General features: G+C 44.1%; 2 protein-coding genes across 4 annotated transcripts; one reads left to right on the top strand and one right to left on the bottom strand.

Moving 5' to 3' along the window:
* Nucleotides 1-23198: 23198 nt before the first annotated feature.
* LOC136373289 (four and a half LIM domains protein 1-like) lies at nt 23199-68892 on the top strand. Of its 3 annotated transcripts, none has more exons than XM_066338192.1 (6): nt 23199-23299; nt 62834-63015; nt 64021-64195; nt 64691-64860; nt 65424-65610; nt 67912-68892. In XM_066338192.1, exons 2-6 carry the CDS (start codon nt 62860-62862, stop codon nt 68067-68069), a joined length of 846 nt encoding a protein of 281 aa, XP_066194289.1. In that variant the 5' UTR covers nt 23199-23299; nt 62834-62859; the 3' UTR covers nt 68070-68892. The 3 variants fall into 3 exon arrangements, with proteins under 3 accessions (XP_066194289.1, XP_066194288.1, XP_066194287.1); XM_066338191.1 differs by lacking the exon at nt 23199-23299 and adding an exon at nt 55935-56057 and having other exon boundaries at nt 67915-68892; XM_066338190.1 differs by lacking the exon at nt 23199-23299 and adding an exon at nt 55935-56057.
* A 754-nt stretch (nt 68893-69646) lies between these two features.
* LOC136373451 (ensconsin-like) lies at nt 69647-136574 on the bottom strand. Its single transcript, XM_066338344.1, has 19 exons — nt 136571-136574; nt 135776-136159; nt 103262-103357; nt 102394-102474; nt 100267-100430; nt 96622-96736; nt 95670-95702; nt 91103-91204; nt 87638-87763; nt 85621-85742; nt 85095-85225; nt 84226-84467; nt 78062-78197; nt 76768-76948; nt 75539-75643; nt 75254-75307; nt 74376-74469; nt 73772-73970; nt 69647-72669 (listed from the first exon to the last, which is right to left on the bottom strand). The coding sequence occupies exons 1-19, from the start codon at nt 136572-136574 to the stop codon at nt 72360-72362; spliced, it is 2679 nt and encodes an 892-aa protein (XP_066194441.1). The 3' UTR covers nt 69647-72359.
* Nucleotides 136575-144179: the final 7605 nt, after the last annotated feature.

Below are 144179 nucleotides of genomic sequence, written 5' to 3'. Positions count from 1 at the left end.
CACACTCTGTCACCACAGATAAAAAACATCCCTTTGGGTAGCACTTTGGGGTGGAGAGTGGACATAGAAAGCATGTGACTGGTATAGTTGCACCAATCATGGTTATTGTAAGCTTTATTAATTGGTGATATGTCTCTTCTGTAAGTGTTTTTTGCCTGGTCAATTCCTGGCCAGTGTTGATTTTTGTGTCTGAAATAGAATGTGATACAATATGTTGCCTTAGAGGACCTCAGCAGGTTTAATTCTTGGGGTTCATCTTTGGCATCTGGCAGAATTTTGGTCCACTCATCCCAAGTATCTACTGGGTTGGGTCTCTTACCTGTGGTGCGGAGGATTTCTGAGTTAGTGATGGGCCAATCATCTGCTACAAAGGGAATTCCTACCAGACATGTGGAAAGTGGGTTATCTACGCTTCCCATAGACAGGCACAGATTGTCTTGTTGGAGTGTTTTTGCTAGGGTTACCCAAACGTTGTGGCTAGGCTGTGGGACGACCCAGCTGCAGGCATGAGGCAAGGTGGAGAGCATCCAGGCAACGATGAGGACAGCATCAGCGCAAATAGATTTCATCTTTGAAACAGGGATGGGGCTTCTGAGAGGGAATATAAGCAAGAGCGATTAGCTTTGTGGTGAGAGGGGGAGGTTTGTGGGTTTTTTTCGTTGTGTTTTTTTTGTTTGTTTGTTTGTTTTTGCTGGGTGGGGCATAGAAACCTTTTAGCATGGGGAACAAGCTTGTTAGAACACCCCCTCCTGAGAGAGATATATATCCTGTCCTTAAAAATACCCTTCTTGAAAATCTATCTAAGAAAAAACTTCCAAGAAAAAACCTCAAACATTTCACTACTTGGCTAAAACAAAACTTTCCTGATATAACGATTGATTCTCTATCCTCTAACTTCTTCTGGGATGAAGTCGGGAAAAAACTTTACAACACGCAAGCTGCGGGGGGCTTCTCTGTTGCATTCTTTTATCCTGTCTTTCACGCCATTGCAAAAACTGTAGAAAAACAAAAAACCCGCGCCGCCGAAATCCCCTTCCCCCCCCCCCCCCCCCCCCCGCCCCCAGTTCTGGCCAAACTGGAAAAACCTGTTTTCCCTGCTCCCCGGTGCTGCCGCACTATCCACACCACCCCCCTGCCTATTCGCATGCTAATGACCCGGCGATTAACGCTCCTGAGGAGTCCGCGGCTCGTCCCCCCCGCCTCGGCAGCACAGCCGATGGATGCGCTCCGCCCCGCCCCTGCGCCTGAGCCCTCGCACTGCCCACCGGCAGTCCTGAACCCCCACCCCTGACACCGCGTGTATCCCGCCCCCCGCCGCCCACACCTCCTGCGCGGCAGAGCAGCCGCAGCTGCGTGTGCATGCTCCCTCCGCGGTCCTGTGCTGTGCCCCCCCACTCCCTTGCATGTGTATGATTTCCAAACCACACTGATAGGAAGAATTGTAGCAGAAGCACAGAGATATCTGTTTTTTGGCAGCCTGGCTGCTCCCACTGAGGATAACAGCCCATGGTATGTGGCTGACAGGTATCGATGCTCTCCTTTGCACCAATTTGGAAAGCAGTGTGTTATGTATTTAAACTCCATGGAAAAGGCTTTGCATCACTGATGTTTTAACCACACTGTTCCAAACCTTCCATAACTCCTCCCTTACTTACTCCCAGAGAGGAATGACTGAAGTGTTTCAGCTTTTCCATTACTTTGCCTGCCTGGAGACTCTGCTGATGGCTGTGAGGTAATTAGGTGGTGTCAGGTGAGTTCCAGCTGCCTGCAGGGCTGAGGCTCCATCTGGCCACCAGTTATCCCCCAGGGCAGCAGAATGGTGGGATGGTTGAAGGTCGGGAGACTGATGTATCTCTTTCCCTATTTCTTTTCTTCTTTTTCCTCTCTCTCAGATCTCTTGAAATTACTCACTGAGGGGCAAGGTGTGCAGCTGGGGCTGAAAACAGACTTTGGAAAAGTCAGAGGACAGACTGAGGAGGGAGCCATCACTGGGGCCTCAAGGGATCAGCATGATAGTTCTCCTTTCAGCTGGGAGGCCTGTATGAGCCACGGATGCTTTATATTCCAGTGGAAAAGGAACCTATCCAAAACACAGCACGAATGACTTCTACACAGTCAGCGATATAGATGTCACAGAAGCATACAGCCTGTGTGGCTGCCTCTACTGACAAGGCTTCCTGCTCTCAGAGTCTGGTGAAAGCAGGTGGCTGTGCGGTGAAAGGAGGATGGAGCCTGTCAGTTAGGGAATTAACAGGGCAGTGACCCTGAAGAGTCAGTGTGGATAGGGAGTCAAGAAGGTTTGTGATGGTACCTTAAGCCCAAAATAGCTGCATCCCTAAGACTGCAACTTGGAAGGGGAAAAGAGCCCTTCCCAGTTGTTTTGCACAAAGGGGTGAGAGGGGATAATGACTGGTAATTACTTTAATGAGGGGGTGTGGTAATGCAATCCCTACACCTCTAGCAGGTGCTTTCAAATAGGGAAAGAGTTTCACTTTATCTTTTGACATGTTAAGAAGTTTGCTGGAAAGTTCTGCGGATTTCTCTTTGTAATTGGCTTGGAGCCAGCCCAGAAGTGTAGACTGGACCCTGGAAATGTTACTCAAAGACTCTTGGTACGCTCATTGGGCCTAGGGCCAAAAGCCCACCTAAGCTATTATGTGCAAAAGAACTCCATGCTTTTTGCTTTTCGAGGTGCTGTAGCAAGCAAGGAGTTTGTCTCTGTGCTGTGCTCAGCTTTGTTGTTTTGCATTTTGTATTATTTTCCATCTTTATTAAAACCCTTTTTGATTTTTCAAGGCACTCACGATCAGCCTCTCGCTTATTATTATAGCCACGTTTCTGCCAGAGGCTGGACTCTCAGAGTGTGGGTGAAATCCATAAGGGGGATTGGAGCTGTGGTAGCTGAGGGAAGGGTTGAGTGGTTCACTTGGAGAGGAGGGTTCTGGAAGGTTTCTATGTGGAGATTATCTCTGCTGATTTGAAGAGCTCCTGTGGCTCTGTGTGGCCATGGTGTCCCACATAAGGCAGGTGAGTGGAGCAGCTCTATCTCACACAGGTTGACTGTCACCACTGTCAGCCCTGACTCAGGGACACCATGGATAGGACATGTCACACCCAGCCCCAGCTTGAAATGAATGAAATGTAAGAAATTCCCATTTTTGACACAGTCTGTCATCTGTTAAGAAAGTTATGCTGTTTGTACCAAAATTTGTACCCTCAAAACCTTATTCCAAGTTGTATACCCCCTCTAAAACCCCGGCTTCCCTTCCCCTTCCGTCGGGCTAGACTGTCACCATTCCCCGCCGGCTCCTCGAACTGCCAGCCCCGCCTAATAGGAAAATCCAAGGACTTCCATGGTGCAGCGCTCCAAACCGAAGTGCAGTTGCCGGCAAGCGGACCCAAAAGCTGCGACCCAGCACAAAATCCAGATAAAAGGGAAACACTACAACACCGAGAAGACCCTCAGCTACCTAGAGACCGAATTCTGCTTCTGCCGCCTCACCATAACCACAAAGAGACTGGGAAGAAGTGACGCCCCTAGACCACCCGAGCCCAGTTGAGTTCCTGGGGATTCCCGCGAGGCAAGAACTCCCGACTCTGCTGCGGCGAGAGCAGCAGATTCGCCTGACACCTGATCCTCAGCAGCAGCCGGAACGAGAACGGCGACAGGAGCGAGAACAACGACAGGAGTGGCGACGGCGCAGGCGACCCCTCGAGTTCCCTCTTGAAAGAGCTGACTAATAAAGGCCTTTCAAAGGAGCAGGTCTCCTGACCCATTTATAACAATTTGGGGGCTCGCTGGGATCTAAGCCACGCCCAGAAGAGAACCAGGATGGGAAGGCGCAGCCCGACCTCAAACCTCCTGGACAGCTGGACATCCCGGACCAAAGGATGACGCTCGCCAGCCTCGTGGGACGCCACTGAGGAGCATCGGTAAGAACAACCGGTGGCGGGAGTGGAGACAAGGGAGTGTGGAGTGAATGAGAGGGGGGCTGGCAGCTCGGACCCCCCAAGCGAGTTTAGACTGCTGAGTACCGCGTTTCCGCACCCCCGCGAAGGGGCCGGCTGGGAAAAGCAGGAAGCGAGTGTATTGGGAGTGACTGAGGGGTCTCCAGGGGCATAGGGCCCCCTCCGGACGTGCGGAGGAGAGAGTGAGTGGCACATCAAAGAAGTGTGTGGCAGAAAAGGCTTGGGACAATTTCAAGCGTGCGAAAGGGCTCGAGCAGTGTGAGGCACGCACCACACTGGCTGAGGTTATAGCCCGGGGTGTCACAGGAGACTAGCGCTGGCTGGGGTAGCGGCTGGAAACCTAAGGGCGGGTTGCCCAGACTACTTTCAAGGCTTGTGAGTTGGCACAGGCTGGGGTAATTACCGGGGTGTGGGGAGAGAAAGAGAGCACTGGCTGAGACTACGGCCCAGAACGTCTGAGTACCGGCTGGGGTAGCAAGGATAGGCTGCTTTCGGGGTGCTTTGGAGACTGGCTGGGGTAGCTGTCGGGGTGCTGGGATAAAAGAGTCTGCATTGGTCGGGGGTACCCAGGGAAGAAGTATGCTGTCCGGGTGCAGAGGAGTAAGAGTTAGGGGAGTCCCAGAGTGCAAGGGACTTTTAGGTAGGGTGAGTGAGTACATCGCACGCTGTATGTCCAAATCCTGGAAGTAGGTGGTGGCTGGAACCCTGGGCCCTGGTTGACCAGCCACTTACGGGGATTTGCCTGACGTACAGGAGAGAAAAGGAGTGCTGGCTAAGGGGTAGTGGCTGAGGCCCTAAGGGCGGGTCACCAGGCTACCTGTGGGGCATTCCGAGCACTGGCAGGGGTAGTGCCCAAACCCTGAGAGAGGGTCCCTGGGGCTACTTACGAGTGTTCAAAGAGGAAGTGAGAGTTAAAATTTGGGTTGCCCCCCTTTAAACTTGTGTGTGTGTAGGGGCACCTTAAAGAAGTTTAGTTAAAACAAGGTCAGATAATTTTGCTTTGTGTTGCCCTGAAGTAAAGTTTCTGTCAGGGTAAGAGCAGCATAGTTTTTATTTGAGACCCAGTGAAAATGGGGGCGTACATAAGTAGAGTGGAGCTGGTTGAGGAGAAAAGAGAGAAAAAGATAAGAAATATTCCACCAGACAGTCCACTAGGACAAATGTTAGAACTATGGGAGGTTCATGAGGCCACTAAAAGCTTAGACAGAATCAAGATGATCCATTATTGCATAGAGGCTTGGCCTAACCTAAATTTACCTGCAAAATGGCCATGGTGTGGAACTAGAAACCCCTGGATGTGTTCACAATTAACTCAATACTTGAAATCTCGAGGAGATTCAAGTATTGAACAGATACTCTATGCTATCTGTTGGCAAAAACAAGTAGTCAAAAATAAAACAACAAAAATATGTAAGTTACAGCAAGGGAAACAAAGGAATGAAAAGCAGAAGAACCAAAAAGAAGCTAGCCATAATTGGGACCCCTTAGAACATTTGCCTCCTACAGTTTATCCCGAAGTAATCCTCCAACCTCACCTGAAAATCATACCTTCCCAAACTGTAATCCCTGTTCCTTCCCCAGCTTGCCCCCCTCCAATTTATAACCCCTCTTACCCTCTGCCATTCCCTAACACTGGTCTAACCTCCTCTCCTTCACCATCCACAATCCCTGCACCCCCTCACAGCTGGGAGCTAGGTCTGGCACCTAACAATGCATCCTGTCAGGCAATAAAAAACCCAGAAAGTTACCCTTACAGTAACACCTGGTCAAAAACCAAACTCTTTCCCCTAAGGGAGGTCCCGATGGGTGGGGCAGTTGGAGGAATAGGATTTGTCAATACACCTTTAACAGCGTCAGAAGTCAGAAGTTTTAAGAAAGAGCTGGGGAATCTAGTTGAAAACCCAGTGAGAATTGCCAACCAGATTGACCAGTTTTTGGGCCCAAATATTTATACATGGGGAGAACTAAACTCCATCTTAAATATACTATTCAATCCAGACGAGGTTCGGCTGGTTAGGGCAGCAGGAATGCACATCTGGGAAAGAGAAAACCGAATGGGTCCCCCCGGTGACCAGAAGTTGCCAATAGCTGACCCAGGGTGGGACCCAAACAGAGGAGAAGGGAGGAGAAATATGGAAGATTATAGAAACCTAATGATAAGAGGTATTAAAGAATCAATTCCCCGGAGTAGCAACACCAAATTAGCTTTTGACAGGACCCAAGAGAAAGATGAAACCCCAGCAGCCTGGCTGAGCAGGCTCAGACGGAATTTCCAGCAATATTCTAATTTGGATCCAGATAGCCCAGAGGGACAGATATTATTAAAATTACAGTTTGTCACAAAATCCTGGCCAGATATCAGGAGAAAACTTGAAAAGATGGAAGACTGGCAAGACCGAGAAATAAATGAATTATTAAGGGAAGCCCTAAGAGTATACCTTAGGAGAGAAGAAGAAAGAACAAAGGCAAAAACCAGGATTATGGTAGCCGTGGCCAGGGAAAGTGTAAAGGATCTCAGAAAGGATACTAAGAGTAAAAGAAACACAAAATCTTTACCAGGAAAGGTAAGAGGAAGGAACCCACCACCTTGGGGTACTCTTCAGAGACCAGGAGAGACCCGAGCCTGTTATTATTGTGGAGGAATAGGACACTTTAAGAAACATTGCAAAAAAATGTCATTTGATGAGACTGTCATGAGGGAGCAGGAGGCATTAGAAAAATTATTGAGGGAGGAGGTCAAGGAGGATTGGGGGTGTCATGGGCTCTATGCGTTAGGGGACCCCATGAAACATCAAGAAGGGCCCATAGTAAATTTTGAAGTAGGTCCCCAACATGAAGAGTTTGAGTTTTTAGTGGATACTGGTGCAGATAAATCATGTATTAACCGACTTCCAGTTGGAATTGCGATTAGAAGAAAGACTTGTGAAGTCCTAGGATCAGAAGGGGAGCCTTTCAGGGCTTCAGTTATGGAAAATGTAGAAATTAAAGAAAATTCCAAAAGATGTGTCACTAATTCAATATATCTACCCAAAGTAGACAGTAACCTGCTGGGAAGGGACCTGCAAGTTCAGTTGGGAGTAAGGATTCTTCCTAGAGAAGGAAGAATGGTGGTACAAATGATGAGGCTGACTGTTGGAGACTTGGGGGAAGTCAGGCCAGAGGTCTGGGCTGAGGAGGGAAAATATGGATATTTAGATATCCCACCTATAGAAATAAAAATGCAAGAAAAGACACCTCCTATAAGGGGCAGGCAATATCCTATTTCTCTAGAAGGGAAAAAAGGACTAACCCCAATTATAACCCATCTGCTCACAGAAGGAATATTAGAACCTTGTATGTCACCCCACAACACTCCTATTCTGGCTGTAAAAAAGGCAGAAAATAAGTTTAGAGTAGTGCAAGACCTAAGAGAAGTGAACAAAAAGACAATTACCAGGCACCCGGTGGTACAAAACCCCTACCCGCTCCTGAGCAAGATTCCTGGAGAGCAGTCCTGGTTTACTGTAGTAGATCTAAGGGATGCTTTTTGGGCCTGTCCTTTGGCAGAGGGGGGCCGAGATTGGTTTGCTTTCGAGTGGGAGTGCCCTGAAAGTAAGAGAGGGCAGCAACTGAGATGGACTCCTCTTCCTTGGGGGTTCACTGAAAGCCCAAACCTCTTCGGGCAAGCCCTAGAAGAGTTACTGAGACAGTTTATCCCTAAAAACGGTGTGCAAATCCTGCAGTATGTAGATGACCTCCTAATGTCGGGGAAAGAGCGGGATGAAGTGAAGGGAACCAGTATTAATCTCCTGAATTTTCTAGGGGAAAAAGGCCTCAAAGTGTCAAAGAACAGACTGCAGTTTGTAGAATCGTGGGTCACCTGCTTCGGACACCTCATTGGGGAAGGGTGTAAGAAATAAGCCCTGGGAGAATCTCGGGTATGCTCTCAGTCCCAGCTCCAACCACAAAGAAAGATATAAGAAAATTATTAAGACTATTTGGCTATTGCAAGCTGTGGATAAAAAAATATTCCCAAAGTGTTAAATTTCTATATGAGAAATTAGTCCAACCTGAACCTGTGAAATGGACAGATAGAGATGAAGAACAGTTGAAAGACCTAAAGACAAAATTGTCTTCAGCCCCTGTCCTGAGTCTCCCAGACCTTAAGAAAAAGTTTAACCTATTCATTAACTCCGAAGGGGGAATAGCTTATGGAGTATTAACCCAAGAATGGGGAGGACACAAAAAAGCCTGTCGCATATCTTTTCAAACTTCTGGATCCAGTTGCAAGAGGGTGGCCGGCTTGCCTCCAGGCTGTAGCAGCCACAGCTGTTCTTGTGGAGGAAGCACAAAAGCTGACACTGCAAAGAAAAATCATTGCACACACACCCCATGATCTCAGGACAGTGTTGATCCAAAGGGCTCAACAATGGCTGACTGACTCTAGAATTTTAAAATATGAAGTGATTTTAACCGGCACCAGTGATTTAGAGCTAACTACATCAAAAAGTCTAAATCCTGCCCAGTCCCTCTCAGGGGAACCCACACCAAACTTAGAGCACAATTGCATAGAAATCATAGATTTACAAACAAAAGCAAGAGAGGATCTTGAAGATATACCTCTACCATATGGGAGGGTGCTATTTATTGATAGATCATCTAGGCTGACTGAAGGAAAAAGGATATCAGGCTATGCAATAGTCGAAGGTAAAAAAAGAGACAATTTAAAAGTTACAGAAAAAGAAAAACTACCCCCAAACTGGTCTGCCCAGTGTTGTGAAGTCTATGCCCTCAAAAGGGGATTAGATTTATTAGAACAAGACCGAGGTGCAATCTACACAAACTCGAGATATGTATTTAAAATAGTACACACATTTGGAAAGATCTGGGAAGAAAGAAGCTACCTAAATTCAAAAGGGAAAGATCTGATACATAAAGAATTAATTAAATTAGTATTAGAATCTCTTATGAAGCCCCAAGAAATAGCAATTGTACATGTCAAGGGATATGAAAAAGGAGACACATTTGAAGGAAGGGGCAACCAAGTAGCTGATCAAGCAGCCAAACTAGCAGCCCAAAAGCTGGGAGAACCAATAAAAATTCTTACCTTGAATGATATACCAGCTGACAAAATTAGTAAACCAATGTATGATAAAAATGAATTACAAGAAATAAAGAAGTTAGGTTTACACCAAAGGAAGCAAGGGGAATGGCTGACCCCAGATGGAAAGAAATTCCTAAATAAGGCAATAGCTCGAAAAATGCTGGCAGAAATACACAACTTAACTCACTGGGGCACCCAAGAGTTGTGTGATCATTTCCTGAGAGAACACCTATGTGTTGGAATCTATAACCTGACTAGAGCAGTTACTGAAGGATGCCTAATTTGTCAAAAAGTAAATCAAAAAATAATGAGAAAGCCCACACCAGGGGGAAGACAAATAGCATTAAGACCCTTTCAAAATATACAGACTTCACAGAAATACCTCCAGTACAAGGACATAAGCATCTTTTGGTTATAGTTGATCACTTAACGCATTGGGTGGAAGCCTTCCCTACAAAAAGGGAAACAGCACAAGTGGTAATAAAGATACTACTAGAACACATCATCCCCCGGTATAGACTGGTAAATAACATCGTTTCAGACAGAGGCCCCCACTTTGTAGCACAAGTCCTGCATGATGTTGTTAAAACCTTAGGAATGAAATGCCAGTTACATACACCCTGGCATCCTTAAAGCTCAAGAAGAATTGAGAGAATGAATAAAACCTTCAAAAATGTATTAACTAAATTAATAACAAAAACTGGAATGAATTTGCTAAAATGTCTGCCCCTAGCACTCTTGAAAATCTGAGTTCGACCAAGGTCAGACATAGGGGCTTCACCATACACAACTATCCCGAGTAAAAAGACCATTGCCACTTCCCAGTGACTCTGCTACCCCAGCAAAGACTCCCTCGAAATGGACCACCATTAGAGACCCAGACACACTTAAAATAACCTTCAAGAGACAACCAAAGCCCAATTAGAAACAAACAAACAAACAAAAAAAACCAAAACCTGTTGTTCAAAATCTTTCCAAGTTGTTATCAAAAGCTGTCATTTAAAAATGTTCTCTGTAAGTTGTTCTAAGTTATCATGAAGTGTTAAGCTGTTTTAAAAAGTTGTGATAATATCATTACAGATCTCTCATAGGGCACACCACAGAAGGGCTAATCAAAAACTGAGAAAGAAGTGGGAATACACTGAAAGGAACTCCATAAGGCCAGCTAAATACCTTCCCCAACCCAAGAGGCAAGACCAGGTGAGATCGAGACAATGGTTCATACTGGACTCTTGGGAGGACTAATCATAGTCCTATTAATAAACATACACACACCATCCCATCTATAACGGGGAGAACCTGCAGTCCCTTATAAGAGTTCACACTCATGTGAATCCCACATGTTTTGATATAAAGCAGTATTAGATTGCATGGAATGCTGCAACATTTAAGCAGCGCCTAACTGGAAAGTGCCCTATAAGAGAATAGTTTTGCTTTAATTAGAACCTCAAACTGAAGAACTAAATAAAAGATATTCCCATGAATCAAAACCTGCCAATTGATGCGGGCAAAGGCCCGATCAAAGAAATAGAGGGGGGACTGAAATGAATGAAATGTAAGAAATTCCCATTTTTGACACAGTCTGTCATCTGTTAAGAAAGTTATGCTGTTTGTACTAAAATTTGTACCCTCAAAACCTTATTCCAAGTTGTATACCCCCTCTAAAACCCCGGGTTCCCTTCCCCTTCCGTCGGGCTAGGCTGTCCCCATTCCCCGCCGGCTCCTCGAACTGCCGGCCCCGCCTAATAGGAAAATCCAAGGACTTCCATGGTGCAGCGCTCCAAACCGAAGTGCAGTTGCCGGCAAGCAGACCCAAAAGCCGCGACCCAGCACAAAATCCAGATAAAAGGGAAACACTACAACACCGAGAAGACCCTCAGCTACCTAGAGACCGAATTCTGCTTCTGCCGCCTCGCCATAACCACAAAGAGACTGGGAAGAAGTGACGCCCCTAGACCACCCGAGCCCAGTTGAGTTCCTGGGGATTCCCGCGAGGCAAGAACTCCCGACTCTGCAGCGAGAGCAGCAGATTTGTCTGACACCTGATCCTCACTGGCGGCCGGAACGGGAACGGCGACAGGAGTGAGAACAATGACAGGAGTGGCGACGGCGCAGGCGACCCCTCGAGTTCCCCCTTGAAAGAGCTGACTAATAAAGGCTTTTCAAAGGAGCAGGTCTCCTGGCCCATTTATAACACAGCTTGGCATGTGGGAAGCAGGACAGCCAAACTCACCCATGGGGCACATGAAAGGCATTCTGCATGGATTCACCCCAAGATGCACTGGCTTCCTTCCACTGCCAAAACCAGGCCCCACAGTGTGGAAGGGTTTCCCCCTCTGTGGCTGCAGAGGGATTTAATGGAACCAGCACAGAGACCCAAAGGATGAATCAAAACACATATTTTTCTCCACTGGTGCAGATGATCCCTGCTCTGGTGTGAGCCCTTGGCTCTGGGGGTGTCCTGTCTTTGGGGTTTCTTGGAGAGCACTTGGCTGTAGAGCAGCCTCTCCACATCCTCTGCAAACTCTATCATCTCCAAATAAAGTTTCCTAGCAGATAGATTTGAATGAGTAATTCAACCAACTCAGTTTTAAATGCTTCTGCTTATAGTTCATTTTGTTTGGATAGCTAGTCAAGTATGTATTGGATCATTAGAGTCCTTCTTTTTTAGATTTATTTACAGTGTTTGCCAAAAATCAGTTTGCAGGGTAATTGATTGTCTTCTTTAGTAAGCACTGGTGGTAGCAGGGGATTGACTCAGAGTTGACTCAGTCCTTTGCAATGAGTTATGTCATTCTTGCACTTTATTCTTGTTTAATCCGATGCTTTGACAGAGATTTTTATAGTGCTCTACTGTGTCTAATGTGGCAGTGCCCCAGTGCCTGTTCCATGACTCTGGTTGTGTGCTGTCCTTGCCCTCTAAATCATCCAGTGCTCTTTTCCAAACAGAATAAAGCTGCTGCTGTGATAAGTGCAAGCTTTGGAGTGCCCAAATTCTTCTCTATCAGGTACACTGGTCATTATAAGGTCTGATCCTGCACACACACACTTTCTGGCAGGAGTAGCCATGTTGAAGATGGGGTAAAGTACTTTCTCTGTGCCATGTGCCTTTGCAGACTGTTCTGCTTTTTTTTTCTAGATGTGGCATTGTGCACATGGGACTGGGTAGTGAATCCAACAGGGATCTAAAGGATGCAGCAATTGCAGGATGAGGCCTTGAGCTGCAATCCAATGAGAGCAATGAACTACTCAAATAACAGCCTGCTCTGCTGTAACCAGTGAGAGCCACATTAAATAGATGAATTTGTTATTTAGCTGCTACTCTATTAAGCTGACAGACATACTGCCTAGGAGTTGCTTTTGATGGTAGCTGGTGTTTAGGATTTGGCTATGAAATCACCTGTTTGTGTTGTATGTGGAAGGCATCTAATACTTTAAATAAGAGGCAGAGGATCCTGATAGCAGCCTCATGACATTCCCTGTAGATATGGGATGCTTGGTATGCTGTGGGTGGGCTGCAGGTGCCTGTTGTCAGGCACTTATCAGAGCACTTGTGCACAGGATGCATCATCCAGTTGGGACCTTCCAAAATGCAACTGCAGAGGTGCAGGATTAGTCCCCAAATACTCCTGTGGGGGCAGGGGCAATGGCTGATTTGTGGTGAAGGGACTCCATTGGTACAGACACCCCTGGAGCAAAGCCCTTCTCACTCCTCTCTCCTATTTCTGTTTATGGCCAGAGGCAGGAGAACTCCTTTTGAAAGAAGAAACCTATAGCAAGGGTCCCTAACTATTAGGAGGTTGGACAGGACAGGACAAATGACATGTCTTAACCGATCCAGTCACCATGTCGAATTCTTGTTTATTATCTTCCAGCAGCAAATTATATAGGTTCACCACATAGTTTACAGTTACAGGCTATACAAAGAATGCAAACAAACCTTATTTATCTAAGTCTTAAGGTGGCTAAAGTGTCAGAACTACAATTCTACATTTAGAAATCCATTACTTCCCAGAACACCTTAATATAAACTGTAAATTTTCTACTGCGCCACAACTGTGAATTTCTAACTGTGTCATTGCAGCCTGCAGGCCCCATGGGCCTCAGAGGCCCACAAGCTCTGCAGGCCAAAGAGCCCAGTCTGGAATTGCTCACCCTCAATCAAACCAAATATAAATCATGTCTTCACTCTCTAAGAAATCCCAACAGAAACCCCACAGGAGCTGCCTTCATCCCTGGTGTTGTTTTACAATTGTGCAACACCTAGCTTACCTTTGTATCCTGTCACTCTACAACTCTGGTTTCTCCTGGAGCTCTTGGCTTGATTTATCTAACTGGGAATGTTCTGTCTGAATGTCCCATCCTTGACAGGTCTGGTCTCTGCAATTTCTCATGAATCCTGGAGCTCTGCAGCTGCAAACATGTAACAAACATCACACCTTAGGGGCAGAGGGATTCTGCTAATGTTCTTGTAGTTGATGGTTGGTTACAGCCATTAGAGAAAAGATCTTGCTAATGGTAAGTTTTATGCTTGCTGGGAGAGCTGTTGGAAAAATGAGCTGGAAATGGGTACTTGGATTCCACTGAAAATCAAGTGTAAACTTCAGTCCATAGTCATAAATTATGTTGGCATTTCACATCTGTGTTTTATGCATGCCTGAAGTTGTTCTTGGCAAGTGGTGGCGTCTGAGCCTTGAACCTCAGGGCAGCCCAGTGTCCCTGCTAGGGATGTTGTTAATATGGATGATGCAGTGTTGGAGGAATCTGTGGGACTTACCTGTTGAATGAACAGAGACACAGAAAAATATGAATGTTTTTATAGAGTGTATTTGCTCTTACACAATGTTTTTGTTTCACTAACAAAGAGAAATTCCTTGGCCCAAGTATAATGGAATGCTTTCCAGGGATACTGGTGCTTTGTCCAGCACACCTACCAGCCTCTCCTGCTATTAGTCAGGAGCTCTGTGATGGCTCTCCAAGGCACCACAAAAGCCTATTTGTAGAGCAAGAGTCCCAACACAAGCACTTCTTGTTGAAAAACAAACTTAGTTACTTGCTGGGCCATATGTCCAATAGCAGAAGAATGGAAGAAAGTGGGATAAACTCAGAAGAATATGAAAAGCAAGAGGGATGGAGAAAGGGAGAAAAGGAAACAAATGTGAATGTTGTGAGATTTTTCTGGTGTGGTGCAGCACAGGCAGGCAGATTTATTTACAATAGGAATTAATTGCTACCTGACAGTACTTTTTTCATGTCTTCTTTGAAGAAAATGCTCTTATTTTGGCATATTTTTTTCTATGCTCTCTTCAGCTGGGTCCCCTCCCTCCCTGCAGACGTCTCGCTTGAAGTACATCCCTGCTGTTCGTTTTGTGTCCTGCAAACTCTGTCCATAAACTTGAAGGTGATGTATAACTGAGCTTCCAGGAAAGGCTTTAGCATTGAGAGAGGGTTGTTTGGACAGGACAGGAACCTGGCAAGGCATTCTGCAAAGATTTTGTGCCTCATTTTCCTTGTCTGGGAGTGCAGCTACTGACACTTTTTGGGGCAGCGAGGCTGTTCCCAGCCTGCTGTGTCCCATGGTTCCCATGACAGCGCTGTGCTGTTGTGGGGAGGCTCAGAACAGCTCTGCTGGCAAAGTGCCTTCGCTGGTTGGGGTTTTCCCCCCATGGATGGTGCAGTGACCCTGGGAGGAGCTCCCCACTTCCACCAGCTGCTCCCCTGGCAGGATTGGTGCTCTGGGCTGGACTAAATTTTTTTTTTTTTTTTTTTCCATGCACCTCCCTGCTATAAGTGTGGAAGCTGTTAAAAACGGGCCAGGAGACCTGCTCCTTTGAAAAGCCTTTATTAGTCAGCTCTTTAAAGGGGGAACTCGAGGGGTCGCCTGCGCCGTCGCTGCTCCTGTCGCCGCCCTCGCTCCTGTCGCCGCTGAGGATCAGGTGTCAGGCGAATCTGCTGCTCTCCCCGCAGCAGAGTCGGGGGTTCCGGTCTCGCGGGAATTCCCGGCAACCCAACTGGGCTCGTGTGGTCTAGGGGCGTCACTTCTTCCCAGTCTCTTTGTGGTCGTGGCGAGGCGGCAGAAGCAGAATTCAGTCTTTAGGTAGCTGAGGGTCTTCTCGGTGTTGTAGTGCCTCCCTTTTTACCTGGATTTGGTGCTGGGTCGCGGCTTTTGGGTCCGTTTGCCGGCAACTGTACTTCGGTTTTGGAGCGGTGCACCATGGAAGTCCTTGGATTTTCCTATTAGGCGGGGCCGGCAGTTCGAGGAGCCGGCAGGGAACGGCGACAGCCTAGCCCGACGGAAGGGGAAGGGAACCCGGGGTTTTAGAGGGGGTATACAACTTGGAATAAGATGTTTGAAGGTACAAACTTTGGTACAAACAGCTTAACAGACCGGTTTACAACTGGCATAATATTTGAAACAGTACAACTTTTTAACAAATGACAGACTGTGTAAGAAAATGGGAATCTCTTACATTTTATTCATATCAGTCCCCCCTCTATTTCTTTGATCGGGCCTTTGCCCGCATCAATTGGCAGTTCTTGATTCATGGGAGTATATCTTTTTTAATTTCTGGTATTGGTTATATATTCTTTTGGCTTTATTCAGTTCTTCAGTTTGGGGTTCTAGTTTTATTTCAGTAGGTTTGGGGCTTGCTTGAATGGTTGCAGTTCGAATTAAACAGGGGAATATGCAGGGAAGGAGTAGAAAGCTGGCAAGGATGCTTATTACAATAAATAAGTCAATAGGTAAGTTTTTATTAAGGGGTTCATCAATTTCATTCAGTGGCTTTTCTTTTATTAAATTTGCAACTCCCTTTGGATTGTCTAATTTTTTTTTATTTTTTATTTTTTTTTTTTTTTTTTTGGTAAAACAATTCTCTTATAGGGCACTCTCTCGTTAGGTGCTGCATAAACGTTGCAGCAATTTTTGCCATCCAATATTGTTTTTTTTATTTTTTACTTGGGTTATATTAAAACACGTGGGACTCACATGAGTGTGAACTCTTATAAGGGACTGCAGATTCTCTTCATCATAGATGAGATGGTAGCCCCTAGAGCATGTTCCTTTGGCATGTTTGCTTATTAATGGGACTATAATTAGTCCTCCCAAGAGTCCAGTATGAACCATTATCTCGATCTCACCTGGTCTTGCCTCTTGGGTTAGGGAAGTGGGATAGTCATTCTTAGAGCATGCTCCTTCGGTGGGTTTGCTCATCAATAGGACTATAATTAGTCCTCCCAAGAGTCCAGTATGAACCATTATCTCGATCTCACCTGGTCTTGCCTCTTGGGTTGGGAAGTTATTTAGCTGGCCTTATGGAGTTTCTTTCAGTGTGCCCCCACTTGTTCAGTTTTTGATTAGGCTTTCTGTGGTGTGCCCTATAAGAGATCTGTAATGATATTATTATCACAACCTTTTTAAAACAGCTTAACACTTAGAACAACTTACAGAGAACATTTTTAAATGACAGTTTTTGATAACAACTTGGAAAGATTTTGAACAACAGGTTTTTTGTTGTTTTTTTTGTTTGTTTTTTTTTGTTTGTTTGTTTGTTTCTAATTGGGCTTTGGTTGTCTTTTGAAGGTTATTTTAAGTGTGTCTGGGTCTCTAATGGTGGTCTATTTGGAGGGAGTCTTTGCTGGGGTATCAGAGTCACTGGGAAGTGGCAATGGTTTTTTTATTCGGGATAGTTGTGTATGGTGAAGCCCCTATGTCTGACCTTGGTCGAACTCAGATTTTCAAGAGTGCTAGGGGCAAACATTTTAGCCAATTCATTCCAGTTTTTGTTATTAATTTAGTTAATACATTTTTGAAGGTTTTATTTATTCTCTCAATTCTTCTTGAGCTTTGAGGATGCCAGGGTGTATGTAACTGCCATTTCATTTCTAAGGCTTTAACAATATCATGCAGGACTTGTGCTACAAAGTGGGGGCCTCTGTCTGAAACGATGTTATTTATCAGTCTATATCGGGGGATGATGTGTTCTAGTAGTATCTTTATTACTACTTGTGCTGTTTCCCTTTTTGTAGGGAAGGCTTCCACCCAATGCGTTAAGTGATCAACTATAACCAAAAGATGCTTATGTCCTTGTATTGGAGGCATTCCTGTGAAGTCTATTTGTATGCTTTGAAAGGGTCTTAATGCTGTTTGTCTTCCTCCTGGTGTGGGCTTTTTTATTACTTTTTGATTTACTTTTTGACAAATTAGGCATCCTTCAGTAACTGCTTTGGCCAGGTTATAGATTCTAACACATAGGTGTTCTCTCAGGAAATGATCACACAACCCTTGGGTGCCCCAGTGAGTTAAGTTGTGGATTTCTGCCAGCATTTTTCGAGCTATTGCTTTATTTAGGAATTTTCTTCCATCTGGGGTCAGCCATTCCCCCCGCTTCCCTTGGTGTAAACCTAACTTTTTTATTTCTCTTAATTCATTTTCATCATATATGGGTTCACTAACTTTGTTAGCTGGTACATCATTTAAAGTAAGAATTTTTATTGGTTCTCCCAGCCTTTGAGCTGCTAGTTTGGCTGCTTGATCAGCTACTTGGTTGCCCTTTCCTTCAAATGTGTACTTTTTTTGATGTCCCTTGACATGTACAATTGCTATTTCTTGGGGCTTCATAAGAGATTCTAATACAAATTTAATTAATTCTTTATGTATCAGATTTTTCCCCTTTGAATTTAGGTAGCCTCTTTCTTCCCAGATTTTTCCAAATGTGTGTACTATTCCAAATACATATCTTGAGTCTGTGTAGATTGTACCTTGGTCTTGTTCTAATAAATCTAATCCCCTCTTGAGGGCATAGACTTCACAACACTGGGCAGACCAATGGGGGGGCAGTTTTTCTTTTTCTATAACTTTTAAATTGTCCTTTTCTGTACCTTCGACTATTGCATAGCCTGATATTCTCTTTTCCTCTGTCATCCTAGATGATCCATCAATAAATAGCACCCTCCCACATGGTAGAGGTGTATCTTCAAGATCTTCCCTTACTTTTGTTTGTAAATCTATGATTTCCAGGCAATTGTGCTCTAAGTTTGGTGTGGGTTCCCCTGAGAGGATCTGGGCAGGATTTAGACTTTTTGATGTGATTAGCTCCAAATCACTGGTGCCGGTTAAAATCACTTCATATTTTAAAATTCTAGAGTCAGTCAGCCATTGTTGAGCCCTTTGGATCAACACTGTCCTGAGATCATGGGGTGTGTGTGCAATGATTTTTCCCTGCAGTGTCAGTTTTTGTGCTTCTTCTACAAGAACAGCTGTGGCTGCTACAGCCTGGAGGCAAGCCAGCCACCCTCTTGCAACTGGATCCAAAGGTTTGGAAAGATATGCGACAGGCTTTTTGTGTCCTCCCCATTCTTGGGTTAATACTCCATAAGCTATTCCCCCTCCAGAGTTAATGAATAGGTCAAACTTTTTCTTAAGGTCTGGGAGACTCAGGACAGGGGCTGAAGACAATTTTGTCTTTAGGTCTTTCAATTGTTCTTCATCCTTATCTGTCCATTTTACAGGTTCAGGTGGGACTAACTTTTTATAGAGAAATTTAACACTTTGGGAATATTTTTCTATCCATAGTTTGCAATAACCAAATAGTTCTAATAATTTTCTTATATCTCTTTTTGTGGTTGGAGCTGGGATTGAGAGTATACCTGAGATTCTCTCAGGGCTTAATTTCTTACACCCTTCCCCAATGAGGTGTCTGAGGCATGTGACCTGTGATTCTACAAACTGTAATTTGTTCTTTGACACTTTGAGGCCTTTTTCCTTTAGAAAATTTAGGAGATTAATACTGTTTTTTTTCACTTCATCTTTCTCTCTCTCCAATATTAGGAGGTCATCTACATACTGCAGGATTTGTACATTATTTTTAGGGATAAACTGCCTTAGTAACTCTTCTAGGGCTTGCCCGAAAAGGTTTGGGCTTTCAATGAACCCTTGAGGAAGACGAGTCCATCTTAGTTGCTGCTTTCTCTTACTTTCAGGGCACTCCCATTCGAAAGCAAACCAATCTCGGCTTCCTTCTGCCAAAGGACAGGCCCAAAAAGCATCTTTTAAATCTACTACAGTAAACCAGGAATGTTCTTTAGGGATCCTGCTCAGGAGTGTGTAGGGGTTTTGTACCACCAGGTGCCTGGTAATTGTTTTTTTGTTTACTTCTCTTAGGTCTTGCACTAATCTAAACTTATTTTCTGCTTTTTTTACAGCCAGAATAGGGGTGTTGTGGGGTGACGTACAAGGTTCTAATATTCTTTCTGTGAGTAGATGGGTTATAACTGGGGTTAGTCCTTTTTTCCCTTCCAGAGAAATAGGATATTGCCTGACCCTTATAGGAGGCGTATTTTCTTGCATTTTTATTTCTATAGGTGGGATATCTAAATATCCATATTTTCCCTCCTCGGCCCAGACTTCTGGCTTGACTTCTCCTAAGTCTCTAACAGTCAGCCTCATCATTTGTACCACCATTCTTCCTTTTCTAGGAAGAATCCTTACTCCTAACTGAACTTGCAGGTCCTTTCCCAGCAGGCTACTGTCTACTTTGGGTAGATATATCGAATTAGTGACACATCTTTTGGAATTTTCTTTAATTTCTACATTTTTTATAACTGAAGCCTCGAAAGGCTCCCCTTCTGCTCCTAGGACTCCACATGTCTTTCTTTTAATCGCAATTTTAGCTGGAAGTTGGTTAATACATGATTTATCTGCACCAGTATTCACTAAAAACTCAAACTCTTCATGTTGGGGACCTACTTCAAAATTTACTATGGGCCCTTCTTGATGTTTCATGGGGTCCCCTAACGCATAGAGCCCATGACACCCCCAATCCTCCTTGACCTCCTTCCTCAATAATTTTTCTAATGCCTCTTGTTCCCTCATGACAGTCTCATTAAATGACATTTTTTTGCAATGTTTCTTAAAGTGTCCTATTTCTCCACAATAATAACAGGCTCGGGTCTCTCCTGGTCTCTGAAGAGTATCCCAAGGTGGTAAGTTCCTTTCTCTTACCTTTCCTGGTAAAGATTTTGTGTTTCTTTTACTCTTAGTATCCTTTCTGAGATCCTTTACACTTTCCCTGGCCACGGCTACCATAATCCTGGTTTTTGCCTTTGTTTTTTCTTCTTCTCTCTTAAGGTATACTCTTAGGGCTTCCCTTAATAATTCATTTATTTCTCGGTCTTGCCAGTCTTTCATCTTTTCAAGTTTTTTTTGATATCTGGCCAGGATTTTGTGACAAATTGTAACTTTAATAATATCTGTCCCTCTGGGCTATCTGGATCCAAATTAGAATATTGCTGGAAATTCCATCTGAGCCTGCTCAGCCAGGCTGCTGGGGTTTCATCTTTCTCTTGCATCCTGTTAAAAGCTAATTTGGTGTTGCTACTCTGAGGAACTGATTCTTTAATACCTCTTATCATTAGGTTTCTATAATCTTCCATATTTCTCCTCTCTTCTCCTCTGTTTGGGTCCCACCCTGGGTCAGCTATTGGCAACTTCTGGTCACCGGGTGGGCCCATTCGGTTTTCTCTTTCCCAGATGCGCATTCCTGCTGCCCTAACCAGCCGAACCTCGTCTGGATTGAATAGTATATTTAAGATGGAGTTTAGTTCTCCCCATGTATAAATATTTGGGCCCAAAAACTGGTCAATCTGGTTGGCAATTCTCACTGGGTTTTCAACTAGATTCCCCAGCTCTTTCTTAAAACTTCTGACTTCTGACGCTGTTAAAGGTGTATTGACAAATCCTATTCCTCCAACTGCCCCACCCATGGGACCTCCTTTAGGGGAAAGAGTTTGGTTTTTGACCTGGTGTTACTGTAAGGGTAACTTTCTGGGTTTTTTATTGCCTGACAGGATGCATTGTTAGGTGCCAGACCTAACTCCCAGCTGTGAGGAGGTGCAGGGATTGTGGATGGTGAAGGAGAGGAGGTTAGACCAGTGTTAGGGAATGGCAGAGGGTAAGAGGGGTTATAAATTGGAGGGGGGTAAGCTGGGGAAGGAACAGGGATTACAGTTTGGGAAGGTATGATTTTTAGGTGAGGTTGGAGGATTACTTCGGGATAAACTGTAGGAGGAGGCAAATGTTCTAAGGGGTCCCAATTATGGCTAGCTTCTTTTGGTTCTTCTGCTTTTCATTCCCTTGTTTCCCTTGCTGTAACTTACATATTTTTGTTGTTTATTTTTGACTACTTGTTTTTTGCCAACAGATAGCATAGGGTATCTGTTCAATACTTGAATCTCCTCGAGATTTCAAGTATTGAGTTAATTGTGAACACATCCAGGGGTCTCTAGTTCCACACCATGGCCATTTTGCAGGTAAATTTAGGTTAGGCCAAGCTTCTATGCAATAATGGATCATCTTGATTCTGTCTAAGCTTTTAGTGGCCTCATCAACCTCCCATAGTTCTAACATTTGTCCTAGTGGACTGTCTGGTGGAATATTTCTTATCTTTTTCTCTCTCTTCTCCTCAACTGGCTCCACTCTACTTATGTATGCCCCCATTTTCACTGGGTTTCAAATAAAAACTACAGTGCTCTTACCCTGACAGAAACTTTACTTCAGGGCAATACAAAGCAAAATTATCTGACTTTGTTTTAACTAAACTTCTTTAAGGTGCCCCTACACACACATAAGTTTAAAGGCGGGCAGCCCAAATTTTAACTCTCACTCACTCTTTGAACACTCGTAAGTAGCCCCAGGGACCCTCTCCTAGGGTCTGGGCACTACCCCTGCCAGTGCTCGGAATGCCCCACAGGTAGCCTGGTGACCTGCCCTTAGGGCCTCAGCCACTACCCCTACCTAAAAGTCCCTCACACTCTGGGACTCCCTTGACTCTTACTCCTCTGCACCCGGACAGCGTACCTCTTCTCTGGGTACCCCCGACCAATGCAGACTCTTTTGTCCCAGCACCCCGACAGCTACCCCAGCCAGTCTCCAAAGCACCCCAAAAGCAGCTTATCTTTGCTACCCCAGCCGGTACTCAGATGCTCTGGGCCGTAGCCTCAGCCAGTGTGGTGCGTGCTTTACACTGCTCGAGCCCTGTTGCACGCTTGAAATTGGCCCAAGCCTTTTCTGTCACCCACTGCTTTGACGTGCCACTCACTCTCTCCTCCGCACGTCCGGAGGGGGGGCGCCTATGCCCCTGGAGACGCCTCAGTCTCTCCCAGTTCACTCGCTTCCTGCTTTGGGGGGTCCGAGCTGCCGGCCCCCCCCCATTCACTCCACATTCGCTCGTCTCCACTCCCGCCACCGGTTATTCTTACCGATGCTGCTCAGTGGCGTCCCGCGAGGCTGGCGAGCGTTGTCCTCTGGTCCGGGATGTCCAGCTGTCCAGGAGGTCCGAGGTCGGGCTGCGCCTTCCCGTCCTGGTCCTCTTCTGGGCGTGGCTTAGATCCCGGCGAGCCCCCAAATTGTTAAAAACGGGCCAGGAGACCTGCTCCTTTGAAAAGCCTTTATTAGTCAGCTCTTTAAAGGGGGAACTCGAGGGGTCGCCTGCGCCGTCGCTGCTCCTGTCGCCGCCCTCGCTCCTGTCGCCGCTGAGGATCAGGTGTCAGGCGAATCTGCTGCTCTCCCCGCAGCAGAGTCGGGGGTTCCGGTCTCGCGGGAATTCCCGGCAACCCAACTGGGCTCGTGTGGTCTAGGGGCGTCACTTCTTCCCAGTCTCTTTGTGGTCGTGGCGAGGCGGCAGAAGCAGAATTCAGTCTTTAGGTAGCTGAGGGTCTTCTCGGTGTTGTAGTGCCTCCCTTTTTACCTGGATTTGGTGCTGGGTCGCGGCTTTTGGGTCCGTTTGCCGGCAACTGTACTTCGGTTTTGGAGCGGTGCACCATGGAAGTCCTTGGATTTTCCTATTAGGCGGGGCCGGCAGTTCGAGGAGCCGGCAGGGAACGGCGACAGCCTAGCCCGACGGAAGGGGGGGGGGGGACCCCGGGGTTTTAGAGGGGGTATACAACTTGGAATAAGATGTTTGAGGGTACAAACTTTGGTACAAACAGCTTAACAGACCGGTTTACAACTGGCATAATATTTGAAACAGTACAACTTTTTAACAAATGACAGACTGTGTAAGAAAATGGGAATCTCTTACATTTTATTCATATCAGAAGCCACGTCTCTCCCGCTGGACACCCCAGCCCAGCCCCAGACCAAAGCGCTCCCATGTCTGCCCTGCAGCCGCCGGCAGCAACGCTCAGTCCATCCCTCCCCTCCTCCCGGTAGCGGCCGCCTTGCAGCACTCCCGGGCTCTCCGGCAGCCAGTAAGCACATGCCTCCCTCTCGAGCATCGTCTCGCCGAGCAGGGCATGGGAGCGTTTCAGCATCCCACGCTTCGCAGAGCATTGGATTTCAGGGCTGGTGCTGGTCTTTTGTCTGCCTTGTGACTGCCGTGCCGCAGAAGGGTTTGTGAGAGCAGGGACGGGGAGTGGGAAGCCTGTGGGTGTGTAATGTACTTCTGAAACACTCTTCAGCAAGCAATTTCGTCACGGTTCACTGAGTTAACCTCAGAAACTGCTTGTTTTATGGGTTGTTTTGGAAATGGGGTTTATCTACATTCTTGCTTCTGATTTTTCTTGCATCCTCTTTTTCTGATATGCATATTCCCTCCTGGATGGTGGCTGCTTTGAAAGTACCGGCAGATACTGGGGTTTAAATACAACTTTTCTCTTTGCTTCCAAGTTGAACTGGTGCTTAGGGAGCATTTGCAGTGGTACTGAGTTTTGTAAGAGCTATCAGGTCTATGCTTTCCTGGGCAGGTGATCAGATGTGCCTCTTTGAGACTTTTAATGAGAGCTGGGGAGGAAATAACTAATGCAGAGGCTGTTTTGTGGGCTCTCAGGTGATGTAAGGGACAATCCTGGGAGCAGGCTGGCAGTAACAGAATTGGGGAATATGGAAATGCAAGCTTTTGCCTATTATCACACTTTCCTCTTTGTTTCTGTATTATGGAATATCAGGAAGTTGCAGAGTTCCTGCAGCTGCACCCATGTGAATGCAAACACCTTTAGCTTTGTTCAAATGCTGCACCCTTGTATCAATATAGATTTGGGAAGTCACTTGCATGAGTGAAGTTGTATTTACCCATGTGTTTGCAAGATAGGTGTTTCTGTCATTAATCTTTTCTTCAGTAACTGGTCATAAGATAAGTTAATGCATGGAACTCTGGTCCAGTTTGTGTTGTGTAAGCAGGAGCCTGTCTGTGGTTGAGAATGTGTAAGAGCCTGAATGAAAGATACAGGACTCCAGGCGGCTCTTTAAAGGTGATGTTTATTTCATAGATTGAAGTTACAGCAGTCATGGGTCATGGGTGACAAAGCCAAGCCTACAGCTGTCAGCATCAGCTTATAGGTGAAACCTGAAGCCAATTTAGCTCTGGTTACAATGCATTATATAGTGTAGGAGAATCCGTGGATGGCAGGGACAAAGTACTCTGCTGACCTGAGATATTCTAGAACACGTGGTTTTATTGCAAGAGTTGTGGGTAAAAGGGCCTTGCCTTCAGCCACCAGCCTCGGCTGAAGGGAAGTCCCGAAGAGAGAGGGAGAAAGAACGGGAGGGTATGCGCTAAGAGAAAAGGGAGTGAGAGAGCAAGGTGGCAGGGGTCAGAGCACGGGGAAGAGAGCAGGGGTAAGAGAGCGAGAGAGAGCAAGAGTAGTGGGAAGAGGAGCAGTAAAAGCTAAGAGGAGGAGTAAGAGATAAGAGCTAAGAGGTAAGAGCGGGGGAAATGGACAGGGGTAAGAGCAGTAAGAGAGGAGCAGTAAGGCAGTAAGAGGTAAGAGAGCGAGGTCCTTGTTACAATACATTATATCTCCTTTTGTGATGAATATTCTAATTTACAGTGACCAACCAATACAAGACACAAAATCCTACAGAATCTACATACAGCCTATAAGAACTACTACATTACCATACTGTGTTATATTTTAAACTCTAAAAACTACTCTTTACTTTTCTGTTTTGCTACATTGACCTTTGTATCCTTTAGTCAGCAGAAAGGTATTGTTCAATCAAAAGGGATTCTCCTTCATCTAGGCTATTGTTTTCAGGTTATATTGTAACTAAGACTTGGTATCCTACAACTCAAAGTAAGCTTTCATTCACTTCGATTATAGGTTTCATATTTTCAGAATCTTTTGCTAAGCAATCATATTTATAAGATTTCCCTGATTCATCTTCCCCAACAATATAGTTTTCTTTCCTGAGCATCTTAATACATAAAAAACAAGCAGCATCATACATAATACTTTTACCATTACTTCTACCCTATCATAACTATTATCATTACCATATTATGTTACTGTTTAAGCTTAAAGTTGTTTTTCTGTTTTCTTGCAGTAGAAAATTCTTAGACCTTTTTTCTACTTGGTAAAAACATGTTCTTTGTTTGGCTATAGTATCTTTTGCTTTTCTTGAGACCTCTTTCTACTTGCTAAAAACATCATCTTTGTGATCAACATATCCTTTGCTCTAGCCATAAAACCTTTCCAACTCGACTTAATCTTTGCCTTCTTAGTTGTCCAGTAACAACTTTGATTTAGACATCTTTTATTCTTCTATATCAAAACTTGCTTTCATTTCTATTTCACTTACGGGTTCCACATTCAGAGAGCTTTCTGCTAAACATTCATATCTGTAAAACTTTCATGTAAACTATCATTTTTTCCAACAAGAATGGGATGTGACTATTTCTTAAACCAATGAAATATAGCACATGGAATGGGGAAAATTATAAAAACAATCCACCTACCAAATATATTGCCTTTTACCCTGTTTTGAGAGGAAGGGTGTTTTTTTAAAAACAACAAAAAAACTTCCAAAAGGAAACTGATTAAATTCTTAAGCCATGATGTACAAAGCGAATAGCTGATCAAGCAACCAAATATGGCTTTGAAACTTCAACTTTCTTTTGTAATGATAAAAGCACCCACATACTTCAGTGACAACACCTTTTTCTTCTTTTTCTCAAACACAGAATTCTTGAATTCAAACCAGTTCCTAATTTTTCCTTAAGGAGCTCAGTATATAAAAATTCCTTTTTGGCTAATACCTGAGAGAAAAATGTGGGTAGGTGTTTCAGAGCTGGCACCACAAGTGCAAAAACCCCCAAAGCCTTCCAGATCTCAGTGCAGCAGTGTTAGCATTGAAACACATAATCACAGAATGATTATATGCAGGTGCTTTTATTGAAGAGCTCTGGGAATCAGGGATACAAGGTACAGACCCAAATCTGACTCCGACATGGATTCAAGATGGACATGTTTTTATACCCTTTTGTTATATAATTACATATGAATTATTAAACCCATATTGTTCTATTGTATGAATTCTTGTAGTTTTCATCAGGCCCCCCAAAATAATTTCTCATGATTCTTAAACAATAATCATATTCAATCACCAAACAATAATTACATTTAACAGTCATATCATTTATCATATGATGATTATGCAGGTGCAGTTTCACATGATCTAGTAAAGACAAAGCCTAACCTTCGTTCCCAGCCCTGGTTCCCTTTCCCAGGCCCAACCTTTCTTTCCACCTCCCCTGAATCTATTGTATACAGTTCCCATGATTTTAGAAACATTTCGACCCTATGCTATCAGCAGAAAGCCAGTTGCTCAGATTTTGGACTGTGGCTCTGAGGAATGAGTTCAGGGCTGGGATTTTACAGCTGGTTTCTGACATGCAATGCTCTTTGGGAATTTTGGCTGGGGAAGGTTTTTAGGATTGGGCCCTTGAACTGTTTCTAACAGAAGTTATTCCCTGCTGTCAGTGACGGCTTGTCTCCCTGTATGCTTGTATAATTCTCTGCTTGAATGTAAACAATGGCAGATGTTCAAAAGGAGGCAATGTTTAGGGTATTCAAACACTTGAAAATAAACATTCTCCTGCCCATGTTGGCTGGCCTTTATTTCAGAAGCAGCCTTTCCATCAAACTGGGAAATTAATTCCCCACAGCCCCCCAGGGCTAGCTCAGTTTCTTGGGAGGCTTTGGGGGAATATTTCAGGGATAGGGCAAAAGATCCAAAAGAGGCTCTTACCCCCAGGGTTGATCCAAGACATTTATTCCAGGTGGGGAAACGAGGGCAGGAGGCCCAGAGGGCAAGGGAGGTCCAGAAGGAGGGAAAGAGGGCTGGAGACAGAGGGCAAGAGGGCTGGAGGGCAAGAGGAAGAACAGGGCCTTATCAAGGCTCCTGCTCAGGGGGGATGGCTGGACCTCAGCCAATTGGGTCAAGAAAGGAAGGAAGAGTCAAACTACATGGTTACAGGCTTCAGGTGATTTGTTAAAAAAAATATGGATATTGATCTAATACCAATATCCAACTATGACGGACAAAGACTCTCTAACAGTTTGAAGTTAGAAAGTGTGTGTTTATTATGACACCAAGCAGCGTGCGGGATAGCTCCCAAATACACATGCGCAATTTACAGATGATCACAGGGTCTTTTTATGTACAGGAGTGTTGAATACCCCAAACACAAATGCATATTCATAACTCTGGTCCATCCCATTCCCCGCTTCATATGGTAATTAGCCAAAAAGCAATTAAGCATGCGTAGTTTGTTCTTTGAAATGGGTCGGTGGTCCTTCTTATGGGGTGGGGTCTCAAAATGATGAAGTAAGATGGGTCTTCCTCACTTTGCCTTTTTAACCTTTTAGTGTTGGTGACACCTGGATCCTGTTCTCTCAAGAGTATCTGATTTATGATCACATTGTATTCTTGGAGTCTATTGATTAAGTTGATAGGTCTCCTGATTTATTGGTTCCTTAAATCCGGCTTCTGTTAACAAAGGGAAGTTTACCTCAACAACATCCAGTTAGCACAGGGAAGTTTACCTCGGCAATATCTAGTTTAACTAAAGTTCTTTATTCTTCAAAATTAATGTCTCAGAGGGGTCCTGGGGAAAAACCATTCCCCAGAGAAATACAATAAAACTGTACTGTGAATGGAAAAATCCAGATATATGGTAGGAAGCGGCTGGAGGAGCCTGGTCAGGTCCCTGTTCATGTCCATGGATAGGGGAGTGATGCTGTAGGATGCACTTCATCTGTAATCTAAATCCTTACTACATGAATATGGCTTGCAGTCCACACCCATTGCACTAGGATGTAGCAAAAACTTTAAGGTGCTGACCCCCTTGCCCCCCGGAAGCAACTTACTTCCTTTTGTGTCACAGAACAGATTGGTTGGAAGGGACTTTTAAAGGCCATTTAGTCCACAGGGACATCCTCAACTAGGCCAGGTTGCTCAGAGCCCTGTCCAGCCTGGCCTTGAACACTTCCAGGGATGGGGCATCTACCACCTCGCTGGGCAATTTGTGCCAGTGTTTTACTGGTTTTTCCAGTGTAAAATTGTCCTTCCTTGTATCTAGTCTAAATCTAACCTGTTTCAGTTTAAAACCTTTGCCCTTGTCCTGTTGCACCAGGCCCTGATAAAAAGTTTCTTCCCATCTTTCTTGTGAGCCTCCTTGAAGTACTGAAATACAATACTGCAATAAGGCCTTCCCAGAGCCTTTTCTTCAGGCTGAGCAATCCTAGCTCTCTCAGCCTGTCTCCAAAGGAGTGATGCTCCATCCCTCAGCGCACATCATACTTGTCTTCTCTGGACTTGCTTCAACAGCTCCGTGTCCTCCCTGTGCTGGGACCCAAGGGCTGCATGCAGCTCTGCAGGTGAGGTCTCAAAATGCAGCAGAGGCAGATGTGAGCCAGGAATAATACTGTCCCCTCATCCGTAGCCTGTATGAATTATGTTATTTTAAGTTTATTCACCAGCCAGTGGAAGCATTGAGGGATTTAGGTGGAAAATTCCTCTGATCTTTGCTGATGAGATAAGGATCACACAAGCCTGTGTTTAACATTGTCTTGGGTTTTGTAACCAAAAAAATGTTTGTTCTATTCCATCTGTTGGGGAGATTTTTCTTTATCTGTTGTAACTCCAGAAGGGAGGGGTAACTGCCTTCTCTGATAAGAAGCCAGCTGTTAAAAACTGGATGGGGCATTGTTTCTTATCTCTGTTCACTCTTCCACTACCCCCATGGGAATATCTTCTGTTAATGGACTATTAAAGCTCACCAATGACATGACACATTACCTCATCCTACTGTAAGATGCTCTACCCAGGGAGGAGGAGCCTAACCATTTCCACCTAGATAAAAAGGAGCCACAGGTGTTACCAGACATCCAGTGTTACCACGAGATTCCCAAAGGAAGACCGGATCCATCTCTGGACCCTTGGCTCCACAGGATAATCGCTGCTTCCAACATCTGTCACTCCAGGAGGGCTTACTTTTGGACTGTTTCCAACACCCTGACCAACAGGGTGTCAGGTTGTATTTCTGAATCTGTCAGGGTTTTCTAGGATTTCTTGTTTGTTTGCTTGCTTATTCTTTTGTACTACAACATTTGGATTTGTAATATCCCTAGTAAAGAACTGCTATACCTATTCCCAAAATCTTTGCCTGACAGCCTTTTAATTGCAAATTTATAATAATTTGGAAAGGGGGAGGGGGCTTACATTCCAAGAGAGACTCCAATCTTCCCTGGCAGATACCTGTCTATCTGAAACAAGACAAGCATTTCCCTTTTTGTGGTGCTGCTTAGCCCTGAAGTCCCAGTGGCATTAAATGCAGCAAGAAAAGCCTCACCACCAGCAATGTGCAAAGTTTGTTCAGGCTTTTGACTGGTTTTGATTTGATTGCTCCTAAATCAGAGCAGCTCCCTGGAGAGCCATGGGCAGGCTTTGGTGCCAGGCTTCCACAAGGGTCACATGGAGATGCAGATGTGTGGTGAGCTGAGCCAAGCAGTCAATGCCTGCCTGTCACCCTTGTGGTCTCCAGCCACTGTCACCTTGTGCCCTGCTGGTAGGAGAGCAAAGGTAGCAAAGCTGAGATTTCAGATTCAATTCTATACCTTGAGCAGGGTGGACTCACTTTTGCTTGAAAAGATAACAGGAATCATGTCTATGCAATAAACCCTCCCAGAACTGACCTGTGATTTCATAAAAAAATGCATTGTAAGTCAAAATACTACAACTTGATTCATTGGGATCTCTTTTTATTTCATTTCCTGTTATTGAAATGCAGGCAGGGAAAGTAACAAAGCAGAAATAGCTGAGATCAGTAATTTCTGATTTTGGCAGAGGGAGTGTGGGAGGAAGAAAGAGACCTCATTTCACTTTGATACTCTGTTTGGAGAGGAGTTTTAAGCAGATGGCTCTTGAGGCACTGAGACTCTAAAGAATTAAATGCTATTTAGATAAATGCATGCTTCCACTTCTACAGTGTGGTTTTAGAAGGACTGTGCCATATATTCTGATGTTCTGGGTTGACTTCCTTCCTATCTCATATATTCCATATCTTGGATACATTGTTGTGTTTGGCAGCTGCCCTTCCCTCTCTCTGGCGGGGCCTGCTGGTTTTTTTTCTGCTTTTGCTTTTGTTTTTGCTACTGCTGCCGACTTTTTCTTGCTTCGGTTTTCTAGCTTGGCTGCTTTGCTTCGCTGCTGTTGTTTTTTCTGCTGCTTTCTCTCTCTTTTTTTCTTTCTCTCTCTCTCTTCTCTCTCTCTCTCTCTCTCCTGCTGCCTCTCCTGCTGGCTTTTTCGCTGCTTCTGTTTAGGTTTTTTTTCCTTCTTTTTCCTCCCCTCCTCCCCTCCCAAGGTTTGAACCGGCTCCGGACCTGACCTGACCTGAGAAGTTGGAGAAGTCCTGAGTCTGCAAGAGAAGCGTCGCACTCTCCTCATTCACAGTAACCTTTTCCCACTTTCGGTGTTGGGGAGTGTTCTTTTTCTTTGTCAATAAACCGGTTTTCCCACTTTTCCTCCAAGGTATTTTCCTTCCCAAACCCAGGGCTGGGTGTGGTTGGATAGGGACAGGCGGCGCGGAAGATTTCGGGCTGTAACGGTGAGGAAAAGAGCAAGCCCCATCCCCCTCTCAAGATAAGCTACCCCTGAAAGGAATGTAGACCCTCTACTAACATGTGCCAGTACTTTTCCACTCCAACTACTAACCCAGGAAGTGTGGCAATATCCTGTTTGACGTAGTAGAAGACTCGAGGGTATATAACCTGAAAACTTTACTTAATAAACGTCTTTTGTAACCGTCTGCCATATTGGTACAATGTGTCTGTTACAAGACCCGACCCACTCATAAAAGCAAAGTGGAAGTCGTGCTGTATGTCTAAATACCAAAGCCTCCACTGTGGCAGAAACAGCGGACTGCTACAAGTGGTGCCGTAAACCCGGGAACGATTACCTCGGAGGACGGGAGCTACGCTTTGGAAAAGGCACAGCGGGCAGGAGTCGGCCGGTCCGAACTTCTGCGGAGGAGAAGGAAAAGGGGGGACGCCCCCAGGACCCCGCGGACAGCATGAAGCCCGTGACGATGGTCGTGAGTTTAGTTGCGGTCCACTGGAAACAGCGAGACCAAAGGGATTTATTTCTTGCTATTGCAAGATTATCGGATTTTGGCGTTATAAAACGCCCAATATATATATTAAATTCAGAGGGGTGGGACAAATATACAGTTGCCCTGGCGGAAGATACAAAAGCCACCGGCAGCGGAAAAGTTTTTAAAAGCATGGGGAAAAGTTGAAAAGTGTTGCGAAAAGCAATGGAAGAACAGGAGGCTTGGAACGCTGCAAAAACGTGTTTATTCACGGCTAAGCAGCCGGGGAGAGGGGACCGAGGGGGCGCAGGACCCTCCGGAGAAGCCCTAGAAGAGACGGGGGGGGGGGGGGCGCAGTGCCGCAGAAACCCCAGGGGAAAAGCGGGAATCAGACGCGGTAACCCCCTCCACAAATGCATGCATAAAAGCCGCGGAGCACGCGGAAAAAACCCCAAATCCCCCCGCGGAGAGCCCCCCAGATCCGAAACACCCCCGAAAAAACCGCGGCTTCCCCGACCGCTTTTCCTTGCCGCGTCCAGGGTCCGAGCGGCAACATTGCGCTAGGACCGGCGGCGGCGCCGCCCGCGCGGAGCGGCGGCGGTCCGGCGCGGTCCGAAACGGCAGTCTCTCCTGGGGCTGAGATGCAGCGCGGGCGGGCGGAGGAGCGTGCGCGGTTCGTCTGGGAAGAACTCGCGCGGCAAGCGCGAGAAGCCGAGAGATTGGCCAATACCGCGGAGGGAATACACCCCCCGCCATATGGCCAATATGGTGCCGACGGTCCGGCGCGGGGGCGGGGCGACCAATCGCCGCTACCCCCCCCCGCCATGTGGCCAAGATGGCGCCGGCCACGTGGAGCGCGCGCGGGGGAGGGCGCCACGTGGCGATGCGAACCCAGAAGTGCATAACCCCGCGACCGAGCATGCGTGGGGGGTCGGAGGAAATCCGGAGCCACCGACCTACATGGCGCATGCGCGGGAGAGCGGGGGGGGGCGAACACGCGGACAAGGTCCTTTACCAATGTCATCTACCAAGCGCGGGGGCGAGCAAAAAGGGGGAACGTGGGACTACCCCCGCGAAAGGCGCCGGCGTCACCCCCGGTCAGAAGGGGGGGGCCGGGCGCGGGAGGCGGAATGGAGTCAAAGTAGAGGGGACATCCGAGCCCACCCGCGGAAGGTGGAACGGGGGCGGAGTCCGACAAAAAAGCATGGTAAACCGGAAGTTTACCACCAGTTCACTTCCGATACGGAAGGGAGCTACAGCTCCACGGCGAGCTCTACAGAGAGCTCCGAGTCCGATTCGGAAACGGAGATAACAGATTTTATAAAGTTTACAGCGAAACCGAGCAAAGCCTTTAACAATGTAAGGGAACAAACTCAGTGCAAACTAACCGATTTAAGTTTGTTGCCAGAGGAACGAGACACACCACCAAGCCATCAGAAAGCACCAGAAAAAACCCGCGCGGGCAAGATCCAAGCACCAACGATATGCCTGTGTGATTTTGTTGCTGGGGTTTGTCGCCAGAGGACAAGCCAGCTCAGATTTCTACCCACACCAGCCGTTCAGGTGGGTCATGAGACATCTTACCAGTGGTAGGGTGCTCAGAGACATCACCACACCAAACAGTCCATCCTTCGTGCTTCGTATTATCGATTTGTTTCCAGGACAACCAAAGGTAGACCCTCATTCTCCATTTTCGTCACACACATACCTATCCTATTGGTGCCCAGCTTCAAACGCAGGAAAAAGCTATTGTAATAACCCCGGCTGGGGATATTGCGGACATTGGGGATGTGAGACCATTGTAACAGACGCCAGGCCATCAGGGCCTGGGTGGGACCCACAAGAACCTGACAAATTCCTGCAGTTCACCTGGGCACCCGCAGGTTGTAAAACACCTCTCTCTGTACATGGGAATCCCTATCGATACAGCTACAAAGTCCCAAAAATCTGAAAGTGCATATACTATAACATGACAGTTTTGCAACCCACTCATCCTAGCTGGACGGTGGGCAAAACCTGGACAGTGGTCCTTCAAGGGTCAAAAAGTGGTGTGAACGTGCAAATTACCAAGTCTCAACCCTCAGAACCCAGAGCTGTGGGGCCCAACAAGATAATTAAAAGCACACAGACAAAGAGAAATATGACCTACCCTAGGGCTGCACCTACAGGTGTCAGCAGAACCCCAACTAGTGATGCAAAAGCCTTTCAAATGGACAAATTAGCTAGGTCAGATCCCGATCCAATCTTTCGTATGTTAGAAGCTACCTTCCTATCCCTGAATGAATCTAACCCTAACCTAACTAATTCCTGTTGGCTTTGTTATGATGTCCAACCACCTTTTTATGAAGGAGTTGCTTTAAACACCCCATTCAGTTACTCCGTCGCTGACGCTCCCCAGCAATGTAGATGGGACACACCCCGCAGGGGCATTACTCTAAGCCAGGTCTCAGGCCGAGGCAAATGCTTTGGTAATGCAACCCTGGCTGAGCGAAAAGGGAATGTCTGCACCAGAGTTGTAAAGCCTAACAGAAAGAATAACAAGTGGGTAATCCCTGCTACATCTGCGATGTGGGTTTGTCAGAGGTCTGGAGTAAGTCCGTGTGTATTTCTTCCCAAGTTTGATGATTCTAACGATTTCTGTGTCCAAGTTCTGATTGTTCCTAGAGTCCTGTACCACTCAGAGGAAGAAATGTACAGCCTTCTCGAAGAATCCAACAGGCTCCACAAAAGAGAGATATTGACAGGTGTTACCATCGCAATGCTACTCACCTTAGGAGCAGCCGGCACAGCGACAGGTGTCTCAGCCCTGGCAACACAACACCAGGGTCTGTCTCAGCTACAAATAACTATAGATGAGGACCTGCAGAGGATCGAGAAGTCCATTTCCTACTTGGAGAAGTCAGTCTCTTCACTTTTAGAAGTGGTTCTACAGAACCGGCGAGGACTGGATCTCCTGTTCATGCAGCAGGGAGGCCTGTGTGCAGCCTTGAAAGAGGAATGCTGCTTCTATGCAGACCACACCGGAGTCGTCAGGGACTCCATGGCCGAACTCCGAAACAGACTGGCTCAGAGACAGAAAGATAGGGAAGCTCAGCAAGGCTGGTTCGAATCCTGGTTTAACCAATCCCCCTGGTTAATCACTTTGATTTCCACCTTGGTAGGCCCATTGGCAATGCTACTTCTAGCTGTTACCTTCGGACCATGCCTGTTGAACAAGATAGCCTCATTTGTCAAAGCTCGCCTAGATCAGACTAACATTCTGTTCATAGGCCAACATGAGATGCTGTGAATTTAAAATTGCCAGTCACAAGATTTCCAAACTTGCCTGGCAAAAACTTACTCAGGTTTCCAAACTCCTTTTTCCCTTGTTAAATCCTAACCTTCTACCTCATTTAGTGCCTATATCTATATATATATATATGCGTATAACTACCTCGTTCTTTTGTGAGAGAGGGGGGGGGAGATGTGGTTGGATAGGGACAGGCGGCGCGGAAGATTTCGGGCTGTAACGGTGAGGAAAAGAGCAAGCCCCATCCCCCTCTCAAGATAAGCTACCCCTGAAAGGAATGTAGACCCTCTACTAACATGTGCCAGTACTTTTCCACTCCAACTACTAACCCAGGAAGTGTGGCAATATCCTGTTTGACGTAGTAGAAGACTCGAGGGTATATAACCTGAAAACTTTACTTAATAAACGTCTTTTGTAACCGTCTGCCATATTGGTACAATGCGTCTGTTACAAGACCCGACCCACTCATGAAAGCAAAGTGGAAGTCGTGCTGTATGTCTAAATACCAAAGCCTCCACTGTGGCAGAAACAGCGGACTGCTACAGCTGGGGGGGAGGGGTGGTGGAGGTTTTGGTTTAGGGGACTCTTTTTAAAGGTTCTTCCCTAATTTATTCCAAACCAGGACATTTCTTGGTGCATTGGCCGGGAAAGAGGCCAAAGAAAGTGGAAAAACCTTAATAATAATATTGGTGGTTCTAATTGTTTTGTGGGTGCATTGGGATGGTTTTTTCTGGATTCATAATGTCATTTGGGGTAAAAGCCTGCCAATATTTCTGGTCCCCAGGAGTTTTTGAGGTCTTAATACCTCTGTGGTACCTAGGGTTATTCCCTTATATAGAAAAAGCTCTGGTATTGCTACTAATACGTAGCTTTTGGGGCCGTGGGGCACTAAGCAGAATATTCATTGGGCTGGGCTTGCTTGTGATGCTTTATAGAAGGGCTGTTAAGATGCTTAAATCTGTTTCAGGAGTGTATAGTTCGTTGTTATGGTGGTGCATTCAGTTTGTTAGGGGAGAAGCAGGGGGAGAGTTTTTTCAGCCTCTGTCTTCTCTCTTCTCCTTTGAATTGTTTACATCTCTATTAAAAAAATGTTCAGTTTCCCCTGAGTGTTAAAGAGACCATCTTTCTGGCATTTAATTTAGTAAGTTTTCTCTATACTGTCTGCAGTTTATATAAAATAAAAGCTGAGATTTCTAAAAGGGCTAATAAGACTTCTAATTTAGGGGTAAAGGCCACAAAGAGGAATCTTGAGTGGAGTGGAAAATGGGAAGATATAGGCCAAATTTTAAAGGAATTTTCTGATCCTATAGTCTGGAACTTCCCATCTGAACAAATTCAGAACCCAGCTGAGGTGGCAAAGTATTTGAAAGAGAAGTGCCATGGTAATACTAAGGAGAAAAGGATTATTGCAGTGAGCTGGGCCCTGGCATATGTTTACCATAGTCTGCTAGATACTGAAGGACAGCAGATAAAAGAAAGGGAACAGGGAGATAAGCTAGTTACCACCCCAGTCACTCAGGCTGCAGCTAATATCCTGGGCTCCGGGCCAACAGCTAAACCAGACAGGGAGTCTAAGACACTGGCAGTCGCCAGGGCAAAGAGAGCACGAAAGACTGATCGACCAGTGGAGAATGATGATAATGATGCAGGTGAAGGGCCCTCAAGGCCTCCCGAGGACACCCAATCAGAAGCTGGACAAACTGACATAAAATCAGAAGCCGAACTAACTGACACCCGATTGGGAGCCGGATCAACTGGCATAAGATCAAATGTCCAACTAGCTGGCACAAGATCAGGACCCACTATTGATTCTTTTTCCCTGAAGGACCTTCAAGGCTTAAAAAAGGATTACACTCGACTACCAGATGAGTCTATAATTAGTTGGTTAGTCCGTCTTTGGGATGCTGCAGGTGAAGCTACAGTTCTGGACGGCACTGAAGCAAGGCATTTGGGCTCCCTGTCACATGATCCAGTTATTGACCAAGGAATGATGAGGGAGGCTACCCCTTGCAGTCTCTGGGAACGAGTCCTGGGAAGTGTGGCACAAAGATACCTGTGTGCAGATGATCTCTACATGCAGCAGACCCAGTGGAAGACCATAGAACAAGGGATTCAACGCTTGAGAGAAATAGCAGTGGCAGAGATTATCTTCTCAGATGACCTAAACACTAAGAACCCAGACTTGGTACCATGTACACCCGTGATGTGATGAAAACTTGTACGACTTGGACCATCTGAATACGCTTCTGCTCTAGCAATAATGAAGCAGGAGGAGACATATGAAATAGTGCTTGATATGGCAAGAAAGCTTTGAGCATATGCTGATGCAGTACATGGCCCAACTCACGCCAGGATTGCAGCTGTGGAAACACGACTGCAGAAATTGGAAGATAAATTAGAGTAAAATCAGGAAAAGCTCAAGAAAGAGATTAGGGAGGACTTCCTCCAAATTTTGGCCGTTCAAATTAGAGGTCCTGGTGTTCAACACGGGCGAGAAGGCGCACTCCGTGAACCGAGTTGTGGGTCTTCTTGCGTGAAGCTGGAAAGGACATGAAGAGATGGAACGGAAAACCCACGGCAGCTCTTGCACAACGGGTGCGTAAATTGAAAGAAGGTAGGGTTCAAAAAAAACGTCCTACCAAACAGAAAGCAGCACCAGTTGTCTGCAGCCGGGACATTGGATATGGTGATGATGATGATATGTCTGATCCCCTGGAGGGAACCTATAAGACATATGCCCAAGGAAAAAAAGATAATCAGGCTTAGAGGGGCCCTGCCTCTAGCCAGGTAGAGGTTGGGGAGAATCGTGTGTTTTGGACTGTGTGGATTCGATGGCCTGGCACATCGGCGCCACAGAGACATGAGGCTTTGGTTGACACTGGATCACAATGTACTTTGATGCCATCGGAACATGTGGGGGCAGAACCAATTTCCATTGCCGGGGTGACAGGGGGAGTACAAGAGTTGACTCTGTTGGAGGCTGAGGTGAGCCTGACTGGAAAGGACTGGCAGAGACATCTGATTGTGACCGGCCCAGAGGCCCCGTGTATTCTGGGCATAGACTTCCTTCAGAATAAGTATTTCAAAGACCCAAAAGGATTCAAATGGGCATTTAGAATAGCAGCTGTAGAAACAGGGGGTGTTAAGCAACTGAACACCTTGTCTGGACTATCAGATAACCCATCTGCTGTAGGACTGCTGAAGGTAGAAGATCAACAAGTGCCAATCGCCACTTCCATAGTGCATCAACGGCAGTATAGAACAGATCGAGATGCAGTGATTCCCATCCACAAAATGATTCGGGAGTTGGAGAACCAAGGGGTGGTCTGTAAAACCCACTCACCCTTTAACAGCCCCATATGGCCTGTGCGCGAGTCGGACGGAGAATGGAGGTTGACTGTGGACTACAGGGCATTGAATGAAGTGACTCCACCGCTGAGTGCTGCCGTGCCGGACATGCTGGAACTCCAGTACGAGCTGGAGTCCAAGGCAGCAAGGTGGTATGCTGCTATTGACATTGCCAATGCTTTTTTCTCCATTCCTCTGGCTGCAGAATGCAGGCCTCAGTTTGCTTTCACCTGGAGGGGTGTGCAGTACACTTGGAATCGACTGCCCCAGAGATGGAAGCACAGTCCTACTATTTGTCATGGACTGATTCAAACTGTATTGAAAGAGGGTGAGGCTCCAGAACATCTGCAGTACATCGGTGACATCATTGTGTGGGGGAACACTGCAGTTGAAGTGTTTGAAAAAGGAGAGAAGATTATCCAGATTCTCCTAGAAGCTGGTTTTGCCATCAAAAAGAACAAAGTCAAGAGACCTGCTAGAGAAATTCAGTTCCTGGGAATTAAGTGGGAAGATGGACAGCATCAGATTCCCACTAAGGTCATCAATAAGATCACAGCGATGTCTCCACCAACCAACAAGAAGGAGACACAAGCTTTCCTAAGTGCCATAGGGTTTTAAAAGATGCATATTCCAGAGTATAGCCAGATTGTGAGCCCTCTCCACCTGGTAACTTGCAAGAAAAACACTTTCCAGTGGGGCCCTGAGCAGCAACACACTTTTACTCAGATCAAACAGGAGATTGCTCACGCAGTAGCCCTTGGCCCAGTCAGGACGGGTCCGGACGTGAAGAACGTGCTCTGTTCTGCAGCCGAGAGCCACAGTCTGTCCTGGAACCTTTAGCAGAAGGTGCCTGGGGAGACTCGAGGCCGACCACTGGGATTCTGGAGTCGGAGTTACCGAGGGTCGGAAGCCAGCTATACTCCAACAGAAAAGGAAATTCTAGCAGCCTATGAAGGGGTTCGGGCCGCCTAAGAGGTTATAGAAATGGAAGCACAACTCCTCCTGGTACCGCGACTACCAGTGCTAGGGTGGATGTTTAGAGGAAAGGTTCCCTCCACCCACCACGCCACCAGTGCTACCTGGAGCAAGTAAATTGCCCTCATTGTACAACGCGCTCAAGTTGAGAAATTGAATCGCCCTGGAATTTTGGAATTAATTACAAACTGGCCCGAAGGTAAAAGTTTCAGTGTTGTAGATAAAAAACAAGAACCAGTGACTCGGGTTGCATAAGCTCTGCCATACGACCAGTTGCCAGCAGAAGAAATATGTTATGCTTTATTCACTGACGGTTCCTGCCGTGTCATAGAGATAAGTCGGAGGTAGAAGGCAGCTGTATGAAGCCCCACGCGACAGGTCGTAGGAATCGCTGAAAGAGAAAGTGGATGCAGTCAATTTGCTAAACTCAAAGCCATTCAACTGGCCCTAGATATTGCAAAGAGAAAGAAGTGGCCCAGGCTCTATCTATACACTGATTCTTGGATGGTAGCCAATGATCTATGGAAATGGCTGAAGAAATGGAAAGAGGCGAACTGGCAGCGTAGAGAGAAACCAATTTGGGCTGCTGAAGAGTAGAAAAATATCGCTGCCCGGTTAGAAAACCTACCTGTGAAGATCCGCCATGTAGATGCCCATGTCCCCAGGAGTAAAGCTAATGAGGAGCAGCAAAATAATCAGCGGGTCGATCAAGCTGCAAAGATAGGGGAGGAGAAAGATGATTGATGGTGATGTTCACCAACAAGGTCAGAGGTGGCTACCTGTGTAGCCAATCTTTGGCCTGCTTGTCAAAGTGTATATATTGGAGTCAGAGAAATAAAGTGGAGAGCTTTCCTGCTGACCTGACTGCTGCCTGCTTCGTCCTTTTGTGTGCAGAGCAGTGCTGCCGATATCGCGGCAGGGCGGCTATTCTCAATGGCTCTCGGTTGTGATGCGCCTTGAATCAGAGTAAAGGACAGGGAGAGGGTTTCTTGCGTGCTTCTCAGAGGGTTTATTCCCCCAAGGGGTGCCTCGGCAAAAGCCAAAAAAGCCTGCGCTTACACTGTCTTTTAAACGGGGGAGGTTATGGATTTCCAGCTAACCAGGGATACAGCGGGGAGGGGAGTGAGGAGGGGCTCACGGTCTGACAGCCTATAGGGAAGGCAAGGGGAGTGGAAAGGGTCATATGCACCAACAGCACATCGAGGAATTCCCAGGCGGAGCCCAGGCAGGGGGATAGGGATAACAGGGATTGACAGGGAAGTCTCTGGAAATAGGGGAAGGGGTTTGAGGAGATTGACAACAGGTGAATAAGGTAACAGGTGTGTCTAAGGGGTAAGTGACAGCTGGACAAGGGAGGGGAAAACTTGGGGTAAAACCAAACATTTTGTGGGGTAACAGGAACAAACCATTGGGAGAATAACTTAACAATAACTTAACAAAACCACATCACCACACTTCTTGTGCTAAGAAAAATAGAAATGGTTCATCACTCTAAAGCCATGACTGGTACAGACCACAGTGGTTGTTAGTTGACTTTCTTGCAGGGAGTTGGCTCCCAGATCTTCCTCAGAACCTTCGTATGGGAACATTCAGTTTTCATGTGCTTCCAGTGGTCTCTGATCAAAGATCCCCTTAACTATGACACTACCCTATATATATCCCCCTGTGGTGGTTTAGCATGAATGTGAAAAGTTTTTTTTTCCTAAGGAAGTTCTAGCATGGATTGTGATTGACAGCTTGGCTGATGAATGGGAGTGTTTATATGTCTCTGGAAACACAGTCTTGAATCACAAGTCCCAAGTGACTCATCCTTTCCTTTTCCAGCTGGCAAGAAGCTAACATCACCTCCGTGAGTCAGGGTTCGGGCTGGGCCCCCCAGGGCCAGGCCTGCCAGGCCTCGAGGGGGGGCCCTGCCTGTGGGAGAGCGGCTGAGGCTGGCCGTGTCCCCTCTGTCCCCCCCTGGTTTCTCCAATGGGGAGAGGAGGAGGAGGACTGCAGACCAGCAGTCTGGCCCTGTGCCAGGACCACAGTGGCCATGGTCTGGGCCTTGGTTGCCAGAGCCGCTGGTCTGAAGGAGAAGAGACTTTTTAAAAACTTTTCTCCGGAGCTCCAGGGAGCTGATCTGAGTTTGAGTAGCTTGAGATCTGACCAGGGGTGGAGGAGATTTCGTCCATCAATGTTCCTGAGCCTGTGCTTTCCCTTTCTCCCCTCACTCACCTGTGGCCTTGAAGTTCTGGGAGTCAGCTGGAGAGGAGGAAAAAAAAAAACTCTGGGAAAAGACTTTAACCCTTTTCCCTCCTCCATGGAAGACATGGTGATTTGAAATGTAGAGAGACAGTCAGTAAAAAAACTGAGAAAGACTATTGAAAGATAAGATGGAGGAAGTGGACATTTTTGACTGGACTTCTCTAGATGTGAATTATAGGGAAATTGACTGTTTTTGTAATATCCTAATGCTGCTTGGGGAAATGCAAGTTCTAGCCAAAGGGTGGTGTATATTGACATACATGGGTTTTAATTGAGAATTTTGAATAGAGTATATCCCCGGCTCCTGAGAAAGAATGAAGAGGTCTCTATTTCTTTTGAGATAGAGACGATTTTAGAGATAGAAAAGAATCCCTGTTTTGTACTAGAAAAGCATTCTTAAAACAATACCCCAAACATGCAGAAGCCCATAAACAGCTTGAGAAACTGTTATATGGGTGAGACTGCACAGAATCTGCAAAGATTCCAGGCAGTTGCAGATCTGTGGCCTTGAAAGCCACCAAACCTTTTTTTGTGGCATGTTCTCCATAACTCTAAAGAGGCTCCTCTGCCAAAGTGATATAAAATCCTGTTTAAATTGTGACAACTGACTGAAAATCATAGTTTTCTCTCTGTGGTGAGTGGGAAAGTAAACAGTTGGGGGGGGGAAGGTGTTTGAATGTCTCATTTTTTTTCTTCTTCTCTTTTTCATTAGTGTATATTAATAAAATCTATCTGTTTTTACTTTTAAATTGTGCCTGTTTTGCCTTTTTCTCCCAAAGTCCTATCTCCCAGTTGATAAATGAAATTTGGTGAATGTGAAACCACAACATCCCCCCACTGCTGGGAGGATGCTGGAGTGGGAGAAAATAATGTCCTTTCTTTTAAAGAAATGCCCGAAGATGTGGGGACCATCTGGACTTGGTAGGCTGCTTCCAAGGCATTTGCTGTTTGTTTACCTTGGGACTGGCTGCCTCTGGAGTTGTTAACATCAGTCTTTCTTATCTATTCTTTTCTATAATAAACACTGGAGCAAAGATTTGGAATTAGCCACTTCTGAGGCACTGCCTGCCTCCCTTTCCAGCTTCTGTCTTATCGTCTCGTTTTTGGACTCTTGAGCCTTTCCCACTTCATTCTGTGCCTCGGTTTTTCCCTCATCTCATTGCTCATTGAGATATCAAAGAGCTCTTTAAAATTCCTGGTAGGTGTGTCATCCCCAGGGCTGCAGCATCCCAGGAAACTGCTGCCTTGGGACAGCTGTGTACACTCACAGTGCTCCTGCTGTGTGCTACAGGGATTTTTCTGTCTTGACTTACCGCATCCAGTGGATGAGTTTGATGAGTTTCTGACTGATGTCAATTCAGTTGAAGAGCCCACAAAGGCAGTGTCAGGATCCTGAGAGCATTCCAGGGGCCTGGCACCGTGTCCTGCTCTTTGATACAGCATTAACCACAGGGCAGTCAGTGGTTTGAGGGAATGCAAACGGCACTTCCAGAACACAGGTGAGTGCTTCTGGATTGAGTAATTTGAGATAGTAATCTGGAGACTGAGTGGCTTTGCTTCCACTTAAAAATTCCCTGGTGATCTCTAAGCATTGTCTTGATGTGATTTTGCTTCTGACAGTACTGTGGAGAGGCACTAATGAACAGCTCAGGGTGCAAGGATTTCCCTCCCTCTCTCCCTGGTCTCATTTCACTTTAAAAATACACAGAGCTATGTATTTCACTCAATACATGCAAATAGATTTTCCTGTCTACCCTTGCTCTGCCCACTGAAAGCCAGTCATGCTTCCTGTTGGGGGTTAGGTTTGTCCCTTTTTCACTCTAAAGAATTTTTTCCCCATAAGTTACCAAGGAGACCAAGTGTTGGATACTTAAACAAAGAGGTGGCCGAAACCCGATTGGGGAGATTTTTTCTTTATCTGTTAGGGAGGAGGTAACTGCCTTCTCTGATAAGAAGCCAGCCATTAAAAACCGGGTGGAGCAGTGTTGCTTATCAGATGAGGCAGTGTTGCTTATCTCTGTTCAGTCTTCCACTACCCCCATGGGAATATCTTCTGTTAATGGACCATTAAAGCTCACCCATGACATGACACATTACATCATCCTACTGTAAGATGCTCTACCCAAGGAGGAGGAGCCAAACCATCTTCACCTAGATAAAAAGCAGACACAAGTGTCACCAGACATCCAGTGTTCCCACGGGACTCCCAAAGGAAGACCGGACCCATCTCTGGACCCTTGGCTCCATAGGATCATCTCTGCTTCCAACAGGACCACATCTGCCACTCCAGGAGGGATTGCTTTTGGACTGTTTCCAACACCCTGACCAACAGGGCGTCAGGTTGTATTTCTGACTCTGTCAAGGTTTTCTAGGATTTCTTGTTTGTTTGTTTGCTTGCTAATTCTTCTGTACTACAACATTTGTATTTTGTTTTATATCCCTAGTAAAGAACTGCTATACCTATTCCCAAAATCTTTGCCTGACAGCCTTTTAATTGCAAATTTATAATAATTTGGAAAAGAGGAGGAGGGGGCTTACATTCCAAGGGAAATTGCAATCTTCCCTGGCAGATACCTGTCTATCTAAACTGAGACACTTTCCCAGGGGACAGCCTGCCAGGTGAATCCCACTTGATGTATCACTTATTTTCATACTGGAAATGGCCAGGATGACAGTATGGGATTAGGATTGGAGAGCCACCCACATTCACCTCACAGCAGTACAAGGGCACTTGGTGTGGTTGAAAATCTGTTAAATTGTGTCTGGATTTGCTTTGGTGGATGCCAGAACATGTCATCCACATCTTGTCATAATATTCCCTTCTCTATTATGCCATTATCATCTTAATGATTTATAGCTGAAAGTGGAAACTTCGACTCTGGATCTGTCCCTGTGGTAGGATAGGTTTCTTGCAGTGAGTGGGGGACGCACCATTCCTGCTTGGGGATAGATTTGCTGATTTTTGGCTGGAGATGATTGCAAACAACATCCCTGTGGTTACTCGTAATGTGCTGGAGAGGCTGTAACACTTGTTTGGGGTGGCAGGAGGCTGCCATAAGGGCTCACCTGTGGTGTGTGTGAGTGAAAGCCATGCCTCACACCTCCTTTCCACAGTTCTGTGTCACTGGGGTGAGCCCGAAGGCAGCTTTCCCTCTGCCCTGCAGTGCTCACACTGCCCATCTCCAGAGCACTCAGTGAACACATCCTGCCCTCCCGGCTCTCCCCCCCAGCCTGTGCCAGTGCTCTAGTGCAGGGAACCCTCTGTGTGCTCCACTAGACACTGAACCAAACAACCAATAAATCTCTTATAAACCAAGGAGTAACTTGTTTTGGTTACCAGGGAGATTGCTAAGTGCAAATTCAACCTGAAATAGCGATGAGCTCATCCTTGGAGCAGCATCAGTGCCGGAGCAGCTGTATGGAAAGGGAGCCAGCACCACGAATGCTGTCTGCTCCACCGATGCAGGGGAAACGGGCATCTGTATGACCAACCAATATGATTGAGCAGAAGCCAAATTTATTGTTTACATTAAGCTACAGTTATAGACTCTAAGTTGCTTGTTAATGCGTTCACGCATCATACCATTGGTTCCCTCGCCTTGTCAACATGGAGAACACGTGTCCTTCAGGACACCTAATTGGTCAGAGTTCATCATCTCGTTGTGCCTCCTTTATCTAGGTTTTGCATTCCTGGTAGTCAATTTCTTAGGCTCTTCTTCTCTTATTTTAGCCTTGTTTTTCTCAGTAACCTTGATGAATTCCTGAGGGTTCTGATAACAAAACTGCAGATGGTTTGATAAGATTACTTTCAAACAGTTTGTCTGGTGCATCAGAATGGCCTGTTATGCAAATACATTGCTACACACCGACATTTGGATGCCATGTGAGCTGTTTTGCCAAACAGCTTTTGCCTTGTAAATTAGATCGTGCAGGGGATGGTTCGTGAAGCTGGCTGCTGAGGCAGGGCTTTTACAATTCCTGGAAGTATGGCAATTATATTCCTCATGGGACTGTGGGCTGGAGAGCCTTGGGGATGGGTTCAGATGCTGCAAAGGAGGCCTTCTCTGTCATCTCCCCTATCCTGGGAACTTCTCCCTGAGAAAGGATTGTGGGGAAACTGAGATGCTTGACTTGTATGAAAGGGCTGGTTCTAAGCAGCTGGTTAGACAGGAGTACTGTCAGGCCAAGCCTCTCTCTGCTGCTGCTCCAGGGGCTGGAGCAAGAACTTGGAAAAACCTCACCCTCTTCTGCAATATACCTGGGGCAAGAGATTGAAAATTTGGACTCTGGCATTATTTTGCTCTGAAGTGTCCCCAGTTTAAGCATGTCAGGACTGGACTTTTGGAGTCACCTCCTGCCAGGGGACTGTGGGAGCAGAGATGTCATTTCTGAGATGATGGAGACAGGCTGGAGGGGGCTCTTGCGAAGTGCCAGCTGTGCCTGAGAAAGGCAGGATAAGGAGGCTGCACTGCACTCACTCTCTTGGCAGCACAGGAAGGGCTCCTGTATCATCCTGCACCTTTCTCTGTGAGGACAGAGATGTTTCCAGATGCACTTCATTCAATGGACTTGCATTTTCTGAAGTACACCTTTTAGCTGAAAAGCTCTGTCTGTAGGAGGAAGTACTGCCTGTCCCTCTGCACCATGATGTTGCAGGGGGGAGGCTGACAAAGCTGTGGCAGTGGTCTCTGCTTGGGCTTTGCTCCCCATTACTGAATTATCAAATACATGAAGTTGTGTAGAAATACATGAGAACATCACCTGGCAGCTGTCTTGATGAAGCAATTCATGAACCGCTTACCCACTGACAGATTTCAGCAAATCTTTTAAGACATAATTAACAGTGAGTGAAAACAGGGAACAAGTATCAACAGCACAAATGCAAACAAAAGCTGAGCCCCTGAAAAGTGATCTGTGAACCTACTCACATGATGAAAAAACATGATTCTTTTTTTGGATTAACTTCATAGCTTTCTGAAACAGGCGATGAAGGTTGCATTTATAAAAAGAGATTGGTTTCAGGAGGGATATTTTGTATTTGGGAAGTCTTTTATTATATTTTTACAATCATGAGAGATCAGTAAATTACGTGTTCTTGCAAGTCCCTTCCAGGGCTGTGGGTGGATTTTTTCCAGCTCCTTTCTGGATCCATGAGGGAAATGCTTTGGTGACATGACCAAGCCCCTCAGCATCATGGGCAGCTCTCAGTGCCACCAGTGCATTCAGCCATCAGCTTCAGGTAGAGGCTTCAGGAAAGCCTGGTTATTGGAGCAGTCTAGCATTTGAAAGAAGGGGATTTTCATGTGAGGACTTACAGCTGAGTGAGATCTGGGTAAGACAGACATGAGTTCACCTTTTATAGCTGCAAGGTGGGCAGTGTTCTGGTGTGCCTGGGCTGTCCCAGTGGCTGGGGTTGAGTCCATGTGACCCTGCTGCATAGCACAGCCCTGTGCCCCAGCCACCGTGGCCCCAAACTGCCCATAACTGAGCTGGGCAGGATGTTAAAAAACTTTAAAACCTACAAATGCCAAGTGGAGCATTTTATCTTCTGTTTTCAGCATCTCTCTGGAGATGAGACACAGCTTGTCTGATGTGAATTGTTTGTGTACGGTGTCTGATGTTCCTTTGTGTCACCTCTTTTCTGTGGGGTGCAGCACTGGATGTTAACATTTGGGAGTAGGGCAGGCACCCCTGCAGGTCTTCCCTGTCTCCTCCCACAGTGTTTCACCTTCTTGGTATCAAGGTGTGTTCACCTTTTGGCTGTCTCTGGGTGACTAAACCCACCGCTGTTCTTTGCAGATCCAGGACCAACCTTAACCTTGCTCAGCACTGGCACAAAGCAGGCAAGGCTTCCTACCAGGCCTCCTTCTAGCACAGCTGAGAATTTATCTCAAGGGGTATAACTTTACCAAAGGGACAGCAGAGTCCTTGCTGTTGCAGGAAAAGCCCTCCATGATTTGGAAACCTCATCCTTTCCCCATTGTCCTGCAGCATTCCCAGAGAGACACAGTGCTTGTGGGCTCTCATGAAATGTGGTTGCACAAGCTGGTTTTAAAAGAAAGCAAACTAATATTTCACATCTGGTTTAGATTTTTGACAATTTTCTCTGACATTTGTGTGCAATTAGCACTGCTTTTCTGTCACATGGAGCCCATCCTCTAGTAGCTGGATGTGGGCAGTAGTAGCAGAGCTTGCAGTGGTTGTATTGAGAAGGGCTGTTTCTCTTTGCAGACTCTGTTGCTCATTGTCCCTGAATTTATTGTCTCTCTGCTACTTGAAAAAGAAAACAAAATAATTTTTGGGCGTGAATCCAGCCCCAGAGCAGGGAATAGCTTAATCAAACACACAGGCGCTTTTACCAACTCCAGTTGGTTTATTTCTATGTTTAAAATCAAATACTCTTCTAAGTATCTCACTATTCTTATTCCAAAGTTTGTGTTTAATGAATGTACCCACACAGAGACTTTGCCCATTGCTCCAAGAGTCAGCACTGGTAGAAATGAATGGGATGGGGGATGAAGGTGTTAAATTTGGCTGTTTCAGTAACCTCACCTCCCCACGCTCCTTTGGCCTGAGCTGTCTCTTACAAAGTATTAGTCTACTGATCTTAACATTTCCAAGACATTAAGGAACTCAAATTTTGCTAGGTTACCAAAAAACTGGAGTGGGAGTATGTTGGGGAGGAGAATTCCCCTGCTTCCCTCTCCAAAATAGCCTCTATCCTGCAGATAATGACACTCAGCTGGGATACCCCAAACCAGGGCAGGGCTCTGAAAACCATTCTGGGCTGGGTCTCTGGTTTTGGCTGAAATTGGAACCTAACCCCGATGAAAGATTTAAAGATATTTGTTCCTTTTTTTTGACATTTGAATCTGTGTTTTCTAACCAACCCCACAGGTAAAGCTTTCCTGTGTAGTCCTTGCCCAGCTCTGATCTGACATATTTACAGAGAGACTCAGGATCCTTATCACTTTCTGAAAAATGAGATTTACATTCCTGTATCACACAGGCCCTTTGAAAATATTATCCCTGACTCCAGAGAAATGGCTCATACATTTTAATGCCGTTATTAGAAATTGAATTGACAACACTTATCCTCAGTGGAAATTGCTTTGCAGCTCAGGGGAAAATGTACAGAGAGCACTGGTGGAGACTTCAGAGAGCTCTTGTCATCTTGAGATGTGTGTGCTTCTGGTGCAGTGTGTCTGCTGAATGAGAAGAGCAAGATTTGATATATGCCAGAGAAAGGGGAAAGCACAAGTCAATGGGCCAACAGTATGGTCTGAGACAGCAGTGGGGCTTAAAACATCCCAAAGATCTGGGCTGAAAGGGAGAGCAAAGTGATAGACAAACATGGGCTGCTCTGGCTTGTGTGTCCCAGGATGTTGTACAGATGTTGCACACAGTTGCTTTATTTGCTGTCTTAGAGAAAGTGAACTGGATGAATGCTGCCTTAAAGTGGCATGAGAGTGAAGTGCTGCTGAGGTGCTCAGGTTGGTGAAAGAAGCAGCAAGGAACTGCAACAAAGAAACCCACTCAAAACAGGTTGCTTTTAGAACAAAGTCTTTTTGATGGTGAATAAACTTGCAAGAACTGGCTGATCTCTGCTTCTCTCAGGGGATGTGGCCTTTGAGGAGCACTTCACATTGGGCTGCAGGACATCAAGTCTCTGGAGCCTCTGAGCTGGGAGCTCTTGCTCCTGAGAGTGGAGGGAGGAAGAGGGACACAACTGGCAAAATACTTGATGTGGTGCCAAAGAAGCACTTGTGAATCTGAAGCCACTCTAAGGTGAAGAGTTTCCACTTCTCCTGCCCTTGTTGGTGCAATGTGGCCCAGCCTGGCCCAGCCTTTGTGGTGAGTGTTGGGGTGCAAGGAAGTTGACCTCTTCTTCCATTTAAAACTGCAACTTATCTGAAGCTGGAAGTTAAATCAAACCTTCCTAAAGCAGAGGTTTATGAAAATAACTCTTGTGACGAATCCAAGCCCTTAGGCCTCACTGGAGGAGACTTTGCAGCTTTGTTTTTCCTTGTAAAGAATGCTCAGCATATGTCCTGACAATTAGTGCCCAAAAATACCTGTCAGCCCTGCAAGCTGATCCCCTTCAGCTCCTGGAGCTGAGACAGACACAGGGGTATGCACTGTGGGGCTTTGGGAAAGGTTATTTTTAAAATGGCCACATAACAAGGGTGATTTGGTCCTTTCAGCCACCAGCTCTGGCTAACAACTGAGGATGCAGACAGCCAAATGTTAATCTTGCTCGAGGTGACTCTCCTGCCCAGGGTATTGGGCTGCTTCTCCTGCTGAAAGCATGTGCCAGTTCTGGCTCTGTCAGCTCTAAATCAGTGCTGAGGGCATGGCCCTGAGGCCGGTGCCAAGTTTGGGCAGTGCTTTGATGGTGTGCTGGATGTCAGGGAGTCTTCCCAACCAGCATGCCAATGCTTGGAAAGGCATGTCCTCATCAAAGAGGTGGCTTGTCTTCACCCTTAGCCAGGCAGCCTTTTCTGAGGGCTTTTGCTTTGCCCTCCTCTGACCACCTGAGCTGAAGTTTTCTATCCTCAGTGTCTCTCATGTGCTGAATTTCTGGGGAATGTTTTTCCAGAATCACAGTCCATCCACAAACAGCCCTTTCTTCTCCTCCCCTGAAAATCAAGATCTTTAAGGGAAATACCAAGGCTCCTTGGTGCCACGGAGCACTGCTGGTGTGAGGATTTGGCTTGGCCACTGTCCTGTATGGGCAGAGGACAGAGGTCTGCAGAACCATCTGCCCAGAAGCTTCCTGGGAACATGGTATTTTGCTAGAAAACATCACAGAGAAAGCATTCCCAGGCTTTGGAGGAAGACCTTGGGCAGAGCCTGCAGCACCCACCTTGTGAATCTTCCTTGCTGCCAGGTTCTGTTGAATGAACACAGGAATGTGTCAGGGGATGCTGGAGAGCATGTGTGTTGTAGCTGATGTCTGGGTAGCTGCTAATTTCTGACTCCTAGTAGGTAGATTTCCAAGGAATGACCCAGCTTTCAAGCAGTGAAGCAAACTAGTAGCTGAACTTCCTTCCATGAGCTCCACAGTGAGCTGTTGAGCCTCAATGAGGCAGAGCATTGCCCAGCCAGTTGCTGTGCCCATGAGAAGGAATTGGGAGCTATTAGAAGTGCAGAGAGCCTGATGGACGCTGAAATATTATTTCAGTGATGGCTCACTCACTACTTGGTGAAGCCCTGACATGAGCATTTATTGTGTGGGTGTGGCAGGATTATATTGCTGTGCCTGTTCCTCACACCTCATCTGTCCTGGGAAAGACTGCCGTGCTGCCTGGCTGGATCACTGTGGTATTTATTTGACAGGGACTTGAGTTACTTTTCTCAGCTCTGAAACCAGGGCTAAGCTGTGAGGGAAAAGCTGTGACTGGCAAATATTTGCCTCACATTTGTCTCCACTGGTCATTCCCCCTGCACATGAGTTCAACTAAACTTGAACAAAGAAAGTCCTAAAGTTGGCCAAGATGGCCTTAAGGAACTCCACTGCCCTAAGTGTGAAGCTTTGGGGTAATAAGCTGGGGAATAACTGAGTAGTGGTGCAGCTGGTTGGCCCCATGGCTCCTTTGAGGACATGTCACCTGGCAGAAGTGACTGAGAGTTAACACAGCACTACAGCACTTCTGGGTGGGTCTGTGCATGACCCAGTTGTAGGGCTGCTGGAGAGGAAGAGGTAAATGCAGTATTTGAAGATTTTTAGCCCAATCATGGGCCTGGTGCTCTTATGAGGCTTCTGAATCAGACCAGTCTTGGCAGTACATGTGGGCCTGTCTCCCAAGAGGAGTAGAGGAAGTCTTTGTCTCCCCTTAGGGTTGTATGACCTTCATGGACATGTTCACACCTGTGGTCTTCATCTTGCAGTTCATGAAGGGGGCTGTGGGCAGCCTGCTGAGCCTTCCAGTCCACTGCCTGCACACTCACAGCAGAAGGACATGGGAGACAGAGCTGGGAAGAGAAACACGGCTCACATTTAAGCAAGTGCATTTAAAGACTAAGACATTTGTCTTTCTAAGAGATTTTTTAAAAATCTTCAGACTTTTGGGGCTGTCCCTTTTTGAGTTTTGCACTGAAGGTCTAAATCTAACTATTGGGACTACAGCAGGCACTCAGCATCCTTGGTGCTGGGAGATACAGCTTTAGCATCTTATCTGTAATGCAAGAAAGAGGAGCAGGGATAGGAGGAAATTGATTTTATTTTGAAGTTGATTCAAAACCAGCTCTGCCCAGCACCTGCTGCAGCCTCTCCTCTCCCCAGTCTTCTCTGGAGCCTGGTGCTGTCATGGGACTTTTTGATGCCTGCATCCTCCCACACTGCCATAGCCAGGATGGGGAACAGGAGCTGAACAAAGCTTTGGGACTACAAAGCAGCTCCTGATTTATGCACAGACACTCGCCCAGGCCTCAGTGTCACTTGGCTGTCAGCAGCGGTGAGAGGTCTGCCATGTCAGCAACAGGTGATGGGAAGAAGTGCCAGTCGGGAGTGTGTGTGGAGAGGAGCGACAGAGCAGATGGCAGCAGGGAAATAAATTTGGAGCTGCCATGGGAATAGTCCTGGAAACAGTCCAGCCTGTGGATGGAGGCATATGGGGAAGGACTTGGTTTATATCTCTTCCTGGTTTTGCCTTTTTTCAGGTGACTTTATTTCCAGCTCTGTTATCTCTTGACTGTTCCTTCCTATTACTACACCCTTATCCCTTTTTATTTCTCTTCTTATCCTGTCTTCTTTTCCACCTTTTGTTTCTACTCACACTGTATCTGAGCTCCTGAATGTTGCCCACCCTGCATCTGCTTCCTTATAAATCTGTTCCCAGTTCCTCTACCCCTGCCTTCACAGCTGATCCAAAAAGCTTCCCTTGTCACTGAAAGGCTCAGCTTTACTGCTGTGACCCAGCTGTGAGCTGGAGCTCAGCATGAAAGAATCGTGCCTTTGCCACGTCTTGCCACTTTCCTTCTCTACTATACCTCTGAGCTGGTTCCCTGAGAACACCAGGGGCTCATCTGGTGCCTGGGGTGCTCATTCCCCTGTCACTGCAGTGACATCCTTGCTGCTTTTGCTCTGGATGTGAGTACATCCTGGCTGTCTCTGCCTTGTGTTACTGTGAGTGCCTGTGGGATACTTCAGGGATGCCGAGGCACATCCTTGTACACAGAGGTGGATTTGAGACTTCTAGAGCATTTTTGGGATACTTCAAAGAGAAACTGTCCAGTTTTGAAAGGATGAGGTGGAAAATTCCCACTCTGGTTCAGGTGTGATTGTGTCATGCAGGGTCTCTGGGTGGGGTGGACCGGGGGCCACCATCCCCTGGCAATCCTCTCCAGATGATCCTCAAACACTGCTCTGCAGTGCCTGCTGCCAGTGCTGGGAGCAGGAAACATGTTGGATACTGAGTGCTTGGAGAGCTGGATCAGCCCCCAGTGTCAGTCCTTGTGCCAAACCTGTCCAGCATTTCTGTGGCATTGGGGACTGCTGCCTCTTATGTCTCTGATGGATCAGCTACAACTGCAAAGATCCTTTCCTTGGAGAGAGCTGTATCTGTGTCCTTTCTCCTCTCAAACCCAACTCTCTAATTTGTGGTCTTCCTGCAAACTTTGTCTTTATACTAAAACAAACAAAGAAACGGTTTTTTAAAATTGTTTTATTTCTGCCTCAGAAGAGCCAAGGAAGTTTATATCTGAGATCTGTTGGGCAGGAGTGCTCTGCTGTGGGAAGACGCATGCAACCTGAGACATATAAAGTAAAATTAAAAAAAGAAATTGATCTATCCTCAGGACAGGAAGGGTAGGGAGCAATATGAGACTCATGGGGAGCCTGGAGAATGGCAGTATGCTATTCTGTGCAGATGCACTGTGCATTGCCAGCAGCATGTATGGAAGCAGGAGGCACAGCATTACTTTAGGAGGTGCACAGGTGCTCTGCTGCTGGTATTTACTGCTGCTTTCTTTGGTGATGGTGACTAATAGTTCATCAATGCCTGGGTTAGAACAGCTCTCTTTAGGAGTTTTTGCCTGTTGAATGACAGCAGGATGTGTGAGCAAGCTGAGACCCAGACCTTTTCTGGCAGGATTCTTAGGGCAAGAAAATACTCTGGAAATCACAAGGTGAATCATTTGTTTATCTGAGCAGATGACACTATGTCCCAGCCATGCTGCTTTGCAGTCGGACCCATTGGGTGGGATCAGTGCATCCAGGGCAGCTCCCTGGAAAACCTGCAGGACAGGTTTAATGTTAAAAACATGACATCCCAAGCCTGCTTTGCCCTGCTGTGCACTCACTGATGTATTTGTAACACTCTTCCCTCTAGGACCTGTGGGTGCCTGGTGCACAGACAGGGGCTCAGGCAGGGCTGCCACAGCTCCATTCTGGGGCACCCTCTCTTTCCTGGAGATGTCTGCTTCTTGACATGTTCCATGGGGCATTGATGTCTCTCCTTGACACTTGTGCTACACCTGCACCACTGCTGTGTTTAATCACCTGGGCTTGTGTGGATGAGGAGGGGCTTGGGAAGAAAAGGGGAGTTGTCCAAAGTTATCTGGCTAAAACCAGGCAAGAAAGCAAGAGCAGCAGTAAGGTTGTTCCATTCCTGCTGCTGGACCAGGAGGCCAGAGATTCAAACAAAATGGCCTTTTAATTAAGGTCTGCTCTGGGGGATCAGCAGGGGCTTTGCAGAGTGAGCTGTGCCGGGGAGCTCCATAGGCATCCACAGGTTTGGGTCTTCCTCCCGTTTCTTGGCCAAGCTTTCTCCCTCTCCTCTCTCCTCCAGCCCAAGCCTGTTGTGGTGCTCTGAACACACGTGTGTGTGCACATGAAATGTTGTGATGTCTAAGTGTTCATCCCTGCTCTCCCCACACTCCTCTGCAGCTGCCAAACTGCTGCTGATTGCAGCCACCTCTAGTTGGGGTGTGGCAGCCACTGGCACCTCACAGAGACACTGCTCCAACATCCATGATGGGAGAAAGGGCTTCTGATGGAAATACCTGGGCATTCTGGGGAAAGTAAGAAATGATGGCTGGGTGGGAGGGTGCCAGAGCTTTGTGCAGAGTACTAGAAAGGAATGAGAATGGTTAATGGTGCAAATTGTACGCGCATTGCCAAAAATGAACTCATGTCTGTAAAAATTACACTGCATGCAGCAAGATTAGAACAGGAAAATACCAGTTGTTAGGGTTCTTGTTGCTATCTCAATTATGCAAACAATTTGCTGGAGTTTATAGATGAGCTGGGGCAGAATAACATTGGGTTTTTCCTCGCCAAAGTGTTTCAGTGCATTAGTATTTTAGCATGTTTCCCAGCCTCAATCTGCTGCACCAGTGGACCCATGCTGTGCTCTTTTGGAATGGCATGATGTCAAGAGTGGCCTTTTCCAGGCCATGTTGGAAACCTGGAGATGTCAGGATGCTGGTGAGATGCTGAGCTTGTGCACATGCTGCCTGGGGGGCTAACATGGGTGTGAAGGCTCAGGAGCTCACCAAGCCCAGTGCTGAGGCTGGAGACTGTGCCCGTGTGTGTGGCTGAGGAGCTCTTGGGACCTCTGCAAGCAGGAAGCAGAGATGTTCCTGGCTGTAGCAGGGTTGCTCTTCAGAGGCCAGACACCACCACAGTGGGCTCTCTGGAAGGAATGATAAACATTGGCTCTTCCCAGTGGCTGTCAGGGAGGTTTAGTGACTTTCCCACGGCCATGCAATGCATCAGTGGGGAGGCAGGATTAGCAGCTGGACATCCCTGGCCCCCAGCCCTGAGTGCTGCCAGCAGCAGTTGCATAACTCAGAGTGAGTGCAGGGCTGCGGAGCTGCTGCAGCCTGGAGGTCCCCACAGGAGTGACTCTGAGCCAGAGCTCCCTGTCCTCCTGCTGTGACTTGGGTGGAAACAGGTTGGCTGGAGCCATGGAGCTGGGATCTTCCTGAGAGCTTTGTGGACACCTGAGTCAAGAGGACAGAGGCATGAGCCATTGCCTCTAAAGCCATGCTAGATGCTAGCGAAGCCCCATATAATGACACCCATCTTTCTAAGTGCTGGTCTTCAGGGATTTGCTCCCTTTGAGCAGTTAATGCTGTGAGCTTCCTTAAGGAAAAAGCTGGGGAAGGACTAGGAATGGCAGTTTTACTGGCAGTGAAACTTCAGTATGACCTCCATGTTGAGAGCAAATCCAACCCACCCATGAATGTATGAACTGGTAATTTTGTGGGCTGTCAGCTGAGTCCCCTGGGGTACAGCCACATCCTTTCTGGGCCAGAAGACAGCCCCTTGCTGACTCCTGGGGCTGAAGCCCCTCTGGCCCCCACAGGGCTGTGATCCACCTCTTTCCTTCAGCCATGGCAGAGCAGCATTAATGTTGGGTCTGTAATTTAGCTCAGGACAGTTATGAGACACAATCTCACTCTAAAGCCAAGGCCAAATAGTACCAGCATGGGGTCAAGTTCATGAGTTCATTCTGCCTTTGGGACTAATTTGGGTGCTGAGTAGCTGGGTAGGTATTTGACTGTTGCCTGCAGAGACCTAGAGGTCTCAGGATCCTATTCTTCTCCCTCAGATCACCTAAAATGGTAAGAATTTCCAAGGGGGATTAAGGTTGTGATCTCTGGGGAGGGGAGTGAACATCTGGTAGAAGTCCTGTTCATATTAATAGCCTCCATTTAAATGTATGTTATCAAATGGGGCAGCTCCTTATCAGCCTAGAGACTGTGAGCTCCACTACCTGAGGGGCTGCAGGTGACTTTGGGCTGCTGACCATGGCTTTCCACAGGCACACAGGTAAAGTGGATGTGCTGCCAGGTGTTGTGGGACTATGCCTGGTAAATGGGGAGGAAGGTTTTGCTAAAAGGCTCCTGTGCCAGAGAAATAACTTTGAATGCAGACTTAAACCTCAGCAATCTGCATCTGTGACTCCTGATGGCAAATGGGCTGATAACCAGTGTGGGAGACAGGTGCTGGAGCAGAGTGGTGGTGGTGGCCTCGTTTATTTTGTAAAATGCATTGGATCTAAATGTTTTTGTATCTACTGCTGTGGGAAGGCTGGGGCTCAGCTGTTATTTGAGCAAGACTTCATGAAAATGAGGGACAATGCTATTCCTTGCTGCAAGTTTATTGCAGTGAGCAGAGAAACCCAGAGCAGAGGGGAGATCAGTGTATAAACCCAGATGGTTTGCTCTGCTCTGGTGGGAAGTTTGTGGTTAGTCCCTCTTCTCTGTTTGTCTTTTAGTTCAGATGGGCTGACCCTTACCAGTGATAGGAAAATGTTAATTTTTCCATTAACACCGACAGGAATCTTAAGATCATATTTTACATGTCTCCATGGCATGCAGCTCTGTGGTGTCTTCCCATTCTGACTCATTCCTCTAGCCCAGCATCTGAAGACAATCAGAAGCTCTTTGAGATTTTTGAAAGCCTATCTCACTCTTAGAAGCTGTTTTTGTGCATATCCAGGGCGTATTCACAGCCCTACACCACAGTACAGTGGCAGTGCCATTGCATCTCTTGGTGGGACACAGCCCCAAGGGTGGATGTGCCTGGGGAGAGGGTGTCAGCACAGGGCACAGCTCCTGTGGCCATCAAACTGAGCTGCTGCACACCAGGAGCCAGGAGTGCTCGTGAGACTTGGGAAAAGAGAGCCTCTTCAAAACTAGGGAGAAAAGGCACAGTTTGCTGCTCAGCTTCCTGCTCAACTTCCCAGGACAAGGCACACACGTGAGGCTGCTTGCACAGCATGTAACTGCTCAGGATTTGTTTGTGGGATGCACATACATGTTATGCAGGGCACCATTGTGAGTAAAATCTGACTTCTGTGGTGTCATTTGATGTAAGAAGATGTTTAACTTCAGCCCACAAGACTGACCAATGCTGTAGCATCCTTCCATTATACTCCCAGCTATATAATTTTTTCTTTCTCATCTTCCTATGGGGTTGTCCCCTGGGGCAAGAACTCAGACATAATATATGTGATATATGAGCTGTGCTGTAATATAAAATGCTGCAGGGTGTTCTGAGCAGATGCTGAGGTTGGAGTGCTGCTGCCAAACAGTTCACAGCACAGTGTCTGGTCCTGCAGACCACTGGGAACCCCAGGGCAGCTGTGGGGTTATCACAGTGCCTGCTCAGGGTGGGGCTGAATCCTCCAGAGCAGCAGGAAATCTCATTTTGGCATTTGGGAGCACCTGGGTGTGAGAAGGGCATCCAGCTGCTGAGGTGGGGCAGACCAGTGCTTAGCTGGGAACATAATAGGGGAGTCTCAAAGGACAAAACTTAATGCAGCCGCAGTTTGTTACTGAACAGAATTTGTTTAGTTTTGAAAGGTTTGGACTTTGTTGCTTAAACTCTGCCTAAAATGCTCAGCCTTACTCGAGGCAGCAGTGCCTTGTTAGCCTTTGCTGAGCTTTGCACTGAATGCCAAAGCAATCCCTGAGGAAAGCATTTGTGGGGCTGGGTCAGTGATTTTTAATAAATAGCATGTCCCTACTTCCCTGGGGAACTGTGAAGATTTAGTAAAGACTGGGATGTTCTCAGACATGGTGGCAATAGGACTGTAGGGAATGTTTTTGGCAACCACCTGAGGAACTTGGAGCTGTTCTTGCTCTAAATAAGGCAGCTTTCATTTTATCAACAGATTAATTTTTGAATTATAGAGTATGAGACTCACATGCCCCAGCCTGGCAATGGGAGAGCACAGCTCTGATATTTTCAGCCCTCTCAGCAAAAACGACCTACAAGAGATTTATTTTCTTTTTTTTTTTTCTTGGGCTTTGCAAATGTTTGTTGCCCAGGGTATTGTGCCAGTGCAGTCCTGAGTGTCACTTTGTATTTGGGATTAACAGGACCCTTCTTTTAAGGGTTTCCCAGGTATTTATAGCAAACCATGCGACACTGCATGAGGAATGCTGAGAATAGTAACTCAGGTGACAGACCAGGGCTGCCAGGATTGATCTGAAACAGGCAGGTGTAGCCAGTGCCTGGCAGAGTGGGGCTGTGTACTCAGTCTGCTGAGAAAAAATAAAACTAATGGAGAGTCAAAAAACAATTGCTCTTTTTCTTCCATATGCAACTGTGTGTAGGGCAGAGGGTTAACAACTCCGACCTCATCTTCTTTATTAAGTGGCAGAATAATCGGTAAAGTGTAAGTACAGTTTCTCTGGTTGTGTGTAGAGACTACACTTCAAGTTCTTCCTTGGTGGTTTATCACATTTAAACATATTCCCCAGAGACATTAACACATAGCCTGTGCTAAGTGCTTTGCTTATCAGCTGTGCTTCAGCTCCCTTCCCTGAATGCTTTGGTTCCATTTATTGTGCAAACCACTGTGATGCTGCTTTGGGTTTTTGGCTGAACTGGGATGAACCAGCCCAGGGTGATTGTAGGAGCCCAGCAGGAGGCAGGGGCTGTATGGGTGCAGCAGCTTTTGCGGGGTGGCACTTCTTAGGTCTGTACCCTTTCCATCCCAAAGCTAGCCATGCTGCAGGGTGCAGATGTGGCCCTGACCCTCAGTCAGCCCTGTGACTGTTTGATGTTGGTGCCACTTGAGGTGCGTGGAAGCCCCTGGGGCCCAAGTGTTTGAGATCTCTGAAGGATGGAAGGTGTCGCTGTCCAAGGGCTGTTTTTGTAAAGTAGATGCTTTCAAGGGGACAAGTGGTGAACTGGCACCTCTGTGGTCAGGTAAATGTTAAGGTTGTATTCCAGTGGGTCTTTGTGCCAAATACCCTGATATCTGAGAAGGCCACTGGCCTGGCCTTCTGCCCTCCAGCTGTAGCCAAATCCATCAGGGAGCTACATTTAGAGAACACCCTGCCAGGGCTGGTGGGACAGGGATCCCTTGCTTAGAGTGAGATTAGTTTCTGGAAGTATAGCTGTATTTTTCTGCATCTCTTATTGAGGGTCCTCTAGGCTATTTAAGGATGGGCACATTCTGCATTTACTCCTCTCCCCAGCTGCCTGTACTTGCTGTTTTCACCTGCTTCTCTCCAGCAGAACAATACCCTGCACATGTCTGGGAGAGGGAATAGTTCCAGCCTATCCATACTTTTCCTCTGGTTTCTAAATCTCATTCTGTGGCCTCAGGGTCAAGCTGGCATGGGGTTTGGATTAGTGCATGTCCTCAGGGTACGTGATTCTCCTGGGGCTAAACAAGAGACACTTGACCAGGCTGTCACCTTGGAGATGCCATAGTCTGGTGTAAAGGTACAGCCACAGAAACTTGTGTTCAAGTGACTTCCAAGCTAAATCTGCATGTACCACTCTCATTTTATGCACAGCAGTGTGAAAAGAAGCACAGAGGTTCAGTGCTCTGGGTTTTAGTGGTAGTTTGGTGAATGCTTTCCCTGCTTTGGGGTTGCTGTAGCACTGTTGTACCCCTGGTGTGAATCCCTGCCCTGTGCTCAGCAGCTGCTGCACTGCTCATATGGGAAGTGATGATGAGGGCACTAAATAAAGATCCTGAGGAAGTAATGATTTTTCCACATACCCAGTGTACCCTTAGTTTCATAACTTGCCTACTTTTCAGACAGTAAAGACAGGCCAGGGTTAATATACCTGGAAGCTCTGGAAAGTTATGCTGTGGGGACTTGGTGCAGCTGGAGGGTAAAGGAGGTTATTAAGGAAATAACTCCAAACTCATGACCTGTTGCCAAGCAGGCTTTAGAAATGCACTTATTTTTATACAGAGCACAAGAAACATCTGCTTTGTTTACTTTCTGTGAGAGGGGACAGGACTGCTGAGGGGACCAGCTGTAGGATACCAAATGAAGCTGACCTCTGAAGTGTCCACAGATGTTTGCTCCATTTGGGGAGAATAATCTGGTGGTCCCAGCACAGCTGCTACTGGCCTGGGGCTCCATTCTGCCACACACTGGTGGCTTTCAGGGCTCTTGTGCACCATACCCTGAGTGGGCTGGTCCTGCTCCTGTGGGAGGGTGATGGGAGATGGTCTGGCTGATGTGGGCTCTAGACATGGCACAGGTGAGCAGAGCCCATGAGCAGCCAGCACATTTGCAGGGGCAATGCAACCACTGCATCTTCATTGCAGGCAAGGGAACAGAGATGCCTTTCCTGGCTCCAGATCAGGAATTCAGGAATGATAGTGCTGAGGGCAGAAAGCTTCTGGAAAAGCTGGAAGCAAATTCGTGCCCCTGCCTGTATATGAGAGGGGCTTTCTGGTGTGTGAGATGGCACGAGGCAGGCAGAAGCTGCTTGCATAGCCCAGTCTGGGGGCTGCCAGGCCCAGTGTTAATTTGCCTGTGGAGCTCCAGAGCTGCTGTGGTAAATGTGTCACATTAGTGCGTGATGTGTTACACGGGGACATGGGGTTATGTTGCTCCCTGAGCCATACTTTCAAGATTATGTGTTCAGGTTGGAAGCAACTCTAAACCTGAGATCAGGGACTTTTCAATACCATTTGCCCTGGACTCTGCAATAGCATTTCTTCCAAATAAAGCCCACCTGGTTGCTAGAGCTCTGCAGAGCTGGTGGTGGCTCACATAGTTTCCATGTTTCCCAGCTCTTTATCTGTTTCATTTGCTTGGAGAGGTACCTCAAAGCCCTTGGTGTAGTTGTCAGCAGGGCATGGCATCCCCTGGCCTTGCCGAGGGAATATTTCCAGACCTTGGTCCCCCCACAAAGTACAATTCCTACCAGCTCAGCCTCCAGCATGTCTCTGTCAGTTTTAGGGGAAGGAATAGGGTGTGAACAGAGCTTCCACCTCTGCTGCAGCCTTCCCATGTGATACTTTTCTTTAGGGCTCTCTGTCCTGCTTTCTGAAATGTAAATCCTTCAACTTGTTCTGGCCCTATGTTACTGAGAGGGTGACAAAGAAGAGACAGTGTGAGGACTTTTAGATTTTAAAACTTGCAAGGTAACAGTGTGAGTCCCACTCTTCCTGGGCCCAGATGAGGTAGATGCTCTGCTATGATGGCAAAGTGTTCACAAACAGGCTCCTCTGGCTTTGTACCCAGCAGTGTTGGGCTGTTCCTGGTGTGCTGCAGTGGTCTGGTGAGGTTGGGCCCTGTAGCTGATGGTACATCTGGAATTACTGGGGTGAGCAAGTGTCCACGACAATCTGTGAACAGGCCCTTAGGACATAACAGGGCAGACCAAGAGCATCCTGCAGCCAAGGGTGAGCCCAACAGGGTCCCACTGACCCTGCTTTGTTGTGAGGGCACAGCCAGGAGTGACACACCCTCTCTGCACCCCAAAACCCCTACTGGTTTGGTTTATAAAGGCACATTGTTCTGGGCTTGGAACAGCATGGCTGGAATAAGCACTGTTGTACCATTGAGCTCTGTGAGGAGCAGGCTTCAAGGTAGCCCCCAGGGCTGGATGGGGTGGTCCAAGGTGAGGCCACATGATGGAGGCAGCAGCAATTTGTATGTCTGACTCTGTCTTCTCCCTTCCTTGCTCTATGCTGATGCTGTTGCTCTGTCAGGAAGATAGGACATATCCTCTTGGCAGTCCCTGTTGCCAGACCATAACCACATTTCCCATCTGGTTGGTGATGATGCAGAAAGTTCAAGGCTGTGTCCCTGTGTGTTGGCGGTGCAGGGAAATGGGCTCTGCAGTGTTGAGGTTCTGGGGACATGAGTGGCAGAGGCAGGGATGGAACTGCCTCTGTGGGACTCCATAGGCTTCTGTAACTCTTATGTTCCCTCCCTAGAAGTGCTCCAGGCCAGGTTGGATGAGGCTTTAAGCAACCTGATGTAGTGGCTGGCACCCCTATCCATAGCAGGTGATTTGGGACAAGATGATCTTTAAGGTTCCTTCAAACCCAAACCAGTCCAGGATTCTCTGAATCCTGATGGAACCCTGTTAGCCCCCTCGCAAGAGTGTTGGTGGCCTCTGCTGAGGAATGGAGGGAGTCATTAGCAGGAGATTGGGAGTGTAGGAAGGGATGGGTGTCTGGGGAGAAACTGTGAGCCAAAGTGAAAAATCCTCTAGTTAAGATTCCCCACACCTGCTGACAGCTCCCTGGCCATGGTGGAACATCAGACCTTGGCAGAACCTTAATGGTGTGAACTGAAAAATATCTCGGTATTGGAGGTAGATTTTGCTTTTCTTCCCCCCTTATGATTTTATATGTGTAAGCCTAGTGAAAAGGGGCAGCTGCAAGCTGCACAACTATCCAGCATAAAAGACCTTGGAGGGCTGCAGCTGGCTGTGGGTTCAGGCTGGAAACATGGAAGCAATTCCACTCTGCTCATGTTTGTGGGTGATTTCTGTGGTGCCTCAGCCAGGACCTCACTGAGGCCTGTGGTTATGAACTAAGGGTCTCCCAGAGAGTGATTAGGTGTCATTACCCTTGCTAGATGTGCAGTATGTATATAAACCAACCTAGCATCCTTCCACTTAACAAGGAGATGGGGAAGTCTGGTTTGAGACTGCTCTCCTCAATTGGAGCTGCTTTCTCTATCAAGGAGCCCTCAAGGAGTGTGGTAACACCACCACATACTCATTCCTGAGCCACATTCCTCCTACTGACCTGCACAGCCCCAAGAAGCTGGAGCAGCTCTCAGGGCCTCAGTGCTTTCCCCTCAGCCACTGTGCTCTTGCAGGGCCTGGCAGCTACACTGTGGGCACGATGTCAGAGCGCTTCGACTGCCACTACTGCCACGACCCGCTGCAGGGCAAGAAGTATGTGCAGAAGGAGGGGCGGCACTGCTGTGTCAAGTGCTTTGAGAAGTTCTGCGCCAACACCTGCACCGAGTGCAAGAAACCCATCAGGGCCGACTCCAAGGTCAGTGCTCAGCACCCCAGTGGGTGATGAGGAGAGGCAGATGCTGATGACCCTCCTGTTTGCTCTGGTCTGGCTCTGAGCTACTGTGAAAGAGCAGTTCTTTGGGAGTCCTCTGGCTGCCAGCCGTGTGCTCATCGGGCAAAGAGCAATGCTGGGGCATGCACAGGGATGCTCATGATGAGCTGCTTTGGCACAGGATCTCATTTCAGGGTCTAGATTCAGCCACATGAACTGCTGCAAATGCTGAATTGCCCTGGAGAGAGAACTGCAGGGAGCTGGCCTGCATAGGGCCTGCAAAATTCATCTTCTGGGCAAAGCACTGAGGTCTGATTTTTGTCCGTTTATCAGATGCTTATTGCTTCATGATGGAAATCAAGAGTTCTTTCTATAAATATATAGAGAGAGCAGTTGGATGGCAAGATGGTTCTGCTGGAGGTTTTTTTTTTTCCTTATGTTAATTTGTAATAGTGTCTCTGATGTTCAGACACCATAACACCAGGCAGGAAATGAAGAAACACAAACTGCAGGACCTGCAAATATCTGCAAGCCTGGTGGTTGAAACTGTTTCGATTTCCATGAAAACTGGAAATTGGCTTGTTGCTTATGTATAGAAATATATTACTGAAGTCATTAGCATATACCTTCTGGGCCAGAGAAATGTTTATGGCAATAATAATGTACACCTGAACTAGAGGGAACATAAGAACCTGAGAAGCCCACGCTTGCAGAACTTCAGATATCCAAACTGTTGGTTTGAAGCATCTTCTGCCCTCCTGAAAGTCCAAAGTGAATGTGATTGTTTCAGTGAGTTTGGTTAAATGTCCTTTCCTTAAGTGCTCGAAGAGAAGCTGTAGCCCTACCCACTGAATCAGAGAAACTTAGGAACAACAAATCCATCCTTTACTGCCCAGGCTGGTGAGACAGGAACTTAGCTTTAGGGCTGCTCAGGGGGAGAGAAAAGCTTCTCCCTCCGTCCCTCCCTCCCTCCCTTTCTGTTGATTCCAGGAGTTGCATTTCAAGAACCGCTACTGGCACGACAACTGCTTCCGTTGCTTCAAGTGCTACACATCTCTGGTCAACGAGCCCTTCATGCTGCGGGAGAACAAGGTTTGGTGCAGCAACTGCACTGCTGCTGAGGATGCACCCAGGTGTAAGGGCTGCTTCAAGCCCATTATTGCAGGTACTGTGCCAGTGACAGGTCTGAGGGCCACGTTCTGCTCTAGGGCATAACCAGGGTGATTTATCAGGCTGTGGAGGCTGCAGTTAGGTGTTTGGGCATCACAGTGGAAAGCTGGACCACCTCAGAATAGTAAATTTTGACTGTTGCTCTCACCAGTCCATTTTATTCAAGTGTTGAAAGGCTGCTTCGCAGTTAACCCTCATGTGGCTAATTAACCCTTATGTCAGTCTTAAACCATTTCTACCAAAAGCCTTGCTTGGTAAATCAAGGTCCTAAAAGGCTCAGGCAGCTGATCTGATAACTATTTTAAGAAAATCTAGCAGGCCTTGGCTAAAATCAGATACAGAAATCACCAGCTCATCCCTTGTCCGCATTCCAGTGGAATCTTGGGCATAGCTATAAACAGGTCTTGCCCACAGACGTTACACTGCACATGGGGAAGGGTTTGCCACAGGCCTGAAATCTCACAGGACAAGTTATTTCTATCTGTTGTAGGAGACCTAACTGTTGAGTACAAGAAGATGGTCTGGCACAAGGACTGCTTCACCTGCAGCCAGTGCAAGCAAGTGATTGGATCTGGGAGCTTCTTCCCCAAGGGTGATGAATTCTACTGTGTCTCCTGCCATGAGCACAAGTTTGTCAAGAGCTGCGCTAAGTGCAAGAACGTAAGTCCTTCCCCTCTGCAGAGGCAGCTGCCAGAACAACCCTCTGTGCCTTCTGGGAGCTGGGAGGGTGAGCCAGCAGGCAGACCATGCTGAAGCTGTACCAATGCTGATGTTCTTTTCCTGAGATACTGGTGGCAGCAGCTGGTGGAACGATGGAAGAGCTGATGGTTCCTGTGCATTACAGGATCTGGGCAGGGGTGGTTGGGTTAGCTGATGGCAACACTGCAGAAACCGTGATACCAGTCTTGCACTTGCCTTGGGGATAGTTTAAGTTCTGTAGTGGTACTGAATATTCAAGAAGTGAAACAGTAGCTGTTTTACAACTTCTGCAACTGATTAGTGTGGAATTTCAGTTACCGCAGGTAAAAGAAAGCATTATGAAAGTGCCAGGTGTGTGGGATTTCAGGTTAGAGGGACTCAAGCGCACTGTGCAGTTAAATTTTGATGCAAACTTTGGAAAGATCCTCTCCATGACAAAGCTTTCCTACCCTACACCCCATGCCTGTGTCACTTCTCTTCTCCCCTGCTGATTCTAAACCACACCTCTGCTCTTTCTCTCCCAGCCCATCACTTCTGGAGGCCTCACTTACCAGGAACAGCCTTGGCATTCTGAGTGTTTCATTTGCTCCAACTGCAAGAAGCAACTGGGTGGGAAGCGCTTCACAGCTGTGGAGGATCAGTTTTACTGTGTTGAGTGCTACAAGGAGTGTGTTGCCAAGAAGTGTGCTGGATGCAAGAATCCTATTACAGGTGTGTTGGGTTAAATGCACCTCAAGGGCAGTAGGTGCTGAAGGTCAGGACAGTGATCCCCCAAAGACAGGGAGCCCAGGGATGGGTAACATCAGAAGCAGGTCTGGTAACCCAAGCTGTGATGGTTTCAGGATGAAACCAGGTGGAAACACTAATTCATGTAGTGATTTCACATTTGCTAAATTTTGTTTCCTAAAATTAGTGCAGTGGTCTGAGTGCCCATTAGAATTATTTACTCTTTTTCTGCTGTGAGATAGGATTAGGAGAAAAGTAAAGCAGGCTCAAACCTTAAAATGGTATAAAGATAGATTTATTAACAAAACTACAAGAGAGAGAAAAAAAAATTAGTAAGAATCAGAGTAAAACCTTCAAAACACTCCTCCTCCCCCTACAATTGTTTACTTTCCCACTAACAATATAAAGAGACAAAACCTGGGATTTTTAGTTAGTGTCACCACTTTAAAATAGTCTTTTATTAGTTCTTAGGGAGAGAAGTCTCTCTTAGAAATCTCATGGAGACATTGCCACAAAGAAACAGTTCTTTGGTGGCTCCCATGTCACGAATCCACAGCTGCCCGAAAACTCTGCAAGCCATGAAGTCCCTCCCATTGGCAGTTTTTCCCACAACTGCATATGGGCTATGGACACTTATGCTTACTCATGGGGCATCATTTTTAAAGATGAACGGCTCCAAAAGCAAATTATTTTTTCATCTTAAGGAACAGAGGTCTTTTCTCTTTCTAGGGGCAGATCCTCATCTTCATCTCATCTCTCTCTCTGTTTAAGCTTCTCATGAGACCATAACTACTTCAATATTTACTTAGTCCATCACAAATGCCTTTGCTTATCTCTACAATTTAAATACTCTCATTTCCCTGATGCATATTTTTCCATGGTTTAAAGGGATATTTAAGTCCAATCTCCATGGCCTCACAAGAGAAGTCTAGCCCAAACTAGGCAACTCCTCCATCCTCCTTCCAACCTAGGACTTTTACTCTCTCTTCACTGACTTCCGTCTCATGCCGTGTCTCTCCACGTTTCACTCTAGCTGTTCTCTCACTCAGAGAGAGGATTTAAGGTTTGGCAAGTTTCAACTGTCAAGGGAAGAGATAACACTCTCCTAGGTCTATAGAGGGCATGATTGTTCTTCCCCGGGAGATGGCTGAAGGTGGCAGACTCAGGCCGTGCCAGGGCTGGAGCCAGGATTTATCCCGTGACTGGGCTTTCCCTCTCCCCTTCTTCTGCCTGGCAGCTGCTGGAGGGGGTTCAGAACAGGCCGTGATGGAAGTACGGCGTAGCAGCAGATGTTAGCAGCCACTTGGGCCCGGGCTCGGCCGGGACAGGGCATACTGTCTTCCCCTCCCTCTGCCCAGGAGTCATTGGGGCCACCCCGGCCGAGACAGCTGCAGTGGCTGGGCCCGGCTGCCCGCCAGGCCCTGGGTGCCACACAGCAGAGCAGGGCCTGCCCTGTTACCTGTTCTGGGGCTGGGAGAAAAAGGAGTTTTCCCGGAATTCCTCTGATTTTTAACCTGTGTAACTCAGAGGCGTATCTAACTCTCTAATTGGTTAATCAAGCTGTCAACTTCAAAGCCAGTCACTAATTAGTTTTTGTTATAACTTTCTTAGAAAAAATCACTTCCATACTAAACCAGCACACAAGCCCAATCTCAGCATTTTACATGTGATCTGACTCTGAGCCACGTGCTTGTGCTGGATGGATGGCTGAGCTAGTAATTGAGCTCTTCAGCCTCTGCATGTCTCAAATTTACCTTCTTCAAAACTCCCCCAACCAGAACTGTCCCCACCCATATCTTAGTTTAGGACCCTTAAGTCTAAAATGAGTGGTGTTTTATTGTTCCAAAGGGACATTTGTACCCCTTCTGATGTATTTTACACTTAAAACTTGCTGGATTACAGAGCTCAGCCCTGAAATGCGGGCACTGTCCTGCCAGTCCCATGAGGCTCACATTCCATCCTGCATTTTAGAGCATGAAGTGTTAGAGCCCAAAAGTGTTTAGCCCAACCTGTCCTTGCAACACATTTCTCCTTGACTGTTGGCTGGAGAAGGAGCCAAAGGAAAAAGTTTATTGCAGAGACAAGCCATGTGAGCCTTATGTTTGTTTTTTCTTCAAGAAACATCAAAAGATGCAACAAAACCTTGCCACTGGTGTTTCAGGCACCCCCTGTGGCCTGCAAGCCTGGGGAAGCACTGGGGCAGCAGGAAAAGGCTGTGCTGTTTGGTGGGATAACCCAGCCAAGGCAAAGCTACTATCGCTGTCCTATAATTGTGTTCTCCCCTAGCAGGATTTGGAAGAGGAACCAGTGTGGTTAACTATGAAGATGAATCCTGGCATGATTACTGTTTCAAATGCACAAAGTGTGCCCGTGGTCTGGCCAACAAGCGCTTTGTTTGCTATAATGGAAAAATTTATTGTGCTGAGTGTCCCAAACGACTGTAAATGAGCAGATATAAGAAGGATTTTAAAGCCCCGCTTTCCCAAACAGTCCTGGTAAAAGAGCAGGGTTTTGCATGCTGAGAATTTTAACTTTTTCCATTTTAGTGTAAGAACTAAATTAGCTGCAATATACTGGGTTTGACTTTTGAAGCTCCTGCATTACAAAAGCATGTAGCCTTGCAAAAATCTAACCTTGTTTCCAAGTAACTCCTAGTATAAAGGCTTGAAATGCTGTTAGATTTAGAGATCCACACACTACATCATCTGTGTGTGGCTTAAACCAAAACAAATCTAGTTTTAAACTAATCTGGTATATGATTATGCTTGGCACTTAACTGAAGTGGGTTTGACAAGGCATGCACCTCTGACACAGAGATGCAAAGATTGCACCTGGGATCAGAGGGATCCATTATTATGCTTCTACAAGTACAGATACACAACAAACACCACAACATTAATAAGTATTAAATAGCTTAGCTTACTCTACAACACCACATTGCAGCACATGTATGGAATGGCTCCATCATATAGATAACAATGTTTTGGCAGTGACATTTAGCTTAGTTAAGTTTCCATAAACTTGTTTTAGTCTTGATTTCCACATGGTTTGCCTGCAAGTTTTCCTCATCAGCTTTTTTTATATCATTGTTTAAACAAGGCTGTCTATGTATAATTATTAATCCATTAACAAGTAGTAAATCTTTCACCTACAAAATGCACATGTATTTACAAGTGCCTTAAAAATAGCTCAGACAAGGCTAGTTCTCCTATCATGTCAGTGTATGTTTAATGACTGAATAAAAGTGAGACTAGTGCCTGCTTGGAATCTATAGCCTGGAATTCTTTTTTTTTTTTCATTTTGCCATCTTACATGATTGATGTGTCTTAGGGCTGAGCTACTGAAACCAAGTCTACTACATTAATACTGGCAAAGTAAGAGTCAGCTGTGCTGTCATTGCACCCTTAAATATCTGAGGACTAAAGCAACAATTTCCATAAACTAATTAATTTTTAGAATATATAACTGACACTGGACCATCTGCCAGAAACAGCCTGTGTGAAAAAGCCCTTTGGAGACCATATGTACAGCCACTGTTCATGCACAGATCTACCACACTTCAGCAATCTGAATGCTGGTTTAAGGAGATTTTTTTTCCAACAGTAGTGAAATGGTTTATCAATTGGATCTGCTCCAGCCATTCCCTTTCAACTACTGATAAACAAACTCTTGCAAGAAAATTAAAAGGCAGCATCTTGCTGGTCACTGCTCCACTGCTGGACTCATCCTCACAAGACAGATGCTGCTGCTGCAGGGGAAAGGCAAAGGCTGGCAGGGAAAAGCATGTTAAAGAATTCCTCAGTTCAGAACACACCATCAGCATGGACAAACAGAGCAAGAGCTGAAGGTGTTAGTGCAAAACCCCTCTCAACCACACAGATGCAACTGCCAGAGGCTGCTAGTTTGGGAATTTGCAGCTGGAGCAGTTAGAGCAGCACCAGAGTGCATCCCAAGTCAGGTCAGCATTGCAAGGGGTGGAGGGGCCTAGTAAGGTCACATTTAACATTACAGAAATAAAGCATTGTTCAACTGCAAAGTTTATTTAACTGTGTGCACGTATTTACACAGGGCTGGATCAGACTATCCAACAAATCTCAGCGCAGAAAAAAATATCAGCATCTTTGTTAGAATGATTGTCTCTGCCAGAACAAACAGCTATCATAGAAAAATAGTTTTCCTTTTACCTAAGGCACTGCTCTAAAGTCTAAAACAGTTCTACAGTATTTCTGAACAGCAAGAGGGAGAAGGCTGACGGCTCCTGTTGCTACTGAGGTGTCGAGGAAAAAACAGGTGTAGTTCCTTCAAACCCAATGCAAACACAGCTGCTGCTTAGATGCATCACTGGAATTGAGGGATCAGCCAATGGGTTGTAGCAGATTTTGAGACAGCTACTCTTTAAAGCAATCACCTATCCAGTCTATCTGTTACAAGAGACATCAGAACAAGGCTGCATTATTACTTTTAGTAGCAATTTTCAGAAGATTCTTCATTAACCTCTTCATGCTGAAAAAAGCAGGCAAGTTCAGGTTAAATAGATTATTTAATGTAGGCTTTAGGGGAAGGGAAATATATATGCAGCTTGCAGCCACTGTTATAGAGCTGGAACTGGAACACTTATAATAATTAACACAAACAAAGCATAACTTCAGTGGTCTAATACTGTTACGTACACAATAAAATAATACTTCTCTAAGTGTAGATAAATAATTAATTCAAAAGGAAATAATTTTTAAAAGCCTGACACCTTAAACTGCACTGACAGACAAATCTAGGGACTCAACATTTTTGTAATATTTTAGAGCACATGCTGAAAAATGCTTTGATGTTTGCCAATAGATTAAAACATATTAGTGATGGTACAACACTTGCATTTTGAAACTGCCAATATTTTCACATAAGATAATAAGGAATTCTTCTCCATTCAAAATTGAAGATACTCAATTTTGCATTTTTAAATAGCACATGAACCAACAAGCAACAACATTTTTCTAGACATTAAAATGGGAGTTCAGCTTTAACATACACTGAGTCTTATTTCATCAAGATTATTTTAGAAATATGCAAAGTCTGCAGCTAAGTGGGAAGCCTCCAGTGGCATATTCTACATGATACTGATATGAAAAAAAAAAGACTCAATCAGGTTACTGTAAAGTCTGTAAAGGGGAAACAAGGAATATTTGAACTAGGAAACCTTATCTAACAATTAGCTGAATGAACGAAAAAAGAACATTAGCACAACAGTTTCCCTGAAATGTTTCAAGGTGCAAATTAGAAGTTTGTCATCCCTCCCCTGGTGTTTTTTTTGCAAACTTGAAGATGGATAAAGGTAAACAAGCAGCTTTTCAAAACAAGGCCTTCGGTACTTGAGAAAACACTGGATTACTGAAGTGCAATCAGATTATTTCCAATTCTCTAGTGTTCACAGTTATGTCCAAAGAGCAAAGAGAAGAAAACATTTAACCATCATACCTGTGTGTATGTCATATGCATCCATCATCACTGTCAGTCTACATCCAGGAGTGATCACAGAACCACTTGGTCACTTACAGTCCAAAACCAGCACAGTAGGTTTTCCTTCTTTTTACAAGAATATTAGTTTTCAAAGTTATGTACAGAATTCTTAAACTGTATGTCTAAAACTTTTCAAGTTCAAAATTAAAAGGCCACACTTCCTTCACTAAAAAGTTAATGAGTCTGATCACAACAAAAAGTGATCAGCAGACCCACAATAAATTCGTCTATTCCCATGGCTCAGTCTGTTGTGGCCTCAAGGGAAGCCTCCATCAGGGTGTGCCTATGGAACTAAAATTCACAAGATGCAGAGTGACAGAGGAGACTTGGGAAACAGTTCAGTCTAGAAAAGTGCTACACTTTAATCAAAGAAAGTGCTACACATCACTGGAAGGAAATGTGGATAGCAAGGCTTGTTTATCCACTAGCATTCACTTCAACTGATCACACAGTCATTTATCTCATGGAAAGAGATCTCCTGTGAAAACAGCCCTTTGGGGTTTGGCTCCAACACCAGAGAAGTCCAGTCTTACATAAACTGGCTTCCTGAAGCTTCTCTGACACACTATGCACTGTATTGCATCAGGGCTTGGCTTCTCAAGTACATGTGACTTGAGATGCAGCTCTGCCTCATTCAGAAAATTCAGAATATTTTATGTGTGTACAGCTTTATTACTCCTCCCAAAATGTCACACAACCATCTGTGGAATTTCAGGTTGGTGTTACTTGCCTCAGTGAAGTGAAAGCCTGTTCTACAGTAAGTAGAGAGGACAGCTAATACACTGCTAAGAGCATGAAGAGACCTTCTAAAACCAAGCAAGTCAGCATCAAAAACAGGACATACCTAGGAGTGGAAAGGTCTGGTGTGTAGAGTTACATCAGACACCTTTTAAACCATTTTGTATCTTCAACAGTAACATGTGCCATATCTTAGAAAAACCTTAAACTACAAAGTATGAACTTCAATGCTGTTTGGAACTTCACAAGGGCTCAGCTGTGTCTTTGGAAGAGCCTTAATGTTTGGCCTTAGCAAGTCCCTAAAAAGGCATCAGTTGGTGACTCTTTTTGACAGAATTCAAGTTAAAAGCACTAAAGAAAGAGCCTTCCCTCCTAGTCTACACATTGGAAAAAGTGCCTTGAAAATAAGAAGCTGTAGTTAAGGCAAGGAGAGCAAAATGCAAGGAAGTGAATTCCCTAGCCAGGGGAAGAGACAGACAGGGAAGTCAGTTTGGATTACCTGATGAAGCATCTATAGGTTTGGTCAATGAATTCACTGCACCATCTTCCTCAAAAGCCAATTTGGGACTAGAAGGTATTGTAGCAGCATCATTCAAGTTTTGATTACAGTTACCAGCAGAGATGCTGTCCGAGCTCAGTTTGGTTGACTTGGAATGTACTCCAACGTCAATGAACTCTTCAAAAGTCCATGAACCAGATTTTCCATTAAGATTCTGAATAAATCCAATTGTATGATCAGCTTCATGAACACCCAACTTCCCCGAGTCATTGATAACCATTTCTTTTGCAGGATGGCTACAAAAAAAAGAGAATGAGTACTTGTATTGCAGTTTCCACATGTTTAATCTTTACACTGATTCCAGGACAGACAATTTAACAGTCTGCATACTCTGCAAAGCATTGAATATCCCACAGGGCATTCCCAGACAAGCTCCAGCTGCCACACAGGATCTCCCCTCCAAGAGCCAGTGGGGAAGAACAACTCAGCAATACATACCCACTTTTTACTATACTAACAGCTCTCAGGTAAGGTTTCTGGCTCTAGAAATTTGATATAAGAAAGTAACAAGTTTAAAGCCTTGATCATTAAGTCTTGATTTTTGTAGGGTGCATTTTCCCTTTTTTTTCTCCAGCTAAGACTTTTTGAACACAAAACTAAGTCTCAGAAGACCAGCAATATTTAAAACAGATTCAAGAGCTAAAGCCAAATTATGGATCAATTTTCATTCATTCTTAGGACAATTGTGGAAATGTCTTTATATTCCATCACTAGAGGAATGACATTAATTTATCATCACTTTAAAAAAGTGTTCACAATGTCATTTCTAAATCATTAGCATTTAGATGAGTAAATGGAACAAGCATCAGAGGACAAATTTTCCAGTAGTAGATGAAAATGCCTTATGTTCAAAAAAATTAAATTTGAAATAGTAAAAAACCCAAATTCCTTACTAAGGGAGGCTTCTGCATTGTATCTGGTGTTTCAGCACAACTGAAAGCATTCTAGAGCTTTCTGTAGGTTATTCTTCCTTTCCAGTGTTATCTTCCTCCCTCTTGTTTAATGTTTTGTTAATGAGAAGAACTGCAAGGCATTTGAATGGAAAAGGTTTTAAGCCAATGTCAGTTTTTATAATCAACACTGCCATGTTACTTGCTGTGTGTTTCACTCCTCAGCAAGGGCAGCACTGTTAACATGGTGCCATCTAAAGAAACAATTATCCTGAGCTAACTGCTCTGTGTGAGGCTGTGAGCTGACAGCACATACCACATGGCTGGAGAAAGGCACCCAGACACCACAAAGCCAGCAGGGTGCTGCAGGACAGCACTGCATTTAATTTAAACATAGACAAGAGCTTTCTTTTGAGAGCTAAGTGCTCCCAGAGCACAGCAGACTCACCTGGAATCATTTAGTTCAGTAACAGACAGAGACCCCTCGTCAGTTTTCAAGTCACTTCCATTCATGAACACTTCACTGGCCTTCAACTCTGACTCATCTTGTGCCTCAGATTCTGCAGAGATCATGCTTTGTGCAGTCTTTAAACAATCCTCTGCCTCCCCCTTGACTTCCTGCAGCAAGTCAACACCATTTAGCTTTCCTGAACGTTGGGGGGGGAGAAAAAATTAAATACAAGGGAAAAAAGAACTTGAGTAGCAGAATCGCTATTCTAAATGAATAAAAGACAAGTGCCAAAATAATCTTTCCTAGCCAAAACCCGAGGCACTTGGCTTCAATAGATTCATTTGTCTATAGACAAGCTGCCTATACCAACATGAAATTTGTTTTTCATCTTTAAAAATCCACTTATAAAATGAAAGCATGCTGCCTGCATTTCACTCTCAAATCTTTTTGACCGATTCTCTGTTCAAGAAGGGAGTCCCCCTGGCATCTCTGGGACTGGTGTCTCAGACCATCCCAGTGCTGTTAGGACTGACCTTTTCAAGAGAGCTTTAACATCACTGAGATCACTGCCACCCAGGCCTGACTCACTCAGCTTCCTTACCTGGTTGATCAGTCTTCTCAAGACCCAACTCTTCCTCCTCTTCAATATCCTCTCCCTCCATCACTTCCGAGGCAGACTTCCCTTCATTCTGCAACTGAATTGTCACAGTGTTACTTGGAACAACTCCATGTCCTCTACAGTTTCACAAATTCAGTCACAGCTCCCACACAAAGACCATCCTGTGGTCAGAAATGAGGCCACATGAGTTCAAAGGCTCACAGACAACCAGGTCACCCAGCAACACATGCTCTACTGAGCCAGAGCCTGTGGGACCCACTTCCACCTCCTACCTATTAATTCCTGAGTTTCTTTTCCCCTCATTTCTCCAAGGTGTGTGCTAAATTTTTATTGATTTTCAGCTATTGGAAGACTTGAATATTTGAATGTTTAAAGAAGAACAACTATTCCTCAATATGCACAAATTTTCATAAAGCTTAGGTCCCTGCATTAACAAAAATACATCCAGTTTACTGTAGCAATAGCAATCCAAAGAGAATCCAACACTTGCTTTAAGCAAACAGATGATGCCAGATATCTAAGTTTTCTGGGAAAAAACAGTCCTGGCAGAATGCACACAGTTAAAAAAAAATCCATTACTAACCAGTGTTTGGTTAAAACAGTGATTTAAAAACCAATCTGGAAGTGATAACACCAGATAACATTGTGTCTACAGACCTTGAAAAAAATGTAACAAAAACACTTCCCACAGCAAGCAAAGCAGAAGAATGTGTGCAATGGCAAGCTACTGGAAATTATTCTGGTGCACCACAACTTTCCACTTCCTATGGAAGCCATTTTGTGTAAGGATGACAGAGGAAGACAGGATACAAGGCAAAAAGTCCTATTCTGTCATTATAGAGATCCAAACAAAACAGTACCTTGGATTCATTTTGATCCGATTTTCGTGTTCTTTTCATTATTTCTTCGATTCTCTGTTAAAACATGAGAACATTTACAATGACATACAGAGCTTTATATTTCACCATTCTGGTTAAAATTCATCAATCATAATATACTTCCATTTTCATGAGTGTACTATTTTTATCACTGTTTTTAAATTTCACAAACCAGAGTTGGCAATCTTCAAAAATACACACTTCTATTTAATTGCATCTGAGACCATTTGCCTGTTCATTTTAGGCTGAGAATTCAAAACAAGCTACCTTTTTTCTTTCAAGCCTTTCCTGCATATTTTGCTGCATAATTCTCTCTCTTTCCAGTCGCTGTCTTTCAGCCTCTTCTTGAGCTTTTGCTTCAGCTTCTTCTCTCTGAAAATAAAACAAAAAGAAGAGAGCACCCAGTGCATAACTCATTCCCAACAGTAAAAAGCAAAGCAGTTAGAGAATCTGGTTCAACACAGACGGGAACATCAATCACTATTTAATATGACCACACATTACAACTAAATGTCAATTACCCAGTTACTGACATGAAATATATATTACTATGACATTCAGAAACTGAAACCAACTATATTGAGGTGACGCAAATGTTCTGAATGTTGCTGAGCTACTGAATGTTGTTTTTCAGACTATGCTTTGGGATGAACATTTGGCTAACAAGGCCAATCTATAAAGTAAAAAGACAGCAATTAAATTCTAAATGTGTCAAGGTTAACTTAAAAATCTTGGCAGTCAGGTATTGCTACCAAGACACTTGGTGCTGAACATCTTCTATTCCTTCTACACTGAAGAATCTTTTCCAGTATAACTGGAAAGAAGATAGAAACATAGTCGACACTCTGAGTAACTGTTGTTAACAGACATTTAAAGAAATATACAGACACATGGCAAAGCCATTCATAAGATATAACTCTTTGAACACAAATTATTTCAATGTAAAACTGCTTTAGTTTTCAGAATTAATCTAATTTAAGGAAAGCCTGCTTTCTGCAGAACTGCTCCCTTCATTTTAAAGGATGCCTTTGCTGCCTTTGTAAGAGTACATGGATACTTGCAGTGGAAGACTATTCAGCAACAGGAAAAGCAGACTTGGAAACACTACCAATCTTTCTTTGAGAGGAATCAGAGGAAACCAGATTACTTTCCGGACAGATCATTTCCTTTTAACTCCACTGGTAAAGTGGGCTCAGTACAAATATTTTACATATGCAAAAGAGCATCCCTGATGGCTAAAAAAAAAATCCAAAATAGCTGCTTCTTCCCACGCTTGAATTTATTAAATGCTAGTAAAAAAAAAATTTAAAACACAGAGACCAGGGCAATAAAAGGACCTACAGACAGCCTCAAATCCATTTCAGACAGGATGAACTCAGCCTCACATCATGCCTGACAGAGATTTGTCAAAACCATTCTGTGAAAGAAAAATCAAAGATAACCCTCTTGAAACCACAGCAGCAGCTTCTTCCAGGAACACAGTTGGAGCCACAGACCTGCTGTTGAAGCTCTGTGAGTTTTTCCTGTTCTTCCTGTTCCCGGCAGATCCTCTTCTCTTCAGCTTGTCTTTGCTGTTCTTCATAGGCCAGTCTCTTCTCTTCCTCCTGCTTCTGGAGGTCCTTCTCACGTCGTGCTTTTTCCTCAGTTGCTCTCCTGGCCATTTCTTCTTCTCTGATTCTAGAGTTTCCAAGGTACAGATTACTGGATATTGATTTCTTTAAAAGTGTGCATGCACAAGAGACAGAGTAGGAAAGCAAGAAAGTTCTAGGCAGTCCAGTCAAAAAATAACTGCATAAAGACACTTTCTGGTGTGGATTCACAAATGCCACCATCCAGACTTGTCAAAGGAAAAATCAGAATAACTTGAAAGAAATTATCTGAGTAAATGCTCTTTGCTGATTAAGTCAAGGCAGGTTATTACAATACTGGAATGTTTGACTGAGAACTGGATTAAGCAATGACCATTTAATAAAAACCATCTGCAACCATGGCATGAATGAAGCTTATAATCACTGTCAAACATAAATTTAGTGGGATTTCCTAAAAGACTGTTTCTTCTATAGCCTGAATTCAGAGATACACTGAAGGTGCACATTGCCAGCTCTTGCAGACATTAGAAAGCAGATCTGATGATATATTTGCGATAAAACACCTAGAGCAGATCATATGCAAGTTTCTGACAGCTTCATATCCACAACTGGGAAACAGACAAAATCTAATGTTCCACCGTGTTCATAGAAGCAGACAGGTGACCCCTGATCTGGAATAAAGTTAGTCAGCACTAACTTAGTCATTTATTTTTAACAACTTCTATGCAGTGAACCAAATGCACACTGATTTAACACTTTGAATTACTTGCCTGCAACATTCCTGATCGATATTTCATATCACTAAAGTGAGATTTAATGTACCATCAAACCACTGCCTAAACTGATCAAAGGAAAGTTTAATACAGAGAGGTCAACTCTTTTAAACCAAATACAAACAAACCAAACACAAGTGGTGCAAAAAGCACATTCTAGTTTTGAAACAAAAGCCCCACTGGTGTCTGGAAGAAAAAAAGCAGCAGTGATTTCACAGGGACTGTGCATTACATATATACTGAGATATATAAACTGATGTTACACACAGCAACCTGCCCCAAGTTGGTGCCAGTGCCTCTCAGCTTCAGGAACTGTATTAACATTTGCAGGAAGTTAAATTAAAACTCAGAAAACATATACAACTGGAGTGTCCCTTTCAACCACACCCCACCACTGAAAGTATCCCTTCCTTCCCCTCAATTGTTACCTTTCTTCTTGTTGTCTCTGAATTCTTTCTTGGTCTTCATGCTCTCTTTGCTCCCGTGCCAGACGTCGCTTCTCTGTCAAGATTTTAGCAGCTTCTTCAGCTGTGGTGGTCCCTGCTACTGTTTTGCTACCTGATTCTGCAAAGGTTGAAAGAATCTGCTGTTAAAAAGCTCCAGGAACTTAAAATTAAGAACGATGTTATTGCTGTGAGATGAGATCTTATGGCAAACTGATTCACTATTTTTTCAATCAGCACTCATCACACAGTGATTGCACCCTTATCTGTAACAGGCCCGCAAGAGCCAAAGGGGAGCCCTGAAGATGCAGAGCCACAAATATCTCAGTGACAGTGAAATAGTACCAGCTCACTTCAAGACTGATCTAGCCATATTCCAGATGATACACTTAAAGATACTCTCCAATTATCACAGCATTTTAAAACATGTCTCTGACAAGACACCCTTATTTCTGTAATGCTTGAACACTGAGAAGAAAACTGGGAAAAAAAATGCTTTAGGAAATATCTTTCACTTCCTTCTAATAAAACTGAATGCACAGGACCCTAAAGAAAAAATTATCATTCTTTTATTTTTCTTGCTTCATAACATTAACATTCATGCCTTTGTATTTATAGAGTATCTTAGAGTGCAAATAACCATCATTTTATCTGGCCCTGAAGGTATATGCTAATGACTTCAGTAATATCATATTTCTATACATTAGCAACAAATCAATTTCCAATTTATGTGGAGATCAAAACAGTTCCAACCACCAGCTGAGTAGATCTTTGCAGGTGCTGCTGTTTATGTTTCTTCATGACCTGCCTGGTGTTCTGGTGTCTGAACATCAGAGGCACTATTACAAATTAACATCAGGAAAAAAGTCAAAGCAGAACCATCTTGCCATCCAGCTGCTCTCAATATATATATTGGAAGAACTCTGATTTCTATCAGTTATTCCCATTCCCTAGAAATATTTCTGTTTGAATGTGATTTAAGAACTCATCATCTGAATATTCAGAGAATCAGCTCTTGATATCAGTAGAGCAGTAGCATCTTAATGTTGGTGAGGACCTGCCTTTCTCCTGAACATTTCACAAATCAGCACATACATGTTTGCTTAACATTTATACAGCCTTGAAGTCAAGGTAATTTTAATGAACTATGACATCAGGATTTGACCACTTGTTTTACTTCTGACCAGAAGACAAATCATTCAAAACACGTCATCATTAGGAACTTTAATACCTGAAAAGCTGCTTAGGCCCCATGGACACATAATCACTACCTGCAGCTGTAGGGTAGAATTACACACAGCAAACTCTCAGCAGCTGAATCACGGCTGTCTTTTGTGCATAAAAATTCTTCCTGCAGTCCTAGGAAAAGCATTTCAGCACTGATGTAGTGCAGGCATAGAGAGTGTTCTAACATTTAGATTTATCCAAAGCTGAGAAAACACCACCTCCCCAGATAACACATTGCTTCTTGTAGGAGAATGGCTAGCTGCGAGAGGTCACGTAAACAATCTGCAGCTGGATAGCAACAGGATGCTGGTCAGCCCTTATCTTTATAGTCAGGGGCACAGTGTCTGTGGGTGTAACTTCTGGACAACATCAAATGTGCAGCAGAAGCCATAGGAATGCAGAGGTGGGGGTTAGTTCGTGCTTTTTCATATAACCAATAGTAAGCTTGCTTTTAGTACTATGCATAAGCTTATTAAGTGTGCTATAAATTGTGTAAACTCTTCTAAATAAACTGAGTCTTGCTGATCAGTCGTATCAATTGTGGCATTTCTCTCGCCGACCGCGACATAATGTGACCGTGACCCTGATGTGATAAAAATGAACGGACCACGGCTGGTCAGCGGATGGGGGACAGATCCCTTAGCAGCAGGGACGGCGAAAAGCATCAAGGTGCTGCGCCCCAGACGACCTCAGTGGAGGGTCCGGCCGTAAAGTGCTGCCGAAGGCCTTGCAAGGCTGCAACAGCGCTGATGAAAAGGATGGAGAGGCAAGCAGCACATGATTTATTCTCTTGCTTTTTAGAAAAGCATCAGATTAAGGACATAGATCTCCGTAAGGAGCTCCCAGGGCTGCTAACCTACGGAGATGTTCAGGGGTTCTTTCTGAATCCCCATACAATCCATGAGCTAACTGATTGGCGCAGGTTCGGTGATAAGTTACAGGAAGCCCAGCGCGTCCAGCCACCGTGTGCCAACACAAGGACAGCAGAGTTTGGAGGCGGGACCCCCCAGTTTGAAAAGTGGAGCCACGGGGGTTTGCATTGAGTGGAGAAGACGGCTGTGGTAAGCTGAACTTGTGAAACAGAGAAACAGAAGGGAAAAGATATGGATAGAAAGTTTCAGGCAGCTACATGGCTCCTCTCAAATATTCTCTCTAAGAGAGGTGAAACAATTAAGGACAATGACTAGCCCTATGGACTAACAAAACAAAAGAGGAAAATTAGCCAGACCATTGCTCGTGTTTAGTGAGACAGAGTGGAAAAAATAGGAGAAATACTGTGGGACTTATCATTTGGAGGCAGAAAAGACAGAAAAACGGCTCGGGAGTTCGGTGTGGTTTGGGAAAAAAGTTAAATTACCTGGGGACTTTCCCGGCCGAAAACAAAGGCTGCCGAGACTGCCTGACTGCTGAGATCGCCATTCAGGCTTTTAACGGGACGAGGAATGACGCAAAGAGATGCAAAAGTCCTCCAAGTTTTGCGAAATTTTTCAGTGTTTGTAAGCCCTGTCCCGAGAGAGGTACAATGTCTGGCGCTCTGCTGCACTGAATAAGACCACGTGGCTTCAGGAGCAGAAGTTCTCTCGCCAGCTCCGAGAGCGAACTGACCGATCAGGAAGTGGCACAGCCACCAGACCCTGAGGGCGTGGTGAAACACGAGAGGTCGGGCAGAGCTGAGAGTGACAAGGGGGGCTGGCAGCGGGGATGACACAGGAGGCAGAGTGCGAGGCGGCGGCAAGCGAGGCGGCGCGGCCCCCTCCCCTCTCCTGGCAACAGGGAAGCGGCGGAGCGCGGGAGGGGGGAGGCGGAGACCAGAGCGAGGCGGTGGCTGCATCTCCCGCAGCGGCGGCGGTGAGAGAGGCGGAGGCGCGACCCCCTCGATCACAGCACAGCACAGTACTGTGACAAAAGCGGGGGAGAGAGGCGGCGGTGAGAGAGGCGACAGCGGACAGTGTTCCCTTCCCCCACCATGATCAGCGAAGAATGGAAGAATTCCAGCTCTTCAACACCACAAAAGTTGAGCCCCCACTACTCATGCAGGAGAGGGAGAAATGTAAAAACCACTAAATGCTTGCAAAGCAAGTGCATGATCACAAGCAAAGTACACAAAAGAAAATGCAGTAATCATTTATTTTTGTTGAAATAAAAGTGAATTTTTAATTGTCAAAATTTAATGTACTTGAATCTGCCATGAAGAAATCAAAATGTCTCTCTTCCTCTGCCATAAGAGTGTACTTTCTGTTCAGACTATGCACTTTTTACAGCAGAGGCCATTTTTTGTTGCACGTTTGCAATCTCTCCCAGTTGTATCAAATCTGGTTGACATTTAATGTCAAGTTTAAACTATTTCCCCTCCTCAAAACTGAACCTAAATAAGACAACCTAATGCTCAGCAAGAAGCCTAAAGGTTTTAGACTTTTAAGTTCTAGGGTACAACATGATAATGACAGCTTAAATATGATATCTGGTATTGACAGAAGAAAATTAGTCACAACAGTTCAGAACACTGCAGATATGGAAAGAACAGGGAAAAAAAAACCAAGAAGAAAGGGTTGGGGACCTTCCCACTGCATTTTCACTTCTGCAGTTTTATTGATGATTTCCATATGGATACTTCAACACTGTTTTCATCTCCATGTACCCCTGTACAGCCTGTTTCCATAGGGCAGAACATGAGACTTCCCAACATGACTGCTAACACACCTTAAGAAAATTCTGACAGTCTTTTACACTCACCTTTCTTTTCCTTGTACTTCTAGTCATTACTGGTAAGAACAGTCTTTTTATCAAAGTACTTTTTTTGTAAGGGAAGGGGAAAGAGAGAAAGAGGCAAGAGAAACAATCTCTAAACGTGCAAAATGTAGTACTAGCTGGATGGAGGGAAGATTCCAACAGATTTCAAGGTAAATAATTAATTCACAATTAATCTAGGAATCATATTTCAAAGCCTTCAGTACCCAGACACAAAATGTGAGGCTCCATGATAGTTTATTACCTATCATCACGCATAAGGGGAGAGCTCATGAAGGAGCACTTCTTATGCTTTAAGTTGAACAAGCCTTTTAATTCTCAGAGAGGCTGCTGCCAGAAATGACAACTGCTACAGTCACTGAAAAATAAAAAGTGTTTTACTGTATATTGCAGTAGGAAGACACAAAAAACAAGACAAAAACTTGATTGCTGTCAGAAACAGACAAACAAGTTCAGTTTGAAGAAGAGATAGGATGAAGATACAAGTGCACAAAGCTGAAATTAGGCTAAGCCTACAAGACCTAGAGACTGATTTGCCACATGCCATTTGCTGGTGTGCTCTGACTTCAGAAGCTGTCTGGGACAGGGAATTGCACCAACCCACGGGGTGAACTACTGACACAAATGTGTAAAATGAAAATTGCCTTGTAAACTGAAAGCAACTTCTTAAGAAAAAAGATTCTGCCTCACATAGCAATATTGCAGTGTACCAAAACATTCAAAGAGAGAAATTAAATCATCTCTTATTTTGAAGAACATGCCCACTATTTCTTTCTGCTCTGTGTCAAATAAAGAGCTCTGCACAGCCCCAGTAGGAATCACTACAAAGACGGCTATTTTGATATTAGAAATAAACTAAAAGGGAAACAGATAAACTGGGTTAATGCAGTTTCAGAAACCAGTGTAGAGAGGAGACAGATCAGGCATCCAAGGAACAAGGACAGATGCTCTTGTTCCAGAACAACTGGAAGACACAGGACTAGGACACATTGTTATGGAGGCTTCAACCAACTGATGACATTGATCAGAAGTGATGATGCTCTGAGGCACACAAGACATTTATCAATAGCATGGCAGCACATCGAGGGATGGATGTTCTGACTGCAAAGACAAAGGATGTGACACCAACGACGGATGTGCGACCTCGTACAAACATCCACCTCTGACAGCCAGGCCTCCTTCCACAGGAACGCATGCCCAGAGAGCTGTACCCTGAGTTCTTCAGCTGAATGACACTTCTTCACATCCAACAGAAACAGTATCAGGAGGAACCTCAGAAGTGGCAGAGAACAGCAGCAGCCCAGGAAAGCACACAGGAACTGCCATGCAGTAACGTGCAGCAAGCACATGTTCCCACTTACCTCCTGTCTGAGGGATTCACCCCCAGTACTGCCTGCTGGTTGTAACTTACATTCTAAAGATCCCTCCTTTTCCTGTCAAGGGTCCCCTAAGTCCTTCTGTGCAGCGAATTCCCTGCCAGACCTCATCAGAAGGCTCTCCCAGATTCTGCTGGAGATGGCAGCTGGCATTTTTCCCAATGAGGGACAGAGGCTGGGCTCACGTGGCACAATGAAGAGGACTAGAACACTAATTGCTTATCCAGTATATGGCTCTCCTTAATCTACCACGATAATTTCTCAGTGTGACTTGTGAACTAATCACTCTTCCCAAGGCAGCAATTATTACACACTCACTGGAACTTAGGCCAAGGCAGCCTTCAAGCATTGTGAAAACTCTCTTTCATCCTGTGATGAACAGGAGCTGATTTTGTCTTCCAAGGTCTCTACAGGAGCATTTTAAGAACTACCAACTGAACTGAAAGACCTCTGTGTAGTTTAACTACTGACTTTATAAACCTAAGCTAGTAGATCCCTCAGCTACAGCAGCTGAAACCCAAAAAGCAAAGAGGATTTCTGCTTTTCTTAAAATTACAGTACAAGTAGTAATATTGAAAGTTCCTGACTTTAATCTCCAAGTCAAATAAACCAACTACTGCATGAAAATTCACATCCCAAAGTCATACCATGTAAAATTATTATATAATCAGCAATGAACAACTTCTGCCTTAAAGCATCCTACCCTTCAGTGCTCTGCCTCACGAGCCAGTTGTTTCCCCAGTCCTAGCACACACTGGAGAGGCCTAGAGCAGGAGTGAGACACTGAGAAACACCCACCTTCTTTGGTCTTTGTGCTAGCTGTTCCTGCATCCCTCCCCAAGGCTGGGGAAGTACCTTGCTCTTGTTCTATTCCTTCTGTGCTCTTATCCTTTGGTTTGCTCTCTGCTTCAGTTTTCTTTTTGGTAATGTTTATAACACCTGGTGTGAGAGATGGATGCTGGATGGGTGTTGATTTAGAGACTGGAGTAGATGATGGCCTTTGTTTCGACATACCAGGTGAAGGTGGGTGAGTCTTTTGTCTGTTGAAATAAAGATTATTCAGAGCTAACTGAAAATCTCAATCATGCATCTAAGGAGAGAAGTCTCCTTTGCTTAGTTTATATTACATACCTCACTTTTAAAAATAAATCCACCCACAAATTACTGGTGCCTTCCCCATAAAACTCAAACCAGGATTCCTAGACACCTTGGGCACCCAGTCTTGCTACTTGGGGGCTCACATCAGAACAGGACTGCTAGCCCAGATCTCCACTTAGTCCACATCTAGGATGAACCTCATGATTCCAATCCAAGAAACTTCCTATGCTAATACAGGTGGATCAGTTTATTCAAAAGCTTGCAGGCTTTTGTTGGTTTTAGTGCACAGACTGCACAGAAAATTAGGGTGTGTTTTGTCTGCACAACAAAGGTTGAAGTAAAAGCTGCATCCCTTCTTTAGAAAAGGGAAATTGGACCCAAAATGAAGTCTTTTTTGTACAAACAAGGCATAGCGTAGGTCATCCAAACTCTAACAGCTCAGCTGTCTTGAAACAGGAAGAAGCCTTCATTTTGTGCTGAATAACAGGTGTTTACACATACCTGACTGCAGAAGGGGTTGAAACTGGACATGGACCTGACTGAAGAAGGGGCTCAACCTGGACACATACCTGACTGCAGAAGGGGACGGAGGACGCTTCACCAAATGAGCAGGAGAGGGGGATCTTCTATGGGCAGACACAGATGGTGAGGGAGGGTGCCTCAAACCAGAACCTGGGAATAGTTTTTCTGTTTCTGATTTCTAGAAGATACACAAAAACAAAATACTGCTGACTCTCTAGAATACATTGCAGACAGAGGAGCTGCTATTCCAACAAACAAGCAAGTGCTCAACAAGACACATTTTGAATTTCCTTTATGTTCCAAAACACAGACCTGGTCTGTGTTTAATTTTTACATAAATTAAACTTTGGGAACCATAAGCAGCAAACAATATGCCTTCAAGATACAAGGGAGAGCAAGTACCATAAAATTCCAATTTGATTTTAATACTCTGTATTTTTTAAGCAAATGCTATTGTACATTTCATTAATGCTTATTGAAAGTAGCAGCAAAGAGGTGAAACAGGATCCCATCCTGAGCTCTTCCAACCCCCCAGATTAATAGAAATTTAATTTCTGTGGGTTTTCAACAAACCTGGGTTGAATCAGGTGAACTTGCATCAGATGAAGACACAGAGGACTTCAACCTGTCGATGCTATGGCTGCGCACTGGCACTCTAGGAGCTGGGACTGGGGAATTGATGGAACTGGCTGAAGCTGAACGAGGACAGAGGTGAGATTCTATAAAAGTTAGGAATTTGACAAGACAAAATGAGAACCAAGTGCACAGCATAAGAACAGGAGAGAAGGAAGAGGGATAAAAAGAGAAAGAGAGATTGTGTGTGTTAGAAACCGTACAGGGAAACACCGCAGGCAGTGCACAGTGCAATGGGTCATGAACAGACATCACCACACAATTAGTACTTGGGAAGCAACAGCACCAAGAATAAACACTCTGAAAGCAGCAGTCTGGAGTAGATAAAAATAAAATGCTTTTCCAAAAATGGACCAAATTTGCAGTACACCAGTGTTACTTTAATTTTAGTAAAGTTGCATTAGATCACAAATGCTTCAGTTTTAATGGCTTAGCGTCTTTCCTGACAATTTCATGAGAGGTTCAGATTTTAAGCATGTTTCCTCTACTCCAGGAGGAAACCTCCTTTCTTTTCAAAGGTGGTGTAAAAGAAATCTATCAGGACAAAAAGGTCAACTATTTAACTATGATACCTTTCCTACCTGAAGTGTCAATCTCTTCACGTATAAGATATTGAAAGAAATTTTATCTTATTACTTTTTTACTAACATGATCATAGACAGATAAGCACACGTAGATGCAAAAATATTCTAAAATTAGATATTGGATTCTTCTATAATTCAAATAAATTGTGACAAATGCAGCACATAGTTTTGTAACTTTATGGAAAATACATTTTATTTTTGTATTTGCAGCATTTGTGCAAGGAGACCTGCATTCTGTTTGTGCACAGGTTGTGTTAAAGCACAAGTACTTTTCTACTGAAATTAAAGAAGTACCTCTAAGTAAACTTATAAAAACATATCTTTAATTCAGCAATAGTGAGTGTCATATGCTAACAGTAACAGAAAAAAAGATGGCATTTCCCCACATGACATGAACTGAAGTATTCATGGTAAAATAAAAGCAGCACATACACAGGTGTGTAAAAATATGGCTACTGACTACAAACCAAAAAATAAAAACTGCTTATTAGACAAGGGGAACAGTGTGGAAATATCACCATTACTGACAAGGACCAAGTGAAATGGTGTAAGATGAAAAATAAAGATGGTATTTCATACTTAAGAAGAAACAAGCAAAACTGGGAACACAAGTTGTAAGGTAAAAGAAGAGAAAGGACTCCACATTGGTTCCAGAGATGCATTTACTGGGGCATTATTAATCAACCAGTAACAATTCCAGGACATGTGGGATGCAGCTAGGGGGGCTTGCCCATAATGCAAATTCCTGCTCTAGTAAACTGAGCCATGGTGTGGACATATCAGGTCAGTCTGGACCAACACAAAACTGCTTGAATCAGCCAGGGTTTCTCTCCTCCTATTATACCTTGACTTCTATCAGCTGAACGAAGCCAGATCAAGGCCCCCTGTACTTATCTTAAGGTAACCCTATTGTCACATTCCTGCAAGAGTTTCTTCTCCTAAAGAAATTTAGGTTTTGCACTTTGAAATTATAGGTTTGTTTGGGTTTTTTTTTTCCCTTTCATTACCTAGTACTGCTCTAACTAGAATGTCTCAGATTGAGTTGACAGTACAAATGCAGATCTCTGTCAGTTAAAAAAACTACACACAAAAGCCCCAGAATGAACACCAACATCTGACTCTCTGCAGAGCAAGTAAACCAGCACTGGAGTTTAAAAGCCAATATTATTCTATGGTTTTGTAAAGTAAACATGCAACATAGCACATGAATTGGGTATTAATGACCACAGAAAATACTGGCTAAGTAATATTACACACAACCATGTATTAATTGTCTGATTCAGACAAAACCGTAGCACAGTTAGCAGCTATCATCTAAGTTCTTGCTTGAAGAGCAACTGCGTAAGACTGAGGGTTTGGTGCCCTCCTGTTACCTGAGGGGTCCTGTCCATCAGCAGACAAGGTAGCAGCAATTTTACTCCTAGCTAGGGAGGCCTGTGTGGGGGCCAGGAGACGGCTGATTATGCTACTGTCCAGGGGACTGAGCTGGGAGCGACGAGCTGGATGACAGGAACAAATCAAAAAGGATCCAACATGAAATCATATCATAGAAAAGACATGCAGTACAAAGCAAAGGAAGACTGAGCATTGTTGCAAATTGTAATGGTTTTGGAAGAACAATACTGAAGTCATAGAGGGGGAATTCCAAACTAAAAGCACAGAAGGGTTAAACACTGCAATCTCTCATGTTGCACTTCTTGCTCTTGCCTTGCTTAGTACAAGTCATTTTTATGTGCACAGACTGGCACATGTACAACAGAGGTGAATGCTGAATCCAGTCAAAGTATGAGACGTTTTTGACTGAGCTCTTCAGAGCTACATTCTCTAGATTGCAGGAAAGGCTGTTTTGACATAATAAACAGAAGACTTGCAAGTCAAAGTGAGCAGTTATGGTCAAGCATTGCCTGCACACACAAATTCACATGGACAGCACCCATCATTCTCTAATACAGGAAAGATTCTGAAGCAGAAATAACTTCAACTGTTGGCAACAGTTGCTAAAAAGGAAAGTTTCAGAATTGTTAACTCGGAAAAAACACATTAGACAAGGTGCTATTCTTCAGGTTTAGGAGGAGTTCCTAGGAAAGAGGTTATTTGTAACCTAGTGGGGAATACACAGATCAAAAGAGACTGAAGTGAGAACAGGGTTCCTCCTTCTGCATGCACATGGTTTACGCCAGCAGCAGGAACAGAGAAGTTGCTTTTAAACTGAATAATGAAAGGGAACTTAAAAAAGCAAAGGTAAGATTTAACTAAGAAGTGAACAGATCAGTGACATTTTTACCATTTCTGACCCTTAAACCTACCAGCTCTCAAATAGATTGCTTTCTTAAGCAGACATGTTGCTATCTTAAGCAGTGCCATTTAACAAAGACAAAGGCCTTCTTAGAGGATTTATTTTTTTTGTCCATAAGTAAAGATTGACCTTTTACCATTTTACCTTTAACACTGGGTAACTAAAAAGCCATTAAAAAGTCTTAGAAATTTAAGAACCTAGGAAACCAGTGAAATCAAGCCTAACCAAACTTAAAAAACTTTAAAAAAAATTCTGTTTTATGAAACAACCACCTGTTTTTTGTTCCTTTTTCACTTTTTCTAGCTGGGGAGAGGATTTGGGTTTACAACTCATTCTACTAAAAGATGTGCTCCTCTTCTTTTCTATTCCCCCTAGAGACCAAGTGTAAGGAAGATTATTTTTAACAAGATATGATTTTATAAGTTGCCATCCCATGCTTTGCTTTTACTAATCAGCTAAAACCATCAATGTATCATTATGAAGCACTGTTTTCTCATGAGTTAAATGGTTTGGCTACCATTTGTCTACTTTCCTCCCACCCTTCCACTTTTCAGAGGAATAAGGCTGGTTTAGAGACTGTTACCCAATATCTGGCACTGCAGTGAGCATAATGATATTTATGGCACAGTGCACAGAATGCATGAAGGCCTGAGTGAAAGCATTTATAATGGAGTTGGGACATGGTTTAAAGTCATCTTCAAATATCCCATTTACTGCCTCACAATTCTCAAAACAAACTGGTTTCTAGCACCTTTCTATTCCACCTGCGAACCTTTGGGTGCTGATTGCTGGGAATGTGGAGGGACTTTGTTATTCAGTCTGTTTAATGAGGCACTTCTCTTTGTGGTACCTGGAAGTGAAAGTGCATGAATTAATTATGCTGAAAAGCCGAGGTCCCCTCCAACACCTGCCCCACTTCCCTAAGAGAGAGAGGAATGATTAAGTTGCTTTATAATTATTGAATTCTTCAGAAGCAGAAAAACTGGATCAGGGAAGAACCGCTTTATATAAAGCATTATTTCTTTTATTTCTGCATGTTTCTGATCACAGCAGCAGGATGTCAGCCACAACAGATTCTTGTTTGAACTACTGAAGCCATCCTTGTACACCTTTTAAAATACATGAGAATTTTAAAGGACTTGCTCACATTCTCTGAGTATGAGTGAGCCTAGAATTAACACAAAAACACAGTGTTTAGTGGAGATACTCCACTGATCCAGAACAAGTATCATCTCATTTCTACATTCTGCTCCTTCACCCTCTCAGGCACATATGCACAACAGAAGCAATCTGGTTTATTCTGTTACTGTATTTAATGTCCTGTGAATTTACCCATCTTTTTACCATACAGACAGTTCTCCCCAAGTATCAGACTGAGAGCAGAGGATCACTCTAAGTCAACCTCTACATCCTAACCACATAGATCACTTGGAGTCCTGTCCAAATTTGTTGTATTTCAGGCCACCTGAGAATATTTTCTCCAAAGCGACTAAGGCTTCACAAAGGATTTCAGGGTATGACAGTAAGTTTGAAAGCAATCCCAATTAGTTGATAATTAGTGACTTCCTTTGTAAGAGGTTTAATTTGTACTTTACAGCCCTGCTTCTGACTCCTATCCAGAGCTGAACCCTGCAGACACATAATACATAAATATAATTTAAAATCACAAGCAGCCTCCAGTGACTCAGAGCTTCTGCCAGTATAAATATAGTCACTGATTTCCCCACCAGGCATACAGTGTATGAACACATTTTTTTCTGCTGCATCACCTTCCAATGAACCAGCAAAACCACCTTTAGCTGTGTCTGTGTCAGGGATTCTTTCAGCACAGTTTGCTTGATCAGAGGCTGCAGACTGGCAGAACACTGCAGCAGAGACCTAGCTGAATCTGCTTTTATATGAAACAGCTTTTAGCTTATTCATCATTTTAGACAAACAGAAAAACAAAAGCAAAAACCTCCATATTTGCAATACAGACAGGTTCCTATGAAACTCTGGAAAGATTCCAAATAACAAAATCTCATGCTAAAACAAGCCAAAATATGTGCTCCTACAAATAGTTTTTATTTTTCTTAACAAGTATATTAGGACAATTTCTTGTCAAAATTGATTTTTTTTCTTTCCCATTGGCAATCAAATGACTGAAGCTGTCTAACAGAACAAGTCAAACTTTATTTTCGTACTATTTCTATTTTGCTGAAATTTAGGGTGTTAATTAAGGCATGCAAATCCATAGAGATTATGGGAAATTATCTGTGAATCATTCACCAAGATTCGACTTTAGAAACAGAACTACAGAAATAAAAAATAAAACAACAGCAGTTTTTACCATTGCTCTTCTCCTCTAACAGAGATCACATCAACTGGGTCAAAGCCCTGAACAGTCAAGCTGAATTAACAAATTGCATGAAATGCATCTGAGATCAAAATATGAAGTGAGTAACAGCAGGGGAGGAGGGAGGAATTTCACTCCACCTCCTATTTCCTCCCCAGCCACAGTTGAGCAGTGCCCTGCTCCCAGCAGCCACACACCCACACTTACTTCGATCTGAGGCATTTATAAGAGCTGCAGATGACGACAGGCATTTGCTCACAGCAGCCTCTGCCTGTTTGAGGTTGGCTATGGAGGGCGAGCGTTTGCTGGCTGTGGAGAAAAGTGATAACTTTAAAACTCACCTTCATACTGAGCCTTTCACACGCTGCTGAGAGCTCACTCTCCAAGTATTACATCCTGAAAGCTATTTCCGCTTTTATTTGATGAGAAACACAAATTATTTTGTTTTCCTTCGAACAGGCTTGATACCATTAGCAGCAGTTGGGACAGGCACAGAAAAGGTACACTTTAGTGGAGTCATGACAGGATTTATGCATATGTGTGCAAACCAGGGATTTTTAAACCCCGTGCCCCTAACATGTAAAGACAAAAGCTACTGAGGTTGTCTGTTGTTACCAGACTGGCAAGACACAGAAAATAACAACAAAATCTGGAAAACTTCTTTCTTCATTCCTGCCACATAGGTATGTCAAAACCAGTTTTTTAATCCCTAGTTAATAATTCCAAACAAAAAAAAATTATTTTGGAGAAATAAAACCAAGTCCTAAAGAAAGGCAAGAAAGCATTCCTATTTCTGATTGCTTCACAAAGGTTGCTGTATTTTAGAAATTGCCAATTTTTCTCTAAAAGCTACTCTTAAGTTAATGTTTCCGATCAAATCTGCAATTTTCAGAAAAAAACTGCCACAAGTGGCATTAATTTTTTTTGGTATGTGTATACAGACACATATACATACATAAAAATCACATCTCGTGTGGCAGAACTGCAAGCTTATTACAAGCAGATAAATACCTGCTTTTTAATTTCAAATAATGTACTTTCAGGATGAACACTACTCCAGAGTGTGAAAGCCCTGGAAAAGCATGTACCTGTTGCTATAGAAACTCAGTAAGCAGAAAACATTAATGTACACGGAGTGGGGCAGACCAGCACAACAAACACACGAAATTCTATACATCTAACACAAGTAATCGATTTTACTGACATTCTAGACAGCAAATATGATTAATCTGAACTCATTAGTGCATAAGTACCAGAGGACACAGCAGCACTACTCACCACAGAGGCAACATCTTTTCCCTTTGCCAGCATGCTACAACAGCCCCTTATAGCCAGAGCCAGGACATAAGGATTCCTATGGACAGCCCTATGGGAAGTTCTTGTGACAGTGAACAAGAGCAAAGTCCCCATGGGATAAGAGGGAGATCTGAATCTAGTTTAGAAATGAAGATCTGAGTTTAGTGGATGCTTTCCCAACAGAACAAGAAGGAAAGAAAAAAAAAAAAGGGGGGGGGGGGGCATTTTATGAATGGAGTCTGAGAACTGGGATAATTAAACAGCCTTAAGAGGTTTTATATATGGAAATCAGGAAGCTCATAATTCACATATTCGGGTGCTTTTGAAGGGGAAGGCTACCCTCTAGTGTCTGCTCTCTAAAAGGAAATTCTGGCTCCTGCCTGAACTCAGTTGAGTCCAAGGCCTCCAAACGTCACAGAGACACTTAACACAAATTTCTCTTGGTTCAATTTAGCACTTCAGCACTTGCATGAAATCTGAGGTTTGGTCTATCACCTACTGGGACCCAGGTACAGAGGTCAATGCTTTTTCAATCAATACATTTGCATGACCAGATGGCTTCAACTTTTTCCCTACCTCATTCACAGAACAGTTTCTACAAACTTGAAAGCTCCTTTCTCTAGTAAAAAAAAGCTTTAGAAGACAGGCAGGATATTCCTGAGCCAGTCAGTCTGGTTATACAGTTATTTACAAAACACCATTTCAAAAAGTACCTCAAATATCTTCTTTGGGGGAAAGTTAGAAAACCTCCATCAAGGGGTTTGAAATGCAAGAAGCACACAGCCCATGTGACACCAACATCTCTATTTTTCTAATGGAAGGGGGAAAGCAAACTGCAGCAGCAGAGCTGAAGAAAGCACGTCTGCCATGCAGCAGGACTTGGAACTGGGCAAGGAGCTGGGAAACATGGGATCTTAAGAAAATCACTCAGAGTGAGGAGCTTCCATTCCTCACAGGGTTTCACTGAGAGAGGGTGCTGCAGCATTGCCTGAGGCTGGATAACATTAGGCTACATAAAATAAGATTAGCTGTCTCTCACTTCCAAATTTCTACTAGGACAAGGAAGCTCTTTATTTAGCAAGAAGAGACTCTGGCAGCCCCAGTTCTATTCTAATAGCATGTCTCCAGTCCTGATGCACCTGAACCTCTAGTTCTGCTCAGCAGGCACCACTAAAACATCCCCTTTACCAGGACTGTGATCAAGGATGTCTTATTGCACAGCCCTGGCCATTTCTCTTGGCAGACCCACACCCTGTCTGCTTCATCTTAGCACTGACAGCAATGCTATTAATGTAACACTTGACTCTGGGGCTATTATCCAGTTTTATATTTCACCATCAGTGGGATCCCTGCTGTGGTCTCATGAATCACACTCAGCATCCCACAGAACCGCTGACAGTTGGGGAAATGTTTTATTACATGGGCTTCACTTTCCAGAGCTCACTATCACCCAAAACCTCTGCTCTGCCACTCAATGTTCCTAAATATTACTGTTGACACACTCAGTTCATGGAAGATATATGATTCTGATTTTTTTTTTCACAGCACTACAATAGACAATAACTCCTTTTGTCCTAAAATTATTAAAGAATATTTGAAATCAGTTCCCCAAATGGTTCTCATTTTAAGAAACGGGGCTTTAATCCCAAATCTGCCACAGAATTTGATAGTGGAAATATAATATTACATTGAAATTTGCTCCAGACATGCAGTTAGGGAAGGTGCACTATTCAGCCACAATGATGTAATGGAGTAGAACTCATATAGTGTCATTTTTCAGAGTAAAAAAAGGTAATTGTTGTCTTTCCAGAAAATATGCAAATATAAAGCAAAATGGACCATACAAGGATTTTTTAGAAAGCCAGCTGGACTTAAGTATCCCACATGGCTTAGGTAGATTTTGAATAATAATTAAGTAATGAGCTCTCAATGTTAAAAAGAACTGCCCTGAAATAGGAATAAATATGAGAAATGTAAAGCCAGTCATGGTCCCACATTATCCACCCCATACATCATAGCTTCCTGTTTGAAATATTAACATAAAATCAAACACAATTTTAAAACAATGTGGGTGCACAAGGGTTTGACTAGGACGTTGCATTACCTGTTTATCTCCATAGCAATTTTTTTTCCAGATTGGTGCCAAGTTATCCAAATTGATCTACTGCTGCTAAACTATCTGCATAGTTACTTTATGATGCATAAATCACAGTTTAAGCACCCATTATTATATCAGGACCATTTGTGTTGGAAGATATTTTATTTTAAATGTATGTCAACAGCACTGAAGATCTTCCTCCACAACAGAAAGGACAGACAAGGCTCATTTCCTCACATAAATCAGGAGAGAGCAAAGAACATTATTTTGTGTTTGTTAGTAGACTAAAACCCAGTGCTTTCTTAAACATGTAAGGCAAATGTGATTTCCCAGTTTTAAGGTTAAATGATATTTGGTAGTGTGAGATACAGTAAATGGATTTATATATGTATCCAAGGAATACATGTAAAGCAGATAAACCAACCCAGCCAAACTGGCTGATTTTGGAGAAAATTAGGGGCTCATGATGTGCAGGGTAAGGGAAAAGTTAACTAAAGTACACATGCTTCTGCTGTGTTGCCTGAGTAGTTAAATCATAGTCAGACCTTCACTGCATTTTCAAGTCTCACTTGTCTGTGTCACAGACAGCTGCACTGCATTAGTAATGTTGTGGGCACGCACAGACTGTCAGGATTCAGATTCAGCTGGGTCTCAGCTGAGAGTTTTCATCTCAATCTAACTACAAGAAACAATTTTACTTATTAAACAAATGTATCAGTGATCCAAAGCATTTCTATCAATGGCTCACTCTGTGCACTGGAAAGTGCCAGAAATCCAATGAAAACACATTTCATCTATAGAATTATCTTTAGATAAATGGGACAGCTCTGATTTTTGCAAAACCCTTCACGGACAAAGTTATCGAACTGTGCAAGAGACCCATTCCCTTTCACAAAGTTTCACCAAAATATCATTTGATTTTGCAAATGTTACTTCAACTGCTGGTAAACCAAAGTAAGAAGGAAACAAACCAAGCTCTACTATGTACTTTTTGTAAATTAGGAAGCAATGAAATGGTCTGAAATTGCCCTTAAACCCTCCAAATCTTAACCACTGAACTAATCTATATTCAAATACTTGCCAATAGGAACTTCTCTTCTCCCTGTGCTGTATCCAGACCTCTTTAAAAACCCAAATACACATAGCCTTTCCCTGAAAATTCCCTCAGGATGCCATGATTTAAGCTGTAGTTGAATTAGCTGGGAGGGATAGCCAAAATGAGGGGGGCTGCTTTCTACTTAGGGATCACATTTGTTGCACAGCTGGCCAAGATCCAGGAAAAGATCTATAAGATGGTTTTCCTTAGTGTGAAAAGAACTCAAGTTTAAAAGGTTAGTAGTGAGTGCAAAACAACAGAAAAAAAATTTTAGAAATCAATACCACCAGTTCCACCTTCATCTGTGCTCTGTTGTTCTGAAGAAGCAGCAAGTTTGTAAGCTAAGTCATGAGGTCAAATAGCAAAAAAATGCAAGTTAACCAAAAATGGAGATGCTGCATATCATAATGACAACTAATATTAAAGCACTTTCAAACATGTTACTAGCACACACTCAAACTGACAGAAAATGACAGTACCACACTCAGTACAATTCCACCAATACAGAAGATAGGTTGAACTGAAGGTTTTTTTGATTTATTTTATTCCTGGCCAATAACCTATGTTATTTATTGGTAGTTAAGTAGTGCATGAAAAGATCCCTTCCACTGCAATCTTTATTTGCTGGTCTGATTTCAGGATGTTTACAAGCAGAAACAGTTAATTGTGAAACAGGAAATTATCTGAGTTCAAATTAAAGACTGTTAAAATGCATCACCTAATCCAGAATAGAATCCATGTTCCAAGAAGCTTGGACTGTCCACTGCATCTCCTTACCCATTTCTGGGCATTCAAATAATCAGTCAGCATTCTGTAACTCCAAGGGTGTTTTTAAAACATTTTAGATGTGATATTAGAGTACAACTGGGTATTTTTTGTTTTATCACCAGTCTTAGCACTCCATTACATGAACTGCATTTGAAGGATTCTGAATTATCTTAATATTACAGATCATAATTCCCCTTATCTGATGTTTGAGGGCTGGCAGTGCTGTCACGTGTTGTATTTCCCATGGAGCTTCTCTCCAGCTCTTTTCAAGGTCAAAAACAGCTCTAAGTCTGAGCAGCATCTCAGGGCAAGTACAGATATGACACTTTCCCATGAGCTACCCACAGATCTTGCTTTAAGATCCAAGACAGGAAAGGATACCCAGGTCTCTATGAATAGTGCTGCATCTGCCAGTGTTCACACAGAACATTCTGTGATTTTAGTCCTACTAGAGACAGTGCTGCTTACCTGTTTTGGCTTCTGAGTCTGGAGTGACATATCCCCCCCATGACCATCTCTTCTGTCGTGTTTCCAGCCGCTGATTCCGTTCCAAGGTGCGATGCAGAACTGCCTCATAGCGCTCCTACCAAACAACATCTCCATGAAACTCGTAACTGTTAACCACAGCCACACCAGGAAACAAAATATAGATAACCCCCCAGTATGATTTATAATCTGTTTTACCAAGCTTTGGTTACAAAAATTATCATGCAAAGAATGTTGAAGGCAATTAATGGCTTCAAAACACTGCAAACATTATTAGGTTGAGCTAAAGCACAGATAATCTATTTTATTCTTTACTTAAAATAGCTACCAAACAGATTTCCTATTCAGTAAACAGTGCTACTTATTTTCTAAATAGGGATGAACCCCAAACTGAGCAAAAGTAATTGGTTACCCTTGAAACTATTTATATGATGAAGTTATTTCTAAAAGGTGATAAAAATTCTCCATTATAAAATACCAAGTATAAAGTTATTTGTGTTTTCAAAGAACTATAAAAACAATGACCGAAGTCTTAACAGACACTGACATTATGAGAGATGTGATGAAACCAGGAACAGCAAGACATAAAGGCAAAACTGCAAAAGAAGACAAATCATCTTCAGGCCTCAGCAACCATTGCTGACAGGACAAAGGGGGCTGAAAGAAGCTTTTGCTGCTGTCTCCAGAACTAGTAACTGCCAGTAGGGGAATTCTAGCTCTTGTGCATAAAGATGAACCGTAACCATGCTAGACTCACTCTTGCCAGCCAGGTTTCCACACGTGTCAACAACACATTTCTCTTCTGGAATAGTTAGATCCCAAGTGATCTTTTGAAGCAGTATTTTCTGCATATACACTGTAGTAAGATGTCATGGGAACTCATTATACAGCCATTTCTCCTGCCTGAGGACACAAGCCTTTCACCTTCTTTCAACACCATTTCACAACACTGACTAAGAGTTGCCATGAAAAACACACAATGTAAACCTGGAAGGAAGGGAGGGTTCTGCTCACTGACAAAAGATAAAACTAAAAGTTTTTGTTTGAAATATAAAGCTTAGCTTCCCCTCTGTTAGAGAAACCTGAACTAAAGTTTACCTAAGGTGCCAAAGTACCCAGGCATTATGTAATCTGTAGACTGTATTTCCATGCAGGTATCTGCAGTGCAGTAATTCTTCAGTCAAAGTTAAATACATAGGCTTCACTTTACAAATTATAGAAATGAGCTCAAGGTCTCAATACAGTGAACTGCAGAGATTTGCAGAATAACTAAGGAGCTGTGGGGAGACAAGTATCTGAATCTTCACCATGGCTACTGGTCTTCAAGACTTCTAAAACCACCTCCTTTTCCACAGTATTTGCTGGTGTGCTGCTGCTTCTACCTTATTAGATGATTAACTAAACAAGACTTGGCTGAATAAGTTAACAATAATGTTGGGGACTATGTATTTTGATGAACTTCTATCTACCAAATTTACAACTGTATATGGTATCTTGCTGGTATCTTTTCCTCATGTCAGAGTACCAAAGTCAAGATCTATTTTCACTTTCTGATTGTGGGCAAGGTTTAACAGGTCAAATCCATACTATCTTCCCACCTTTCAGATTCTGCATGTGTAACTCTCTATGTAGGTCATCTCCAGGGACTGAGTAAAAGACAAGGTTAACAACTCATTGCTAGTCCTTGTCATCCTTGATTATTCATCCTGGTGGCTACTTAAAACATATCTACCATCCTCAAAACTACATTAATAAATGCAATAAATTTAAAGGTAACACCTTTTTGAAGCATAAGGGATGCTTTTGGCATAGGGTAGATGCTTAAAGAAATGACACTACACTGGACTGCAGTCACAGCCCACCCAAACATTTCTGTTCTCTAGCAATGTAAACTATTCCATGAAGTTCAAATGGAATATCAATCTGATCACATCCAGGAGCTGATTACAGAAAATCAAACACCAGTGTAGAATACTGCCAGTCATAAAAGGCAGCAAAGATGGATTGTTAGAACAGTCTAACAACACTGGACTCCAAAGCAGCAGCAAGCCAGCCTTAGAGGCTCTTCACCAATGACCCAGAGCAAGTTCTTACAACCAGCTTATGAAAGCACAGATGTGTGATGCTTCCACTGCTGACACCCTGGAAATAAACCCTTTCAGAACTTGCACATTTAATATGTACTAACAGAGCTACTTGTCAAAAGGATGGAATAACTTCATGTATTTATTTCTGCTATCAGCTTCTATCCATTGAGTGAGTCCCAAACTCAAAGACTGCTCTGCCTGTCCACGTGCAGTCAGAGCAAAGGCCAGTGAGAACAGTCATTACACAGTTGAAAGCAGCAAATGACAAATACACAGATAACATCACCACCTTTCATCATACATGAATGAATTCTGATTTGAAAGAACTAAGAGAATGTGAGTCTCAGGCCACAGCAGGGCTCCAAGGCAGCAAGACACAGAAATAACATAAGTAAGTCTAAGACCTGTCAATCATGCTGATGTACAGACAGACTCTACAAAGTGCTCTTAAGGCATTTGGAAATCTAGGAGTATGGGGTGAGGTTTTTGCTCATGTGAAAAATAGCCAGTGGTCAAACAGCCAAAGCTCCTGAAGTCCTGAGTGCCCCAGCTGTAACTAATGCTCTATGGGGAAGGTGGACATATGCCTAAATAGCCCACTGTAGATGTGGAAAACACTTTTATGTTCTATCACATTCATCATTTCCCTAAGTTTCTCATTCACAGCTGTTGGGGGTTAGGTTTGTCTCTTTTTCACTCTAAAGAATTTTTTCCCCATAAGTTACCAAGGAGACCAAGTGTTGGATACTTAAGAGTACTTGACTGAAACAAAGAGGTGGCCAAAACCCGATTGGGGAGATTTTTTTTTTATCTATTAGGGAGGAGATAACTGCCTTCTCTGATAAGAAGCCAGCCGTTAAAAACCGGGTGGAGCAGTGTTGCTTATCTCTGTTCATTCTTCCACTACCTCCATGGGAATATCTTCTGTTAATGGACCATTAAAGCTCACCAATGACATGACACATTACATCATCCTATTGTAAGATGCTCTACCCAGGGAGGAGGAGCCAATCCATTTCCACCTAGATAAAAAGCAGACACAAGTGTCACCAGTCATCCAGTGTTCCCACGAGACTCCCAAAGGAAGACTGCACCCATCTCTGGACCCTTGGCTCCATAGGATCATCTCTGCTTCCAACAGGACCACATCTGCCACTCCAGGAGGGATTGCTTTTGGACTGTTTCCAACACCCTGACCAACAGGGCGTCAGGTTGTATTTCTGACTCTGTCAAGGTTTTCTAGGATTTCTTGTTTGTTTGTTTGCTTGTTTATTCTTCTGTATTACAACATTTGTATTTTGTTTTATATCCCTAGTAAAGAACTGCTATACCTATTCCCAAAATCTTTGCCTGACAGCCTTTTAATTGCAAATTTATAATAATTTGGAAAAGAGGAGGAGGGGGCTTACATTCCAAGGGAAATTGCAATCTTCCCTGGCAGATACCTGTCTATCTAAACCAAGACAACACCACTTCAGAGCATGGTAATGTAGAAAAACAATGTAGTTCTTTTAAACTATAGAACTTTGATGTATGTTACCTTTTCCTCCTCTATTTTTTGTTTCCTCTTTTCTTCTACTGCTCCCCTCCGTTGTTCCTCTTTTTGCTTCATTTCTTTTAGCTTTCTCTGCCTTTCTTCTAACTGTTTTTCATATTGGAGTTTTGCTTTTCTCTCCTTTTCAAGGATTTGTGTCTCTTTGGCAGCTGTAAGAATATTTTCAAGAAACAATTAAAATCAAACTTAGTCATTCACTGATATTGCAATGCAACTCACAAGCAAGAGACTATCCAAGCAGAATTCTTACCACTTGAAGTGAAAATGTACAGGAAGATGAGCTTGCAGAGGTGGATGACATCACACATGACAACAGACTCATCTTTAATTCTGTCCCCAGGTTGGAAGTGGAATTAGAACCTTGCCTGCCACTAGGCCTTACTGTCTAGACAGGAATATCAGGATATGTATATTCCCTATATTAAGCATACACTTTTCTTATCAACATAATAGTGATGTCTCTGTAAGGAAGCAGTAAATTAAAAACCAAACAGTAGAATTTCCTATGATGTTTTTTTGTTGTTTTTTTTTTTTTTAAGAACAAAATATAGTAATATTTAAGGCACTGAGTGACAAGATGGTGTCCTGGTTTGGAATAATTTAGGGGAGAACCTCTAAAAAGAGTCCCCTAAAAACAAACCTCCACCACCCCTTTCCCCCCAGCCCTGGGTTTGGGAAAGAAAATACCTTGGAGGAAAAGTGGAAAAAACCGGTTTATTGACAAATGAAAAAAACCACTCCCCAACACCAAGGAAAAAAGGCAAGTTACTGTGAGGGGGAGGGTGCAGAGCTTCTTCTGCGGGCCCCGGAGATTCTCCGACTTCTCAGGTCAGGTCAGGTCCAGAGCCGGTCCAAAATCTTCGGGGGGGGGGGGAGGGGGAGGGAAGGGAAAAGAAAAGGAAGGAAAGGAAAAAAACAAACAGAAGCGGCGAAAGCCAGCAGCAGGAGCGGCAACAGGAAGGCAGAGAGAGAGAGAGAAGCAGCAGCAAGCGAGCAGCCGAGCCAGAGAGCGAGCAGCAAAGCAGCAGGCCCCACCAAAGAGGAAAGGGGGTAGCTGTTAGACATAACAATGTAGTCCAAGATATGGGATAGGAGACAGCATCAACCCAGAACAGATGGGAAGACCCTACAGTTCCTGAATCAGAGTTCAAAATAGTAATATCACTATTCTCTGCAGCCTCCCCCAAGGAACAGCTGTGTGCAGTTCAACAGGAAGCCTCAGGTCCTGTGACACAAAGCTAGAATGCACAGGGTATTTTCCATGGCCAGACAGATGAAATGAACCAAGAGACCAGATAATCACACCAACAATGCACAAGCAGCATCTACATACAGAGCCCCCAAAATATTTCTGAATTTTATATGCATCATACTACCCTATACCCATATTAGGATAACACAATAATTCCTGTTGTTGTGGGCCTTTGCTTTTATGTTGAGAAACAAACATACAGCTCAGAGAGACATCTCACAAGCTGGGAGCCCAAGACCCAGGACTGCAGGGCACACTGTGACCCTTTTATCTCCTGCTACACACACATGCACTGATTCAGATCACAAACTGAATAAAGCTGGGCAAGAGTTTTCTGCTGTTCTCTAGTCTCAGATTCCCTGCTAAGATAAAGTGTATACTGCTGACACTTCAATACAGGAGACATTTCAGTGTGCTGGGAAACAAGGGAAGCAGTGTTCAAGGCAAATAAGCCATTCAAGTAGCTAAATCTTTTTTAGTTTTCTCTGAATCAGCATTCTCCAAACGTCAGTCTTCAGGGCTATAGGAAGAAGTTCTAAGCTAAAAGTTTTGTTTTCCCAAGTGTTTTTGTTAAGGCTTTCAACGAGGAATTGGCTAAATTTGCTGGGTGGTCACTAGGAAATAGGTCAGAAGTGATATAGAGCTTCAATAAGCTAAAACTCGCTACAGTGTTTTCCTCTCAAATCCAAAACTTCTTCATTCAGGTTCACAGATGGACACTGATGCAAGACAAAGAGCAGATTTTGTCTCTTGTCCCCAGCACACTGACAAAAAGTGACAGAATATGGAGTAAGGGGGACAGTAATTCCTTTAACAGAAATGTTTTAGAAAATTATATTTTAAGTGAAACATGAAAATACCATGTTGCTTTTCCCGCTCTTCTCTACGCTCCCTGGCCAATTTTTGCCTTTCTTCTGTTCTTAGCACGGAACCATCTATCACTGTCAAAACAAAAATCGAAGACACATAATTATCAATGACTTTGAACATTCAAATTTAAATTAAAAGTCAAAAGTGTTTACTATCAAAAGGAGAATGAAACTTCCTGAGAGATGCACACACTAAAGCACTGTCCACTCTATAGAGATTAAAGATACCATTTGAAAAATTCATAGAAAGCTGAATATCTTCCTTTCCCCCTTTCCATTCCCTCACAACACTATTTTTAGTAGGTGCAAGAGAAAGCAGACATCATATTAAAGGCTCAATAGGTACAGTCAAAAGAAAGCCTAAGAAGTCAGACGTGTGAGAACATACCCTATTCCAAATTCAGCTCTGATCCTCATTCTTGTACATATTAACTCCCATGAACAAGAATGACAGGAATTTAGGAAAATGTCATCTGGGAACAGATAGTTCACCTGTCATGATAAATTCAGAGCACTGTAGGACAGCTCATTTGCAGACTAAGCAGAACCAAGACTTAAGCAGTCTTTGCAGGTATAAAGACTTGAATTTCAGCAAGAAGTGAGCTGGTAATTTGCCCAGTTACCATCATTTATCTTTGTTGTCATGCCCTGCTTACAAGACAGGCAACTTCAACTGAATTCTGAGCCAGTCAAAAGCAGAAAACTGTCATCAAAACCAGACCTACAAACCATTTACCAGGTGCTCTGATGCCTCCTGAAGAAAGAGCACCAAACCTCTCTAAATATGTTCTTTTCAATCCCTACTAACTCTCCCTTGTGAGCCCAGCACTTCATTAAGAGCAATGATCTGTAATTATACCTGGTTTAGTTGCTGTCTTTATTGAAGTTTGGACTGCAAGAGGGTGAATGCCATTTTGGCTTCTTCTTTCTTCTGCTATGGCTTGGGCTGCAGCAACTATGAGAAAGAATCAACCCACATTAAGAAAAGCTCTATAACTGAAACTCATGAAATAAATATCTAAAACAAATACATAAAATTCTATTTGAGGTTGCTGATGTTTTTATTAAAAAACTAACCGGGGGCTGCTTAATTTGTAAGGAAAAACTTGTCAAATGAGACTTAAGACCTGGCATAGCTTTTAATTGTAAAAACATTTACCAAACCTTATGTTTTACGACTAAAGCTTCACAGATCAAACTTATTTAATAATGCTTCTAAGACAAATCCCATTATTTTGCAAAGTTATGCCTGACTTACACTTAATAATAAAAACTCTTTGCTACCACATGAGCATTTGTGGGCTGGACACATGTATGTAATAGTCCATTAGCACTGCTAGAATCATATTATGATGAGATCCAAGCAGGGAGAGGTCTATGAAGACCTGTCATTACTTCATGACATTGTGATAAATGTAATGGATAAATTCGTGTATTAAATATTGCATCAAAAGTTTGAACTATTAAAAGCTACTCAAGGGCGTCTCTGAGATTCCAAGACCTGTGGTGCAAGCTGTGAAACCACAAAATTTGCAACAGAAACGACAGGGCTGAACTGGAGATGGCCCATTCATCAAAGATGGGCCTCCACTTCACGGCTGCATCAGTCTTGGTGAAGGATCCGGAGGATGATCAAATCAACATCCCAAAGGAGAAATCCGGGAAGACTATCAAATCATCTTTTCATACTTATGGGAACCCCTTTCAAAACCTCACTTGGAAATAAAGAGATACATGAATATTTGGACTTTCAATGGACTTAGCCTCGGGGTAAATAAACTGTATAAAAACCATACACCGAGACTCAGTATGTGTAGTCGAGGTTGGATGGTACCGTTGTTACTGTCACTCTGCCCACCCAGCATTCGATTGACGTTGTCCGATTTTATTGTGGCCTTCCAATTTGATTTTGGAAAAATTGCTAAATAAATTCTTTTATTTTGAATTGGCTTTTAATAATTTCTAACAACATGAAAGTGAAAGGGGATTAGTTGCATAAAGTAAACCATTAAAGGATGCTTATAACATACTTCTGAAACTGGATCTTCAAAAATAAATTTTAATTATAAATTAGACTCCAAAACAGTAATTTGAGCATTTGTGCAGAGATCCATCCACCTTATCTGAGTTTCACCAAGGTGACCAGCAAAATGCAGGGCTGCAACTCACAGATAATCACACAGAAAGGAAATGCTACCAATATTAATTTTGCTAAATAACAAAACCCATTAACAAGTCAGAGAGACTAATTTACTGTATCACTTTCCCCAGATTTTCTTTGTTTTGGTATCAACCTTCGCTAATCACCTTGCAGGGCATGAAGGTGAAATGTTACAGGGAAAGCAGGCAGGGCAACCTGTAAGACAGCATTATCCCAGTGCCCTGCACAGCTCAAACAGAAGTGTCCTCACACACTGCCACCTTGTTCTCACCTTGGCTGACAGACACTGGGAGCTCATCTGGGTTCCATGGAAAATCCCAACTTCAGGGGAAGCAAGGGAACACACAATACAACCACCCACACATGAGAAAGTTGAGGCCAGTTTTACACAGAAAAGGCAAATCCACATAAGGAACACATGCTGTGATCTCAACCAGAACGTGAAGGACCAATAGTACAATTTGTTGTTATATTTTAAAAAAGAAGACTACAACTTTGCCAATTATTTGACTTCCCTTTAATAAGAGTAGTGCTGAATGCAAAAGAGGAAGTCTTCCTCATCTCTATGCATTGCCATGACAACTAGTTGTGTCATGGTAATAACCCTCCCTAAAGCTGTGCCCAAGAACAATCACTTAAAGTGTTTAATTCCATGTGATTTCAGGGACAAATGCTGATTACAATACTTAGTCAGCAACTCTAAATTGTCACCCGCAGCTGTTGCCATGTCTTGAATTAATTTTTCACTGCAGCAGCAAACAAAAGTCTTCCTCAACCCCATCCTATACATCTCTGAGGATCTTTTCAAACAAGTCAGAGACCAGATATACTACAACATGATGAGATTACCAATTGGCAAAAAAACAGCTTAAAAAAGGGCTCACTGCATTTTCACTATCTAGATCAGACAAGTCAGACAAAAATCTGATTTTTGTACACTGTTGCATGTCACATGGATGGGAATCCAGCCCAAAAAAACATCAAGTGGAGAACAACAGAATTATCTATTCTAACCCAAATAGAAGTGAAAACAGTCAGAGGAAAAGCAGCCCACTGCAGGTGTTCCAAGAGCAGAAATGTACAACCAGGGCATTCATATCCAATAACACCTTTGTACATCACAAAAGCTGAAGGAACATATGCTTCTTCAAATACCACTTAGATTTCAGACAAATACAGAAATCCAGGTACATCTTTCCTCAGGGGAGAAGACAGGGGTGCCCAGGCAGCCTGAGCCAACTCAATCCAGGCAGGAAATTATCCCAACAGAACAAATTCACTCTGCACCTAAACCAGCTTCAGTTAAGACGAACAATGGTATTTTGCCTCAACTCCAAAGTTTAAATATCCAAATTTCCATAACAAAGTTATAGTAAGAAGCAACCTGCAATTAAACAGGTACAACATTAATTTTATTTTACTTGCAGAAGTATTTTACTATTAGAAATCTTGCTGAACAAACCAGCCATAAAGGATATGGAGGATTATGTATTTATTTACTCACTCAAAAACAAACATACAGTTGGAATAATGTTCATCATTTGAAGGCACTGATTTAAAAATGTGTCACATCTGCAAAGCAATTAGTCAGTTTATTTTAATTAAGGTTGCAAAAGATTACTTGAGGTTCTATAAGACAGGAAAGTGGGTTACAGAAACAGTTCAGCTTGCAGAGGACACAGAGGAGAAAAATGTCTAGAAATACTCAGCCAGAGGACTTTGCACATCAAGGTTTTTTGTATGTCAGATAAAATATTTTATGTTCACTCCTTCAATGCTTCATTATTTGCATAGAAACAATGTGCTTGCACATTTGAAAGCAGCAGATTTAAGGCACAAGGTGTGCACCTTTGTGTCACATGGATGTGATCCATTTAACCAACAGAACGCCAGAATGAAATGTGAACTGGGGATCTGAACAAAAGATTAATAAAAGGGGAAGATACATCTCATTAGACACATCCCTGAGATATGTGAGCTCAATTTCACCAAATCCCTCGTCAAAAGACAGGTTTTATGGCCCTTGACGATTTCATGGTAAATTTACAATACAAAGCCATATTTTTCAAAGTCCACATTTTACTACAGTAAAAGAAAATGCATTGCATATTGCTGCACTATGCAATCTTTTAAAAATACCTTTCTTATTTTGCTTTAATATGATAAAAGAAACCTTAATAATTAATATATTTAAATGTTTTTTGGCACAGATACCTATAATTTCTTTGCCTAGTTTTCCATAATGAATGTAGCAGTCTGCTATGGAGCAAAGCTTCATGGAAAAGAATTTCCCACAAAATATATCTCTGTAAAATAAGCCTAATACTTCTGTAATGAATCAGGATACCCCAGAACAGGAAACCAGTTAATAACCATTTCACTATAATCCGTATCACATGTTGCATTGTTGCATTACTTGGGGGAAGGGGGCTTCATAGACATATTCAGCAAACTCCTTGGAGAAGAAAAATTCTCTTAGAGTCAAATTAAATCTCATTTCTATTCTGAGCTTGCCCTCCCACAGTAGTCTTTCACAACGATATTTTGTGATCAGCATAATGTGTATGTTTATTTTACAGTAGTCTACCTTTAAGTGCTCCACGTAAAATTAATAAAAGCATAAGCCATGCATTAGGCCAATAATATAATCTGCATTCATGCAAAATAAAATAGATCTATTTGAACCATGAAATTATTAGGTAATTTGGGAAGCAGTTTTCCTTCTGCACCCTCATCATCATTTAGCAACCCAGGTCTGGCCAAGCAAATCAGAGATAAACCAAACCCACAGAAACACCAGGAGGTGACACTAAATAAATCCAACTCTCCCAATTTCACTTCCAGCTCATGATCCACTGACAGTGCAGGTGCTGAGGTGCCTCCCTCACACTAAGCATGATGGTACTTCCCTTCCCTGATCAGGTTTCCAATATGCCCTGAAGAGACAAGTGCTAAAAATAAACCTTGATCTCTATTTCAACCCCTGCACATAGCTAATACCCTTGGCCCCTGCCAAGACTGGCAAAGAACCTGCTGCTGTTCTTAGTAAACCTCATTAGGGACTGAAGCTGCTCCATCCCTTTACCCAGCGAGGTTCAGGGCTTCCATTCCATCACCTTCCCAGTGTCCATGACCCAGCTGGATGCTGCCCCACTCCTCCTTCCCTTGCAGAACTACAGAGGAGAGCAGAATGTGCTGACTTTCACAGCAATCCTTCTGCTTATGATTTAATGACTCATTATGCAAAGCAAACAAAAAAATCCCAGACTAAGCCTCTGAAACGGGGGAGGGGGTGTGTTAGGATGTCAGGAGGGCTCCTGAATGTTACACATTGTTATGATTCTAAGTGTGTCCATGAAAGTTTAAAGCAGGCAACAAGGCAATAAGCAATCCATGAATCAAAAGTGAACTTTCCAGCAAAATATCTCTGATTTTATAGCAAACTGCACCAAATCTGCAAGACACCATTTTTGTCTTGCTCCACTACAGGGAACTACGGTTTGCCAACAAGTGTTCAGATCCTTTTAATAAGTTTTGTACATACTTTCAGGAAAGATGAGGCAAGTCAGCATTCAAGTTTGAGATTTTCATGCACTGCCTTTTAAGGTGATTTCCACTCATTATTTAACATAGTTTAAGACAAATGGATGCAAGATCATATGTTTGAAGCTTTAAGAAAAATTAGGTACTGTTTTTTACACCACTGCTCCCTGTTCAGACAACAGAGATACACCTTCACACAAACAAGTGGACAACACAGAAAGTTTCTAACTACGAAGAGAAAGCCCTCTCTGTGTGCCTTCCTCTTTTCCCTGTTTTCCCTTTTTCTGTCTTTCCCCGTTGATCCTCACATCCCATCTTTGGGCTGTGAGAATTGGTAGACTCCTCCACAAGCACACACGTGAGCCTCCCGGTAAGCACCTTCTGACGGACCAGCTGGAAGGCAGATGGTTCTCCTGTTTTGTCCGGGCAGCCATCAGATGGGAAGCACACAGATCTCTAGAAAGCAGTGCACACTCTCAGCTTCAGCAGGCTACAAGAGCTTCCTGTTGTCTTATCCCTGTCTCAGACTCCATTTGCAAATTTTGTCCTATATTTATTCCTTACATGGGATACCTATTTTACTGCCTTTATGTGCTTTCCTCCCTTTAAGACCATTTCTGCAGCTTATTCTGTACAACAATCTGGTTTTGCTCCCAAAGTTCAAGGCAGTTCAGGGTGATTTCTTCAGTTCATCACAAGTTTTGATCCCACTGGAAAACCCAACACAAGCATTCCTTAGCAGCTCCACGAATAAGTATTTGAGACATATTTACAAGAACTTAAGTTTTTACTTATCTTTAAACATCCACATTCAGATTAAGACCTAGAAATATTTTTTTTTAAATCACATAATTAACAAAATTACTTATTTCTTATAAGGAAACATGCAAAGATACAGTTGAAGCAATCTCAAAGACATATTATGATACTCATTCAGCCTAGGGCATGACCAGAAAGGCATTAATTTTTGCATTGATCTCTGTACATTTTGCCCTAGGGGAAGCACATAATCTAAACCAAACTTGACTGTAATACAAGCACAGACCAAGGCATTGAAATTTGTCCTTAACAGAATTGGCAGCCATCTCCAGAAACTTTCTACAGCAGAGATGCTACACCATTGCTCAACAGCCACATCAGACAAGTACCATCCTTACTACCTTCAGTTGTCTGAACACTACTGAAAACACACCTGTGGAGTCTTACTGACTCCCACTGTCACTGTATTCTCTCATTTTAATCTCACACTGCTCAGCCACGAGTTATGCTTCTTGCTACTTAATGGAAAAAGCAACTGACAGCACAATGCTCAGAAAGGACAAAGACATGTCACCAACTCTTGCAGAAGCCATCATATGGTTAGTAAGAAGCACTGCCTGTACTGTGTACACAGGGCTGACAAACTAAATCTATCCCCTTCTCTGGAAAAGACACCTGGCTTCCACAATTTGGGGTTCTTTATTAGTGAGGTGTATTATTATTCATCTTCTGAGAGAAATTAAGTGGAATGACAGCAGAAACTCTATTCTCACAAAGATCCTTGTGAACCTTCTCAAGTTTAGAAATATTTACCTGTTTCTGCATACTGGAAATTCCAAAGTATCCTAATACACAGGATTAAAATGAAAGCAGTCTATGCAATAAATACACCCTTACATAATTTCAAGTAGATTTATTGTGAAATTTACTTGTTATGTGACATAAATGCTTATATATAGGTGTATACAGATTTAACAGTCCCAACCGGACAGAATTAGACACAGGTTTAACAGCTACAGAAGGACACAAAAGACAAAACGGTGGAGTTTTAAACAGTGTGGAAGACTATCAGTAACCAGTGTGCTGTACAAATAATTTTCTCTATTTAATAGCACTGTCCAGTGCATCAGGAATACATATGTTGTCCCTCAACGCTGGACTGGCTTCACAGATGCCAAAGCAATCCCACTTTAACCTCCTCTGCTGTCCTGGGTTGTAGTTTAGGATGTATTCTATCACCATCTTCAGTTAATGGCCCATCAATGCCTTGTGCATGACTCATAGATAACTCCCTCCGGGAGTTATCTCTCTTTAATGGGCCATCAAGGACCTCCTGTATGACTCATCATCCCATTATGAGATGCTCCGCCCACGGGGAGGAGCCAAGCATTCTCACCTGGATATAAACTGAGATTTGGGACAGTAGAGGTAGCCCTCACCCACTGGATTCCCAGAGGACCAGAGCTACCAGACCTTTCTACGAGATCACTGCTTCAGGAAAACCACCTTGTCTGGACTGTTTCCATCACCCTGATCAGGTTGTATTCTGACTCTGTCAGTGGTTTTTCTTTTTGTATTGTTGCATTTATTTTATTTTATTTCCTTTTCTTCTCATTAAATTGTATTTCTGACTTAGAGCCTCTCACTTGGTTTGTTTTCAAACCACAACATCTGCACAGCTCAGTTTCCACTGGAATTCTAATTCAAGCATTGGCAAAAGCTACAGGCAGAAATCTGCTCTCTGCTTTACTCCTCCACCTCTGGAGGCTGCCTAACACTGACTCCTCTTCACACTCCTGCATAGCCATGACAAAAAGTAATTTCAAGACAAACTCTTGCTTTGTTCTCTTTTCTCACATATGTTTTTTTCATTGTATTGTTTCTTTCTCTTACAGTGTACTATCCATAACACTGGCAATAGCTAACCTCTTCACGACTTCCCTCTTTCCTGAACAGTCTGGGTGTTTTTGCTTGCTAGAAGCATGGCCTTGAAAACGCTTTTGTCCTCTTGTTTGCAGGCTGAGGCTATTGTCTAATTCACCCAGCCCAAACAATGCCAGCCCAGATCACAGCCTAGCACTGCGAGTCACAATGGACTACTGTTAAAACAACATTTTGAGCTTTCTTTTGGTGGAAGGATAGCAGCTCCTTTACAAGGCAGTAGTGAAAACTACTGCTTTTGCCTTTCACACTTGAATTTCTCATGGAAAATTTAGAGCTCATTCAAACACTGTCTGTGTGTTTCGGAAGAAGAGAGACTGGTGCTGGCATTTACCCCTAACAAGCCAGTCTCAAATCAAATCACCCAAGACAGAAAACTGCTGCAGGACACCGACAGGTCCACAGTGTGTTAAATGCAGCAAAACCTCTGTCTAAAGCAGAACAGGGGGGTGCAAAATGTAAAAGGAAACAAACTGCAAATTTTCTTAAAGCTGTACAGTTCACCCAGCTAATTAAAAAATTAAGGCTCTGGGACACTCCACTACATGCAGTGTAAAACCACAGCAAAGTAACAATGAATCAGTCCCTGCCTCAAAGAGCTTGAAGGATAAGTGAAAAGTGGCAAATGGGTGTAAAAAAAGCAAGCAGGAAAAAAGAACTAAAGAGACATATAAAGAGACTATTTTTTTTTCTAAATTTATGACCTAGTGGAAGAAAGTCTTTTAAAGAAATTTGAAAGTAAGGTGACACTCACTGATCTGGTCTGGAGATAAGTGTCCTTGGTTTTAATATCCAGAACACAACATACATATGATTGATCAACTCTGTGCTGCAAAAATGTTCCTCTAAGAAGTTCTCTTGGCAAAACTAAACAGAGTATAAGGCTTGAAATTAATAAATTCTATTAAATTATGTTCTTTAAGTATAAGGATCCCTACAGTATTTCTATATTCTTGTAGCTGTTATAAAAGCCTATTATAAAGTTGGCTTTTCACAAGGTGTGTGCTATATGATTAATAACTTTGTGGTAAGGATATAAGTTCTTATTTCTGCTGTTAGTAAAGAAAATTAGGCATAGTGGTAGTAGTGATATAGTATGCTTAAACTGTCTGTTTGGCTGGGATAACATCCAGTGAACATGTAAAGACTCTGCTATTGATACACCAACTATCAGCATCTACCATCTGAAGAAAGCATGGACCAAGGCCAAATCTGGAGGTGATAATGAAGACACAGCCAAGAAACACGCATGCTCTAAAAAGGCGGACCCAAGGAGGGGCCATGGAAAACAGTCCCTGGAATATGGAAACTAGTTTATGGAAAAATATGAATATTCAACAGATTGATACAACAGAAAAGGTATTTAAAGAAAGCCTGTAAAATAGCAGGGTGTGGACTTGGCTGAATGCCAAGTCACCCGGCCAGCTGTACTTTGCTTTTTTATCTCCTGATTGTCTTATCTTTTATTAAACCTATTTCTTAACATTTACAAAAAAAGTGAATCTCGTCTTTCACATAGCCAAGCCCTCTTGGCCTTGGGAGAGGAATTTTAGCACCTTTAGCTTTGAAACACTTGCCCAGAGAACAAGCCACTACAATATCTTGAGACATTAATTTTGAAGAATTAAGGACTTTAGTTAAACTAGATATTGCTGAGGTAAACTTCCTTTTGCTAACTAGACATTGTTGAGGTAAACTTCCCTTTGTTAACAGAAGCCGGATTTAAGGAACTAATAAATCAGGAGGCCTGTCAACTTAATCAATAGACTCCAAGAATACAATGTGATCATAAATCAGTCTTGAGAAAACAGGATCCAGGTGTCACCAACACTAAAAGGTTAAAAAGTCAAAGCAAGGAAGACCCATCTTACTTCATAATTTTGAGACCCCACCCCATAAGAAGGACCACCGACCCATTTCAAAGAACAAACTACGCATGCTTAATTGCTTTTTGGCTAATTACCATACGAAGCGGGGAATGGGATGGACCAGAGTTATGAATATGCATTTGTGTTTGGGGTATTCAATACTCTTGTAAATAAAAAGACCCTGTGATCATCTGTAAATTGCGTTATGTGTATTTGGGAGCTATCCCGCACGCTGCCCAGCGTCGTAATAAACATACACTTTCTAACTTCAAACTGTTAGAGAGTCTTTGTCCGTCATAGTTGGATATCGGTATTAAATCAATATCCATATTTTTAATAAATCATTTTGGCGACCGCAGCAGGACACTGCTCTCTCTGACCAAGGGGGCCATCAGGGTCTGGGACGCCTCCGGGTGCCTGCCCAGAATTTCCTGGGAAGAGGGCTCCCGTGGCCCCGCTGACACCCCCAGGGAAAGATCAGAGCCTGCTGGAACTACAGACAAAAGGTATGTTTAAAAAAATATTGAAAACAGGTACCTTGGAATACAGGCAGCTTATAAGTCATAAGAGATGTCTTATGCAAAGCAGAAGCCTGACTGGGTTTTGGAAATTCTGCGGAGTCTTGTAAATGGTTGGTTGTGTTCCACGTAAAGCTGGTAACTTGTGACTGTGTCCTGAGTGGGGGGGCAGCGGCGGCAGCAGAGCCGCAGGTTTTGTTGGTTTTTTTTAAGAGCAATGGTGGCTCCGATTTCAGCTTGTAGTTTGAAGATGCACCTTGGTGATCCATAATCTAAAAGGCTAGCCTGAGTTTTGGGGCGCGGGAGCTGCCATCTTGGGTCGTGGTCCCACGTACTGAAGGTGTGTGTGCATTGACGGATCCGTGTCTGTGTGGTGGTCCCGTGGTTTTGTGATTGTGTGCGCTTAGGTGACAAAAAGAATCATTTGTATACTGTATGTGTTGTGGTTTGTGAAAGCTTGTGTGGGACGCATTTTGGTTTGTGTGATTTTGCTGCGTGTTACTAACCTTTGTGAGTGTTTTTGGAAGTTTTGCAAGTTTAGAGTTGTAAGAGATTTTAAAACTCCTGCTGACCCGTGGAAGAATACCTCTGTCTGAGAAAGCGGAGGGATTTGAGTGCTTCTGTCATGACTGGAGTGTGTCACAGAAAGCGCTGTGTGTGAGTTTTGACTGTATAACTGATGGTGTAATTTGAATCAGTGTGTTGTTCAGTAGAAAAACATCTGTGGGTGAACAAGTTGTTTAATTGCTTGTAAGAAAAAAAAAAAAAAAAAAAAAAAACCCAACCAACAAGCAAGGGTAAGGGGTTTTCTTTTTGAAAGTCTATGCCCGGCAGAGTCGCGGTGATCGGGGGTGATTTGTTTCTCTGGTAACCAGAGAGGAACCTTGGCTTGCGCAACTCAAGCCACATCCCTTAGCTCCTTGCAAAACGCCAAGAGGTTTTTGGTGAGTGGCTGTTTTACTTAAAAAGAATTATTCTTATCTATTTGTGAGGTTTGCAGTTGCCAGAGTGTGTGGAAATATCTTAAAGTGCTGGTGCCTTAGTCCTCAGCCACAGAGGAGCAGAAGAGCAGTGTAAGATCAAGGTCTCCTCCCCCTCCCCCGCTCTCCTGTGGAAGGGTCTGTGCTACGTCCCAGCTGAAATCTGTGGGATTTTGGCTAGACCTTGTTAAAATATTTGGTTGAATGTGTTTAGGGTCGCAAGGGACCCCAACTGTTTCTTTTGTGAGCCTAATACCGTTGGTGTTTGAAGCCAGGTCCCTGCAGAAAAGGTAAACCCAGTCTAGCAGCCTTTGATTGCGTGCAAAGAACAGAGAGCCCAGTGCCAGCCGAGGTAGCCGAGGGATTTTAGTGTGCTGAGGTAGCCGTGATTCGCACAGCTCTGGGCACAGCATAGAATCGTGGGATTCCTGTGGGAACTCGGTTGGTGCTCTGCAAAGTTCACATTTGTTAATTTTAAATATTTTAATACTAATATACCCAAGGCAAGGCATAACAGAAGACCCGGTTTAATAAGTGATTAATAACCAGCAATTTGGGTCAAGAGTCTGGCTGATTGTGTGGTGGTTTTTTATAAAAAATTTTTTTTTCCTTTTTTGTGTGTCAAAAGGTATTGGAAAAAAAGGATTCTAAACATGGGGGCAAATGAGAGCAAAGAGATTCCCAGAGGAAGCCCGTTGGGATGCATTTTAACACACTGGAAAAAGCTGGTGGGCTATGATGGTACAGAAACCAGGAGGGAGCTGGTTAAGTTATGTACACAGTGGTGGCCACTCTATAAGCTGGATGAGGGAATGAAGTGGCCAGCAAATGGTACACTGGACTATGAGACTCTATTACAGTTAATGCTTTTCCTCCGGCGGGAACAAAGGTGGTCAGAAGTGACATATGCAGATATGTTTTTCAGCCTTTGAAATCACCCTGAGTGGCAAAGGGATTGTGGAATGAAGCCTCCATCTGATCCTTTAGTACTGGCCCTTGAAAAGGACAATAAAGCTACTAAAGGGAAGCCCAAACGTTGTTGCAGCACCTGCTCTATAAATCAGAGGTGCACACATCCCCACAAGGTATACCAAGTAGAGGCTTTGGAACAGGAGATAGAAGACATACTTAAACCACCTCCAAAAAGACAGGAAAGGAGGAGGGTGGTGGGAAATGCAGATTCAGAACCACCATTAACTCCAACCTCCCCTGCTTCATCTCTAACTTCATCTTCCCTTGCAAGGACAGCAATTAAGGTAGGGGTTATTCCACCCACTCCTGAACCATACCCACCACTGCCTAGCAGTGACAGTGAGTGGGATGAACCTGAACTTCCCCTGTCAGCCCCCAAACTTCCTCCACAAGGGCCTATAGCATCAAGGACCCGAAAACAAACCACAGGGGTCATACAGGCACCTCTAAGACAAGCAATGACCTCTGATGGAGAAACAAAACTGATAAAGGTTCCCTTTTCCTCAATTGATTTAGAGATTTGGGAAAAGAGTGCTAAGGGTTATCGAAGTGATCCAATAGGGGTTGCTAAGACAATGAAGTCTATAATTAAGCAGCATAATAAGCATTAAGCATTATAATTAAGCATTAAGCACCTAATTGAGCAAACCTCCAATTGCTGCTTGATGCTTTAACAGAGACTGAAAAGCAATTAGTTTTGAAAGTAGCTAAGGATCTAGCCAAGAATGATTGTAGAGCAACACAGGAAGATGTTAAAGATGTATTTGCTCTTCAAGACCCAGGCTAGGATCCTAATAATGATGGAGGGTTGGGACAATTAAAAACAATCAAAAAATTCATAGTAAAAGGGCTAAAAAGAGCAATCCCCAAAACCATAATTTGGTCAGCCCTATATGCTGTCAAACAAGGCCCCTCTCAAACACCTTGTGAATTTCTAGATGACCTGGGAGACACAATTTGTCAACACACCACCCTGGATCCTGGATCTAATGAAGGGACACAGCAATTAATAAATTTATTTTTAGGACAGTCTACAAGAGACAGCAGGTGGAAACTCCAGAAGATCCGGGGTCCAGACAGCCAGAATTTAGAAGCTTTACTGGATGAGGCCTGAAGAGTTTAATTCTTAATAGACACCAGGGCAACATTATCAGCACTAAATAAGGCCCTAATACCTGTAACCAATGACTATGTTATGGTAAAAGGAGCGACTGGCTGTAGGGAAGTGGCTAAGAGAGGTTATAAATAATTTGCAGCTGGGTAGCAATAGGATGCTAGCAGCCTTTATCTTTATAAAGTTTATAAACTTCCAGAAGTTATCCTCAAGACCCCAGAGACACAATGTCTCTGTCTAAAGATAAAGATTGTTTATAAAGATAATAGCTGCTAGCATCCTAGTGCTACCCTGCTGCAAATTACTTATAACCCCTCTTAGATAGCCACTTCCCTACAAGTGGCCAATGTGTAAGAGCTTACTTTTGCAAATCATTGGAGTATAAATTGGGGAAATAATGGAAAATTCATCGATTTTTATATATGCCTAAAGCTCCATCTGTACTTTTGGGCAGAGATCTGCTAGAGCAGTTGGAGGCAAAAAATAATATTTAAGAATGGGGAAATTATTTTGGAGGTAAAAGATCAACAATATGTAGGACTGTTAAGTTTAATGATGATAACCAAAAAAAATAAAGTTACAAATGAAGAAGAGAATTTCAGGAAAGTAATAGATCAAGTGTTTCCTAGAGTGTGGGCTTCTGACATACCAGGCAGGGCAAAGAATGCACTATCAGTACAAATCAAAGAAGGAGGACAGCCAGTAAAGGTTAAACAATACCCCCTAAAGAAATAAGATAGAAAAAGGATGAGTCCAATTATTAAAAACTTTTTGAAGATAAGACTACTAAAGGAGTGTCAGTCTGATTCCAACACTCCTATCTTGCCAGTGAAGAAGCCTGATGGGTCATACAGGCTAATACAAGACTTAAGATAACTGAAGACTTGTATCCAGTAGTTGCTAATCCTTATACCTTGTTAACTTGTTTAACCTAGTTTACTGTTTTAAATTTGAAAAATGCTTTCTTTTGCCCCCCTCTCCATGAGACCATCCAAAAAAAAAAAAAAAAAAAAAATCTTTGCATTTGAGTGGAACCAACTCATGTGCTGTGTGCTTCTCCAAAAGTACAAACACTCACCCACTATATTTGGAGAGCAGCTTGCAAAGGATTTAGTCTTGGGAACCTCTACCAGGAGGAGGACAGTTGCTCCAGTATGTGGATGACCTAATAGCCACCCAGACCCAGGAAACGTGTGGACTGGACGGTAAGCCTCCTAAACTTTTTGGGCCTGCAGGGGTATCGAGTATCCCAAGAGAAAGCCCAAATAGTGAAGCAAACAGTAATTTACCTGGGCTATGAAGTGAGTGCTAGACAAAGAACCTTAGGGCAAGATCGAGAAAGAGGCAAAATGCCAGACCCCAAAGCCTCAGACAGTGAAGGAACTGAGAACCTTTTTAGGCATGACAGGATGGTGCAGACTGTGGATTTATAATTATGGATTACTTGTTAAACCTCTGTATGCCTTGATCACGGAAAGAAGCAGAGATCTTCAATGGACGAAAGAAGCAGCTCAAGCTTTTGACCAGCTAAAGAAGGCCCTCATGTCAGCACCAGCTTTGGGAATTCAAGATGTGAGTAGGCCATTCTTTTTGTTTTCTCATGAGAAGCAAGGGATCGCTTTCAAAGATACTAGCACAAAATCTGGGTCCGTATCGAAGGGTAGTTGCCTACCTCTCTAAACAGCTGGATACGGCAGCTAAGGGGTGGCCAGGGTGCCTCAGAGCCGTTGCAGCAGTGGCTGTGAACATCCAAGAGGCACACAAGGTCACCCTGGGTCAGAAGATGACAGTGCTAGTGTCTCACACAGTGTCTACAGTCCTGGAAATGAAAGGGGGGCACTGGCTCTCCCCACAGAGATTCCTGAAGTACCAAGCTATACTGGTGGAACAAGATGATGTTGAGATTGTGGTAACTAACATTGTGAACCCAGCTTCCTTCCTCAGTGGCAGTATGGGAGAACCAGTGATCCATGATTGCCTGGAGACCATTGAAGCCACCTACTCCAGTCGCCTGGATCTGAAAGATACCCCGCTTGAAAATGCTGAAACCTGGTTTACTGATGGGAGCAGCTATGTCATCAGTGGAAAGAGACATGCTGGGTATGCAGTTACCACAAGCAGAAAGGTAATAGAGTCCAAACCATTACCAACAAATACCTCTGCACAGAAGGCTGAGATAATTGCCTTATTTCGAGCCCTAGAGCTGGCAAAAGGAGAAAGAATTAACATCTATACAGACTCAAGGTATGCATTTGGAGTAGTTCATGCACATGGAGCCATTTGGAAAGAGAGAGGACTGTTAAACTCACAAGGGAAGAACATAAAACACACACAAGAAATACTGACTGTTAGATGCAGTGCAACTACCTGAAAAGGTAGCCATCATGCACATCAAGGCACACCAGAAGGTGAGCTCAAAGTTGGAAGAGGGGAACATGCTGGCAGATAGAGAGGCAAAAGAAGCAGCAAAAAGATAACTGATGAGACAGTTGAGGTGGCATTAATTCCAGATGGAAAAATTTCTATTGAAGGTGTCCTGGTTTGGAGTAAATTAGGGAAGAACCTCCAAAAGGAGTCCCCTAAACCAAACCTCCACCACCCCTTCCCCTCCCAGCCCTGGGTTCGGGAAGGAAAATACCTCGGAGGAAAGTGGAAAAACCGGTTTATTGACAAAAATACACTCCCCAACACCGAATAGTGGGAAAAGACGGGTTACTGTGACAATGGGGAGGGTGCTGACGCGTCTCTGTCTGGCCCGGGTCTTCTCCAACTTTTCAGGTCAGGTCAGGTCCGGAGCCGGTTCAAACCTTGGGGGGGGGGGGGGGGGGGGGGGAGAAAGGAAGGAGGGGAAAAAACAAACAAACAAACAGAAGCAGCGGGGGGGAATAAAAAAACGGCGGCAGGGGCAGCCGGAGAGCAGAGCGAAGCAAAGCAAAGCAAAGCGAAGCGAAGAAGGCAAAAGCAGCCGAGCTAGCTGAAGCAAGAGCCGAAAGCAGCCAAGCAGGAAAAAGGAGGCAGGAACTGCAGGCTCCCGCCCAAGAGGGCGAAATTCAGCTGCGAGACGTAACAACATATCCAAGATATGGGATGGATATATGGGATAGGAGGCAGCTCAACCCAGAACATTCCACCCCTTATCCCATATATCCATCCAATTAAAACTTTCATCTCACTTACTCAGACCTTTAGCACTTACATATTTCCGTCCGTCTTACTTGCTCAGACCTTCGACACTTACACATTTCATTCTGTTTCATGTCTAACTGATCTAACACGCAGACAATGGTAGTAACATTCAGCACATATCAATCTTACCCCATATTCAGATCTCCCTGAGGTACACATCGCATTGTTCCATCTTTCTGCATTATCCACCATGTACAACCCGGTCCTCGAGCAGAGACAACTCCACAGATGGGTTTGCCCGTACTCGAGTCAGGGTTGATCCATACTGTCTTTCCCAACAAACCTCTAACATGGGCCACTGGGACTTTATCTCCATCTACTACATTAAGGTGCTGGGACTGAGCAGGACCCGCTCGGTTGGTGGAACCTCGAGTGTTAACTAACCAGGTGGCTTTTGCTAAATGCTGCTCCCAGTTTTTTAAGGACCCTCCACCCAACGCCTTCAGGGTGGTTTTTAACAGCCCATTGTACCTCTCCACTTTACCCGCGGCTGGTGCATGGTAGGGGATATGATATACCCATTCAATGCCATGTTCCCTAGCCCAGGTTTTAATAAGATTATTTTTGAAATGAGTCCCATTGTCTGACTCAATTCTCTCGGGAGTGCCGTGCCTCCAAAGGACCTGCTTTTCAAGGCCCAGGATGGTGTTGCGGGCTGTAGCATGAGACACAGGATAGGTTTCCAACCATCCTGTGGTGGCTTCTACCATGGTCAGCACATGGCGCTTGCCTTGGCGGGTTTGAGGCAGTGTGATGTAATCAATCTGCCAGGCCTCCCCATACTTGTATTTAGACCACCGTCCTCCATACCAGAGAGGCTTCATCCGCTTGGCTTGCTTAATGGCAGCGCATATTTCACAGTCACTGATAACTTGAGAAATGCTGTCCATGGTTAAATCCACCCCTCGGTCTCGTGCCCACTTATAGGTGGCATCTCTACCTTGGTGACCTGAGGCATCATGGGCCCATCGTGCTAGAAATAACTCTCCCTTGTGCTCCCAGTCAAGATCTATCTTCAACTCCTCTATCTTTGCAGCTTGATCTACCCGCTGATTATTTTGCTGCTCCTCATTAGCTCTACTCTTGGGGACATGGGCATCTACATGGCGAATCTTCACAGGTAGGGTTTCTAACCGGGCAGCGATATCTTTCCACTCTTCAGCAGCCCAAACTGGTTTACCTCTACGCTGCCAGTTTGCCTCTTTCCATTTCTTCAGCCATCCCCACAGAGTATTGGCTACCATCCAAGAATCAGTGTATAGATAGAGCCTTGGCCACTTCTCTCTCTTTGCAATATCTAGGGCCAGTTGAATGGCTTTAAGTTCAGCAAATTGACTGGATCCACCCTCTCCCTCAACGACCCCTACGACCTGTCGTGTGGGGCTCCATACAGCTGCCTTCCACCTCCGACCCATCCCTACGACACGGCAGGAACCGTCGGTGAATAAAGCGTAACATATTTCCTCTGCTGGCAACTGGTCGTATGGCGGAGCTTCCTCAACCCGGGTCACTGGTTCTTGTTCTTCATCTGCAACACTGAAACTTTCACCTTCGGGCCAGTTTGTAATTACTTCCAAAATTCCAGGGCGATTCAATTTCCCAACTTGAGCGCGCTGTACAATGAGGGCAATCCACTTGCTCCAGGTAGCACTGGTGGCGTCGTGGGTGGAGGGAACCTTTCCTCTAAACATCCACCCTAGCACCGGTAGTCGGGGTACCAGGAGGAGTTGTGCTTCCATTTCTATAACCTCTGAGGCGGCCCGAACCCCTTCATAGGCTGCTAGAATTTCCTTTTCTGTTGGAGTATAGCTGGCTTCCGACCCTCGGTAACTTCGACTCCAAAATCCCAGTGGTCGGCCTCGAGTCTCCCCAGGCACCTTCTGCCAAAGGCTCCAGGACAGACCATGGCTCCCAGCTGCAGAATAGAGCACGTTCTTCACGTCCGGTCCCGTCCTGACTGGGCCAAGGGCTACTGCGTGAGCAATCTCCTGTTTAATCTGAGTAAAAGCGTGTTGCTGCTCAGGGCCCCACTGGAAAGTGTTTTTCTTGCGAGTTACCATGTGGAGAGGGCTTACAATCTGGCTATATTCTGGAATATGCATCCTCCAAAAACCTATGACACCTAGGAAAGCTTGTGTCTCCTTCTTGTTAGTTGGTGGAGACATCGCTGTGATCTTATTGATGACATCAGTGGGAATCTGACGCCGTCCATCTTCCCACTTAATTCCCAGGAACTGAATTTCTCTAGCAGGTCCTTTAACTTTGCTCTTCTTGATGGCAAAACCAGCTTTCAGGAGAATCTGGATAACCTTCTCTCCTTTTTCAAACACTTCAGCTGCAGTGTTCCCCCACACAATGATGTCATCGATGTATTGCAGATGTTCTGGAGCCTCACCTTCTTCCAATACAGTTTGGATCAATCCATGACAAATGGTAGGACTGTGCTTCCACCCCTGGGGCAGTCGATTCCAAGTATACTGCACACCCCTCCAGGTGAAAGCAAACTGAGGCCTGCATTCTGCAACCAGAGGAATGGAGAAAAAGGCATTGGCGATGTCAGTAGTGGCATACCACCTTGCTGCCTTGGACTCCAGCTCGTACTGGAGTTCCAGCATGTTCGGCACGGCAGCACTCAGCGGTGGAGTCACTTCATTCAATGCCCTGTAGTCCACAGTCAACCCCCATTCTCCACCCGACTTGCGCACAGGCCAGATGGGGCTGTTAAAGGGTGAGTGGGTTTTACAGACCACCCCTTGGCTCTCCAACTCACGAATCATTTTGTGGATGGGAATCACTGCATCCCGAACTGTTCTATACTGCTGCCGATGCACTATGGAAGTGGCGACTGGCACCTGCTGATCTTCCACCTTCAACAATCCCACAGCAGATGGGTCATCCGATAGTCCAGACAGGGTGTTCAGTTGCTTAACACCCTCTGTTTCTACAGCTGCTATTCCAAATGCCCATCTGAATCCCTTTGGGTCTTTGAAATACCCATTCCGAAGAAAATCTATGCCCAGAATACACGGGGCCTCTGGGCCGGTCACAATCAGGTGTCTCTGCCAGTCCTTTCCAGTCAGGCTCACCTCAGCCTCCAACAAAGTCAACTCTTGTACTCCCCCTGTCACCCCGGCAATGGAAATTGGTTCTGCCCCCACATGTTCCGATGGTACCAAAGTACATTGCGATCCACTGTCCACCAAAGCCTCATGTCTCTGTGGCGCCGATGTGCGAGGCCATCGAATCCACACAGTCCAAAACACACGATTCTCCCCAACCTCTACCTGGCTAGAGGCAGGGCCCCTCTAAGCCTGATTATCTTTCTTTCTTTGGACATATGTCCTAGAGGTTCCCTCCAGGGGATCAGACATATCATCATCGTCCCGGCTGCAGACAACTGGTGCTGCTCTCTGTTTAGTAGGACTTCCTCTTTGAATCCTACCTTCTTTCAATTTACGCACCCGTTGTGCCAGAGCAGCAGTGGGTTTTCCGTCCCACCTCCTCATGTCCTCCCCAGCTTCATGCAAGAAGACCCACAACTCGGTTCTCGGAGTGCGCCTTCTCTCCCCAACAGAGGTACGCCCGCGTTGAACACCAGGGTCTCTAATTTGAACAGCTGAAATTTGGAGGAAGTCCTCCCTAATCTCTTCCCTGAGCTTTTTGTGATTTTCCTCTAATTTATCATCCAATTTCTGCAGTCGTGTTTCCACAGCTGCAATCCTGGCGTGAGTTGGGCCATGTACTGCATCAGCATATGCTCGAAGCTTCCTTGCCATATCGAGCACGATTTCGTGTGTCTCCTCCCGCTTCATTATTGCTAGAGCAGAAGCGTATTCAGATGGTCCAAGTCGTACAAGTTTTCGCCACATCACGGGTGTACATGGTACCAAATCTGGGTTCTTAGTGTTTAGGTCATCTGAGAAGATAATCTCTGCCACTGCCATTTCTCTCAAGCGTTGAATCCCTTGTTCTATGGTCTTCCACTGGGTCTGCTGCATGTAGAGATCGTCTGCACACAGGTATCTTTGTGCCACACTTCCCAGGACTCGTTCCCAGAGACTGCAAGGGGTAGCCACCCTCATCATTCCTTGGTCAATAACTGGATCATGTGACAGGGAGCCCAAATGCCTTGCTTCAGTGCCATCCAGAATTGTAGCTTCGCCTGCAGCATCCCAGAGACGGACTAACCAACTAATTATAGACTCATCTGGTAGTCGGGTGTAATCCTTTCTCAAACCTCGAAGGTCCTTCAGGGAAAAAGCATCAATAGTGGGTCCTGATCTTGTGCCAGCTGGTTGGACATTTGATCTTAGGCCAGTTGATCCGGCTCCCAATCAGGTGTCAGTTAGTTCGGCTTCTGATTTTATGTCAGTTTGTCCAGCTTCTGATTGGGTGTCCTCAGGAGGCCTTGAGGGCCCTTCACCTTCATCATCATCATCCTCTACTGGTCGATCAGTCTTTCGTGCTCTCTTTGCCCTGGCGACTGCCAGTGTCTTAGACTCCCTGTCTGGTTTAGCTGTTGGCCCGGAGCCCAGGATATTAGCTGCAGCCTGAGTGACTGGGGTGGTAACTAGCTTATCTCCCTGTTCCCTTTCTTCTATCTGCTGCCCTTCAGTATCTAGCAGAGTACGGGAAACATATGCCAGGGCCCAGCTCACTGCAACAATCCTTTTCTCCTTAGTATTACCACAGCACTTCTCTTTCAAATACTTTGCCACCTCAGCTGGGTTCTGAATTTGTTCAGATGGGAAGTCCCAGACTATAGGATCAGAAAATTCCTTTAAAATTTGGCCCATATCTTCCCATTTCCCACTCCACTCAAGATTCCTCTTTGTTGGCTTTACCCCTAAATCAGGAGTCTCATTAGCTCTTTTAGAAATCTCAGCTTTCATTTTATATAAACTGCAGACAGTATAGAAAGACTTACTAGATTAAATGCCAGAAAGATGGTCTCTTTAACACTCAGGGGAAACTGAACATTTTCTAAAAGAGATGTAAAAAATTCAAAGGAGAAGAGAGAAGACAGAGGCTGAAAAAACTCTTCCCCTGCTTCTCCCCTAACAAACTGAATGCACCACCATAACAATGAACTATACACTTCCGGAACAGATTTAAGCATCTTAACAGCCCTTCTATAAAGCATCACAAGCAAGCCTAGTCCAATGAATATTCTGGTTAGTGCCCCACGGCCCCAAAAGCTACGTATTAGTAGCAATACCAGAGCTTTTTCTATATAAGGGAATAACCCTAGGTACCACAGAGGTATTAAAACCTCAAAAATCCCTGGGGACCAGAAATATTGGCAGGCTTTCACCACGAATGACATTATGAATCCAGAAAAAAACATCCCAATACACCCACAAAACAACTAGAACCACCAATATTATTATTAAGGTTTTTACACTTTCTCTGGCCCTTTCCCGGCCAACGCACCAAGAAATGTCCTGGTTTGGAGTAAATTAGGGAAGAACCTCCAAAAGGAGTCCCCTAAACCAAACCTCCACCACCCCTTCTCCCCCCCAGCCCTGGGTTCGGGAAGGAAAATACCTCGGAGGAAAGTGGAAAAACCGGTTTATTGACAAAAATACACTCCCCAACACCGAATAGTGGGAAAAGACGGGTTACTGTGACGATGGGGAGGGTGCTGACGCGTCTCTGTCTGGCCCGGGTCTTCTCCAACTTTTCAGGTCAGGTCAGGTCCGGAGCCGGTTCAAACCTTGGGGGGGGGGGGGGGGGGGGGGGGGGGGGGGGAGGGGGAGAGAAAGGAAGGAGGGGAAAAAAAAAAAAAAAAAACAGAAGCAGCGGGGGGAAAGAAAAAAACGGCGGCAGGGGCAGCCGGAGAGCAGAGCGAAGCAAAGCGAAGCGAAGAAGGCAAAAGCAGCCGAGCTAGCTGAAGCAAGAGCCGAAAGCAGCCAAGCAGGAAAAAGGAGGCAGGAACTGCAGTCTCCCGCCCAAGAGGGCGGGATTCAGCTGCGAGACGTAACAACATATCCAAGATATGGGATGGATATATGGGATAGGAGGCAGCTCAACCCAGAACAGAAGGTAAGCCAATATACAATAAAAAGTATAAGAAGCTTATTAAGGCAGAAAAGGCAAGTTATAACCAGGAGGAATGGGCTGTAACAGAAGAAGGAAAACTTGTGGTACCCTCCTATTTGTTGTAGTCATTAGTACAGAGGGAACATGAGAAAACACACTGGGGAATAGATCCCCTGTATAACCATTTAAAAGAAAGAATCATGGCCAGGAAATTGCAGGGCACAGTGATACAAGTAACTCGTCAGTGTAGTCTTTGCCTCCGAACTAATCCCAAAAACACCCCAAAGCCTAAAGTGGGACAAATTGGGAAAGGCTGTGGACCTGGGCAACAATGGCAAATTGACTTTACAGAGCTGCCCAGGAAGGGAGGATATTGTTACCTATTGGTGTTAACTGATACCTTTTTAGGATGGCCAGAAGCTTTTCCTGCCAAAACAGCTAAGGCCCGAGAGGTAAACAAAGCACTGTTACAATTAATAATACCTCGTTTTGGAGTTCCAGTCACCATATCCTCAGATAGAGGGTCACACTTTATTTCAAAAATTGTACAGGAAATAAGTAACCACCTGGGAATAGACTGGGAATTACATACCCCATACCACCCTCAATCTAGTGGCCAAGTGGAAAAAATGAACCACTTGATTAAACAACAAATTGTGAGATTTGGGCAAGAAGCAAATTTGCCCTGGCCCCAGGCTCTCCCATTGGCATTATTGAGAATTTGGACAAAACCAAGGGCAAAAGAGAAACTGAGCCCTTTTGAAATATTATATGGAAGGCCATATGCAGTTCAAGAAGGAACAACACCCATGCAAGTAGGGGAAGAAACCCTACATGGATATATGGTGGCCCTAAATAGACAACTCAGAGAAATTGAGAAACATGTGGCTGGAGCTCAAAACAGGGAATTAGATGGGCCAGTACATGATGTACAACCTGGAGATTATGTATATGTTAAGTCTTTTGCAGAAAAGACCTTGGAACCACAGTGGGAAGGACCATTCCAGGTGCTTCTTACTACCTTCACTGCAATCAAGGTCAAGGAACAGAAGGCCTGGATCCATCACTCCCGAGTGAAGAAAGCCCCAGAAGGAATCTGGAAGATCACACCAGGCGATAATGAACTGAAGTTCACTCGGAATCACGAGTAGATGTATTGACAGTATGGACATTATGTGGAAAGTTGTAATTATTGCAGTAATTCCCTTAACCATAATGAGAGTCAATGCAGTACCACGTAGGTACAGTGTGACCGAGATAAATAGGTGTCAAGGGAGAGCTTATGATGCTTACTCTCATAAGGCTCTAAATAAGGTGTTAAAAGTCACAAATGCAAGCTTGTGGGAAGGAAGAAATGTTTGGGGATGTAAATATGCATTCGTACAGGATGGGTTCCACGAGGCTTACCACCTACCCATGAGATCTATCCGCATTAGTCCTGAGTGTTGTGACAAATGCTTGAGTAAATGTCCACAGTTTAGGCTCAAAACAGAGGGGTGTGCAATAAGAGGGTATGACATTGACTTTAACATCACTCAAGTATGTACTGAGCTCCATAAGGACCAAACCAAGATTACTCCACCAGTGCCAAAAAAGACTCTGATCAACCAGGTGCCAGCTATCCCAGAAGTAGAGGAACAGATAACTCCTATAATTACCAAAATTGGGCCATATGCTATTAAAAAGACAGGAGTTCAGAAACTGATAATTAACCCAAAGTGATCTTTAAAACGAGTAGAAATGGGAGTACAGGTAAACGCTTCTCACGTTAGACCAGAATGCGCTCCATTTCTCAAGAACTCCTTTACAGACTGGACTACTTGGCTCCAAAAAAGTATGCCTCCTGATGTTAGAAGTAAGAGAGACCTTACAGGGTTGCTAGGAACAGGATTAGGAGTACTAAATACCATAGATTCAGAAGTAGTGATGAATAAATTAGCTTCAGTAGGGAATGATTTAGTCCAACTACAACAACCTTTGCAATCCTCTCTACTCTCACTGGGTAACAATCATTGCAAACTGACCCAAATAATACCAGAATGGGAAAACACAGAAGAGCGAGATCACGAGGTAATAATTAATGCACTGGGTACAGCTAGTGAAAACATTTCGCTGGCTCTAGGGTGTACTCAGGCACAACTGTGGATGCAATCAGTGGCTGCCACAGTTATTAGAGAAGGTGGAGAGGGAACATTTCCTGCTGAAATTCGCAAAATTGTTTGGGATAATGCTTCTGATATGGAGAAGGAGCTTCAGTCTTGGTGGATGTTGGTCAATTTCACCTATAACCCTGCGACTAGTATAGTGACAGCCTTTGTTTTAACCATACATGATGCCTCAGTGGACCTGATACATCCAATAGTCCCCTTAGGATTAAACCATGAGGGAACTGTATTGTACCCTTCTGAACACAGGATGTGGGCACGAGAAATTGAAGGAAAATGGCAAACTGTTAATCTAGAGCCCTGCACTGCGAGGAGACAACTAGGATACATATGTGAAGGGACATTAGAAGGTGACAGACACTTGTTTGGATACAGACCAAAATATTTGTCACTTTGAAACGCATCCAGGCAAACAGAAAACTTCACTGGTGTATACAGGACAAGGTTGTGTCTGTCTAAGGACAGCATGCCCCATCATAAGAATAGACAGCCAAATTGTAAGGGAGACCAAATTCAATTTGTGTGTTTGCAGTTTTGTCAGAATTAAGGGATGTGATTTTTCCTATCGAGCACCTGTAGTATCACAACAATATATAAAGACTAACCTAATCACTGTACAGAAGATACTGCCTGTGCCCACAGGGATGAATTTGACTCTAGTCGCTCAATTGATGAAACATCCTGAATTGAGAGTAATCTTAAAGGAAATTAGAGAAGGGGGGGAAAAGACATTAATTACAATTCACCATGACACAGAGACCATCAAAGGAGTTTTTAAAAGGCTTAAAGAACATTTGTCTCATCATTGGTGGGATGTTCTTTTTTGGGTGGTCTCCAACAGCAATTAGTATACTAAATACCTTAGTCCACCCTATAGTTGTGTTGCTTATTTTAGTTAATATAAGTTTAATATTATTTGTTGTGATACTTGTTTGGAATTGGAGGATGCTATGATGACTAGCAGGCTTAACCTCACTATCAAAGGCATATAGCCTAGTCCTGAGAGACACTAGCTGTATGGCTTGGATAGATGAGGAAGACTCTCTATATTGAGTAAAGGAATTTACTCACTTTAAAGAAGTGGGGAATGAGACGTTAATTTTGAAGAATTAAGGACTTTAGTTAAACTAAATATTGCTGAGGTAAACTTCCCTTTGCTAACTAGATATTGTTGAGGTAAACTTCCCTTTGTTAACAGAAGCCAGATTTAAGGAACTGATAAATCAGGAGCCCTGTCAACTTAATCAATAGACTCCAAGAATACAATGTGATCATAAATCAGATAGTCTTGAGAAAACAGGATCCAGGTGTCACCAACACTAAAAGGTTAAAAAGTCAAAGCAAGGAAGACCCATCTTACTTCATCATTTTGAGACCCCACCCCATAAGAAGGACCACTGACCCATTTCAAAGAACAAACTACACATGCTTAATTGCTTTTTGGCTAATTACCATATGAAGAGGGGAATGGGATGGACCAGAGTCATGAATATGCATTTGTGTTTTGGGTATTCAACACTCTTGTACATAAAAAGACCCTGTGAGCATCTGTAAATTGCATGTGTGTATTTGGGAGCTATCCCGCACGCTGCCCGGCGTCGTAATAAACACACACTTTCTAACTTCAAACTGTTAGAGAGTCTTTGTCCGTCATAGCTGGATATCGGTATTAGATCAATATCCATATTTTTTTAATAAATCGATCTATGCTCCCTCCCAAGATTCAGGTCAGTGCATTTAAACAACAGAGTGTCTGTAAATTAAGAGTCAGTTAAATACTCATAAAAGGCTATTTTAGAAGTTCTCTGTGAATTATGAAGGCAAAAAACACTATAAGAAAAGAGAGAGGTATTCTGAGCATGGTCAGTGGTAACTGTTTTCTTCAAAGGCAACATCAGCTGGGGATCCTTCACCTAGAAAGTGGAGGTTCCAAACTGACTGGAATATAAAAATAATTTAGATGAAAACAAATGTCAAACAAGTAGGTCAATCTTCCTTAAAAGCAAAGACTTGTGTCCCTTTACGCACAAGCATTATGCAGCACAGTGAAGGTTTCTGTCTCACACAAAAAGAATTCTGAGCAACATTTTTTTCTTCCGTGAACCCCACACTCCAAAAAACTTAAACACCAGCATCTATAAAGGTTTTGATTATTTGACAGGCATATGCCAACAGAATGAAAGCATATCTTCAATTAAGATTAACCTGGTTGTGAGCTGCATAATTGGAATATAAATGGCACTAATTTATCTGTGGTAGACAAGAAATTTGCAGTCCCAGTTGGATTTTAAAGTACCACAAGTAAGCCGGTAAGTCATATCCACAGAAGTCATTAAAATTGCATGCTCAGAATTTTATTTGTCAGGGTGTCTTTTCACAAGAGGACTGCAAGAATCTTCAATTATTTAATCAAATTTAAAGACAATCAGTAGCTTTTGATACCCCTATTATTATGACTAACCTAGATTATTTCTTCCATTTATCTTATAGTAACCCATAGTAACCCTTCTTTACTCTTATCGCCTTTAAGAACTGAAAATTAATAATCGCATATCAGTACTGTAAAATATTCCCCTGTTTTCTTTTTGAAAAACACAAGTGTATGAAGAAGCAGCAGTCCTTAATTCCAGTCACATTTTAAGACTATGCACAGTTAGGGATAGTGTAAGCCACAGTATCTCTGGGCTCTCATCATTGGAGTTATGACCCTTGCAAGTCATTATTTGCTAAACAGTTTCATCTGAATTGAAGCATGGAAGCCAAATTTATATTTTAAAATTTTAACACATGAAGAAATACGTAGAGAATGGAACACTCTACATAAGAAACTTAAAAAAATATGCTGAATGTGCACATGGTTTGGGTGGAGTTTTTTGTTTGCTTTTTTTTTTTCCTTACAGCAAGGAGGATATCTCTCCTGAATGCATTTAGAGAAATCTCAAGAACTTAAAGTTTTAAATTCGAATAAAACCTTTTATAAACCACTTACAACTGGAAGTAATCTTCAGAATGCTAAGCACCTAAATACATACCATTCATCTTTATGAATCAGCATGAAATTATCCCTACCCTGTACAATTATATTTCCCTGAACAAGAAAAAAATTAAATTAGGGCTCATAGCCATCACAATTACATTCAGTTCTCAGCCTGATTTGGGAATGTTCTCTCACCACTGAGATCTACATGAAATCCAATTTCTGTGCAGTTCTTTGCATTTATCACCTCGGCACTCTGCAAATCAGTCTTTCATGCAGGGAAAAAAGATGAAGCACAAAAAACCATTAAAACTCTCCAAAGTTCTGAGGAGTTTGACAAAACAAGAAATTGAAGCCAGCCTCAGTGATCATCAGCTGAATACTCCAGTCATGGGCTGCCTTTGCTCCACAGATGGAACCTGTACCAGTCACTCAAATATCACCAAGTAGGACAACAACTGAATGCCCAAATGCTTTTTCTCCCACGTTGTGAGAAACCTGGCAAAGGAATGGTTTCCTTATCTTGCTGCTTTCCAGGCAAGATCTGAAGCCCACCTCTACTGACAACCACACTGCAAATCCCAAAGGCTTTCAAGGATCCAAATTTGTAAGTAAATTCTGTCTCTCTTCAAGCAAGCAGCTCTGACACACAAGTCAATTCATCAATTGTCTGACTGACAGATGCTTCTGGATCCCAAATAATTTCCTCTAGACACCTCTGACCATCTTCTGTTGTGGGACCAAGACTGTACCCAAGAGTTCTCTAGTACTCCTACAGGTGTTGGTACAAGCTTGTGTTCTTAAATTATGTTTTATAACTGTTACCTAGAGACCAGATAAATCTGTCTATGTCCCTGACTACTTGCTTGAGCAATGAAGTTGCACTATTAGTTATCCATCCTTCTTTTCACGTCAATTCTGTGTACATGCACTTGGTAAAGATGTTGCTAAGAACTGTGGTCTGGGCAAGATGGACAAAGCCAGACAGTGTCACTTACACAGGGAGAAAAAACTGATTACATGGAATGAAGCTGTTGTTTTATTAGAAAACTTCCAACCAAACTGGGACCTGCAGGTCATGGAATTTATGCCTGCAGCTAGATTTGTTGAAAAAGGCACTTTATTTTTTTTCCCCAAACCTGAGACAGGTTTCCCAAAAGATGATGCAGGTCTTGGAAAGGAAAATATATATGAACGGCACTTAAATATAATATAATGTTTTGATCAACCTTCGCAACAGCAATTCAATATATGAGTGGAAATCCTGGCAACAGCACAGGATTACCAAGCTCTGGTAAAAAAAACACCAATATTCTCTACCACTCATACTAGAAAAGACAGGAGTTTTCAGTATTCCAGTGAAAATGAAGACAATAAAAGTAGGCTACAGTAGCTTAAATTACAGGTATTTTTCCTCTGATTACCCATACCACTCAAGGAAAACCTCACTTACTGGATAAACCACATGTACCTGACTATTCCCCTCTTCTCACATCTTAACAAGCTCAGCAGTACTTATAGCATTAGAACAGGATCAAAAATTCCTCTTAATCCCTGAGGGATGACAGCAGTAAGCATGGATAACAAAAATGGGGTAAGCAACTGCCATCTATGCATTGCTGGTTCAGTGTACAACTGCAATTCATTTCTAATGTTCAGTGATGTTCAGAAACCTTAACTGCCTTCTAGTTGTACCTTTAACTGCCTTCTAGTTGTAGTAGCAAATTCTGCTTTTTGTCATCTGTCGCAATGGAACACGAAATAAAGATGCTTGACTCCAGCCAGAAGGCAGTAGAAATCAGAAGGCTTTATTTACAATTCATTCAGCCCTTTTTATAACATGCTGTGCTAAAAGGCACGTTATTGGTCCATAGGACTGACACCTCTCCCATTGGCTAAGTAAGAGAAATAGCAAACAACACCTGTTGTTATGGGAAAGGAATATTGTTTACACGAGGTTGTTTTGGAGAAAAGAAAAACTGTTGAAAAGTTTCCCTTGAGAAGAGCTAGCTCTTCTCAGGCTCAGAAAATATCAAGTCCACAGTCATCCACATAAAGGAAATAAGATTGGACAAGTGTGTCAGGGCAGAAAATTATTACAAAGGAACTGTAGAACTGACACTGCAGCCATGAGTTGGCCTGCAGAATCCTAATTACAGCTGATACTCAAAGGAGAAACACTTTTTCCTTACCTCAGTACTAGACTGAATTTAAGAGAATATTTTTCTCGCCAAACATACGAAATTGGAAGTTAGTTAAAAGTGGCACCATGGGATTCTAGGTGTGCAAGGCCTAGAAATTAACAAGCACAAATCACCCACAGAGAAAAGCGGTATCAAGAGGCTGGTCACAGAGACCAGAAGTGAACAGAACAAGAACCCAGAAGTGTCTTTTAATAAGGACCCACAAAGGTACCCATGCAGAAGGTGACTATACAAACAGTATGTATACACACCTCTTAGCCAGGCTGCCAGAAAGAGCTGTGGTTTCTCAGCAAGATGCTCTTTATTTATTATCTTTAAATGTGAGATTCCCCCACAGAGGTTCAGTGACAAACAGCTGAGGGCACACAACACTATTTATTTTGCATAGATGTTTGTTCTCCAGATTGATTAAGACAGTGAAGTACACAATTGCCCACAGCGCAGCAGAAGCTGGGTCCAATCATTCTAGTTAACAGGTATTTTGGAACTGAGAGTCCCCCACGGCAGCCAACTGAGCTCAGAGAAGCAGGAAGTCATATCCCTCCCCAAACACACCGAAGGGTAGCGTGGAAGTGAACACCGAGGTTCCTTCAGGTGTCTTTTTTTTTCTACATCTTCTCCAAACAGCTGTGATACCAGACTTGGTTGCTGCTCACGACTTCTCCAAAGAGCAGCAAATACTGTGGCAAATTATCCTGCAAATTCCACTGTCAACCACTGGATTGCAAGGATGATTTCTAAACATCATTTGCTCTCTCCAGGGAGTGCTACTGACTAGAAGTCAGGAGCAGAGCTGCAGAGGGCCTGTGAGCTCACAGACAGCACTGATTCACTGCACATTAACACTGAGTTTATCTTTGAGCACATAACTGCTACAAATGCATTCTATGTACACTGAAGTTCAGTTTCTGGTTCAGTGACTTCTACCTCCTCAGGGAAAAAAATTCAAGGTCTAGCCTTTCCAGGATTTAGTGAGGGAGGTTGTTTTTGCAACATGATGTACATATTACAGCCTGTGCATATCTGAAGGGAGATGGAGCTGCCTGGCTCAGGGAGCATTTCCTCTCTGATTTTGGGACTAAGTCTAGGTCATGACAGCTGTCAGCAAATATGGGCACCCATCCTTAGAAAAACTTAGCAGCCACCTGTTAGGGGCATCCGTGGACGGCAGGGACAAAGGTACTCTGCAGACCTGAAATATTCTAGAAACACGTGGTTTTATTGCAAGGGTTGTGGGTAAAGAGGGCCTGCTTTCAGCCACCAGCCTCGGCTGAAGCGAAGCCCTTAAAGAGAGGGGGTATGAGGTAAGGGAGGTAAGAAGAGTGCCGGGGTCAGGGCGGTAGGAGAGAGGGAGGTAGAAGAAGCAGAGGGAGAGAGTGGGCAAGAGAAGGGGCGAAGAGGCAAGAGAGGAAAAAGATCGAGAAGAGGTGAAGAGGTAAGCGGTAAGAGGGCAAGGACCTTGTTCCAACACATTATATCTCCTTTTGTGTTGAATATTCTAATTTACAGTGACCAACCGGCGCAAGATACAAAACCTACAAACTTTGCATGCAACCTATGAGAACTACTAAATTACCATATCATCCTATATTCTAAACTCTAAAGACTACTCTTCTTATCTACTTTTTCCTTGATGCCTTGGCAGGGTGGAGAGGGGCTGCATTCTTGGGTCCTTTTGTTTTCTGTCCTTCAACCTATCTCCAGTTAATCACCGTCTTCCTGCCTGCCATGCCTACATCTCAAAGCTGGCCTTCATTTCTATTTCACACTCAGATTTTATGTCTCCAGAATTTCTTACCAGATAATCATATCCATAAGCCCTTCCTGTCCCATCTTTCCCAACAGCCACCAATTAAGTGCATCCAATACACAAAATAAAACTCAGCAGTTCTAGCAGGAAGAATAAGGTTCAAACAGGCACAGCCTGTGTGGGTGAGAAGTGCTATTTTTTGGCAATCTATCCTTCTGGAGCACTAAACTGTCTTAATTTTGAAACAGAAACAAGAAGTAATTAAATAGTATTTCCGACACCAAACACACTGAAGAAGAATGCCAGATAAGAGTTGTGCATTCAGGACCCTTTACCAGCACTCCTCTTTATGTAATTACATAGATACACTGAAAACAATCATGCAAGAGGCTCTCAAGAGTTGTTTCTGCACCTAGTCCTAGTTGTCCTAGTTAGTTAGCTTAGATCAAACGACAAGTCTCTACTTTTTTTTTTTTTTTTTTTTTTTTTTGGTGACTGGGATAAGAAAATGTTTCTTTTCTAATGGCACATCCACAAAGCTTTCGCGTGGAGATGTACTATGAAATTATGCTGCAAACCCATATCGTGCATACACAACATTCGTTCCAGGGTATATTATTAAGGACCTTAAGTTTAAATAGGCACATAAACAGAACCAAAGATAAAATCAAAGCAGAGCTTCTTTAGCCCTCTTATAATACCAGTAGGGAAAAAAAAAAAAAAAATAAATAAAAAAAAAAAGGTAGGGCGTTATTCAATCTATTTTTAGAAATCAATGCCAGGGGCTGTCTCTGCCTTCTGTACTCGGGACCGAACACATCGTTGGAGCAAACCCTCTGAAAGCAAGAGCCACTACAGACACCGACAAGTTCGAGGACTGGTGAAAAACGGGCAGTTGGTGTAACGCAGCCTCCCCGCAGCCGCCTCTCTCTGCTGCTGCCCACGAGCTGCGGGAGGTCCCGAGCCAGCAATCCAGCAATTACCGCCCGGAGCGGCGGGAAAGCACGGATCGAACGGGGAACGGGGCTGGGGTCGGTCAGCCCCGGGGGCCTCCACTCTCGGTGCCCCTTCCCCGCCCTGGGATGGGGCCGGACGTCCAGCGGGGCGGCCGGCGCCAGCCGCGCCCTTAGACCGCCGGATCCCCCACACACACACACACAACCCCCGTACTACCCCTCCCTGCCTGCTCTCACCCATCTGCTCCCGCAGCCCCTTTAAGGAGGAGGAAGAGGAAACGCAGGACGGAGCCGCCGCCACACCACCATCCGCCATCTTCAGCGCCGGGCCGCGAGAGTGCCGGGTGGGCCGCGGGGCGCAGTGCGCAGGCTCCGCTCGCTCCCGCCCCGCCGGCCCCGGGAGCGCCCCCGCGTCCAACCGGACCGGCCGCAGCTGCCCAGGGGCTGCGCTTCCACAGAGACGGGGCTGCGGGAGCGCGTCTGGCCAGAGGCAGCGAGCCTCCTTCAGGGAATGGGGAATGAGGCTGATGAGCAGCGGCTGAGGGATCCGGGGTGCTCCAGGAGGCTCAGGGGGGACCTCATCACTCCTTGACAGGACGATATAGTGAAGTGGGGCGGTGTCTGCAGGGAGAGGACCAGTGGAAACGGCCGTAAACGGCGACAGCAGAGATTCAAATTAGAAAAAGAAATCCACTGTTCAGGTGGTCAGGTATTGGAATAGGCTGCACAGGGAGGCGGTGGAGTCACCATCCCTGGAGGTGCTTAAGAGATGTCTGGATCTGGCGCTGAGTGATGTGGTTTAGGATCATGGAATTGTTAAGGCTGGAAGAGGCCTTCAAGATCATCAAGTCCAGCCATCCGCTCAGTGCTGGCACTGCAACCACTAAACCACAAGATCCAGTGCCAGATCCAGAAACCTCTTAAATACACCTTTGGTTTAGTGGTTTAGGGGTTGAATATTTTGAATATTCTATGAACATCTGTGGCGTGGTTTGACATTTGCCAAATTTAGTTTATCAGCTGGTGAGATACGCATCTTACTTCATCATTTTGAGACCCCACCCCCTAAAAAGGACCACCGACCCATTTCAAAGAACAAACTACGCATGCTTAATTGCTTTTTGGCTAATTACCATACGAAGCGGGGAATGGGATGGACCAGAGTTATGAATATGCATTTGTGTTTTGGGTATTCAACACTTTTGTACATAAAAAGACCCTGTGATCATCTGTAAATTGCGCGTGTGTATTTGGGAGCTATCCCTCACGCTGCCCGGCGTCGTAATAAACATACACTTTCTAACTTCAAACTGTTAGAGAGTCTTTGTCCGTCATAGCTGGATATTGGTATTAGATCAATATCCATATTTTTTAACAAATCACTGGGAGATAGGACTTTGGGAGAAAATGACAAAACAGGCACAACTTAAAAGTAAAACCAGGTAGATTTTATTAACATACACTAAAGAAAAAGAGAGGAAAAAAAAATGAGACCTGCTGAGACATTTAAACACCTTCCCCCCCCACCCCCTCAACTGTTCATTTTCTCACACACCACAGAGAGAAAACTATGATTTTTTCAGTCAGTTGCCACCATTTAAACACGATTCCACATCTCCTTGGGAGAGGAGTGAGATATTAATTTTAAAGAATTAAGGACTTTAGTTAAAGTAGACGTGGACTTGCTGACGTAGACTTCCCTTTAAGAATAAAGGACTTTAGTTAAACTAGACATTGCTGACGTAGACTCCCCTTTTACATTGAAACTTCCTTTTTTTTAACATAAGCCGGATTTAAGGAACCGATAAATCAGGAGACCTGTCAACTTAATCAATAGACTCCAAGAACACAATGTGATCATAAATCAGATAGTCTTGAGAAAACAGGATCCAGGTGTCACCAACACTAAAAGGTTAAAAAGGCAAAGCGAGGAAGACGCATCTTACTTCATCATTCCGACACCCCACCCCCTAAAAAGGACCACCGACTCATTTCAAAGAACAAACTACGCATGCTTAATTGCTTTTTGGCTAATTACCATACGAAGCGGGGAATGGGATGGACCAGAGTCATGAATATGCATTTGTGTTTGGGTATTCAACACTTTTGTACATAAAAAGACCCTGTGATCATCTGTAAATTGCGCGTGTGTATTTGGGAGCTATCCCTCACGCTGCCCGGCGTCATAATGAACATACACTTTCTAACTTCAAACTGTTAGAGAGTCTTTGTCCGTCATAGTTGGATATCGGTATTAGATCAATATCCATATTTTTTTAACAAATCATTTTGGCGACCGCGGCAGGACACTGCTCTCTCTGGCCGAGGGGGCCATCGGGGTCTGGGACCCCTCAGGGCGCCCGCCCAGAATTTCCTGGGAAGAGGGCTCCCGCGGCCCCGCTGACACCCCCGGGGAAAGACCAGAGCCTGCTGGAACTACGGACAAAAGGTATGTTTAAAATATTGGGAACAGGTACCTTGGAATAGAGGCGGCTTATAAGTCATAAGAGACGTCTTATGCAAAGCAGAAGCCTGACTGGGTTTTGGAAACTCCGCGGAGTCTTGTAAATGGTTGGTTGTGTTCCAGGTAGAGCTGGTAACTTGTAGCTCCCTCCCGTAGAGGGGAGGGCAGTAGCGGCCCCAGGGCCGTAGGTTTTGTTGTTTGGGGAGCAGTGGTGGCTCCGATTTTGGTAATTTAAAGCTCCCTCCCGTAGAGGGGAGGGCAGCAGCGGCCCCAGGGCTGCAGGTTTTGTTGGTTTGGGGAGCAGTGGTGGCTCCGATCTCGGCTTGTAGTTTAAAGGTGCGCCTTGGTGATTCATACTCTGAAAGGCCGGCCCGAGTTTTGGGGCACGGAAGGTGCTGTCTTGGGTCGTGGTTCCGCGCCGAAGGTGTGTGTGTGGTGGTCCTGTGGTTTGGTGATTGTGTGCGTTTTGGTGAGGAAAAGAATCATTTGTGTACCGTATGTGTTGTGGTTTGTAAAAGCTTGTGTAGTACGCGTTTTGGTTTGTGTGACTTTGCTGCGTGTTACTAACCTTTGTGAGTGTTTTTGGAAGTTTTGCAAGTTTATGTTGTGATTGAAGTGTATCTGTAATTTGAATCAGTGTGTTGTTTAGTAGAAAAACATCTGTGGGTGAACAAATTGTTTAAAAGAAAAGGAAAAAAGGGAAAACAAACAAACAAACAAACAAAACCAAACAAGCAAGGGTAAGGGGTTTTCCTTTTCAAAGTGAATGCCCGACACAGCCGCGGTGATTGGGGGTGATTTGTTTCCCCGGTGACCGCAGAGGAATCTAGGCTTGCGCAACCTCAAGCCACGTCCCTTAGCTCTATGTAAGACGTGGAGAGGTTTTGGCGAGTAGATGTTTTAGTTAAAAAGAAATATTCTTATCTGTTTGTGAGGTTTGCAGTTGCCAGTGTGTGGTAGTATCTTAAAGTGCTGGTGGCTTAGTCCTCAACCACAGAGGAGCAGAAAAGCAGTGTAAGATCAAGGTCCCCCCCCGCTTTCCTGCGGAAGGGTCTGTGCTACGTCCCGGCTGAAATCTGTGGGAATTTTGACGAGACCTTGTTGAATTTTTTTTTTAGTTCAATGTGTTTAGGGGCGCAAGGGACCCCGGCTGTTTCTTTTGTGAGCCTAAAATTGTTGGTGTTTGAAGCCAGGTCCCTGCAGAAAAGGGAAACCCGGTCTAGCAGCTTTTGATTGTGTGCAGAGAACGGAAAGCCCAGTGCCAGACGAGGTGGCCGGGATATTAGCAGAATTGTTGAATTCCTGCAAGAACTCGGTTGATACTCTGCAAAGTTCACAATTGTTAATTTTAATTATTTTAGTAATAATATACCCAAGGCAAGGCATAACAGAAGACCCGGTTTAATAAGTGATTAATAACCAGCAATTTGGGTCAAGTGCCTGGCTGATTGTGTAGTGGGTTTTTTTTTTAAGAGGAAATTTTTTTCCTCTGTTCTTTTTTTCTTTTTTCCTTTTTGTGTGTCAAAAGGCATTGGGAAAAATAGGATCCTGAATATGGGAGCAAATGAAAGCAAAGAGATTCCCAGAGGAAGCCCTTTGGGGTGCATTTTAACACACTGGAAAGAGCTGGTGGGTTGTGACGGTACAGAAACCAGGAGGGAGCTGGTTAAGTTATGTACACAGTGGTGGCCACTCTATAAACTTGATGAGGGAGTGAAGTGGCCAGCAAATGGTACATTGGACTATGAGACACTATTACAGTTAATGCTTTTCCTCCGGCGGGAACAAAGGTGGTCAGAAGTGACATATGCAGATATGTTTTTCAGCCTTCGAAACCACCCTGAGTGGCAAAGGGATTGTGGAATGAAGCCTCCATCTGATCCTTTAGTACTGGCCCTTGAAAAGGACAATAAAGCTACTAAAGGGAAGCCCAAACGTTGCTGCAGCACCTGCTCTATAAATCAGAGGTGCACACATCCCGACAAGGTATACCAAGTAGAGGCTTTGGAACAGGAGACAGAAGACATACTTAAACCACCTCCAAAGAGACAGGAAAGGGGGAGGGTGGTGGGAAATGCAGATTCAGAACCACCATTAACTCCTGCCTCCCCTGCTTCATCTGTAACTTCATCTTCCCTTGGAAGGACAGCAACTAAGGCAGGGGTTTCTCCACCCACTCCTGAACCATACCCACCACTGCCTAGCAGTGACAGTGAGTGGGATGAACCTGAACCTCCCCTGTCACTCCCCAAACTTCCTCCACAAGGGCCTATAGCATCCAGGACCCGAAAACAAACCACAGGGGTCATACAAGCACCTCTAAGACAAGCAATGACCTCTGATGGAGAAACAAAACTGATTAAAGTTCCCTTTTCCTCAATTGATTTAGAGATCTGGGAAAAGAGCGCGAAGGGTTATCGAAGTGATCCAATAGGGGTTGCTGAGAAAATGAAGTTTATAATTAAGCAGCATTTACCTGATTGGGCAGACCTCCAATTGCTGCTTGATGCCTTAACAGAAACTGAAAAACAATTAGTTTTGAAAGTAGCTAAAGACCTAGCTGAGGATGACTGTAGAACAACACAGGAAGATGTTAAAGATGTGTTTCCCCTTCAAGACCCGGGCTGGGATCCTAATAATGATGAGGGGTTGGGACGGTTAAAGAGATACCAGGAATTAATAGTAAAAGGGCTAGAAAGAGCAATCCCCAAAACCATAAATTGGTCAGCACTATATGCTGTCAAACAAGGCCCTTCCCAAACACCTTCTGAATTTCTAGATCACCTGCGAGACGCGATGCGCCGACACACCACCCTGGATCCTGGATCTAATGAAGGGACACAGCAATTAATAAATTTATTTTTAGGACAGTCTACAGGAGACATCAGGCGGAAACTCCAGAAGATCCGGGGTCCAGACAGCCGGAATTTAGAAGCTTTACTAGATGAAGCCTGGAGAGTTTTTAGTAACAGGGAAGAAGGATACAAACAGGGGATGAAGAAATTAGTAGCAGAAGTAAGGGAGAGAGAAAAAGAAAAACAGGGGCAAGGTCCACTGAAACAGGGACCACCCCGACTGGGAAAAGACCAGTGCGCATTCTGCAAGAAATTTGGGCACTGGAAAAACCAATGTCCAGAATTAAGAAAGGGTAATGAACATAGAAAAAGTGGTCAAAAAGGGGAAAAGGTGGTTGCTCATGTAAAAGAAGACTGAGGAAGACCGGAGGGCCCTACCCTAGAGGACCCTCTGGTTATAATGAAACTAGGGAAAAGAGAAGAAGAAGTAAAATTCCTAGTAGACACCGGGGCAACATTTTCAGTGTTAAATAAGGCCCTAATACCTGTAACCAATGACTATGTTATGGTAAAAGGAGCAACTGGCCAATCTGAAAGAGCTTATTTTTGTAAACCATTGAAGTATAAATTGGGGAAACAATGGGGAATTCATCGATTTTTATATATGCCTGGAGCTCCATCTGCACTGTTGGGCAGAGATCTGCTAGAGCAGCTGGAGGCAAAGATAATATTTAAGAATGGGGAAATTATTTTGGAGGTAAAAGATCAACAATATATAGAACTGTTAAGTTTAATGATGATAACCAAAGAAATTGAAGTTACAAATGAAGAAGAGAATTTCAGGAAAGTAATAGATCAGGTGTTTCCTGGAGTGTGGGCTTCTGACATACCAGGCAGGGCAAAGAATGCACTACCAGTACAAATCAAACTTAAAGAAGGAGAACAGCCAGTAAGAGTTAAACAATACCCCCTAAAGAAAGAAGATAGAGAAGGGATTAGTCCAATTATTGAGAATTTTCTGAAGATAGGGCTACTGAGGGAGTGTCAGTCTGATTTTAACACTCCTATCCTGCCAGTGAAGAAGCCCGATGGCACATACAGGCTGGTACAGGACTTAAGGGCTGTTAACAAGATAACTGAGGACTTGTATCCAGTAGTTGCTAATCCTTATACCTTGTTGAATCGTTTAACTCCCGAACTAACCTGGTTTACTGTTTTAGATTTGAAGGATGCTTTCTTTTGCCTCCCTCTCCATGAAGCCAGCCAGAAAATCTTTGCATTTGAGTGGGAGAACCCCAAAACGGGACGGAGGAACCAGCTCACATGGTGTGTGCTTCCCCAGGGGTACAAGAATTCACCCACTATATTTGGAGAGCAGCTTGCAAAGGACTTAGAGTCTTGGGTACCTCCACCAGGAGAAGGACAGTTGCTCCAGTATGTGGATGACCTCCTAATAGCCACCCAAACCCATGAAACATGCGTGGACTGGACGGTAAGCCTCCTAAACTTTTTGGGCTTGCAGGGGTATCGAGTATCTCAAAAGAAAGCCCAAATAGTGAAGCAAACAGTAATTTACCTGGGCTATGAAGTGAGTGCTGGACAAAGAACCCTAGGGCAAGATCGCAAAGAGGCAATATGCCAGACCCCAAAGCCTCAGACAGTGAAGGAACTGAGAACCTTTTTAGGTATGACAGGATGGTGCAGATTGTGGATTTATAATTATGGATTACTTGTTAAACCTTTGTATGCCTTGATCACGGAAGGAAGCAGAGACCTTCAATGGACAAAAGAAGCAGCTCAAGCTTTTGACCAGCTAAAGAAGGCCCTCATGTCAGCACCAGCCTTGGGACTTCCAGATGTGAGTAGGCCATTCTTTTTGTTTTCTCATGAGAAGCAAGGGATTGCTTTAGGGATACTAGCACAAAATCTGGGTCCATATCGAAGGGTAGTTGCCTACCTCTCTAAACAGCTGGATACAGCAGCTAAGGGGTGGCCAGGGTGCCTCAGAGCCGTTGCAGCAGTGGCAGTGAACATCCAAGAGGCACGCAAGTTCACCCTGGGTCAGAAGATGTGCTAGTGTCTCACACAGTGTCTACAGTCCTGGAAACGAAAGGGGGGCACTGGCTCTCCCCACAGAGATTCCTGAAGTACCAAGCTATACTGGTGGAACAAGATGATGTTGAGATTGTGGTAACTAACATTGTGAACCCAGCTTCCTTCCTCAGCGGCAGTATGGGAGGACCAGTGATCCATGATTGCCTGGAGACCATTGAAGCCACCTACTCCAGTCGCCTGGATCTGAAAGATACCCCGCTTGAAAATGACTGATGGGAGCAGCTATGTCATCAGTGGAAAGAGACATGCTGGGTATGCAGTTGCCACAAGCAGAAAGGTAATAGAGTCCAAACCATTACCAACAAATACCTCTGCACAGAAGGCTGAGATAATTGCCTTAATTCGAGCTCTGGAGCTGGCAAAAGGAAAAAGAATTAACATCTATACGGACTCAAGGTATGCATTTGGAGTAGTTCATGCACATGGAGCCATTTGGAAAAAGAGAGGACTGTTAAACTCACAAGGAAAGAACATTAAACACGCACAAGAAATATTGAGACTGTTAGATGCAGTGCAACTGCCTGAACAGGTAGCCATCAGCACATCAAGGCACACCAGAAAGTGAGCTCAAAGTTGGAAGAGGGGAACATGCTGGCGGATAGAGAGGCAAAAGAAGCAGCAAAAAGTAAGATAACTGATGATTTCTATTGAAGGTAAGCCCATATACAATAAAAAGGATAAGAGACTTATTAAGGCAGAAAAGGCAAGTTATAACCAGGAGGGATGGGCTGTGACAAAAGAAGGAAAACTTGTAGTACCCTCCTATTTGTTGTGGTCATTAGTACAGAGGGAACATAAGAAAACACACTGGGGCAAGTAACTTGTCAGTGTAGTCTTTGCCTCCGAACTAATCCCAAAAACACCCCAAAGCCTAAAGTGGGACAAATTGGGAAAGGCTGTGGACCTGGGCAACAATGGCAAATTGACTTTACAGAGCTGCCCAGGAGGGGAGGATATCGTTACCTATTGGTGTTAACTGATACTTTTTCAGGATGGCCAGAAGCCTTTCCTGCTAAAAGAGCTAAGGCCCGAGAGGTAACCAAAGCACTGTTGCAAGAAATAATACCTCGTTTTGGAGTTCCAGCCACCATATCCTCATATAGAGGACCACACTGTATTTCACCCCATATCATCCTCAATCTAGTGGCCAAGTGGAAAAATGAACCACTTGAACAAATAGTGAGACTGGGGCAAGAAGCAAATTTGCCCTGGCCCCAGGCTCTCCCATTGGCATTATTGCGAATTCGGACAAAACCAAGGGCAAAAG

The sequence above is a fragment of the Sylvia atricapilla genome, chromosome W, assembly GCF_009819655.1.
Source record: "Sylvia atricapilla isolate bSylAtr1 chromosome W, bSylAtr1.pri, whole genome shotgun sequence".
Classification (NCBI taxonomy): Eukaryota; Metazoa; Chordata; class Aves; order Passeriformes; family Sylviidae; genus Sylvia; species Sylvia atricapilla.
Note: the sequence above shows the minus strand (reverse complement) of the source record. Positions and strands in the feature narration are given on the sequence as shown.

What these genes read in the sequence shown, in the direction of transcription:
- LOC136373289 (XM_066338190.1), top strand. Translation starts at nt 56,036, where the DNA reads ATGGCTTTCCACAGGCACACAG. An exon ending in CTTCAAGCCCATTATTGCAG is followed by an intron (nt 64,196 to 64,690) that starts GTACTGTGCCAG and finishes TATCTGTTGTAG; the next exon opens with GAGACCTAACTGTTGAGTAC. An exon ending in GCTGCGCTAAGTGCAAGAAC is followed by an intron (nt 64,861 to 65,423) that starts GTAAGTCCTTCC and finishes TTTCTCTCCCAG; the next exon opens with CCCATCACTTCTGGAGGCCT.
- LOC136373451 (XM_066338344.1), bottom strand. An exon ending in GGGGCTGCGGGAGCAGATGG is followed by an intron (nt 103,358 to 135,775) that starts GTGAGAGCAGGC and finishes TCTTTCTCATAG; the next exon opens with TTGCTGCAGCCCAAGCCATA. An exon ending in AAAGACAGCAACTAAACCAG is followed by an intron (nt 102,475 to 103,261) that starts GTATAATTACAG and finishes TTGTTTTGACAG; the next exon opens with TGATAGATGGTTCCGTGCTA.